At 35.5% G+C, this 102,612-nt stretch overlaps 4 protein-coding genes across 7 annotated transcripts; 2 read left to right on the top strand and 2 right to left on the bottom strand.

Annotated features, from left to right (window-relative positions):
- The first annotated feature begins 4,702 nt into the window (after positions 1-4,702).
- On the top strand, positions 4,703-66,379 carry LOC113521120 (diacylglycerol kinase theta). Of its 3 annotated transcripts, XM_052902213.1 has the most exons (21): positions 4,703-4,946; positions 43,608-43,687; positions 45,043-45,145; positions 48,448-48,659; positions 49,575-49,743; positions 50,343-50,459; positions 52,409-52,552; positions 52,949-53,035; positions 53,103-53,127; positions 53,281-53,403; positions 53,972-54,116; positions 55,993-56,251; positions 56,736-56,870; positions 57,699-57,873; positions 58,955-59,103; positions 60,222-60,398; positions 61,415-61,556; positions 62,688-62,843; positions 63,373-63,529; positions 64,796-64,903; positions 66,114-66,379. In XM_052902213.1, exons 1-21 carry the CDS (start codon positions 4,817-4,819, stop codon positions 66,237-66,239), a joined length of 2,919 nt encoding a protein of 972 aa, XP_052758173.1. In that variant the 5' UTR covers positions 4,703-4,816; the 3' UTR covers positions 66,240-66,379. The 3 variants fall into 3 exon arrangements, with proteins under 3 accessions (XP_052758173.1, XP_052758175.1, XP_052758174.1); XM_052902215.1 differs by lacking the exon at positions 50,343-50,459 and having other exon boundaries at positions 52,949-53,027; positions 53,071-53,127; XM_052902214.1 differs by lacking the exon at positions 50,343-50,459 and having other exon boundaries at positions 61,430-61,556.
- Positions 66,380-67,234: 855 nt separating this feature from the next.
- LOC113518012 (F-box only protein 9) lies at positions 67,235-78,693 on the bottom strand. The gene is made up of 11 exons (XM_052902206.1): positions 78,500-78,693; positions 77,440-77,577; positions 77,088-77,219; positions 76,292-76,442; positions 75,504-75,652; positions 74,368-74,531; positions 73,454-73,648; positions 72,766-72,901; positions 71,673-71,789; positions 70,766-70,977; positions 67,235-70,150 (listed from the first exon to the last, which is right to left on the bottom strand). Exons 1-11 carry the CDS (start codon positions 78,500-78,502, stop codon positions 70,147-70,149), a joined length of 1,401 nt encoding a protein of 466 aa, XP_052758166.1. The 5' UTR covers positions 78,503-78,693; the 3' UTR covers positions 67,235-70,146.
- Positions 78,694-85,118: 6,425 nt separating this feature from the next.
- On the top strand, positions 85,119-96,030 carry LOC113513932 (AP-1 complex subunit sigma-2). 2 transcript variants are annotated; one of them, XM_052902212.1, is made up of 5 exons: positions 85,119-85,356; positions 85,475-85,653; positions 86,211-86,319; positions 86,922-87,059; positions 95,750-96,030. In XM_052902212.1, the coding sequence occupies exons 1-5, from the start codon at positions 85,354-85,356 to the stop codon at positions 95,792-95,794; spliced, it is 474 nt and encodes a 157-aa protein (XP_052758172.1). In that variant the 5' UTR covers positions 85,119-85,353; the 3' UTR covers positions 95,795-96,030. The 2 variants fall into 2 exon arrangements, with proteins under 2 accessions (XP_052758172.1, XP_026753714.1); XM_026897913.3 differs by lacking the exon at positions 95,750-96,030 and adding an exon at positions 94,141-95,200.
- A 4,156-nt stretch (positions 96,031-100,186) lies between these two features.
- LOC113518873 (tyrosine--tRNA ligase, cytoplasmic-like) lies at positions 100,187-102,153 on the bottom strand. The gene is made up of 2 exons (XM_026903896.3): positions 101,996-102,153; positions 100,187-101,560 (listed from the first exon to the last, which is right to left on the bottom strand). Exon 2 carries the CDS (start codon positions 101,546-101,548, stop codon positions 100,487-100,489), a length of 1,062 nt encoding a protein of 353 aa, XP_026759697.2. The 5' UTR covers positions 101,549-101,560; positions 101,996-102,153; the 3' UTR covers positions 100,187-100,486.
- Positions 102,154-102,612: the final 459 nt, after the last annotated feature.

The following is a 102,612-nucleotide window of genomic DNA, read 5'->3' as shown; positions in this document are numbered from 1 at the left end:
AACTTTGTAAGGTAATCGCAGCAGCATTGCCAGAAGCATTATGCATTTCCCCCCAAATTTTGAAGATTTTATCTGCAAATTTATAGGATTCCATCATTTTTAACTAATCACAAGTATTTATTCGTTTTCTCTATCTATTTCTAAGTGTGGTTTATGCGAGCTACAAAATAATAAAAAAAAACAGCGTAATGGTGTTTTTTATATCATATTTTTTTTTATACAACTTAGAATGGCAAACAAGCTGACGGCCCACCTGATGGAAAGCGGTAACAGTCGCCTATCGATATGAGCAGTACCATGTACATAACAGTGTACTGTTTCGCCCATGATACCCCCCACGCGTTGCCATTGCTGAGGACTCAGGTGTTATTCCTCTGTACCCTGTAAATTCACGCCATATCCCACCCTTCAAACCGAAACACAGCCATGCAAACACAACTGCTTCACGGTAGAAACACGAATGGGACAGAGGTACCCAAGCAATCGACTTTTGTACAAAGTCTCCCTCTGGTAAATGGTTTACAAATATCAAAACAGTGAACAAAATTACACACACAATGAATGTCAATAGAGAAGAGGCGTGGAAATTGGGCCCTCATTACTAACGAGGGGGAAAATTTATAGTAATAGGGTCTAACAGTTCCATTCCATGGAAAAGAGTATGTTAGTAATGTAGTAGTTAAAGTTCTAATAGTTCCATTGCTAGCAATATATCTTATCAGGTCAACCTCCACGTGGTTCCCCCTGGGAACCATCGTGATTAATTCTGGTGACATTGGTCACGATGGGCTAACTGATCTGTTTTTATCCTCACCTGTTATTTCTTACTGGTATCCCGTCAACGTATACCGATAGCGTTTGCGGGCTTACCATTTCACCCATGGAAAGAAACAGTTCCATTGATAGCAGTATACCTTATCAGGTTGACCTCCACCCAGTTCATCCTGGAAAACTAACGTATTTAATTCTTGTCGAATTCATCAAGATAAAGAGCATATTCCTTTTTCAAATGCCGGCAGCACACCTGCAATGCCGTTGGTGTTGTGGGTAATTATGGGCGGCGGTAGTCACTTACCGCATGCACGTTTGACCCCTGTGTTGTAAAAACAAAAATGATGGGTCAACTGACCTGCTTTTATCTTCACCTATCATCACTCACTGGTGCCCTGCCAATGTATACCGATAGCGGAGGCGGGGTTACGATTCCATTACTAACAATCCTTTCCCCTCCAAATGAGGCATTGTGAATCTTACAATACAAGTATCAAATGAAAATTTTCAGTTTACCCAAACCAGGAAACGTATTTTCCAAAAATTGGTTTGGGTCTAACTGTTATCTACTTTAGCAATTTCTCATTACCAAATCCTTATTTAAAAAATTAAGACATTAAATAAATTAAAATAGTTTTATCGTATGAAAATATATTTTAATCGCCTCATAATGAACTATGTCACTAAAAGCGGCCAGCATTTTTCTCGGAATCCAAGTTCCGCTTAATTAGAGTAGCCCCTTGTCACGATTCGTTAGCGCGGATGACCCTAAATTACTTAAAAAAAACCTATTTGAAGTGCTAAAGGCGTAAATTGCCGTACCATTGCACGCCCTCGCCCACCGGGGCGATTGTGTAAATATAAACCTATAAAGCGGACCGACTGAGCCGTGTGGGTTTTCCATGAGATTAGCGATGTAACATGCACGTTGTTAGAAGTCCACATGCGAACTATATGCACTGCCCTATCTACGTGCTGGGTATGTGATCGGGACCTTTCGGCCATTGTCATTGAACTTTAGAACATTGCGAACTGATGTGAAGGTTTGATGCCTACATATATAATATAATACTTACTTACTTATATATGTTTATATTTATAAGTCGATGTAGCTAGACAAACAGCAGGGGAACTTGAGGTTTAAAGAAATTATTTCCTTTTTTTTTATACCACGAAGGTAGCAAGCATACAGTATGTCTGATGGAAACATTAAACATTTGATTTAGCTTAGCTCTTGGCTCTTAGCGATAAGGTCGCCTATTGTTTTCTCATTGTGATTATTTCTTGTAATTATTTATATTTATAATAAGTTTACTATTGTAATCTTTTGGAGGAAACAATAAAGAGTATCTATCTGTCTATTGAAAGTTCACTTGAAATGAGATACAGATATTTATTTTTATTTCACTTTATTAATGAAATGTACAATTCCTAAAATGTATAAATAATTATAACAGCAAAATATCAGTGAAGTAATATAATTATTAAATTAAATACTAAACATCGAGTAGATTTTCATAATAACTGATAAGCGACGACGGTCCACCTTATGGAAAGCAGTAACCATCGTCAATAGACAAAGACGGCACAGCATATTCTATAATAATTATAATAATAGTTTTATTCGCTATGATTTAGATAGTTTCTATGGTTGCCATTCCTGAGGACTATGGTATCACGACTCATGTAATTTCAATTCCATATCCCACCCTTCAAACCGAAACACAACTGCTTCACGGTAGAAACACGAATGGGACAGAGGTGTCCCTGTGACGCCCAAATTATCCTATTTGGGAAGTGTGAGACATTACACCTTTTACAATTTCAATGCCATATTCTACCTTTAGAACCAAAACATTTTATTTTATTTATACATTTTGTACAAAAGTCGTGCTTGGGTACCTCTGTCCTATTCGTGTTTCAATCGTAAAGCAGTTATGTTTGCATGGCTGTGTTTCGGTTTGAAGGGTGGGATATGGCGTGAATTTACTGGGTACAGAGGAATAACACCTGAGTCCTCAGGAATGGCAATGCATGGGAGGTATCATGGACGAAACAGTACACTCTGTCTTGTCCATGGTACTGCTCATGTCTATAGGCGACGGATACCACTTTTCATCAGGTGGGCCGTCAGCTTGTTTGCCATTCTAAGTTGTATAAAAAAAATTGCCGTGTAGGATCCGACATAGAATAGGCCACCCCTTCCTTTCTCATGGGTATCGTAAGATGCGACTAAGGGAGCTTATGGTGGAGGGATAGGCAGCAACGTCCCTCTTAAAACATTACCAGAAACCAAACTGCCGTTGCCAACCGTGCTAAAGGTGGCAACTACTGTCAAAATCCCCTTTATGGGGAAAGCTATATTCATAACATTAAAAAAAACTACAATTAATACAGTACGTTACTTGAACGATAATTTTATATAACGCAGTAGCAAAGACACAGCGTGTATACTAATTTTAAACTTTTTACCCGAAGGATAAAACAAGCTATAAAAAAAATAACATAAGATAAAAAAGAGTTTTATGTTTGTCTTTTAGACTTAAGATAACCATTACATTATGTAAACTATAGACCGGGATGTCAGATTTATAATTAGGTATGTAAATAACATATCTCTGCTATGTACATATAAGGCACTAGCACTTCTAACCTATTTATATAGACAGCCATGCTTTGCCTAATATAAATAAATAAATAGTGCTATCAAATTTAAACAAATAAATAGTGATTTTAGTAAGATCTGTGGGAATAGTGCGTGGCGTTTGGTGGTCGGGTCGCCGGGGCCGGCGGCGGCCGCGCGCCGCTGCGAGGATGCTGCGCCTCTTAAAATTGTAAACAAGAGCTTTTTCGATTGGTGGGCGGCAGCGCGCACGCGCCGTCTGTCGCGCGTGAACTTGTCACGGCGTAAAATATATTTTTTTTATTGTAATATTTGGTAAAAAGCTCAAATACACGAGTAGATGTTAGGTGTTATATATTTAGAACAGTAGGTTTACAGACAATATACAATTGATACTTCATGTATAAACTTGTTCTCTATAGAGGACAAAAATCATGAGAGATCAAGTTCTACGATGGGTATTTATTAAGTTTATTTGTAATTGGTTTGGGTGTTATATAACATAATTAGAACAATAGATTTACAGACAATATACAATTGGTACTTCATGTATAAACTTATCCTCTATAGAGGACAAAAACCGTGAGAGATCAAGTTCTACGATGGGTGTCTGTTAAGTTCATTTGTATTTCGTTGGTACTCAGTAATATTTCATTAGATTCAACACTCTTCTGAAGACTTCATGCAATTGCGTACTACGATAGTCTTATGGATGAGGTATCCAAAATGAAGTAACATAGTGTTTCAGATGTATATGGTAATAATAATACATTTATGCAGCCTTATAATGATCAACATCATCTTTTCTTCGTTTATGTTTATTCATAATGCCTTTTTACTGAGCTATACTGTCAAAAACATTTTTGTATAGGAGTATCTCCCAAAACTTCTTAACAATGTTGACCTGATTTGTGAGAAAGTACGCGTTTGTGATGAAGATACTTACTCGACAAGTCATGGAACTCATACTCATGACGGTAGTGTCGAATGAATCATTAGATACATGTAAAAAGCAAAACGGTCATTTATATTTGACCTAGCTATGATCTAGAAATATTGTATTTGTTATTTGCATATAAAAATCTAATGTCATGTTTTAGCAAATGTTTCGAAAGATAACAGAATAAATCGATCGGATGGAAGCTGAACGTCGGCACGAGGTCTGTTGTTGTGGCGGAGCGCGGCGCCGCGGAGGGCGGCGTGGTGCGCGGCGGCGGGCGGCGGCGGCGGCGGGCGGCGGCGGGCGGCGGCGGGCGGCGGCGGGCGGCGGCGGGCGGCGGGGGCGCGTGCGCGCTGCGGCCGGGGCGCGGGCGGCAGACGCGCCGCGATGGTGGGCCGCGACAGCCGCTCGGAGAGCGCGGCGCGCCCCTGGGCGCCGCGGCATGAGTAGCGCGCCAGCCCGGCCCGGCCCGCGCGCCCGCCATGGCGCAGGCCGCGCCCGCGCCCCATCGCACCCACTCCTTCGCGAAGAAGACCTTCCACAAGCCCACGTACTGCCACCACTGCTCCGATCTGCTGTGGGGCCTCATCGGGCAGGGCTACGGCTGCGAAGGTACGCGCCGCGCATGCGCCCCGCGCGCGTCGATACCGGCTCCGCGCGCGTCCGCCGCCGGCACGACCAGCACGTTATGCAACCCGGGTCCGGCGTCCGGCGTCCGGCGTCCGGCCCCGGGCGTGTCCGGCCGCGCGCCGCCCTGATCGATACCGCCCTCGTCGCGTCCGCCACGCGGGACGGCCGCCGCCTCTCCCCTCGTCTCCCGCTAGATCTAGATCCTCGTTTATCGACGTGCAAGTTCGACTTGTGTGCATTTGAATTTTTAAGGACGTCTCGGTCGACCGTCGTCGGCTGTATTTCTAGTACACGGACAGTCACGACATAGCAGTTGATGGAAGTTCACCACGTTAGAGATGGGGCATTGTGACGGTGCCGTGGACGGATCGATGCTAGGAAGGCTCTAGATCGTCTGCAAATCGCCGGTGGCTAAGCGAGTGAACATTTTAGATCATATCGATCGATCTGTTTTGTAAGAGGTTTTTTCGTAGCGGTTGCGCGGGGCGAGGCGGGGCGCGGCGTGCATCCCCCGCTCGTGTACCATAGCTGTAAGCTAGATGTTGTGAACGTGTCCCCATATCCCCGAAATGTGACAATGTGACGGTAAGTGGTGCTAAGTAGGCGCGTGTCCTGACACCGCTGATAACAAGTCAATAACTCCAACCTGAGCCAGAGGACATCTTGTTTTTGCGCATTTTGTTATGAACCTGCGAGTTTTCGTCAAAATTCACTAAAGTAATCGAATAGAATTAATCGATAAAACATTGGCATACTTCGTATACTGTTCAGTCAAGTGATATACTCTGTACTCACAATATGATGTGTATCTAGGAATATCCCTTTTGCGCAACATAGATCTTAACTATCTATAAACAAGGTAAAAAGTAATGCAATAAACAACCAATTTTATAGACACATAGATAAATATACATATCTATTTACTTCATTATAGAATAAAATCAAACCCTTTTTTACTTATAATATTGAACCTACCACATAATTCCATGTACAATATTCACAAATATAACATATTCACATAATTTGAATCACATTTTGTTCAAATTATGGCATCTATAGAAAAATAACTAAAGAGTATAAAATATAAAGTCATATCACTTATTGAAATTAAATATTCGAATGAATTAATTCGTTAATAATTGTGCAAAGACAAAATCCACTGATATGTATACCATATAGAAAGATATATAATTTATTTGCATTACTTATAGCCCACGAATAACAACAGATATAACTACATATGCAAAAAAAAAAAAAGAAAAAAAAAACATAAAAGAAGTAATATAATTTTTCATTTCGTGCGTGTGCCACAGTAACACAAAATGGTCACAACTCAGTTTATTGCTTTGCCCTCAAAAGAGCAAAACACTGATATTCTGTTGTGGCCAAGAGACAGCCGAGCGATTTCTTGACAAAAAAAATGAATAAAAAAAAATGGATAAAATTAATTGTGTATGTCCATTACAATCATTATTATTTAATATCTTAATCTATAAAAAAAATAAAAAAAAAATTAGAAAAGGAGTAGTCAGAGGTCACCCTCGATCATATTCAAGCATTCAAGTGTTAAATATTTCCGCTACATACCTATTAGGTATGCCAATTTTTTTGTTTATTAATTAAAAAATATATATATAATACACAAAAATATTACTTATATATGTAGAGTATTTTTAATAGGTACCATTTTTTAGTGGGCATTAGTAGAACTAACAAAAACCTTCAAAGCTTAAAAATGTCTGAATAGCGAACATTTTTTATATATTTACTAAACTATTTATTGCACCTAATAAATAGAAATATATAGTGGCAATTAAAAAAGTAAATTAAGATAAAGTACTTGGCTGAATAGTCCCGGCATAGAATACGCCACCCTTCCTTTCCCGTGAGTGTCGTAAGAGACGATTAAGACGGTCTTATGGTTGAGGGATGAACAATAAGGTCCCTCTTAAAACATCTCTAAAAGCCTAACTGCCAATGCCAAGCCGCGTGGCAACTACTGGCAAAACTCCCATATGGGGAACTATGGGGAAGTCTTATGTTCAGCAGTGGACAGTTAACGAGTAAAATGAGGATAAATTATAGACATAAGGTACAAAACGGCGGTCTTATCGCTAGGGCAATCTCTTACAAACAACTTGGTTAAAGGAGAACAGATAGAGAATTACACATTTTACAGTGCATTTTTTTTAATTAAACACCTAACCGGAATAAATGTATTCGATTTATACACAAAGTACAATAGTGTCCTCTTAGTTTTTAAGGAATAGGAAAATTATAAGGTACAAAAACATAAGTCCAAAGTCCTCAAGAATGAGTTGAAATCACATCAAAAACTGCCACCACATTAACTACGGGCATCACAGTTTATTCTATGATGTCATGTCGATGGTTACCATTTTCTATCAGATGGGCTGTCAACTTCTTTGACATTTTTAACCGACTTCGAAAAGAAGGACGTTCTCAATTCCCGTATCCATCCATCCAAGTAAACCGATTTGAAAAATTATTTTTTTATCTAAAAAGATATACTTATAAATTGTACCCCATAGAAATTTTATAAAATCGGTTCAGTAATAAAAATAACTGGTGTTGCCACAATTGAGGTTAGTTTTTTGCAGAAGATTGTGTTCTATTATCTTCCAAACTCAAGAATAAAATAAAAATGTTTAATTTATCTGGTAACATAGATTATAACTATATCTACATCATGTAAGTCGTTATCTGTCTACTGCTGAGCATAAGTCCCCCCCCCCTATAGGGGGGTTTTACCAGTAATTGCCACGCTTGGAAGGCGGGTTGGCAACTGCAGTTTAGCTTTTAGTGATGTTTTAATAGGGGCGATGCTGTTTATTTCTCGTCCATTGAATTTCCTTAGTCGCCTCTTACGACACCCACTGTATAGAAGAAGTATTTTACGCCATTCTATCAATTAGTTATTGCAACAGCGTACTTTTAACGTAAATATTATTCCCCTCACATGATGGGTAAATAAATCTCTTTAGTGTATAATTAACGTGTAAAGTCAGAAGTCGCATTAACCAATGAACCGTGGCGTGAATTTACAGGGTACAGAGGGATAACACCTGAGTCCTCAGGAATGGCAACGCATGGAGAGTAAGAAATAAAGAAATATTCATGTATCATATCCATCATAATCATAATCATGTATGTAAATTGAAGCATTTTTGAATAGTCATTTTTTATATTGTTCTTTCGCCCATTCGGAATATAATTTCGGCTAAGAACAGGCAAGAAACTCGGCTGTTTTTTTTCAAAAGCTTAAAGTTTTTACAAATTATAAATTTTTATAAATACAAACTACTGAGTAGTAAACAAATAGTAAGAATTAAGATACTGTTACAGGTAATCGCCATCGACAGGGAATTTATTCTCACCCGCTTGAACCTAAATTGTCACGTACAGTGCGCTTTCAATTCGTACAGTGACAATTCACGTTTAATAGTTAAAATACAATCTGACTTCATCTAGAATATAGATTACCTAATGTTTGTAGCAACTGCTACGACTAAGTCGTAGCCCGTAACTAAAGACGGCTAGGAGACCTCACGTAGCGGACAAGCTGAGGTCTACGTAGCGCAGCCGTAGCGAGCCGCGTAGCAACGTAGCAAATATCTACATTCCTTACTGTACAATACAATTGTTAGAGCGTACGCTATTTAATTTTAAATTAATATTTTGTAAATGTAATATTTTTTATCTATTTTTAAACATCGTACAGTTTTTTTTTTGTATTTATATCTATTTAAGAGACCGTCCATACTAAGAATTATGTTAATTATTCTAAAACTTTTTGTTTTTCATTTTTATAATTTCACACAAGACATCGTAATTTCAGAGTGTTAATGAATACTTAGAATTTTATGCAAAGTATGAATATGTCGTGGTGTGGCCTTATTCTATGTCGAGTGGTTCCGGCGTAGAATAGGCCACTTCTTGCTTTACCATGGTTGTCGTAAGAGGCGACTTACTGCGGTTGCTAATCCGCCTGCCAAGCGTAGCAACTACTGGCAAAACCACCAAGAGGGAGGCTTATATTCAGCAATGGACGGTTAAAAACTGATATTATGATGAAGATGATAAATATGCCTCTAATATATAATCATATATGTTCAAGATTAGACATTATAGTTGTTTTAATAAAAGTTAAATTTTTCGCACTTGCAATATTAGAACCATAGATATAGACCATTTAACCGCTAGAAGGTCAAACATTCAAATTTTGTTAACGGATAGAACTACACGCACTTTTGTATTTATTTTAATTTATTATAAAACTTGAGGCACGGACAAGCATTTCATTTCAACCAAGAGCTTCTCACCTTCAAGCGCAAACATATATTATATAGCAAAATTTTAAATACAAACTTTAAAGTAAAATTATCCCCTCAAGATATTAAACTTTGCATTATTAAATAGGACATACGGTTGTTATAGAAAAAAATTACCGGGCAAATAAATATATGTATTACATATATCTCCCGATTTATCCACTTTCCTGAAATGATTTTATATAATAGTTATTTATTTATTTATTTCACTGTTTCTTTTATGTTATCAATACTATATAGTATTTATTTATTTAAATAACTTTATTGACCCGATTAAAATATGGTACAAAACGTGGAGTTAATGCACTAGCATTATATAGTATGTATTGAATGCTACTAAGCATTCTCTACCAGTCAAGCTTTAAAATAGACAGAAAATCACGAATGCTGTACTTCAGTTATATACTATACTATGTGTTTCACTATCTTAACTCTGTTCGTATAAATAATATTAATTCCTTTAGTTCCACCTAAAGAACGTGTTATAGTTTTAAAGAGAATTATAATTAATTATCCGTATATATGTATGTAGACACATACATAAAACAACATAGGCCCTAACCAAATTTCCGTGTAAAAAGTCCCTTCGTGAACAATTACTTCAAATTATTACGACAATGAAGAGCTTCAATTTATATTATTATATGATTAGCTCTAACTTTTATATTTATTATGTTAATATGTATTACTTATTTATAGTTATTTATATATGTATTGTATGTGTTTTTTGTATGTGTAAATATTGTAAGTGTATTAATCTATATATGTTTGTATGTTAATTTATCTTAAAATCTATTAATGTTGTTGCCTCTCAAAATATTTATTTAATTGACAAATTGTTTTTCATAAATCAATACACCGCCATTTACTCTCTCTATTTAGCGTAACGGTTGGCTGGTAGAGAATGCCATCAGGCATTAAGTCCGGCCCTGTAAACATATTTTAATGTTTGCATAAGTATAAATAAATAATTAAAATCAGGCATGATATCATAGTTAGTGACATGAACATATCTCTTACACTCACAGCTAGTAGCATTATTGTTTTTAGAGCTCTTGTTTTTGTTCGCTTATAAGCTTTGTCTCTGGTCTCGTGTTGGAATAATACAAATGAATGAATAACACCTGACAGTGCAAGAACATTGCACACCCACACATATGCACAATAATTCCTCCAACACATTATTCCGATTCGCTGACGTCCCAACACTATCTTGACAACATGTCGCGTGCCGACAATGGACAGCGCGGCACCACACAATGTACCATAGACAATACCCGTCCGTAGTTCCGACACGTTTGAAAGTGGAACAGCATTGTTGGCTCGAGAGAGAAGATAAGGTTGCTGTGACGTGTGTTGTGAAACGGCTAACTTCATTGTTCGCGCCTTTAGGGAGAGCGTTTTCTTTGCCGAGATAGCGTAATTTTGAACGTCGCTCGGGACGCTTTGCATTGTGATGTTCTTTTCATAGATGATGTTATTGTGTTAGGGTAGGTGCGACGTGACGAATATCCATATTGATAGTATGATCATAGGCTACATGCAATGTTTTATACCCATCTATTTCGCCTATAGTAATAATTTTCAAATAATTCTAATATTATAAATAGGAAATTTAACAAATGGTCGAATGTTTAAACGACTATTCCTCAACGACGCGTATTTCAACAAAATTTGGTAGATGATAGAGCATATTCTAAACACATATCTAAAAAGGTTTGAATGAAATTCGGTACACTGATTAACTATATCTAGACTTAGATTATATAGAAGAGCATCGAGTATTAAAAACGAGACAACATTTAGCCAGCTAAATTGACATTCGTTTGACTTATTATGATACAAATTAAACTGGAACAAAACGCGCCATTTTTTCAGTGTTGCAAGGAGTTAGATTAAAAATTTCCCAGATCGGGTTGATTTTTTAAATTTTAGGAAAGCTATTTTTTTCTGATATAATATATATACCTACATATGTGAGTATTACTTAAAAATTAATGTACATGTATTTCAACTATTTTAAAATGTATAAATAAATAATTTACCTTTATAAATAAATCAAAGTAATCAGTAAAGATAAGCATCAATACAAATCTTTATGCTTGTTAATTTTTTCTCCATAATTTTATATCGTATTTATTTTTATTTAATCTTATAATGTAATTCCTCTCCTATACTAAGTAATAGATATGCTAATCTTCACTTCACGACTCTAATCCTTGATGGTGTAAATAGAGATATTTATCGACTATTACCACTTCGGAGACCGTAACACGTAACAAATTTATTAATAATGAAATAATATACACAGTTATATAAAGTTAAATACTTATTTTAAATACACAATTGGGACTTAACGCGATGTAAAATCCTTTACACCAAGCCCTGATCATGACGTGGTGCACTCCACATCGAAACGTCGGCAAAAGAGACAGGCATGTAGGTGCTTTTTATTTGTAAAGGTTTTTTCATCAAATGGTATGGTAACCCCGCCTGCGCTAACGGGATCATGATGAATTCATTTGGAATAGTATGATAGTTTCCAGGGGGAACCGCGAGGAGGTCGACCTGGTTGGCTATAGTCAATGGGATTCTCAGATTGATTGTGTATTAAAACATGTGTAAACAACGCGAAAGTTTGCAATTAAGTTAAATACTGATCTATAGATGGAAGATTACTGAAGGCACGAAGAGTGAGCAAAAATTTTTAAAACTCGCCCCCACAGACCATCTCGAATGTGCGTTACGTTACGTACGTACAATATGTAAGAGTGTAATATAAACATACACACATACACTAATCTATTTTTAAACACCTTTTGTTTTGTGATCGATTAAGACTGTAAAAAGTCATGAACGACGGTAGATAGGTATTGCCAGTTTTATACGTGAATTTCTTCTATAAATGATAATTTATTTATATGCGGTATATGTATGGTTTTTTTTTCAGTGATAATGGAATGGTGACCCCGTCTGCGCTATCGGTATACGCTGGCGGGGCACCAGTGAGGGATGATAGATGACGATGAAAACAGTTCAGTTAACCCATCGTGACGAATTCCACTAGAATTAACCTCGATGGTTTCCAAGGCGAACCGCATGGAGGTTGACCTAACAGGGTGTATTGCTAGCGATGGGATTAATGACAATACGTTCAGAAGATATTAATATCTTCTTATCTTCCATTAGGAATTATTTATACTAATTATAATTGTGAATCTAACGTTATATATATTTGGATGTTTGTTCCTTAATTACACTAAAAGTGCTGAATGCATTGTGATGAAATTTCATAAAAAATGAAATAAATAAAAGACAACTTTATATATAGCAGAACCATAACCTGCATTATTAATTAAATAATTAATTATTTAATTAATAATGCATTAATAATTCATTAATTCTTCTCTTTCTGCGTCTAGGGAAAGTAGATAAAGTTTTGTTTGTGAAATCAGTTCAGGGTACAATAGGACTGATATACCTGAAGAAGGTAAAAGCCCTTAAAATAATATTAAAAAAAAAAACTGCATTATCTCAGGACATAACTACCTAGTATGTTTATGTCTATGTCAATAGCGCGGTCGAAATCATTCCAATTTCACCAATTAAAAAACAAATTATTGTATTTTTTTTAATAAACGAATATCGTAGTCAATAAACTAAATAAGTAAGGAATCGGATGGAGCTAATTATGTCCGGAAATTTTCTTGGTCTGTCGACTGTGACTTTATAATGACACTAATGCCTCCGATTCCGTTCGCGTATCCGATAACATATAATTGACAATCATCATCATATCAGCTTTTAACTGTCCACTGCTGAATATAAGCCTGCCCCTTGGGGGGAGGGGGTACCAGTAGTTGCCATTCTTAGCAGGCGGATTGGCAACCACAGTCAGGCTTTAGAGATATTTTAAGAGGGACGCTGCTGTCCTACTTTTTTTTATACAACTTAGAATGGCAAACAAGCTGACAGCCCACCTGATGAAAAGTGATAACAGTCGCCTATAGGCATGAGCAGTACCATGGACATAACAGAGTATACTGTTTCGCCCATTATACCCCCCATGCGTTGCCATTCCTAACGACTCAGATGTTATTTCTCTGTACCCAGTAAATTCACGCCATATCCCACCCTTCAAACCGAAACACAGCCATGCAAACACAACTGCTTCACGGTTGAAACACGAATGGGACAGAGGTACCCAAGCAATCGACTTTTGTACAAAGTCTCCCTCTGGTTCGTCCTCCCTTAGCCTGCTTTTACAACACCCACGGGAAAGGAAGTGGTGGCCTAATCTATGCTGGGACCATAGGACAATATTGACAAACTGATATAAAAATAGTCTATTTCTATATCAAATAATATCTATATACAAGTACATGCAAATTTCACGAGGATTAGAAGAATTGAATTAAAAAAGAATTATTAGTAGTTGTACTAGTATTATTTGTAGTTTATTTAAATAATTAATTATGCTGTTAAAGTACGAACAAATTTAATATTTATACCATTAACACTAGCATAGTATTTATCAATTTGTCCTATTACTAAGGCAATATAGAATTATCACACTATATTTTACACTTAAAACGTGTTCTAAAATTCGAAAAAAGTAATTAAGTTTGCATCTATTAACACAAGTAATACAAAAGAAACACTTGATTAAATTAAATATGTCGTTCGTATAAATATAATCAGCGTCTTTGTAAATTTTTATTGTATTCTTTTTCAATTCTTAATGAATGAATTATTTTTAAATTGAATCAGTAATACATAACGTATATTAAATACTTAATAAAATATTGTATTGCAGTAAAAATATTTAGAACTATTTATTGCTTCCCACCAAATTGTTTATAACTACTCCTCTCCATCCAAGGGTTGCCTGGAAGAGATAGCTCTTAGCGATAAGGTCGCCTATTGTTTTCTCATTGTAATTATTTCTTGTAATTGTTTATATTTATAATAAGTTTATTATTGAAATCTTTTGGAGGAAACAATAAAGAGTATCTATCTATCTATCTAAAAATATCTGTTATTTTGATTTAAAGTTCTGAATCGATTTTATTAAAATTTCTATGGGACCAATCCTTTAGTATATCCTTTCAAATAAACAAAAGTGTATTTAAATTAGTTTATGACGTAATATAACATAAAAATAGGAAACATAAAAAATACAACCGAATTGAGGATCTTATTCTTTTTTAAGTCAGTTGATAATTGACAAGGACTTGCTACCATTACCACCTCAACTGAACAAAGCTTGACTGCGATTAAAGGGTTTTAAGATCGAACCCCAACGCCAAGTAAATTTACATGTTTCAAATCATTAAATAATTATTGTCACTTCGTGCTTTTAAGTCGTCTAGTAAGCCAAACCTGAGACCTTCCTATCTAACGAGGGAAATCTTATTTATTTATCTAACTCTTTATTATAATATATACACCAAAAAATATAACAATTTTTATATTTTTATGATTTATGATTATTGATGATGAGGTCGAATTGACAGAGGGTATATTGCTAGCAATGGGACTGGTTTTTTTTTAATGGGTGGTAATGATATGGTAACCCCGTTTGCGCTATCGGTATACAATGGCGGGGCACCAGTGGGAGATGATAGATGAGGATAAAAGCAGGTTAGTTAGCCCATTCTGACGAATTCAACTAGAATTTACCACGATGGTTTCTCTGACAAGGTGTATTGCTAGTAATGAGGCTGTTTGACCCCAGTAAAAACGATAGCAGTAAAACGATTGAGGGTGGGGACATGCATTGGGCCTGACGGTATACCGTCATTTATTATTAAAGATTGCATAAGAGTTTTAGAGGAAGCGCTCCTACATATAATGAACTTGGCTATCACAACAAGTACCTATCCGCAGCTATGGAAAGTGTCCAGGGTTATACCTATACCCAAGGATGGTTCTAAATCCCAAATTTCAAATCATAGGCCAATTGCTGTACTTCCAGCTTTAGGAAAATTATTTGAATCCATTTTAAACAGACTTATTTCGGTGCAAGTCCAGCCTCAATTGACAGACTGTCAGCATGGATTCAGACCTGGTAGGTCGACTACTACTAATCTGATAAACTTTGTTGATTATACAGTTACTGAAATGGATCATAATAGACAAGTAGACGTGACATATTTTGACTTCAAAAAAGCATTTGATCGCGTTCACAATGATATTTTATTAAAAAAGTTCTCAGAGATAGGATTTACACCTAAACTTTTAAAATTATTTATTAGTTATTTTTCCGATCGCTCGCAATACGTCCAATTACATGGTTATCGATCTGAATCCTATGTTACCGACTCCGGAGTAAGCCAGGGTAGTACCCTGGGTCCATTGCAGTTCCTAATTATGATCAATGACTTGCCAGATGTTGTTAACACTGCTCAGTGTCTCATGTTTGCTGACGATGTGAAGCTATTCATGGCTATCGGAACCATGGAAGACTGTGTAACTCTACAGCGAGATATTGACAACGTTGTGGCATGGGCTGGACATAATAACTTGGAATTTAATATTTCAAAGTGTAAATCGGTCACATTCACGCGGTCTCGTGTTCCCCATTCTTATGTCTACAATATATCTGGTACGCCGCTTGAACGTGTGTCACAAATACGCGATTTAGGCCTTACGCTGGACACTGCTTTAACTTTTAATAATCATATAACCATCGTTTGTAGTCGTGCATATAAATCGTTAGGTTTTGTGATAAGACAGTCGGCACAACTTCAAGATAAAGGTGCAATATTATTATTATATTATTCATTTGTACGAAGCATTTTAGAATTCAATTCAATTATTTGGAACCCTCATGAAACAAAATACAAGATAATGATAGAAAGAGTTCAGAGGAAATTTGCACGTGTTCTATATAGTAAACTTTACGGCTACTATCCTTATTTGTACCCATCACTGTTCGTATCCGGTATGGTAGGTCTAGACACGCTCGAGGTAAGGCGAAAGTGCAATTTGATGATGCACTATTATCAGTTGCTCAACGGCGGAATAGACAATCCTGTAACTCTTAGCCGTTGTTCTTTGTACGCACCCCAACGCTGCATGCGATTGCGTGCTTGTAGACTACTATCGGCACCGCCGGTTCGTACCTGTACTGCTCAGTTTGCTCCCACGTATCAGGCTATTTCTCTGCTCAATTCTCTGATTGCTCAGCAGCCAGATATTGACATATTTAATTACAAAAGAAGTATATTTTTAAAATGTTGTACAAAATTTGTAAGTTTGTGAAATAAAACTTTGGCTCACTACACGTTTTGGGAAACTGTAAGTGTAGTGAGAAATTTTCAAATAAATAAATAAATAAATAAATAAATAAATTACTAACAATCCCTTTCCCCCTCAATGGGACTGGTAGTCCGCATTACTAACAATTCCTTCCCCCCTCCATAAAATGAGGTTAGGTATATAAAGTTTTTTTTATAGTACAATTTATACGCGTCAACTGTGTTCAAGTTCGTTTCCTGAAGTGCAGCCCACACTGTCACTTAGCGTTCAGAGCTTTCATTATCGTAGGTAGCTACACGCCGACCAGTTCAGCCGTACAGCGGAAAACTCTATGTAAATATCAATTAAGTACAAAATCGACTGACCCGTGGGCGTCGGCGTTGGTACGAAGAACTGAATTCATATAGTTATATCTATTGGTTTATTATACCATACCTTACCTGCCGATATCATCGACGTGACAATAGTCACGCGTCTATTTCCGTACTGTACGTGTACTATATAAACAAAACACATATTTGACTTTCAGTTTTTCATATCTCGAGTTTTCCCTTCTTCGTATCTTTGTCATTATCATATCAGCCGTTAAATGTCCACTGCTGGACGAAGGCGTTATCATAAAGGGGAGTTTAGGCAGTAGCTGCCACCCTTGGGAAGTGGGTTGGCAACTTAAGTTAGGTCTTTGGTGATGTTTTAAAAGGGTCGCTACTGCCCATCCCTCGACTATAAAGTTCTATCAGTCGCCTCTTACGACATCCACGGGAAAGGAAGAAATGGCCTATTCTATGCTGTCTATTTCATATGCCGTGTCTATTTTATTATATTTTCTATAATTTCCTTTATAATATAAAATTATGGCCAAACTGATTTTTACTTTTTTTCTTGTATCAGAAAAAAGAATACATCATCAGAATTTTTTAATGGATTTAAATAGAATAGTAACCCCACCTGCGCTATCGGTATACGCTGGCGGGGCACCAGTGATGATAGGTGAGGATAAAGCAGGTTAGATGGCCTATCGTGATGAATTTATCAAAAAATAACCACGATCGTTTCCAGGGGGAAACGCGTGGAATTCCACCTATATATTACTATACATTACTAACAATCCTTGCCCCCCCCCCCCACCCCCCCCGTATACACCATCGGTTAGGTGATATGATAATTAGATTTTAGATATTATAAATGAAAATAAAAAAGTGAAAAAACCTCTTAGTGCTTTATTGGCTTCACATCCTGAAATTTAGTATACAAATATATATACAATGCACAATAGAGCACAGGCTACTTTTATATCTCGGCCACGGGGACCAAGTCGTAGAAAGAAGCTAGGAATACATACTATATCATTACAATTAAAAATTTATTTCATAGTACACATCACAATTTGTACCTACTTTAATTAATAATTTTCTATTCGTAAATATAATGACACAGTGGCAAAAACACATGTCCTGCGCTAATTATATATTGTCATATTGTTAGGTAACTTTACGGTAAGACTGACGTCACTTTTTAAAACGATAACTTAGTTATTAATAAATTGAACTTAAAAAAAATTACATCATCTGATTATTTTCATTAAAATAATAATCTTAAGATTGCAAAATATATTAAAAAAAAAAGTAAAATACCAACATTTTGGATACAAAACCATTAAATTCTTAATAATGAAATATCTACTATCAAAGAAAAAGAACTCGATTCTTGTTCTAAGAAATACCATACCATAACTCTGCCCTAAAATATATAGGGCAAATAAATATAAACCGGTGTTACATAGCCTGTTCTAAATATAAACCTCCTTGCACTTGCAAGAGTACATAGATATTGTAAGCAGCCACCACCGCTGAACTACCATCCGGGGCTACGCCCGCCGTATGTAGGCCAGCAGTGACGTCACACCGTGATGACCCAGTTCCAATGCCATTGAGAGACGCGCGTCAATGGTCCCGTCCCCCCCCCCCCTTCCCAAAACATAGCGAATTGCACACGGTGCTGTTAAAGACTTGATAAAAAAAAAAACAATAAAAAAATAACTATTTAATAACCTTCTGTATGTATAAGTTTCTAAATTATACGCAAATGAATTGCGTAGATATTTTAATTAAATGCTACATGAATGAAACAAGAAACCTACTGCCGTAGTGGGTTCAATGAATCAGCTCGCAAGTAGGCACTTCCTAATCATGTTAGTTATTTTTCCATTAACCTAGAATGTTTCCGCTCCCGTGCCGCCAAGTAACAAAGGCAACTTTCATTCAATAACTGCACTTGCACAATACGCCCGCATTTATTATTTGTGACCGCTATACGTCATAGCGACAGGGTCAACGTCATGCAAGCTAGCCTACTTTGTGCCTATGTGCAAATTATTAACTAATTAAATATAAATATTGCAATGCCATTTTTAAACTAGATTCTAGATATTCTAGTAATTATGTGGATCTCCTTTTATATGTTAACTATCAATATCTAAATCGATTTTTTTTATACAACTTAAAATGGCAAACAAGCTGACGGCCCACCTGATGGAAAGTGGTAACCGGTTCATCACGCTACGATCAATAGGAGCAGAGCAGTGAAGGGAAATGTTGGGAAAACGGGAGAAGTTACTCCATTTTTAAGCTTCCGTCGCGTGTGCAGCCTTAATGGGCACTTTTTAAAATGTAAAAATGTACACTAATGTGCGAAGCCGGGACGGGCCGCTAGTTCTTAATATAATTTTCACATAACAAAAAAACACTTTCTTTCCTAAAAAATTGTAATCTCACTATTTCTAAGTTCAGTTTTGCACCATAGTGTATAACTATATATATATATATATATATATATATATATATATATATATATATATATATATATATATATATATATATATATATAATATAAACAAATATATACATAAACATACACAAACTTAAAATAATACATACAACAGGAGAGAGTGAATCTGGAAGATGAAGATAGAATTCATTCGTAGAGTAAAAAATCTAGCAGTGTAACGTTAATGAGTTGTTAAACCAAGATATACTTTCCTGACATGCTTTCATAAATATTTGAAGCCGTCGCGCCGGCAACCAAGTCCTTTTAATATTAAAGTGCAACACTACTCTGCTATATTCCTGCTATTGTTTGCTGTAAGCACGCGCTCAGTACAAAGAGATAGAGGCTGAAACTTGAATAAGTAATTAGGATGCAGATGTGAGCAAATTAAATTAAAGATAAAAGGCAAAGCAATGAGGATTTAGGCAAAGGATCTTAGTTTTTAGGAATGTCAACACAAGAAGAGTGCCATAGACGTCACTGTGAATGAATGAATGATTGAAAACACTTTATCGTTCCCTTCAAAGAATGATACACATTATAAAGATTAATAATATGTCTCTCTTTTCATTTAAGAGTTCCCTCTAGTCGGTGCAACTAATTCATGCGTCTCCTTCCAGGCAGCTCTATCCCAGGCCATATCCTTGACCTCCCTATACGACATGACACTTAGTGTTTCTTTTATCTGTCCCATGTAAAAATAATCCAATATACAGAATGTGCAAATTGTACAATGACATTGATTGTAAATCGGATATTGACATATTCTATCAGAAATTTTCATTGTATCGAAGCACTTTACATACATTGATAACTTAATAGTTTATAAGCATAGTTTGGTAGTTTTGTTTTTGATTCTTGTTTTGTATCTAGTTTTTATCATTAATTCTTTTTGTAGTAAAAATTAAACTATTCTGTTTCACCGCTGTGAATGTTGAGTACAACTATAATTGGATTGCAGACTTATAATGCTATTGTTGTATTCTATTGGTAAAAGTTTTGTTTGTAATCTGTTGTTGTATCACAAAAATAAAAAATAAAAATAAAAAATAAAATGTAATCATCTCGGTCTACAATATGTACACAAACTAATTACGGAAATTTAATAATATAAAAGGAAGATAAAGAGGCAATAATGAATGGTTTTATCGCTAAATAGCGATCTCTTGCAGGCATCGTCAGGATGGACAGGAATAATTAAAATTGTGTCTGGTCAAGGTGTAACAGAAAAATAAAAAGATTATGCATTCTATTAAGGTCACAATACTGAGCAGTATAAGTCCATAGCTGACAGTTATCACTTTACGGGTTTATTTAAAACTAGTCATATGACCCGGCTTCGCACGAGTACATAGATTATTCGAGAATAATATATAGACTATGTTACTCACTACTAATATAGCTTTTGGTAGGTGAAAGAATTTTTAAAATCAATCGAGTAGTTTTTGAATTTATCCGTTACAAACTAACAAACAACCAAATTTATAATATATTATAAGTAATATAATATAGAAGAATAATATATTAAATTTATATATGTACCAGAGGGAGACTGTACAAAAGTCGATTGCTTGGGTACCTCTATCCCATTCGTGTTTCAACCGTAAAGCAGTTGTGTTTGCATGACTGTGTTTCGGTTTGAAGGATGGGATATGGCGTGAATTTACAGGGTACAGAAGAATAACAGCTGAGTCCTCAGGAATGGCAACGCATTAGGGGTATCATGGGCGAAACAGTATACTCTGTTATGTCCATGGTACTGCTCATGTCTATAGGCAACGGTTACCACTTTTCATTAGGTGGACCGTCAGCTTGTTTGCCATTCAAAGTTGTATATAAAAAAAAAATCACTTTAATAGTCTGTAGTCTGACTGCCTTTTCCGTGGATGTCGTAAGAGAAGACTAAGGGAATATAGTCGAGGGGCAGACAGCAGCGTCTCTCTTAAACATCAAAGCTTAACTATGGTTGCCAAGCGTGGCAATTTCTGGCAAAACACCCTTTATGGAGAAAGCCAGCAGTGGACAGTTAACCGCTGGTATGACGGTGATGATAATGATTATAAGAAGTAAGTTTATTTGTTAGATGTTGGTACTATAACAGTACATCCTTGGATGATAAGAGGTCATCCAATTCCTATGAATCGAATCTTATTCGAATCGATCAATCGCAGGCAATAATTACTCCTCTCCATCCAAAGGTTGCCTGGAAGAGATCGCTTTTAGCGATAAGGTCGCCCATTGTTTTCTCATTGTGATTATTTCTTGTAATTATTTATATTTATAATAAGTTTACTTTTGTAATCTTTTGGAGGAAACAATTAAGAGTATCTATCTATCTCTCTCTATATACAGAATATTTTATTTATATATTGTCGTAAAGCTTAGTCCTCAAATGTAGAAATATTTTCTAAATATTATTGTAGGTTTTAAACAATATTAATTAAACAAAATTAATATTGTATTATTATACTAGCCGTTTCCTACGGCGTTGCCCGCTTCTAACTATGTAGCTCCCATATATCATTCCCATTGGAACTCTTCACGAATCCAGTCTTATATTGTATTATATACTTAAATGATAATTACGTACCTAACACCTTCATAAAATTTCAGCCAATTCAACTGATTGGTTATTTTATAACATTTTATATGTGATTCTTTAGATTGATATAACTTTTTTATTTATGAACCGATTGAAATAAAACTACCACTAGATGTTAAGTGGAGCAAACCGCAACGCATTAATGAAAACTGCATTCAAATCCGTTAAGCCGTTTCTGAGATTAACGTGCGCAAACATAAAACGAAATAAACTAGAAAAAAAACAACAAACAAATGAAAACAGTCTAGAAACTTGACGCTAAATGACGTCACCGTCACAAGTTCTTCCATGTTCCCATTCAAAACTCATTTAAGAATATGCTCTGATAAGATAACAACTGCATGTCACTTAGATATACATTTATTATTATTAACTTTTACCCGCGACTTTGTCCGCGTGATCGGTACAAAAAGTGTCCTGTAGCCTTATCCAACCTATATATACTAAATAACATACGGATTATCATTATATAAGGCGCTAAGAGATAAACAAACAAACTCACATTCACAATTATAATATTAGTAAAGATTTGACACTTTTACACTTACCAATTTATCTACTACTAACTGCAAAAAAAGGTTTTTTTTTTTTTATTGTTGTCGCACTTTTAAAATTATTTCAATATTATAATTATATAAAGAGCATAGTAAAAGGAAAAATAGAAGGCAAAAGAGGAAGAGGAAGACCGAGGAATAACTACATGGGACAGATAAAAGAAACACTAGGTGTCATGTCGTATAGGGAGATAAAGAATATGGCCTGGGATAGAGCTGGCTGGAAGAAGACGCATGAATTAGTTGCACCGACAAGAGGAAACTCTTAAATGAAAAGAGAAGAATTATATGGAGACTTTTATTATATATATATTTTATTACGTAAACCGTCATTTTATGTATTTATATTATATGTACTTATTGATGAAATGACAAGAACTCAATTTTTAAACGCACACGTTGTTAGCCTGAATAACGAGTAATAAAAAGAAAATTAAACAACACAACTTCTCTATCTTCGCTTCGCTGATAAAAAATAATTAAATTGTATTCCACAGAAAAAAACCAAATTCAATTGTGATAAAACCGGTTATTTTGGTTTAAAAAGTAAACCACTTAATCGATTTTGATAAAATGTCTGAACGAGAAACTATATCCTTTTGGATAAAAAAAAATAATTTTCTAAATAGATTTACAACTGAGTCATGAGGTGACAAACATAAAAGAAATATAATCAAATTGAGAGCTCCCTTCTTTTTGAAGTCGGCTAAAAAATAAGCCATTAATTATAATTCGTTTTCAATGGTCATTAAATTAATGTTTGGCAATGACGCCACCTATGTAGGTCAAACACGGCACTCACAATAGCTCTATTTATATCGTGTAATCTAAAATAACATGTTAGTATTCCTGTACGGACGGACAGAAATAAACGCACTATATGTTTAGGTGTGTGTTAGGATCCAGTTAACATAGTATCATGCCCTACTTACCGTTATTCCCGTACGCGTAAAGCGTAACCGTTTTAAAAATAAAACAATGAATCCATTTTGTGTTAGCGTAATAAAATATAATAACGTGTAATAATGGATTGTTTTATTCACCATCAATATTACCTATATACTTATTTAGAAGTATTCCCAAATCTTCGCATGTAGAAGTGTAGGCGTGTACGATTGAGAAGAATTATGGATGGAAGTGGATGAAACGAGAGACGTAAGAAATATTTCAACCCTTTAAATGAAGTTGCCATTTTCATTTCTAAAAAAACTATGCTTTTTAAAATAGTCATTATTATTAAAAATAAATATATATATATATATTCGCTTTTCGACTTGAAACGATCTCTTAATACATTTATTTTAAATAATTGTAAGTAACTTTAGTATGTAGTAACAAAATATAATTCAGTTTTACGAATACGTTTATTTATTGTAGAGCACAGACCAGCTACGTTGTTACACAGTCACTATTTGTACAAATAATACATATATTCTACAATATTTATAAAACAAAGTTTTACTATGGCGGTTGATATACAAAAAAAAAATATCAAAGAACTTCCAAAACGGTCGAAATTTATGAAAATAGCCGATAGAACAATATTTTATACGTGTTGTTGACATACTGGCAGTTTTTATAACCATAAAATATATATTTTAAGAGATTTATTGTATTTTTCTTTTTTGTATTGGGAACTTTTTTAACTATAATTCTATACATAATTTATCTAAATATTTAAGACAAAAGAATTCAAGTTATTGAAACCGATACAAAACGTATTAAGTAATATATTGTATTTAAATGAAACAAACATTACGGTCTTTATATTAATGTACTTAAAATCGAAATGCTTTCTTTTGCGGTTGTCAATTATCATTTCAGATACTTCTTACATGAGATAATATGAAATCACTTGTTCAGAAACGGGACGTCATGGCATATCGGATCCGTAACCGGGTCGCTCCAGCGCACCGAACTGTGTCACCCGTGACGTCAGCGGGCGGGATGCGCGCGCTTCTCGCTTACGGATTAGCGTTCGCTTCGATTCCGAATTTGAATTTAAAAAATAAACATAATTGCATTATATTGTATCGATATGCTTCTAGAGCTGGATTTTTTATTATTTTATAATAATAATAACGACTTTTTACAGACTTTTTTTTAATTATTAGGCTTTGGCCAAGATACAACCACAGAGTTAACATTTACAATTAGTTTCTTGTTTTTAAATAAAAAAAAAAATTAATATGGGTATCTATTCTAAATTACGTATTAATGACATTTGTAACCGGAGTCCAGTTTTTAACACTACAATATCGCCATAAATATGTGAGTTTAAACGGTGCGTTAACGTCACGCGCCTCAGTTTAACACCCAGTTATTTTTAACTGTGTTTACTGTCATGTAGCACTCTATTCAAATACTTGCATGTAATATAAATGATTTTTGTTTAAATATGTAATATCTATATAATATTATATCTATGCAACCTTTTAACTTAGAAGTAAAGGTAAAAGCTCTATACGAATGTATGTTGCATGATAGGGTGTGAGTATTTTTGGGTATAATATTGTATACTTGTAAAACGACTACGTATTTTAAATATTGAATAAACAAATATCGAAAAACGAAACGATTTCTGAGAACACGAAATAAAATTAATCACTTATTTATAAATTTTTTTTTCCTTATGTAAAATATTATGCTGGTGTTTCCCTTGTATTTGAATAGATTTTCGCATGATATTAATTATATATATATATATATATATATATATATGTACACCATCTACAGTTTAATAAATAAATAAACTGTATGGAATATGGAAAAAGTGATCCTTGACACTGAAGATTTCTAACCGATAGATTTTTTTTCTTTGAAATAAGAGTAAATAAATAAATGTTTTCGCTCCCTTCCATAAGAATAGAAGACTGTAATGAGATTCAATTTATTTTTAATGACATTTTCCATAAAAGGTCATCCCTTAACTTAGATATCGATAACAACAATTCAACTTGTGAGGTAAATAAGTAAACTAAATAGGGCGTCGTATGCGTCAGTGAATTTCGAACTTTAATTTAAGTAGGTTAATTACAAATGTCAACGATTGATCCTACACAAACTACAAATATCTATGGGCCAACAAAATGTATGAATCAAAAACAACTCAATGCCATTTAAACACGCTTCTCTTGAATAATTTACGTAACAAATCGTTGATCGATCTTGCATTCATGCCACTCCACCCCCTGTCTTGGTCCCCCCCAGGGGGGGTTACACGGTTATTCACTGTTGCAAAAATTTTCGCTCGCAACCAAACATTTTTCCATTAATATTTATATTATATAGATAGAGTGTCTCCATACAAATGCTTCATCAGGAACAGGTCAACATTTTTGTCCATGTGTGCGTGAATAGGGTTACCATAATGTTAATTTAACTACTCAGTATAATGGAAAAAAAAAATATTATAATGTTAAAATGATATTAAATTCTTAAGTATACGTAATATGTAAGAAATAAAATAATTTTCGTATTTAATAAAATACAGTGTATAGTTATTTATGTTTTCGTTTTAAAATCATTAAAAAACAACATTATTTTAATTAATACAAGTATTTTAATTAAACAACAAAAATAAAAGTTTTCTCTCTTTGGATACAAAAGAAAACAGATTTCATTGCCTTGATAAGAGTTTGAATAAAAAATGGCACCCACATGATTAAATCTTGTAAATTAACACATAGAATACTATTATTAACATAACTTATAACAAATATTGAGATTATATTATTACGATAATTTACATTCTGTACCAAAACAGGTACAAAGAAACAAATTTTGTTCCCGTCAGTAGTAAAAGAGCAGGGATTTCTTTGTTCTGATTTAATGGTTTCAAAGACGGCAGCGCTGCCTTGCAGCATTGTTGGCTATATTTAGACGATTATTTACTCGCTTACTCAATTCCAGTGCAGGTGTCGTGTAGTTCCTGTTCGAGCCCCTTTTGATCGGTGTGCGCGATCACGGGCCGCCGTCACTTGTTTGTTGTTGTTATAATTGTCTTCAGAACTCCCGGATCTGGGATACTACCCGGAACTACTGGAAGGTTATTTTTAAAACTGCTGATTTAGTTAAAGTTTTAGTATAACTCGCCCGTACTGGGTAACAGCGTATGTTATTTTTGTCTATAGATATGTCTGATGCAAATAACGCATAGTAGATTTGTCTCTCTCTCTCTTTCTCTCTCTCTTACACATTTCTGTTATGAAGACTAATTTGTTGAAAGTAAGTTACTATATTAAATTGGTGGTCCCGGTATAGAATAAGCCAGGAATAGGAAGAGCGAGGGATGGGCAGCAGCGTCTCTTTTAAAACATCTCCGAACCTAACTGCGGTTGCCAATCAGCCTGCCATGCGTGGCAACTACTAGCAAAACCCTCTTAGGGAGAGGCTTATGTTCAGCAGTGGACAGTTAGAGGCTGATATGATATGACGATATTAAAGTTATTGTAATTCAACGCAAACTGACACAAGACGCATAATATTTTGCTCTGTTAAGGCACATTTTGAAGTGTGCTATGGACGGTACCGGTGGTACACGGTGCTGTGATATCCACAGTGCTTGTCCTGTCTATAGACAATGGAAAATGTTAACACTTTCCATTAGGATAAGTTACTTTATTGCCAATCTCGATACAAAAAAGAATTGTTACTAAAGTCTATGTAAACGCTTGCAAAATCATCTTTGTTATTTAATTAAACATAAATATGGTGTCGCCCAAATCATATGTAAAGACTGAACTTTTTTTTTAACATGCGCCGTCTCTATCTACCTACTAATGCATTTTTCATTTCATAACGCATTTTTTTGATGGCAAAGAAATAACAGCGTACAGAGGTATACCTTAGACCTCAGGCAGCTAATGTATGAAGGGTCATACACGATATAATAACTCTATTATGTCCATGGTACTGCTCATGTCTATAGGCGACGGTTACCATTTTCCATCAGGTGGGCCGTCAGCTTGTTTGCTATTCTAAGTTGCATAGTAAAAAGTTCTTTAGAGGGTAATAGGAAAAATTTAAACCTTATGTTGTAAATCAACCATTTTTTTTCACTCGTCTTACGAAGAGACACTGATTTCTTATAAACACTTGACGCTTTTGGCAGTGCAGCCTCTGTGGGCTTACCATGAAACGTTTTCCGAAATTTCGGAGCCAAATGAAACAGAAATTTGATGTTAAAATTACATAATACATGTCGTTTGGAAATATTAAAAATGTTAAACTATTGTTCCTTATGACTTTTGTGATAGGATCTATGACAAACGAAATGTTAAACTCCATTTATTGGTCCGATTTTGGTATAAGCAAAAACACGAAATCGAGTCCGAAATTTCGGAATTTCATTTCATGGTAGACCCGCTAATCGTAATAGGTTACACTAGGCATTCTCCAATTACTTCAAATACAACAAATATAAAGGTCTAGAATTATCTTAACCAATTTGCCAAGTAGTTACTCTATTACGATCCACACACACATCACATAATTGGACTGAACTTCTTTCCGTAGCAAATAAAATTTAAAACATGATATTTGAAACGTTGAATTACATACGTCAAGTCGAAGTTACTTAAACCACCACTAAACTAAACGGTATTACGTTCATAATAAAATATCGGTGGTTATTGAACGCAAACTAATCTAGTAAACAAGATGCAAAGGCAACGATGTATACAGCCAAAGCTCTCAGTGGGGATAAGGCAGAGCCACCCGTGGCTAAGTCAAATTCGAATGTGGAGGTGGGCCGCGATTGGCCCGCGCTCGTGACGTCAATGCCGACCTCCCGCCGCGCCCGCCCGCACCCCGTGCCCCCCCGAAGGCCGCGCCACTCGCTTCTGAAAAATAATCATTTTCGGACGGTATGATTTTTATGTTTGACGACCCATTTTGGCGGTGTGGATAGTGTACACGACAAGGGCTGTCGTGAATGCAATACAGATATCCAAAATAAATATCTATTCGTACAATCACGATCCATTTTTAAACAAATTCAATAGTCTGTTGGTAGAACTATCTAGTGATTAACATGTCAATAAGCTAGTTGGGCAATTATGGTCATGTAAAGAGAGAAAGCACTCTCAAACTCTACTGAGAAGCTCTATAGATTGTGACATTCGTAGACAGCTTTACATGATGTATTCGACAGCCGTGAGCCACTTTTAATGATGCTTTTTAAAAAGCATAGTTTAAGTATAATATATAATAAAGCTGATATTGAAATCTTTTTTAAAATCTAATTAAGCTAAATTTTTTTTAATATAATTATGTACCTATGTACAGATTGTTATAAATGAAGTGCCAAAAAGATGATCTATCTTTAGTAGAATACTTTATTCGACATGATTGCATAAAATAAATAGAATACGCTATTGTTAAAAACTTGCAAACTTTTTTTTATCTGTAAAACAGTCGGTAGAAAAGTGACCGTGCTGGTTTGACCTTTTTTAAATATATAATTCTTTATTCAGTGTTATTATTGCTTATTACATTGTTTCAATCTAAACTTTGCTGATTTCAAATGACAACAAATCGTATAACTATCAGAAAATCGTGCACGTGCGTCTAAAAGTTTGTTATGATAAGCACGTGCATTTGTGAACAGTTTTAAATATTCCGATGAATCATCTAATAAAACCTTTTAACCATAATATTTCTAAATAAAGCATGAAGTGAAAAAAAGTCTCAACAACAATCAGTTAATTTGTGACTGACACGTTTATTTAAAAAAAAATTAGTGCGCTATTTTTTAGTGTTGCAAGTAATAAATAAATTATATTATTTCGGTGTTCGTATTATCGAACAAAAAAAGTATATAAAAGTTTGTATGAAATCTATGCAACCATTTCATAAAGTAGCTAACTCTGTTATGATATTTATCGATATCGATGTTTTGCACATAAATGCGACTGTTAACACTACGTTAAAATTTCATTAATAAATATTAATTTATAATAAGATTTACATTTTAAATTTTTTTGAGCTAATATTTTAAATAAATAATTTTAACTATATAATGTAGTAAGGGGTACAGAACCATACTATTTTATCAAGAATCAGTTCTTCAGTTCCGTCAATTGCTTAAGTTCCAAGCAACTATCGAATTATGCATATAATTAGATGCCATCCAATTGTAATAAAAATATAATAATATAAGAGACGTGAACGGAATGGCGGTCAGAGATTGATGGCTAATATGGAAGGTGTACAACACCTTCTGATAAAAATAGTGGTAGTAAATTTTCGAATGTTGGCAATCGCAGGCATATTAATTGATAGCGGAATTAACTAAAACAATTTTAGCCCACAAATTAACACCTAGTTCAATAATATAATATCAGATAAATTTAAGAAGAATCGAAAAAACCGGGTCTGTCTCGTAAAATTGGTTCTTTCATCTGTTCATCAAAAGTCTAGTTTTTTTCCTGGTGCCTAAATTCCATGCCCGAATATGTACCTAGTAGGTGCTTACTTGTTCAGTCGACTTCGTTATCAAATATTGTTGAGAGAAAATCACTATAAACTATTGTTACCTTCTGTCTATATAGTTCAGTTTGTTTTCTCTTTTCAATAAGTATTTCGTTTTCGGCTAAATCTCTTTTATAATTTGTTAATTATTATCATACCAGCCGTCACTTGTTCATTGCTGAACATAGGCTTTTCCCATAGACTATCAATGGGCGGTGAGATCACCAGTAGTCGCCATGCTTGACAGGCGGATTGGCAACCGCAATTAGGCTTTGGTGATATTTTAAGAGGGACACTGCTGCCGATGCCTCGACCATTTAGTTCCCTTAGTTGCCTCTTATGGTATCCACGGTAAAGCAAAGGGTGGCCCATTCTCAGGCGATTTCTTATATTTAAGGAAAAATATTTTATTCTTTAACAACAGCCATGAAAGTTAAAACAATTTTCTTATAAATTTTATCTGTCTGTCTGTATGTTTGTACCTTTTTTTTATACAATTTAGAATGGCAAACAAGCTGACGGCCCACCTGATGGAAAGTGGTAACCATCGCCTATAGACATGAGCAGTACCATAGACATAACAGAGTATACTGTTTCGCCCATGATACCTCCCCTGTGTTGCCATTCCTGAGGACTCAGGTGTTATTCCTCTGTACCCTGTAAATTCACTGCCATATCCCACCCTTCAAACCATTGCTGTTTCATAGCCATGCAAACACAAGTGTTTCGCGGTAGAAACACGAATAGGACAGAGGTGCCCAAGCAAACTTTTGTACGAAGTCTCCCTCTGCTGATTAAATTATAAAGCCATTCTAGATTTTATGGTATAATAGTAGGAGACACCCTCCAACGTTTGTTAAATAAACTTGTAAAGAATATCCATTGTTAGTTACTATACAATTATCCGTCGGCAGTGAAGGGTGCAAGCGCACGCGACCTCAACAGGTTGTACATTTTAACTGCCGCACAGTGGAAAATAATGCAGTAACGACCATTTCGGTCACAGGAAATTGTAACAGCCTGAAATCACTTTTAAAGTTTTGACGTAATTTTAGCTTGTTTATGTAATTATTATATTTAGGACACAATTCCAGGAATTTACAACTATTAAAGCTAATAATAATAGTAAATTTCTTTATCGTCCCACACAAACTTAAAATTAATGTAACACTTACAAATACACATTATAAATTAGTAGATAGATAGATAGATAGATAATTTATTTGCATTACTTACTTACAGCACACAAATTACAACATACATACACAAAAAAAAAAGCGAGATAACATAAATAATAAAAAAAATACATAAAGCTAAATACAATTTTCGTTTGTGAGTGTGCCATAGCAATACAAAATGGCCACAACTCAGTTTATTGCTTCGCCCTCAAAAGAGCGAAGCACTGATATTCTGTTGCGGCCAAAGGGAATAGGGTAACAATAAAACAATACTACCAGATTATCCGTACAATAAATAGATAAATATACAGTAAACAGACAGATATGACAGCTTATCTAGCAGACAAATGGAACATAGAGGTAACTTGCTAGAATGTCTAACTTTAGCCTCTCAATTACGAATTTTTGTAAATTAATTATGAAAGTGGACTTAGTGGACGTAGTAGAGAGAACGCTATCGATTGAGGGGAAAAAAATAATCGAAAACGAAGATTGTTTTGAGAATTAACAAAAATTACGCGTAACATAAGAAAAAATACAATCGACTTGAGCACATTCTCCTTTTAAAGTCACTCTTCTCCTTTCATCTTTATATTTTAAGTACGATAAATAAGTAATCTAATAAGGAATGTTGCGTTGGTTTGGCCATTTGGAGAGGATGGGTGAAAGAAGAATTACGAAACAGATTTATCGAGCAACAATGAATGGAGATATCGTGTATGAAAAGATTGATGAATATGGAAGAAGCGAAAGAGATTTGTTTGAGTCGAAGCATTTGGCCCTCCATTGTTTCTGCCTACCATAATGGGAGACAGACGTGACAGATATGTATGTATGTATGTATGATAAATAAGTTAAGCACGACGACATGCACGACGTCGACTAAAGAACATAATGGCCGGGGGATGGACAGTAGCGTCCCTATTAAAACATCATTAAAGCTTAACTGCGGTTGTCGACCCGCCTGGCAAGCGTGACAACTAATTATAAACAAATGACAGTCTATCGGGAAGTGCTATGTCCAGCAGTGGGCAGTTAACGGCCGATATAATGATGATGATGGAACAAACTGACGGTCCACCTAATTTGACCTAAGGCAAACAGTGAGAACGACACGTCATTTGTTAATTTTGGTTCAATACTCCCAGACATAATAATAATAAATACGTACTCACATCTATACATTCTAAATACGAATAACAAATACAACACGAACAAAGCCTGCGGCATTAGCTAGTTGTTAATAAATTATATCTTAAGAGAATGTTTCTCTATCAATTTACAGCATAAATCCGAGATTATTTCTTTTGCTGCACTGTCTGTTGGTGATAAATTGTACATTTTCTTGTTTCCTTTTTTTTTTAGTACGTTTGTTCTGTTGTGGAACAGGCTAAGGTCGGAGACCATGCTGCCTAGTCTTCAATATGAAAATTTGTCTAGAATTTTATTTTTCTAATGTCGCTTCAATTATTCAGTCATAATCTTCAATATTTCATATGTCAGATCCTTTTCTTGTTTCCTTTATTTATGTCATCTTTGTAGCGATAAATGCATTATTTATTTATTTAAAATTACAATTTTTATAGCGACTCAAACACTTTCTATATCAAACGTACAAGTGCAATGCTAATGATACCGCGCGCATAATTATGCGTACGCGCATAAGTACAGTCGTTGAGAGATATAAATATAGTGATCTATTTACAGCCAGTACGATTCATTGTAGTAATTAGCCGACTCTGATGAGGTTACGGTCAGGGGAAGAGCTAATAAAAGGACAGATGCTGTTATTAACTCTTTTTAGCCGACTTCCGAAAAGATAATAATAATAATAAACTATTGCGCACAATAGAAATGTATACAAGGAGTATTTATACAGAATACAAAAGGCGGCCTTATCGCTTACCAGAGGGAAACTTTGTACAAAAGTCGATTGCTTGGGTACCTCTGTCCCATTCGTGTTTCAACCGTGAAGCAGTTGTGTTTACATGGCTGTGTTTCGGTTTGAAGGGTGGGATATGGCGTGAATTTACTGGGTATAGAGGAATTACACCTGAGTCCTCAGGAATGACAACGTATGGGGGTATCATGGGGGAAACAGTATACTCTGTTATGTCCATGGTACTGCTTATGTCTATAGGCGACGGTTACCACTCATCCATCAAAGGATGGAAAAGAAGGATCGAAGGTGGGCCGTCAGCTTGTTTGCCATTCTAAGTTGTATAAAAAAAAATAAAAGCAATCTCTTACAGACAACCCGGCATAAATAGTAGATACTCGTAAGTACAGAGAGAAAGGTAGATGGCGCAAGTGAAACAATAAATACAAAAAAGTAACCAAACAAAATGCATAATATTCAAAATAAATAAATAAAGATATATCTTAATTTGGTCGTAATTTTTTTTGTGTTTATTGCCTCATAAATCTGTCAGTTATAAACTGATTTGGAATTTTTTTTTATCTGAAAAGGTATTTATTTATATAAGATATAAGGTATTAAAGATTACTTTTTAGTTTAGTAGTTTAGTTTTGTAATCAAATAACTAGTTTTTCTCAATTGAAGACAGTTTTTTTTTTTTGTAGCAAGCCTTAAATTATTCTACTTAGAACGAATTTTGTTATTATACAATTTTTTTTTATTTCTTTTTAATTTAGGATTTTAGTACTTTGTCCTATCAGTCCTATTATATCTAAACATGTTATCTATTAAACTAAAATTAAACAAATCCACCTACTAATTCACATAGACACAAGGTACAACTTCGGCAGCAGTAACAGTAAATTTCACTTCGAGTCCTATCACATTCCATCAATATCTTCGAATTTTCCACAAAAATTATATAAAAATATGAACAACTACATTAAATTGCATTAAAATAAAATAAAACATATGTAAATAAAAAAAAAATCGTTAGAATAATTAAATTAATTTGGATTTTAATTAGAATTAAATTAAATTAATGAAATCAATTTAAATTGAATTATTTAAATCTCTATGAAAATTTAAGAATCGACGCCCTCCTCACTTCTAATTGCTGTGCCCGACACGGTCTACAATGTACTTTATCCATTGTTAACATCTTTCGTAATAATATTGTAGAATGCAATAAATAAATTTAAATTGAAAAAAACTTATGCAATTCGGAATGAATAAAAAAATTCATCACAAATAATCAAGTTGACGGCTCACTGTAAGAAGTGGTAACCGTTACTGTGTGTTCCGGAATAGAATGGTCCCCCTTCCCCCCGCCCCATCCTTTCTTTCCCGTGGGTGTCTTAAGAGGCGACGAAGGAAACTAAATGGTCCAGGGATAGGCAGCAGCGTCCTTTTTAAAACATCACTCATAATACACCAACGGCAAAGAAAGGGGTGGCCTATTCTATGCCGGGACCACACAGCAGTCTAATATTATAAATGTGACAATGTATAGAGATATTTGTATATTTGTTGGTCAATAGCTCTGTAACGACTCAGCGGACAAAGTCACGGGATACAAACTAGTATTATTCCAGAATTAATTCGAGTAATTACACTTATTCCTTTGGTGTTCATGATGACATAACAAAGTGAACTAAATGATTTAAATAAATGAATCGATAATTTAAATAAAAATGTATAAATGATTAATATATATTTATCTTAGATTATATAGATAGTCTCCATATAAACGCTTAAAAAAAATGGATCCATTTTTTCATACAATTTTGCGTGATAAATAGTCATGAGTGTTTCCTTTATAACTTCTATATTTATTTTGTTTTATAATTTTTTTAATGCTTAAAGATTAATTTAATTTATTAAATAATTACATATAAATACATTATGTGCGTAAGTATATAGAATACTAATTAAAAAAAAAAACAAATCAATTAATTTGTCAATTAGCTGACAAAAAGTTGACCCGTTTTTGATGCTCTATCTATATAATCTAATTTAAATTTTAAATTAAAATTAGTTTATTTTTATTTGTATATGTTTTACTAACATGAACATTTTTATTACATATACTCCTTGCGCCAAAATAGTACCGCTATCTTCTTTTCTCCTCTACCCAAAGATTATCTGGAAGAGATTGCTATACGATAAAACCGCCTTTTGTACTTTAAAAGTAATATATTAGCATTATTAATATTAATTATTAATATTATTCTTTAATAGGTGCAATAAAAAGTAAATAAATATAAATTAATAATTATACGTATTTTTTTATAAACAATCATTATCGTTGCTTAAATAAAATTACACACATTATATAATTTCTGATTTATTAAAATCTTTACCCTCTAATTACGGAACGTAAACATAGAACTTTGATAATCATCAAAATTCTTCTATTAGGTTATTGCCCTCTACTATTTTGGTCCCTTAACTGACTGTTGACTTTGGCTTTAAGAACCGTTCTTCTTGTGTTGGCTTTTCATAATATGGTCGGCATTATTGATCCATATAAATTATATATTATTGTAAAAAATTATAATATTTATTGAAATCAAACCGCGCCGTCGTAAAGAAAACAAATAGATGAGTGGAATTTTAATGGCACGTAGATAAAGAATAGATCATAGATAAAGGACAGTAACGGAATAGATGTTGAATTCCATAATTAAAAATGGCGCGTTCGCCGACCAGAGACAAATTAATTATTTTTAATCATTTAAAGGCTGATGGTGCCGCGCGGGCTAGTGCCGCTGCCGAATCCCGCGTCTATTCCTGGCCCCGCCCCGAGGTTATTTAAATATACCGTGACGTATTAGCGTCAGCACTACACCACTAATACGTTTCCTTGATCCCCATCCGGCGGTGCCCTTCCGCGATAAAAAAAGCCTCGTCTGTATTGACACGCCGCGGCAAATATAACTCCACTTTGTTTTGGGAGACATTCATATGAGTACCAAGCGTTGATACGTGCAAACTCGCACGCATCTATACCTGAGCATGTATTAGGTACTTTTATTTCCTGTGTTTTCGTCCACGTGTTTTCAATCTATTTTTGCTCAATTAGAAAAACTGTGAAATTAATTATTATAACGACAATAATTATATCATCAAACGTATATTCACACACTATTGAACGTGAATAAACATTCCTGTTATGGAACAGTTCTAGGTCATCTGCATCCACCGTTTGCCTGAAACACATTTAATATTGTCGATTTACATGTTAGGGCATTGTTGTATGACTTTTGTTAGTAATATATTTCTGTTCGAGGAATAAGAGGGCCTACCATGAAATGTTTTCCGAAATTTCGGATCCGAACGAAACACAAATTTGATATTAAAATCACATAATACATACCGTTTAAAAATATTAAAAATGCTAAAGTTTCGTTACTTTGGACTTTTGTGGTAAGTTCCATTTACAGGATCGATTTCGGTACGAACAAAAACACGAAATTGAGCCCGAAAATTCAGAATTTAATATCATGGTAGACCCCCTGTTCTCTGACATAAACAATATTAGGCGCAACTCGTAGGGTGGATAATTAAACAAAAAAAATCTATGAGACCAATACGGAAATAAACTCTATCGATGACTAAAGAACCATTGAAATCAAAAACCTCCTGAGGAAATACAAGTAAGAGATGTATTTCACTCATAAACTGGTAAATGAACACATTCGAACTGGTGTTCGGTTAAAGGTCATATTGACCACTCAACCGTGTCATGCATGCACATCTTATGTAAATAAAAAGTGTTAGTTTGAGAAGAATGATCACAATGTGCAGTATTCCTCCATTGTATATATAATAATCCATAAATCAATAATTCATTATATTATATAATTTGTGATTCAATATAGATACGTCTGTAACTTTTTATCTATGACAATTTTCCATTTTTTTCTCCTTTGCCAATAGTTGACTGGGAGAGAATGTGCTATATAAGCATTAAGTCCACCTTTTGTACCAAACATTTTTTGTAATGTGGTCAATTAATAATAGGTAAATAAATAAAAACGCAATTGTAATATTGAAATTCTATTTTAAATTATAATTTTAATTGCATAAATATAAAACATCTAACTTCCAAAATATATTAAAAGTGACTTCACGGATATAATACGTAGTTGAACTTAGAAACTTACGTATTACGCTGGTAGCGCGTTACTCATGTTGTTAAGAATAAGTGAGATTCGTGTGACGTGGCAGTACTATTTAACTAGGTTGAATTTTGGCCAATGGCACAATAGAATATAGCCTCTGGCTTTGCCAAACTTCAGTAGTATCAAATAAAAGTCCTTACATTTTAAATGTAATTAATAAACGAAAAGCTTTTTACTATTATTAAATAATATTTATATAATTTTATTGCATTATATACATTTTTACTTAGCTTTAAATTTTTAGTTTGCGAGCAAGCTTGATCGTTCAAAGACTAAATAATAAGAATGTTAATATAATGCCCATCCTTGGATTTTAATTAAAAAAAAAAAAAACTCTTCGATAATCTCTTCCTAATCAAATGACCTTCTGCTACTGAAGTGCATTGTTTTTTTTTCTGTCGACACGCAAGTTGTGATACGCGTGATCAGTTAGTAAATGAGCGTAATACATCATTATAATGCGTATTCATTGGCTACATGAGTGTCTGGTGGCTAGATTGTGCCGAGATGGGGCATGCGCGCCGCTATCGATCCGCCCGAGATGACTCTGAGAGGACTGCGCGAGTTGACTGCCGCGAAGCCGTGGCCACCTCACTACGTTCCAAGTTCAAAATCTGAACATAATTACGTTCTCTATGCCCTTTGCTGTAAGCATATAACTGATTACACCTATGCTTATAGCAAGATCTATTAAGCAAACATTTTTCTTTTTATGAAGCTTGAATTAGTTTTAGGTTTTAAACAACAAAAATGTCAATGTCAATGTCATTTAACATCTCATCTGTTATTTTATCTTGAATTGGTACAATTGACATTACTGGCCATTTTTAAATTAAAATTATTTTTTTTTATATAATTTCTACATGAAATACATTTTTGGCCACCGCTATGTCAAATGGCCCTTCCATCGTCCTATTTATTATATATTTAAATTTTTTTCTATAGAAATGAAAGATACAGAATTAAAAAAAAATCTTAAAATCATTTCACTATTGGTGATGATTAAAGATTGACAATACTAGGTATTCTCGTATTGAGATTCGTTCAAAATAATAATAATTATCGTCAAAATCATAATAAACAAAAAAAAAATGTGATGTTATCGTTGCGATCACTGTAAATACGCGAATTTCTTTAACTTAAATTATTGTTATGCCTTTGGGTTCGTTCTGTTCGTGTCTATGGGTGACAGTTACCACCAGGTGGACCGTCAGCTTGTTTGCTATTCTAAGCTTCATAAAAAAAAAAACAAGTGCTCGTGGGCTTTAAGTATCTTGCGGATGCAGTTCTTCTCATATCCACGAAAACTGATCGCTTACTTTTAAGTGTAGATATTACCTTTTACGTGTAAATAAACCTTGCAATAATCTTTATCCTAATTTTCAAACTACTTCAAAAGAAATTTTTATTTTCGGTTGTATTTTTTTTTGTTTATTACCTCACCAGAGAGAGACTTTGTACAAAAGTCGATTGCTTGAGTACCTCTGTCCCATTCGTGTTTCTACCGTAAAGCAGTTGTTTGCATGGCTGTGTTTCGATTGAAGGGTGGGATATGGCAGTAAATTTACAAGGTACAGAGGTATAACACCTTAATCCTCAAGAATTGCAACGTATGAGCAGTATCATGGGCGAAACAGTATACCCTGTTATATCCATGGTACTGCTTATGTCTAGAGGCGAAGGTTACCACTTTTCATCAGGTGGACCATCTTGTTTGCTATTCTAAGTTGCATAAATAAAACTTTTGAATGTATTTAATTAATAAACATAGCCCTCTCCTGGTATCCTGTCATTGAATATGTATATTTATAATTTTAGCATAAACGAGTGTTATATATTTTAATAGGTGATACAAAGTTCTCATTTAGTAAATAGACAGAGAATATTTATATTTTTTTCACTTATTAACTTTACAATAAATAAATAAATTTACAATAAACAAGCTCTATATAAAAAAGGGCAGATTATAGTTTAGATATATAAACCCTTTAAATAGGGGGAAAGGATTGTTAGCAATGGAATTTGACAGCCCCATTGCTGGCAATATACCTTATTAGATCGACCTCCACGTGGTTCCCCCTGGAAACCATCGTGAACAATTCTTGTTGAATTCATCACGATGGGCTAACTGACCTACTTCCATCATCCTCACCTATCATCCTTCACTGGTGCCCCGCCGGTGTATACCGATAGCGCGGGTGGGGCTACCATTCCATTATCATCCATTTGAAAAAAAAACCCTTTAAATAAACAAATACAGATAAAAACGTGTACCACCACAGGGCATCGCGTGCTAACTGAAGTAGTTAGTCAGCCAACAATGTCCAAGTTCAACCCACCTTAATATTGTAATGGTATAGGGAGACATAAGCACGATTACCTTAAACTACGACATGAAATGCCATATAAAATTATTATACACCACTCTAGTTGATCAAAAACTGCATTCAATTTAGCAAATAACGACTCCTATAAATATTGTACCAACTTACTTGTGTGGTGATACTTAACGAAGAGGCTATTTCAGACTGGGTTACCGAGTTGGCCGTGTAGTCCCGGCATAGAATAGGCCATCTGAACATAGCCTTCCCCCTGATAGAGAGGGAGGGGAGCGTCAATGGTGCTGATCATGTCTTAAGACAACAATTACTTTCTATCAAGTGGACCGTCATCTTATTTGCCATTTCAAGTATTATAAAAAAATACATCATAACACGGAAAATTAGAAAATTATCAAGGAATTAATTACAATTATGATATGGGAAACGCCGTGTGTGCCCCGATATAGAATAAGCCACTCCTTCCTTTCCCGTAGATGTCGTAAGGGGCAACTAAGGGAGGGCGAGGGATGGACAGCAGCATCCCTCTAAAAATATCTTTAAAGCCTAACTGCGGTTGCCAATCCGCCTGCCAAGTATGACAACAATTAGCAGCGGACAGTTAAAGGCTGTTTTGTTGATGATCAACGAAGTTGTGTCTGATGTAATAATAACAATGAACGACGTTTAGTTTTTCGGTTAATTTTTTTTTTTGTTAATATTCCTTTTTTCTATATATGATATAATAATTAAGAATTATTTATATTAATTTCAAGACAGTAACTGCCTAGCTACTTTACAATGTAAAATATATGTTCCACAAATAAACTGATTTTAGCAGATTTTTGTCAATCAGTTATTTTGATCTAAAAATTAAATTACTGAACCGATTTTGATGAAACTTCTATAGGACTAATCTATAAGTATATCCTTTCAGATATTTTTTTTATATTCCGTCAGTTTACAATTGACGAAATATAAAGTAACAAACAAAAAAAATATCACAACGGCATTGCAACCTCTTTCTTTTTGAAGTCGGTTAAAAATGTTCAATTTCGAAGATCTGATTGCATGAGTTTCAAACATTTTTTTTGTTCGAGGCGATGCCGTTCTGCGGAAATTATTATCAACTTAATGTTACGTGGGGTATAGGGTAAATATCTAGATTAAACTATTAATCAGTATTTAAGATTTTATTTTAATATAAAAGTCGATTGCTTGGGTACCTCTGTCCCATTCGTGTTTCAACCGTGAAGCAGTTGTGTTTGCATGGCTGTGTTTCGGTTTGAATGGTGGGATATAGCGTGAATTTACTGGGTACAGAGGAATAACACCTGAATCCTCAGGGATGGCAACGCATGGGGGGTATCATGGGCGAAACAGTATACTCTGTTATGTCCATGGTACTGCTCATGTCTATAGGCGACGGTTACCACTTTCCATCAGGTGGGCCGTCGGCTTGTTTGTCATTCTAAGTTGTATAAAAAAAAAATAGGTAGGTACGTAACATGACATCTGTTTTAGCGGGAAAGCGTAGACTACAAATGCGTTCGCTAATATTTTACATTAGAGATGCGTTCATCTCATAACACTTACGTATTACTGGACAACAATAATTATTATTATAATTTAAATGTACTGATGATGTCATCATTGATCAACATACTTTCCACATTGAACGAGTGTAACCGCAGTGCATCTTGAATATCGTAAATATTTTGCAAATAACATCAAAATAAATATTATGTATTTTCCTTATAAATGTAAATTTCATCACATCATTTTCCTGGTAGTCTAATATATAAATTCAGGTATAAACAACGGTGCTTTGTTAAATAACATTTTAAAATATATAAATGTCACGACCGAACTCCCAAAAGGGGCAGGCAAAAGCATTTATTAACTGATGTGTCTTTGCACTCGACATTCTCACGTCTTACGCGAACAATTTTTATTGTTTACTGTACTATTTATTCACAGAAACTTTATTTAAAAAATCTTATGTGTTAATTAGGTTGTGAAATTTCAAAGTGATTAAATAATAAATATCCGTACTTCTAAACATAATGTTTTTATACAAAATTTATGTCATATTCTGTCAGTGGGTGCGTAATAGGTTATACTAAGTCTATGTTTTTCGACATGAGCCCTGTCAGGGCGTTGCACATTATATTAAACGAGTTAATTGTAGTAATTTTATTACAAATATTCTCTCTCTCTCTTCGTCCTCTTCATTACTGAAGGTCGTGTCCTTGAAAGGTGTCTGTTGCCTCTCTTATGATGTTATTCCATTTTACACGGTCTTCAGCTTCTCGCAGGGCAGCTGCAATCGACAGTCCCGTAACGGCGGTTACCTGGTCCGACCATCGATTAGGCGATCGTCCGCGTGGTCTTTTTCCCTCTATCTTGCCTACAACCATTAGTTTGTCCAGATTGTCGGACTGTCGTCGAGCAATACGACCGAAGTATCCAAGAATCCTCCGATAGCAGACTGTCGAGAGCCTATCTTTTATGCGGAGTCGCGTCAGGATAGATATATTTGTGCGCTATTGTTTGTGCAAATTGTGCAAATATTCTATTAAAACTAAATTATTACAAATATTTATTTTAATTTTGTTTAGTCCTAAACTCGAAACCCAATATAACACCAACAAGAACTTCTAGTAATCTCTTCAATACAAGGAATTGTTTCAAATATAAAAAGTAAGATGTTTAATGCAATATTTACTACTAGCTACTACCATTTTGTCCAACTTTTGTTCCATACTTTCATTTGGTCAATAGAGTTAATTAAATAAATGAAATATAGTTTTAAGTCGCTATTGGGTTATTATTAACACGTTATCCATTTCTGCTGGAAAGCAGCAGGGCTCACCTACATTGTCACATTTCTGTATGAGGGAGAAACTAGCCAATGCAATTTCTAAATACAAGAATCATAATACTTAGTTCTCAAGATTACAAATCATAAGAAGTACCATGATTTTAGGTTTATTCTACCATATTTATAAATGACGATTGCCACTTCAGCCGTTAGTTGTCCACTGTTGGATATAAGAAGAAAGGTTCTTCAGCAACCTCATACAGGAAAACGCAGTGTAGAACAACCCCCCAATCGATGTAGTGACGACCTCAAATGCATTGTAAGGAGACAGTGGATGCAGGTGGCTCAGGACCGTTCCTTATAACAGTCTATGGGGGAGCCCTATGTCCAGCAGTGGACGGATAATGGCTGAAATGATGATGATGATGATAAAAATAAGCCTTACCCATAAAAGGAGTTTTGTCAATAATTGCCACGCTATCATTTCAGATACTACTAAATAAAGTACTCTGTCCACCGAGACAAACTAATCTGTCAATAGATACGAGTATGTAAGATGAATCGAGATAGTGACGTTCTACTTTTCAATCGACTTAAAAAAGAGGTTCTCGATTCGATTGTTTTTTTTTTATGTTTGTTATCTCATAACTCCGTCAGTTATAAACCGATTTGGAATTTATTTTAACTAAAAGGGTACACTTACAGATTGGTCCCATAAAAATTTGATCAAAATCGGTTCAATGGTTTAATTTAAATAAAAATAAAATGTTTTTTTTTTTGTGGCATACATCTTTAATTATTTCATTTTAGAAATCGTTTGCCAATTTTCTATAAGAGTAGAGAAATAGTTAAAGTATAGTAAAGGTTAACGTATAATATTCTGGATCATTGCCAACACAGTAAAGTCTTATCCCATAAAGAGATCCCTTTATGGGATAAGTCCGCCATTGTATAATAAATCATTTACCAGTATTTAATCTGAGTTATGTACAATAAAGATTTTTACAATACAATACAATACAGTAAACCGCTATACTCACTCGCTAAAAACCTGACCGTATCTGAAATACTCTATTCATGTATGACAGAACAATTAGCCGTCACAGTTGTAAATTGTTCACCCCAATAATAAATTCAATTTGTTACAGTGTGCAACTTCATAGTGCACGAGCGATGCGTGGGGCAAGTGGTGACGCCGTGCTGCGGGGTGGCGCCGAGCCTTATCAAGGTAACATACACCGTAAAGTCAACATATTAAGTAGAATTTACAACGGCAGTGCACGGCCAACTGGTGAACGACGGCTCGGAAGTTATGAAAAATGTATTAGGTCACGAGTCACGACATTGAAATATGTCTAAGCTTACGAATAACCGGCGAAAGCAAATCGTCAGCTCGGTTTAACTCATAGTACAATGTACGTGTATGATTAAAGAAAACATGTTATGTTTTTGGTCGAAATTGACACGAGCCCAAAAGCTTTTCAGTACACGAACTACTGAAATAAATATGTGTTTACAATTAGGGTTTCTTCAGGGTAGGCAACGCGCATGTGACATTCTTTAGTCTTGCAGACATCCATAGGCTACAGTAACTGTTTACCATCAGACGGGCTGTATGTTTGTTTGCTGTCTTGGTGATATAAAAAAAAAATGTGTATAAATTTAGAAAGGGAGAGAGATGCCTTTTTATCGGATTTTCGTCATCATACCAGGCATTAATTGATCACTGCTGAACATAGCCTTCCCCCTGATAGGGAGGGAGGGGAGTGTCAATGGTGCTGATCATGTCTTAAGACAACAATTACTTTCTATCAAATGGACCGTCAGCTTATTTGCCATTCCAAATATTATAAAAAAATACATCATAACATGGAAAATTAGAAAATTATCAAGGAATTAATTACAATTATGATATGGGAAAGGCCGTGTGTGCCCCGATATAGAATAAGCCACTCCTTCCTTTCCCGTGGGTGTCGTAAGAGCCAACAAAGAGAGGGCTAGAGATAGGCAGCAGCGTCTCTTAAAACATCCTTAAAGCCCTAACTGCGGTTTCCAACACGTCTGCTAAGAGTAGCAATTACTGGCACATCTCTCCTTATAGGGAAGGCATATGTCCAACAGTGGGCAGTTAACGGCTGAAATAATAATAATAACAAAAAATGATTTGAGAAAAATGCATGGTGAAAGAAAATTAGTTTATTTTATATCAGATGGTATACCATTACTTTCCCGAGAAAAGAGAATATTAGGGTATACAATGCTCACGTGGTTATTTAGATACTGCAGACCTAGGCATGTAAGTGTTCTCAGATGGCCTACAGTAGCTAACTATACAACTGTAAAATAATATTACTATTTCATTTATAACTACAGTTTAGTTAGATGCTGTTAAATTTTGATTTAAAGATACTAATAAAGACTACGTCCACTCCCTTGGTCTACAATCCAATCCAACTACAACTAATATCAAATTAAAAAAAACGTTTATCAACTGTTCAAAGCGAATTCTCTTCCTATCCTTATTTTTTTATCGTTTTCAATATTACACTTAACGTAGATTATAAATTGTGTTTATTATCGCAGAACCCAGTGGCTCACTGCTGGTCAGAGCCGGCACACCACAAACGGAAGTTCTGCACGGTGTGCCGGAAGCGGCTCGATGAACTACCAGCCTTACATTGCATGAGTAAGTACAGTATTGCACACTGCCAGTCCGCTACGTTCGCTACGTTTTACCAGAGGGAGACTTTGTACAAAAGTCGATTGCTTGGGTACTTCTGGCCCATTCGTGTTTCAACCGTGAAGCAGTTGTGTTTGCATGGTTGTGTTTCGGTTTGAAGGGTGGGATATGGCGTGAATTTACTAGATACAGAGGAATAACGCCTAAGTCCTCAGGAATGGCAACGCATGGGGGGTATCATGGACGAAACAGTATAGTATGTTATGTCCATGGTACTGCTCATGTCTATAGGCGACGGTTACCACTTTCCATCAGGTGGGCCGTCAGCTTGTTTGCCATTCTAAGTTGTATAAAAAAAAAGTTCCTTATTCTTATGACTCTTCTCTAAAATATTGAAAGTTTACATGAAAATATACCAAAAGATGATATTGTAAACATTTGTTTGCTTCGATGTGTTCTACTACTACAACAGTCTTTTATTATCTGTACCTCTATACTACTCATGTTTCTGCTGTGAAGCAGATGATGAGATGTTTCCTCCCACGAACACTCAGGTTGTGGAATGAACTCCATGCCGAAGTTTTCCCAAGAGACTACAGCATGGGATTCTTTAAAAGGGGGGTAAAGAGGTTTCTTCAGGGTCGGCAACGCACGCGTAATACCTCTGGTATTGCAGGTGTTCATAGGCTACGGTAACCACTTACAATCAGGTGGGCAGTATGCTTGTTTGCCAACTCAGTGGTATAAAAAAAAGCAGTTATACTCGGGTTGTAGCTTCTCGTTTTAAAGGATATGACACTGTTGAGAAAGCAACCCACACATTTTTTAATATGGCAACAAATATATTAAATATCCTATATGCTAAGTTAGGATTAACCTACCCGAATACCAAATTTAGTTACAATCCATTCAGAGTAATTTTTACAAGAATAACAAATATCAATCCGTCGTTACAAACTTTCATATTTACAATGTTAATAGGATTATTTATAATATATTTACAGTGTACAGAGGAATAACACCTTAGTCCTCAGAAATGGCAACGCATGGGGGGTGTCTTGGGCCAAACAGTATACTCTGTTATGTCCACGGTACTGCTCATGTGTATAGGCGACGGTTACCACTTTCTATCAGGTGGGCCGTCAGCTTGTTTGTCATTCTAAGTTGCATAAAAAATACCTACAGACGTTACTAATACGTGTTTTATTATTAAACTCATAGATATCAAAACAAGACATGTTCAAGGGGTTACATTCATATAACTGTAAGCACTAGATAGAGTCGTGATTGAATGCTATTTGGTAAACAACTGCGCTACTACAAGTATTGTCCCTTTATTTTGTCATTATAAAAGTACATACATACATATCTGACACGCCTGTCTCCCATTAGGGTGGGCAGAAACAATGGAACGCCAAATGCTTCGATTAAAAAAAAAATGTCTATTATAAAAATATATGTATGTAAATAAAAAGGCTGCGTAGTTTTTTTAAGCTCATTATCGAAAATGTTAGAAAAAAAAGGTTTTAATTTTACCACCCTTTAACTTTGAAATTTGTGAAGCAAAAACTTATGAAGAAAATAATTATAGTTTATAAAGGTATATCTGAATATTGCAGGTAAATAAAATGATGTTTCTAGTTAGTACCGTTTTTGAATAATTATTAAAAAATCTTCAAAGTCGAACTTTGTTATGCGGTCCAGTGTTTAAGCATAATAATGGCTCAAAACAAAAAAAAATATTGTATACAATAATAATAACGAAATAGATACCTAATATATCTTTTTCGTAAAAGAAATGCAAGAAAAATGTCCTTTTATCACATATTTATGTACAGAACCGTCAGCGTGTGAGCTTAACTCGGACCTAACCGGTTTAATTCTATCATTCTTTCTTGCTTTGACTATACTCGTATAGTCATATATTATATGGTTTGAACGTCATTACATGATATACTTCATAAAAAAAAAAGCATCTAACTTGCCATTCTGAAGATTATTATCATTCTTCTGTTATGTTGGAGATTGTTGGCACTTGATGGAATCTGAAAGTCATCTTTATAAGATGATTAGCAGTCTTTAGAAAGTTTTATAACACAAAAGAGAAAGTCAACGACAGATCACCATAGACTATTCAACACCTTGATTAAATCTCTTTTTTTTTTATTACAAACAAACCAGAGGGAGACTGTATAAAAGTCGATTGCTTGGCTACCTCTGTCCCATTCGTGTTTCAACCGTGAAGCAGTTGTGTTTGCATGGCTGTGTTTCGGTTTGAAGGATGGGATATGGCGTGAATTTACTGGGTACAGAAGAATAACACCTGAGTCCTCAGGAATGGCAACGCATGGGGGGTATCATGGGCGAAACAGTATACTCTGTTATGTCCATGGTACTGCTCATGTTTATAGGCGACGGTTACCGCTTTTCATCAGGTGGGCCGTCAGCTTGTTTGCCATTCTAAGTTGTATAAAAAAAAATCTATATGCCAGACAGTTTGATTTGTTTTCGCTGCGTAACTATGTAGTAACAGTTTGCGCTAATTCCGTAGTCAAGATTGACAAATATTAGACAAAGTTATAATGGTGTAGTTGATACCATTTTTGTAGGTATGATTAATTAGTACATATGCTAGTATTCCAACCGTTTAACAGTGTATTTTTAAATTCACTTGAAGCTAGATTTATATTTCTCTGAATAATATATATTTAATAAGAATATTTATCCACAATTGTTCATATCCTTAAAAAAAAATAACAAAACTTTTTGTAAAAATTATAAAAATTGGCTACTTGGGTTTGGTATTTCTATCCCACACATGTTTTTCAACCACTAAGCAACTTTGTTAGCAGGGCTGTTTTTCAGTTTAAAGGTAAGGCAGTGAAAATAGAAAATGCCGCTCAAAATTTGTACTAATTTTACCGCGCAATAATAATAAATATATAAAATACAGAGTACGGAGCCTTAACACTTTAGTTTTCACGAATGGCAACAGATGAGGGATACCGTGGGAATCATAATATATTCTGTGACATCCACGGTACTGTTCAGGTTTATAGGCGATAGCTTCTACTTTGCATAAAATAATCCGCACGGTATGTTCGCCATTCTATTTATATGTTGCATAAAAAACGCGAAATCAGCTATTTCAAAAATACTAAAGTTATTCCCGCCCAAATTTACTCGATGTTTACTTTGATTGATATTCTTTCTTTTATCACTATTTGAACACCCAAATAAATGAATAAAAAAATAATAATACATCTGAGGGTAAGTTTAAATGAGTGTAACCTGTGTGACGTTTACAGTATGCGAGTACTATGTGCACGGCGAGTGCGTGGACTTTGCCGCGGCGGACTGCAAGGAGAACGCGACGTACTGCGCGGGCAGCGAGCCGCGGCACGTCCACCACTGGCGCGAGGGCAACCTGCCGGCTAATTCCAAATGTGCCGCGTGCCGCCGCGCCTGCTGGTCCACCGAGTGCCTCACTGGCTACCGCTGCGAGTGGTGCGGCAGCACGGTATGTCATATGCCACACGCAACTGTGAAAATATGGACACCGTTACGGGTTGTTTTTTTTGAATAGATGATAATGGAATGGTAGCCTCGCCTGCGCTAACGGTATACGCTAACGGAGCAGCAGTGAAGGGTGATAAGCGAGAATGAAAAGGCAGGTCAGTTAGACCATCATGATGAATACACCTAGAATTCAACACGATGGTTTCCAGACGTTTTCCTGACATGTCATATAAAGCCAAATTAGCCCATTGTGACGAATTCACCTTCAAATTTTGACAATGTAATTAAGCACAATGGTTTCCTGAGGGAATCGCATTTCGCTTAACAAAACATGTTGCTATAAAAGTACTAGTTTCTATTACTAACAGTCTCCTTTAGAAGACGACGATATTTAGGACTATAATTTATACTTCTTATAATTTTAACGCTGCATAATCGTTTCTTTTTGAAGGACAGAATTGCCTTATTCCTCGGAACAACAGTCCGTAACATATAATCAAAGACGTCACTGTAACGCGCGCTCCATGATCCAAATCAAGTCTATAGGCGATGGTTAAGCAAATAACACAGACTACCTTGCTCCTATCCTGTCATAACATACTTTCATTGATGTTATATTATTGAACTCATTGAATACTATTTAGAAAAGACAATAATAATCTCACGTAGCTAATGGAAAAGACCTCGTTGGTTGGCATGAAAATCATTATAATCATCACACGAGACTGTGTACCATTCAGGCGTCATTCTCACTCTAAAAACAGACCCTTGTGTTAAACATTGTACGGCTCCTATAAAGCGTTTTAAACCCTATTTTTTAGCTCTAATAAAGGACTTTTTCAAAATTTCCCAGCAATTTTTATGTTAGAAGGGCACAAGTTCCAGTGCAAACATAAATAAGAACCATCTGTTACAGTGTCACGCCGGCTGCCGTGCACTTATCCCGGAAGAATGCAACTTCGGCATGCTACAGCCGATCTTCCTACCTCCGTCGGCGGTGTCGATCCCGCGCACGGAGGTGCCCATGGAGGCCATCATCGGCGTCCATGTGCGGCCCCCGCCCTCGCAGCGGGACTTCGGCTGCCGTAAGTGTCTGCTCCACAGCGTTGGCCGAACATCGCGCCGCATCGCTTTTGCCCTACATGTGCCTCGCAATTCGCGAGCTTCGTTAGTTAGTCGCTTGTATTTTAGCCCCGGACTTTCTAGGTCTGGTCTACTCTCGAACAATCGATGGACATCCCGAAATGCACACTTCACCATCGATCCTCCAATGTTTTGTAGGACTCTGCGATGAAGACTCGCGAACGTCGTTTTTTTTCAATACTTCTGCGTGACAATCTTTATCTATAGTTCTACATCGTATTTCGAAGCTTACGTAGAAATTGATCACGTTTAGTCGCATCATGAAATTGTATTCCCATCATCTGTAGAACTAGGTACGGCGATACGAAAGCCTTTATGAACATAGACCACCGTGTTAGCGTTAGCCACAAAACCGACACTGCGGCGAGGCGCGCAGGGTACGTTGCTGGGCATCGATGCAGTTCAAGAGTAGCACCGACGCGCGACGCTTCTCGTGCGAACGTTGACGAACCTACGTATCTGAGCGTGAATCGCGCGGCACATGAGCGTGGTAAAAGCGTGTGGGTATGGAGTGTGAGCGGTGAGCGGTGTCTTTGGGCAGCGCGGGAGCAGCGGGCGGCGGGCGGGTGGGCTCCGGCGCGGCTGGTGACGCTGGCGCGGCGCCTGCTGCCGGCCGCCTGCAGCCCGCACGGCGGCGCCTCGCCGCCCTACTCCAGAGGTACTCGCCTCGCACTCTCGCACGCAACCGCACCCTCCACCGGCACCCGCCACCCGTCACCCGTCACCCGTCACCCGTCACCCGGCGCGTCACAGCATGAACGTCTCACCCGCTCATCGTCGACTTTGCAGAACTATCTTTCTATACCTATTCATCTAATTTTAAATCTATTTAGATATGTCATTGTTCAATTAGTAAGATCTTTACAATTGTATTCTAACAGATAATATTCTGCCTCTATATTTTTATAAATAAACTAAATTATCACGGAACCTGAAAAAGAAGGTTTAAACTCGACATAGTTCTGCCCAGTTTAACTGACAATACCTACCGCTTTCGCTGTATATTTGCTTTATATGATAATCCAGCACATAATATAATATCTACACGAATAATAATGTAATTTCTCTAATTCGAAATATCAACATATGCTGATTGGGACACTTCTAAAATTTCCGACTACACACGCATGTGGTCTAGTGCTTATATGATATATATTTATGTATTTTTAAAATTACAACTGTCGCCATAATTGCACACGTGTTTTCACTAAAGATCTCCAACGAACGAGCCCTCTACGGTCACATTCTACACTTGAATACAATTTCTTGACTTCCCTTCAGAACGAACTAGTAAATTGTACTGTCCACGTTTTATTTCATAAAACTACAGAAATATTAATTAATAAAAAGGAATAATAAATTAGCAATAATTACATGTAGAAATCGCATCAAGTCTCATTATAATACATTTATAAAAAGCAATAGTTTAATATCTGTCTATTCAACATATTTTAAACGGGGAAATTTATAAAATATATTATTATATTATAAGAATTATATAGTTTTATGGGATAAACCGTCGCCATTATATATTTTTTTCGATTTTTCCCCCTCTCATTACGAGTACATACGAGTATAAACCTGTAAGCCGACCAGCCCAAGAATACTCATGATGCAGTATTCCAACGGCGCTAAGGTAACATACAGACATAAATATAATCACATATTATTTGTATTTATCGCATATACATCAATAGGGTATCATGCTGTGTGCTGCTAGCATCCAAAGCTTCAATGTCTCAGACAAAACTGTAGTGTTACGTTCTTTAGTAACGTTTGGTTTTAGATGGGACGATATGTGTTACCCACTTGGAAAGTCGTAAGATGGACATCACTCCGCCACTCCCATTGGACTCCCATCATACGGCTTCCAACATTAGAACATAATCTCACATATTGAGACAAGAACTAAATTGAACACAAATCATAAGATTGTGAAAAACTATAAGACTTGACTACTATACTGGATATTTTTATAAAATTCCATCAAAATAGGTTCTCCTTTATAGAAATGAATTCTGAAATGTAATTGAAACAAGTCATTAAGAATGTTTCAATAGCACTGTAAAGTTTCGATACATACATTCTCATAACACACACCTTGAACACAAACAGCTACTCTCCATATGTGAGATAATAGACATCATAGCGTTTGTTAATCCATTAATAAAAATGATAAATAACGTATTTTTAAATAGTGACTTAAATCCTCCTGCTTATTTAATTACATTACTTCATCATAAACATAAAATAAGAAAACTAATACACTTTTTTAACGTTGAATTAAGACCAGTTGATTTAATTCTGTTATGATATTATTTTCTGAAAAAAAAGAATGTAAGATTATTGGATGTTAGTTCTGCAGTTTTAGAAGAGTTAACGAATTTAAATTTCTATGTGTACTTATTATAATATATATGAATAATTATTCTCATATGTTCAAAGATCATCTATGATCCAACTTCTTCTAAAACTGTTGTTTCTACTCAAAATAATGTTAATTCTGGCCATGCCGTACACCTTGCCAGTGTATTAAGCTTCCAACTGCAATGGAAAGCTAATGTTGGGATGTCGGGGGGCGTATTTGAGCGATGGTGGATGTTGCAGCACGAAGCGTGAGCGAGGAGTTCAGCTCTGGGTGCGAGGGCCGATCAGGTTCGGGCGGGGGCTCCACCGGGGCGCCCGCCGACCAAGACCATAGACCTGACCACAAACAACATAGAGATCGGACACCGGATGACAGAGATGAAGGTACAATCTGTCTATAATTGTTAAAAAATTGCAATACGTAGATAAGATAGAAGATTAATCCATTCTTGATCTTGATTCGGATCAAAGTTATTATATTATTATTGCAGACAATGATTGTCATTCTAGGCATCATGGTAGCTACCCCAAACCTCTTGTAGTGCTAAAGGTTTTATTCACACGTTTCCGATCATGCAGGTCTGTCATGTTACAGTAGCCAGTAATTTTATTTTATCTCATCCTTAAAACCAAAAATAGTAGACAAGCTGCTAGATGATAATAAATATTGGGAATATTTATACAAAATTGTTTACAAATATATCGTAATATTTTAAGTATTTTGACAAAACAAGAATATTCTTTTTATTCGTATTCCCTCATCTACAACTATATTTGCAGAAGTAGTAAAAGTGTATGACGGCGAGGCGGCGTGGAGCCGTCGGCTGTACCGGCCAGTAGTGGTGGGCCGTTCCCATTTGTACTGTTGTTTTCTGTAACGCCTGCACAGCGATTTGTTGAAGTTTACTCATTGCCTCGGCGGCACATTTCGCAGACAACGTCCGCGCGTTCCATGTTGCGCGATTACCTTCCAGAAAAGCCCTTTATATGTACACTTTGACATGTCTTTACGAAATTTCGCTCACATCCTGGAATGGACACCAGTGAATTCTGGGGTAAGCATTCCCTCTCTAAAAATCCCTCCATAAATCAAAATGAACATGTGCAGAGAGCCAGAATCCGTTCGAGCTGACGGACGCGCTCGCCGGCGACGAGCCGCCACTTCGGGACCCCACGCCTCTCGCTAGGGTCACACGCTTGCCCAACAAGCGGCCCGCACTCTTCTTGCGGTTTAAGTAAGCCTCGTTCCCATTTGTAATGTTGTTTTCTGTAAGCGCCTGCACAGACAGAGATGATTTGTCTGAAGACAAATTTTTGGGTGTTTATGATTTTGTACTTCATCATCATTGCCTCAATACTGAGAATTTATCACCGGATTTTGAGTTTATTAAGAAAGAGATGAAAGTAAAATGTAAAACACATTTCGCAGACAACGTGAATTGTACATCCAAGATTATTTTTTCTTCTTCTGGACAAATCATATGTATTTAGTTAATTTCACCTGATCAGCATTAGCGTATTCAAGATTACCTTCCAGAAAAGCCTAGTTCCTTCGGAAAGCTTTATATGTACACTTTGACATGTCTTTACGAAATTTCGCTCACATCCTGGAATGGACACCAGTGAATTCTGCAAAACGTATCTTAGCTTGTACATCTCTAAATGTAATGTATGTGCGATGCAAACGATTCTGGTCGCTCTCTAAGTAAAATATGCTTTCAGTGACTGGTTCCAAAATACTTATACATTCCCCTGCATTCCCTCTCTAAAAATCCCTCCATAAATCAAAATGAACATGTGCAGAGAGCCAGAATCCGGCGGCGGCGAGGTGCGCGTATTTCCTGGGCGCGTGGCAGGTGCGGGCGAGACGTTTGTGACGGTGACGTGCTGCTCCATACACTTTCATTACTTTTTCAACTTCTTGGCTAAGGTACGACAAACTTTTAACGTTGCCGACCTTTTGATATAAGGCCGCCGCGCTCGAACGAAGGTGTAAGTAACTACAAGCATTTAGTTCCTCATTTAACTCAAAACGCATTTCTCTATATATTTTTATCTAAGTATTTTGTCGCTAAAGCTTTACGTTAAGGTATTTTAAATTTTGGTTGCAATTTTTCGAAAAATTGTATCCATAAAGGATGTTGCACCATCGATAATGGCCCGCGCCACGCAATTCTGTTTTTATATGATCATCGGTGTCTTGAAACCGCTTTATTGCTGACGGGGGCTTATAAAAGAATCATTTGTCTCTATCTCTGACAGTCCAGACATTTTGGTTTTGGACGAGCTATCTTTTATAAGTTTCGTTTCTGGAGATTTTGGTGGGCAGCATTACGAATTTGTAGACCTTATCGACGAAAATTCAACAATACTATTTTTTTAGATTATGACAATAAATTTATTAAAAAAATAATAAAATAAATACAAAAAACCTTTGTAAAATTACATCTCCTCGGAGTTGGGTCAATGACATTTTTCTCAGCAACTTCTTTAATTCGATTAGGTACTTACGCATATTATGTTAAAAATAAATATCTAGTACACATCTTAGGCTATCCACCATTATTATCCAATGACGACTCTCAGCTAACTATGCACTATCATCCAAAATAAACGTGTATGGAAAATTTTATCCCAGTCGGTTGAGGATTGAGGATAATTGCATCAACATACGAACATACCTACATACTTTTATTTACATAACGCAAGCTAAATAAAAGCTTGTAATAATACATCAAATTTTAAGTTAAAATTGTTAAGTGATCATGATATAATTGTATCATTCAAAAATCCACTTACCTTTAATTATTTCTTGTACAGAATCTAATATCTACTAGTTAAAGGTTTCTAAGTAGCTTTAATTTTTACAGCGATACTAGATGGCGCTGTTTTTGTTTGAAGAAAGTAAAATACATAGAATTTCATCAATGACTTCCACAAAGAACAACATTTCAAACATATTTCATAAGATATGGACATTGTTACACTTTTTGTCGCTGTCTTGCTAAGTTATGACGTAATGTATTATTTGTCAATTAGGTAAAGATTATGATCGAGCTAGTCGAGAGAGAGAACATGACATCATCAGTCAGAACAATTTATTGGGGATACATCAGTCTCAGAATATAGGTAAGTCAGCCACAGTTACTGACGATCGATATTTAAAGGGTATTGTCTTTGAAAAACGTTATTTAATACAAACTTGATAATCACTGGAAGTAAAATGGATGCTAATTTGAGAGATATGCAAAACAGATAAACTCTAAACACAAAAGGTACTTAGATCCGATTTATTCTAATAAATTTAATTTAAAATTGTAGAAAGAAAAAAATGTCTATCCTCTAAATATATTTGTGGTATTTGACAAAGAAAAAAACAGGATAAAGTAAAAGAAAATTTACTGAAAGAAGAAACAAACTCTTGGAGACGTTCTATCTTTATTTTCAGGAATGATAAACAAAAGAAAAAAAAACGAGGATGTCAAATGCTTAATTTATGGAGAAGAGGATAAAAAAGAAATGAGTATTTCAAAGAATTTAAATATATACATCCTAATATATAGCCCATGGCTCATGTTTATGTCTGTAGGCAGCGGTTATTCCCTCAGACTGGGCACAAGTTTTGGTTGCCTTCAGGGATACGTTATCTGATTCTACATAATATGTACAATCAGAATCGCGTGATAACGGAAATATAGATTAAATTCCATAGTATACAATGCATTCGGTTGCTTGAACTACTGCAGACACCATGGTGTAGGGAGAAGCTTTTGGAAAGGGAAACTAGAACTACCGAAGTTCCAATAAGAACTCTTAGTTGAGAGCTACGACCATACAGGACCTATATGATGATTTTAACCGTTGTGGCAGTGTCGGAGCGTGTGCTGGAAGAGGAGGAGCGGCCGTGGCGCATCCTTGTGCGGCTGGCGCGCGAGTCTGTCCGGCGCATGGAACTGGCGCGGTTCTATCTGCAGCCGCGCCGCGACCCCCACGGGCCCACGCTCGCGCTGTTCGTCGCCTCACTACCACCCGGCCTGTCGCAGCGCAATTACGAGAACATGCTCGTGGAATTCCTTGGCGCTGGTCAGTCACGTCACGCTACTTTAACTCTTCTTTACATCCTCCTACTACTACTACTGTGTGAAGGTGGCGCCCTCTAATGTCAAAAGTTTCTAAGACTTCCTGTAATATCGCTTACCGAACGACAGCTTTACATGAAGCCAGCAACACTTATTTTTAAATATTCTAAACGTATATTTGAAAAATTCATGGAGTTATACTCAGATTCGGTCTTAGGATCTCCGTGCGTTATCAATTGAACAATTTCCTACTCCCTTATTTATAAAAAAACGTCAAACCTCTCGTCAAGCCCTAATTTAACTTATTGTTTAGTCCTTTTCTTTCGTGCCAATTTCTCAAATTGAAAAACAGTGAATTCATTAACTAAAATTGCTTTGTATAAGGTTTTAGTTTTTATGAATAAGGGGGTTATACAGTGGAAATTAAAATCCTTTATCATTTAACGTCTTTCTCTGTAATTGGGATGTATTGTGTTGTGTGCACACAGAGAACAAGTTCAAGTCCATCGGGCCGATCTACTATGAATACGGTTCAATGGTGATTACGTATGAGGACGCCAGTAAGGCGGTGCGCGCGCTCTACGCGCTCAGAGAGGCCAAATATGAAGATAAGCATTTATTAGGTTCGTATGCTCTTATTTATTTACTAAATTAAAAGTAAATTGAAAAACAAAAATTGATGCGGTTTTCACAGTCGTGTTCCTGAGAGTTTAACTTAAAATCTGATTTATCTTTTATCTTGATATCCATAGGGATATGGTAAAAAACATTGGTTTTACTTCTTCTGATATTCGCGCGCGTACGAAGTAGCGGCCATAAAGCTAAAAAGAAAACATAAAGTTAAATTAAACATAATTTAACTGAGAACTGTTGATGTACCTTTTAAAATAAATAAATGAATGTTGTTTTAAAAATTTCTCAAGTAAGGCAATAGATTGGATTCTCTATGACTTATCTCTAATGTTTGCTCTAATGTATATATTGACATTTTTTGTTATATATTACATTGACATTGTATTATATATTATTATTGTTTTCCCATTTACTATAGTGGAATTAATTACAGAATTGACATTTTATGAAAATTGAAATATTGTACAGATCTTGACATGTACCTATAAAATGTAATTAGCTGTAGTGTGTTGGAGTTTGATCATCTGTAAACTGCAAATAAATAAATAAATAGATGGATGCATTATTTCTGTATGTACAGTAAAATATTCTAAGAAAATGCAATATTTTTATCCACCGTGACGTCATCAGTAAAAAGTAATTTATTGCGTTCGATTCTATTTTTATTTCTAACTCCGAGGAAAAGAAATATTAATTAAAATTGGATTCCATTTTTAAATTTGACTCCAACGAAAAAAATAAAATAAAAATCGGATTCGATTTTTAATTGTTACTCCAACGAAAAAAGTATATAAATTAAAATTGGATGTGGTACGCAGTGATGCTGCTTCCCAGCATCGAACCCTCCATGGTGCCAGCGGGCGTGAAGCCATTGCTGGTATTCGTGAACGTCAAGTCCGGCGGCTGCCAGGGGCTGGAACTCATCTCCTCCTTCCGGAAACTCCTCAACCCCTACCAAGTGTTCGATCTCGAGAACGGAGGACCGCTGCCCGGGTCAGTAGCTGTTCAGTTTCAGAGGCCACAACTCGTGGATGCGTATTACAAACTTTTAAAAACGGATCACATAATTGCAAACTAACCTGCAAATTGATGCTAAAAACTTATGCTGAATGATGCCAATGATGTTTTAATAGATTCCGTGTGGTCCCGTCATTGAATAGGCCACTCCTTCCGTTCCTGTGTATGTCGTAAAAGGCGACGTAAAAGGAACTTTTACCAGCGGGAGACTTTGTACAAAAGTCGATTGCTTGGCTACCTCTGTCCCATTCGTGTTTCAACCGTGAAGCAGTTGTGTTTGCATGGCTGTGTTTTAGTTTGAAGGGTGGAATATGGCGTGAATTTACAGGGTACAGAGGAATAACACCTGAGTCCTCAGGAATGGCAACGCATGGGGGGTATCATGGGCGAAACAGTATACTCTGTTATGTCCATGGTACTGCTCATGTCTATAGGCAACGGTTACTACTTTCCATCAGGTGGGCCGTCAGCTTGTTTGCCATTCTAAGTTGTATAAATAAAACTTAATGATAGAGGGATGAACAGAAGCGTGCCTTTTAAAACATCTCTAAAAGACTAACTGCGGTTGCCAATCCGCCTGCCAAGCGTGGCAACTACTAGCAAAACTCCCCTTATAGGGAAGGCCTATGTTCAGCGGTGGGCAGTTAACGACTGAAGTGATGAATAGATTAGATAAAAAGTGATGAATTATGCTTTTTTTTTGTTTGAAAAATATGTTTCTACGCTTTTTGGAATTTTGATTTAAAAGTGGGTTTTATTGAATTTATGAACTTTTTTATTTATTTATGCCAGCTTTATTGTAGATATATAAATATTCAAGTCGTATATAAATCAAATATATGATATAGTCAAGGAAAAAAAAAACAAAAACGGAAAGATTTCTTTCAGTCAACCTTGCTTGGGGTCTCTTTGAACAATTTTTAGTTCTTAAATTGTTCACTATTTAAATTTTTTATAATTTCTTAGGAAATATTTCTTAATATGCCCTTTGAACTTACAACGGACGTCAAGTCTAAGATGTGGTGGATATGTGAACGCAATGTGATGATGTGTCCAGGCTGTACGTGTTTCGCCACATTCCCAACTACAAGATCCTGGTGTGCGGCGGGGACGGCACCATCGGCTGGGTGCTGCAATGCCTCGACAATGTCGGCCAGGACTCGCAGTGCTCCAACCCGCCCTGCGCCATTGTACCCCTCGGCACTGGTTAGTAAATCATGTAGTGTTTTTTTTATAGGTGATAATGGAAAGATAACCCTACCCGCGCTGTGGGGGCACACTGGTGGGACACCAGTGAAGGATGATAGGTAAGGATGAAGCTGGTCAGTTAGCCCATTGTGACGTATTCAACAAGAATTGTTCACGATGGTTTCCAGGGGGAACCACGTGGAACTCGACCTAATAGGGCATATTGCTAGCAATGGGGCTGTCAAACTCCATTGCTAATAATCCCTTTCCCCCAATCATGTAATGTCATATAATAGTAATATTTTGTAACCGACTTCAAAAAAGAAGGAGGTTCTTAACTCGGTTGTGTTTGTCTGTTACCTCAGAACTCCATCATGTGGTTTTTTTATCTAAAAAGATATTCTTTCAGGTTGGTACCAAAGAAACATCAAAATCGGTAGTCTACTTTTTACATCAAAATAATTTTAAAATTAGAATAGTGATATCAATATTAGGTAATTAAAAGTTGTCAAAATTGATGTAGTTGTTAATTACATAGTTTTTTTTTCATATAATTTGTAACGGCAAAGAAAGCTGACATCTTCCCTACTACACAGTGCTAACCGACGCCTAGAGGGGGGAAAGGGATTGTTAGTAATGGAGACTGAGAATCCCATTGCTAGCAATATACCCAACCAGGTCGACCTCCTAGCGGTTCTCCCTGGAAACTATCATGGTTAATTCCTACTGAATTCATCATGATGGGCTAACTGGCATGTTTTCATTCTCATCTATCACCCTTCACTGGTGCCTCGCCAGCGTATCCCGTTAGCGCAGGCGGGGTTACCATACCATTTTCACCCATCAAATAAAAAACCGACGCCTAGATAATTAAAAAAACCTATCTTTAATTCTTTCATTTGAATTTTTGATTAAATTTGAGATGTAATAATGAAATTACTAATCGCGATAACAGTGAAATTAAAGGTTACGGTAGCATATCACCATGATCCTCTCAAATTACAACGCATGAGGTATGCTATTTACATCCTACGATGGCCCATGATGCGAATCATGTCCATAGTTTACCACTTTCCAACAAATGGGCCGTGAACTTATTTGCCATTGTAAATGTTAAAAAAACCATTGGCAATCAGGTAACGACCTGGCACGGGTGCTCCGCTGGGGCTCCGGATACACGGGCACCGAGGACCCGCTGTCGCTGCTGCGCGACGTCATCGACGCAGAGGAGATCCGCCTCGACCGCTGGACGGTCGTCTTCCACCCCGAGGATAAGCAGGATGAGCCAAAAGAGCTCTCCAAGCAATTGCCAGGTGAGTGGCATTCGTATCGTCAACACACACAAACACACACGCACACACACACACACACATCCATATAAATACATGTATTATATTTGAAAATGTAATAAGTACCTATATTACAAAATATTTTCAAATATTTTGTCATCTTATCTTTCAAATAGGACCCATGTCTCATAAAGATAGGACAGAAGCTGCTAGTTAAATAATAAACTGTAGAATTCAAGTCATTATATAGTTAATTTATTTATCAACATGGATAATATAAACGGCGTATACATTGTCCCAACGTCATGATTAATGACATTCCAAATTGACTGAGACATTTGCCAACAATTCGTGGTCTAAACGCAAGAGCGCACTAGCTCCAGTTACCTCAGAGATACGGTTTCAAAATTCTGTCCAATCCACACGACCGTAGAATTATTTTATAATTCTCAAATGCAATTTCTCTTCATAAATATTATAATACACCTGTAACCAGTATCTGATTTTCATCCAACCTAGACAGCTCTAATATTAATTTTACAAGTTACAGAGCCTAAATCTCGATAGTCTAGCTACAAAATCTATCTCTAAACATTCGATTTCATCGACTGTGGTCTTATTTCTTCATAAACGCAACTTCGACAAAAATAAAAACCGTCTCAAACTTTAAACAGATTTTTAAAAGCATACAGTTCGCCTAATGGTGAAGCAATTTTCACCGTCGCCTATAGCCTGCAACACCAGGGATGTACGCGCGCCTTATTCTTTTTTCAATGGCTGGCAATATGTAAATCCTGTCAACGCTATAGTTTTACGTTGGTAGGGTACAAGTACATTGGTAAATGAGGATAAAGTCCAATAAAGGGGTCAGTTGGCCCATGGTGACGAATCTATCAGGAATTAACTACAAGGGTTTCTATACTATCTAACAATGGGGTCGCTAGTTTCCATTATCTGTAAATAATCGCATACCAATTTGCCACCCCTTGAGCCATAAACATGTCACGTCACCTGACTGTACCAATATGCTCATATTACAGCGTCTGTGAGTACAGGGTCGCAGAGCGAAGATAACTCTCAGATCCTCGTGATGAACAACTACTTCGGTATCGGCATCGACGCCGATCTCTGCCTCGACTTCCACAACGCGAGGGAGGAGAACCCTAACAAATTCAATAGCAGGTAAGTTTTTCTTTTCTAATACCTAAGTACTTCATTGTTTTTTTTTTCTATACTTATTTTCAAGGAACAACAGTTGCAATTATTACCAGATCTACTCGGGTGGAATTGCTTACTGAATTAAAATAATTAATATAAAAACTAAAATAACTAAAATATTTAGCAAATATAGTATGGTGTATATTGGCAACCAAAAGGGTCACATCACTTTTGACATGACAATAAGTTTGGGAAATGAGAGAATTACCTAAACAAATTAAACAATTTCAAAATTGATAAATTACAAAGCGTGTTTAAGTTTTTAAATTTAGAAGTGGGCGGGTACTGGGAAGTTTTGATTGTTTATTGTTTTGTATACATCAATGACAAAAAAGTTCTGTATGACAAATTATTTATTTATTTATTAATCGTTAATACACCTAGAAAGTGTAAATGGCGGACTTAACACCATCAATCGTTATTTACCAGTCGACAATCATTTAGATTTTTTTTGTTTTATGCAACATTGTGTTTCCACCAAATATGTAGATGCAATTATAAAAACAAGATAACGTTAAATAATGCATTGATTCGAGGTTAAAAATATTCGAAATATTGTACCTAACTGGTTGGTCAGCGTAGGCTTATATTCTCATCTTATATATCGTCATAGTCGTAGAATACTGACGGATCTTTATATGTAATATTTGTCAGATCCGTCAGTATTCTACGACTATGACGATGTAACCTTCGCTGTAGTATTGTATTCCCCGTGCTCAGTTGTGGAACATTAATTAGTTGATAAAGTAAAGATAACTCTCAGATCCACATTTCTTCCAACACTTAAGCATGAAGTAACGTCCTTTTTATTTAGAATCCATAGTATAGTAATGTTTTGGACACTTTGCCTTGTCTGATGCTATTGTTTTCCTTGTACCTGAGTATTATTATATATAAATTTAATTAAATTTTCTGTTATTCCTGTCCACGATCGACTGGTAGATAACGCTATATGGTGTTAAGTTCGCCATTTACACTTTCTAGGTGTATTAAAGTTTAATAAATAAATAAATAATGATGATGGCAACATTGACCGTACTTGTTGGTGGCTCGTAATACATACAAAGATTGCCAGTGAAATGTATGATGTTGCAGATTGCGCAACAAGGGTGTGTACGTTAAGATGGGTCTCCGAAAAATGGTGGGCCGCAAAATGTGCAAGGATCTCCACAAGGCAGTGAAGTTGGAAGTGGACGGCAAGCCGGTCGAACTGCCTGCCGTCGAGGGCATTATCATACTCAACATACTAAGGTAACAACTCATTGAGGAAACGAATTAAGAATTTAAAGCTGAAATTAGGTATTTGTATTGCCCCTGGATCATCATTCTTTTCAGAGGCTAAGACCCGTGACCACGTGACAAGAATAATTAGATATCCTAAAATAATAGAGTGAAATTGTTGAATAATAACCATCTTGAGTCTGTCTTATGTTAAGTATCAAAGTGGCATATGGGAATAGATGTGCCAATTTGAAAGACCTCAACCTAATCTAACCCTGAAGTCACTATTGTCGTACAAAGCTTAGTATTTGAAATAATATCTTTGAATAATTATAGAATGATACTAAAAATTTTTCTTAAAGAAACGTGAGTTGAATAACGACAAAAAAAATTTGAGCGTCTTAATTACTCCCAAATACTAAAAAAAAACAAGTTCAAGTATCAAGTTAGTATGGTAGACTTAACAGTCTAACGACCCACGTTTCTTTGAACGTTCATTTCCTCTAAACACTTTCTTCGTGCTAATGATTTTAATTTAACATCCATAATTATTGATCAGCTGGGGCTCCGGCGCGAACCCATGGGGTCCTGAGAAGGACGACCAATTCAACAAGCCGAACCACTGGGACGGAATGCTGGAAGTAGTGGGCGTGACTGGCGTGGTGCACCTCGGCCAAATACAGTCGGGGCTGCGCGGCGCCATGCGAATAGCTCAGGTTCGTCACTGCACTGGCTGGCTTACTCCAGGCCTTATAATGGCCTATTTTGTCTATGCTTTTTTTATACCACAAAGGTGGCAAGCATACTACTTGTCTGATGGTAAAGGGTCACTGTAGTCTATGGACACTTGCAACACTAGAGTTGTCACTTGCGCGTTGCCGACACTGACCTTAGAAACTGACCTGAGACCTTAGAAGAAACCTTAATACACCCTTTTCGAAGAATCCCGTATGTTTCTAGAAGCTTATTCCAAAGTCTGAGCAGGAGAAAATTCCTCTGAAATCGCAGTATACGCGACCATTTATCATATTCTAGCTTGTAAAGATGAATTAAGCGGCATCATTTCGAACAATTCATCAGAACACAAGCCGTAGAACACACAAAGGGAGGCAGTCTCGTGTTAGACTTATGGACTCGATACCGCCTTTTAGTACTTATTTGCAGGTCATAAGTAAGGAGATTATTATGAACTGTTAAAAGCTTAATTCGCTTAGGATACATTGGTTGTTTTATATATGCTTTTAGTACTTATTTATAGAGTTTAGGGGGAAAAATCTTTAAAAGATTTGACAACTTTAGATCACGTGACAACAAACTGATCTGTATTGTCTATGCTTTTAATGCTAATCTAAGAACAAGTCTTTGGTACAGGGCAACACGATTTAATCCACAAAAATCTCAAATTGTTAGTGCTCGTAATAAGTCCCGAAATCGTCACGTCACTTTTTTCGTTTCTTTCTTAGTTCTAATATAACAACCATAAATTTTTTCCACTGACGACCAACAAAACTATTAAATCAATTCTCAGGGTTCCTGAAAGTCATTTGTACGACATTTGAGAATTTGATGTACACAGTACTTTGCTGTGAATGAATTTCCAAAATCTGCTTCTCAGTCGGGACAATTTAGAAATCAAACTTTTCTAAATAGCCTCAAAGTAGCGATATTAAGTGACCAGGATAAGGAATACCTTATCTTTATATCGCAGGCACACAAAGTAAAGCTCACACTATTACACGAATTATGTGGCCCTCAAACTCAGAACTGCCAGACTCAAGAAAATCCACGCAACGAACACCTAGGAGCACAACCGAAATCACCCAGGCCTGAGACAATTAGAATAAATTCATTTTATATATTGGCTTGACCATGAATCGAACCCAGAACCATATTTATACAACGTGCTCACCACTACGCCACGAATATATTCAAAGTAACAAAATTGCCTACTAGTTATAAATGTTTAATAATGAACATTCCAGGGTGGGCACATCAAGATAAACCTGAAGAGCGAGATCCCAGTACAAGTGGACGGCGAGCCGTGGGTAGCGGCGCCCAGCGAAGTAGTAGTCCTCAAGTCTGCACTCAAGGTACGCTCCACCTCCGCCACAATCTGTGTGTGTGTGTGTGTGTGCATGTGCTCGCTCTGCCGTCATCGGCCCAATTAGATCCATTCGAACACCATACGAATCGATACTGATGTATCTATGTACCTCCGGGGCGTCCGCTTCATTAATTGTTCTTTTATTGTAATGTTACTCTAGATCTATTAGGAATTTAAAGCCCAAATTCAAGGATGTTGATACTAGTTTGGTTTGACTGCTAGGAAATATTATTAGTATGTCATAGATCAATTAATTAACCCCCGTTATAGTACTGTATATTCTTTTATTAAATGAAATAAATTCTTAGTTCTAAAATACAGATCTTTTTGCCTCAATATTGGTACGCATGGTAATTATAGCAAATTCTTTTGTGATAATTAGAAACTTTCTGAAAAGCTCAAATTGAATATAGAGTCTAGATTCAACCCGGGACCATATCCCTAATAATTCAAAATTACAAAACCAGTATAATGGACGATTGATGAAGTGGACCGTCGTCGGATGATACCAAACCTTGATATTCAAAATTCCCGAGTCACGTAACGCCCGAGCACTCAAACTCCACGCAGCACCAGTACTCCACTAGTTAACGACCGCGTCCCCGGGCCGCCACCGAACCCTGCCCGGATCACGCCCGGGTTACGTCCGGGTAACACCCGGGCCGGGTTGACGGCGGCCCGGTGGACGCGGCCGACGGGCCCTCTCGAGGCTCCGACACACTGCGTGCATACGCCTGACACTCTGACCCTTTAGCGTAGGGTTGTCATATTCTAAACGAGACATCTTGATAAATTTGACTATAATTCAATTGATTAAGTCGATAATAGTTTTTTTAAAACTATACTTAGCATTAAAAATAATATAGTAAAAACAAAAAGAATCGTCAAACGACCTGTGAGCGGCGCCGCTCGCTTGACAACCCTACTCGGGCAGCCGCAGCTAGGCGACAGAGTGTCAGGAGAGTAGCGCTATACGCGGCGGAAAGACAGCGCGGGGCGGGCTAGCGGTGCGGGGGGCGGGTGGGCGGCGCGGGCGTCACGTGACCGGGCCGCGCGCGACTGTTGTGTCCGTGTCGCAGGCGACAATGCTGAAGAAAACGAAGCGCGGGTCGAGCGCCGGCGGCTCGGCGGCGGCGGGCCCGTGACGCCCGCGCCGCGCCCCGCTCACCCGCCCCGCCCTCCCCGCGCGCGCGCAGGCCACCATGCTGAAGAAGCGCGGCAAGGTCCGGCGCCGGGACACCGAGCCGAGCCTGCCGCGCGCGCCGCCGCCGCCGCCGCCGCCGCCGCCGCCGCCGCCGCCGCCGCCGCCGCCCGACTCCTGAATCTGGCTCAGCGAGCGCCTCATCTAGCGCCCGCGCCCGCCTCGGGCTCAAGGCCGGCGCGCGCGCACGGCGCTCGCTGGGATCCCGCGACGAGCCCGGACCGCCGCGGCCCGGGCCCCATCGTCCCACCACGCGCACTAGTTACAGTCGGCATTGAAGAGTGTATGACAGTGTAAATAAATTATTAACAAAAGTAATATATAATAAAACTTATAATAATAATAAAATTTATAATAGTCATTAGTTGTTGTTTTATTTTTAGTCTGATATGATTTGAGAATGTGTAAAAAATAAATACAGAAGTATGTACTCGGGTTTTTAATTTCTTTCCTCGCTAGGATACCTCCGACGTGCGACACGAAGATTACAGACGGCCGGCTGCTAAATCGATACCGAGCCGTATTAAAAAGTGTACCTCTGTGTCAGGCTGTCCGATAGCTAAGCTAGACATATCGACCTAGAACTCTAGATAAGTACACCTACATGGCTCTATATCAGCGAGTCAAGTTTTCCTTGAAAAAAATAACTGAGATTAAATAATCAAAATTACATTCTATTTACAAGTAATCTCAAACCCATACAGGTCAGTAGGCGTACAGTAAATGATTGCATCTATCTATCTCACTCTAAAATGTATATATTATTTAAACTATTGTGCCATTTATAAAAATAATAAACACAATAAATTTTAATATGAAGTGATACAAAAGATAGCTATAGCATATTAATATGCTACTTATTACACTTTCACGTCATAGTCGTAGAATACTGACGGATCTAACAAAGATTACATATAAAGATCCGTCAGTATTCTACGACTATGACGATATAATAAATTTATGTTTATATCGTCATAGTCGTAGAATACTGACGGATATATATATTTTTGTCAGATCCGTGAGTATTCTACGACTATGACGATATATCTCTAATAATATATAATCTGTGGTTATATATTTCATCAGTTAGCAGGTCGATGAATAAAACACATTAAATTCATTGAAAAATATGGTCACTTTATTTCATTAATTACTTAATCTAAGGCATTATGTCTCACATTGGTGCGACTAGCTATAATTCTTTCACTGGTTTACAATTATATGAAAACGTAAAAAAACAACCATCGTTCCCAATAATTTACATCAATTCTTGTTTACTATCAGATAGGTTCGTCTCAATAAATAAATATCTCTGGACATATAGAGCGCCATCTAGTGCCAATAGAAGTAAAGCTTGTACTATGACTTAGCTACTAGACAATCGATACATATACTTTTTTATAATATATCTTTTCCAGCCAATAATTGGGTCAATGTGATGAGTACTTCTAAAAATATATTTATATTGATTTGGGCGTTTTCTTATTCGTATTTATAACAAGCGCATTTCGTTTCATAAACAGCGATTTTCATCGCAACAAAATCGATACTGACTAGAACCTAATCTCACTATTCTTATTTTAAAACGACTCACACTCACCGATATATGTCAAAATGTTTCATAGACAAATTATATTTATAAATATTTGAATTTAGAATGTGGAATCGGAACGCGGTTTCTATAATTGAAATTGCTTCTCCGTAGTTAAAATTGTATACAAAATTTAAATAGCTATCAATAGGGTCGATTCTGAGGCGCCATTATTCTAAGCTTATCTCTCAAAATTAAAGTTTCAATTTGATATAACAGCGGAAACTTTATAACTTAAGACTATTATGAACAAATTTTCTAATAGATTTAAGTCAACAATATTATAAATTTAATTTATTATGACCCATAAAACAGTAATTATGCCAAACTATCGAATTAAAACAGGTTAAGAGGATAGGTTAGAGAAATCGCGTCTCAAAATTAACTCCAATGTCAGGATTACCTATGTATATTATTGGGAACAAACGCTAGCATAGATGAAATAGGAACCAAAATAATATTTTAGATACTAGTATTATAACATATGTCAGTATTCACCCATAAAATACATATATTTATTATTTATATTAATCTAGTAATTTCTATAAAAAAAATTACAAGCATTATTTTCACTAGATTTTTTATGTTTATTGTAATATTTATTTTAATTAAAAAAAGGGAACGACAAATGTATGGCTAAAAACTGACATATGGCACAAAGTTCATTAAAAAAAATTAATGGTTGAAATTACTATGTATAAGAAAAACCACACACAATGAAATCAGGTTATCTGTGCATAATTGGTACCTTACACGATCATGTTTGCCAAATAGGTACAAAAATAAACAAAAAAATCAAGACATATTTGAAAATTAACTTTTCATTAAAATTCCTAGCCTAATAAAGCATAAAAATTCTAATTATTGTTTAACATCTGTCACGTTTAAAAAATAAACAAAAAGTAATTTTGAAATTGTCGAATGTAAAAAGGTATTTATTGTGGTCGATTCTGAAGCGCCAATCTCTAAATCTATATAAAAATTAAAATTTCAATTTGATATTACAACAAAATATTTATTCTAAGAACTACATTTCTAATAGACTTAAATCAAAAGTTTTATTTTATTTAAGTCTTTTATTTTTTATTCCACAAAACAAACTTCATTGTGGCAAAACCGATTTTGATAAAATTTCTATGGAATTAATCTATAAGTATTCATTTTTGATTTTCAGATTTTGTTAATTTTTTCATTAAATTGTTAATTTTCCAAATTATTTCATAACTGTTACAAGGTACCAAATATATAAAAAAAAAAAAAACGAATTAAGACCCTCGTTCACTTTGAAGTCAATTGATAAAGCAGTACTTTCTCAAAATTATCAAATTAAAAATATTATTTTTAAACTAGACAATAGTGGTGCATCGGAATCATCCACGTTGTTATAAAAAGATATCAACATTCCTTTCACAAATTCAATTTACGTTAATTTTATATCTAAAATAAAAAAAATGCTAAAGAAAAGTTATAAATTTTGTATGAAATTTGACAGAAATCACACGAACGTTTTATAACAGTATGAAGCCTCTTAAAGTATTCAAAAAATGAGCACCAAATTTTTTAAATCATCGATGAACTTGTATATTTGGAATAAGGAGGAAATAAAATTGAAAATAGACCACTATTGTACACAAACACCTATCCACCATATCGTCATAGTCGTAGAATACTGACGGATCTGACAAATATTACATATATAGATCCGTCAGTATTCTACGGCTATGACGATATATAAGGAACTATCTAACCATCATTGTTTGTGAAAAATAATGGTACAAGACTATTGATATCAGAGGGCGCCACCGTTTCACAGGAAACGATCATAAACCCTTTCCGTTACACTCTGTATATTAGCTGTACTCTAGCTATGCTCTAAACATGTAAGCCTGCTATCAGAAAGCAATAAATACAATACACAACTTATATGGTTTTATAAAGAAAATATACGAGCGCTCTTTAATTATTATAGTACATATTTTTATACAAAATATTACAAAAACATAGTCTGATAACAGTTCGTGAACTATTTTTGAAGCTAATAACAACACAAGTTCATTCGCTGCCATGAGACCGCTCCATTTTCTATGATGCTGCGTTTAACCCTTCTTCGCATACTGGTGGAAATTTCCATCATAATATTGAATGCCTAAAACTTATATAAAAGACCAAGTTCACTTTAATTTGATCGTGTCTGGATAATATTTTAATGTCCATTGCAGAAAAAAAAAACATAGCTGTCAAATTTATTGTTTTGACCATTTTTCTTTTAATTTTAAACATGAATTATATCACTTTGATTATATGACTTTGATTTCACCAATAAAAAAAAAAACATGCAAAGAAGGGTTAAGTCGATTATTTTCATTCAATACAAGTACTCTATCTAAGAACACACCGTCGATTGTTCCGAGGTCCCAGTCCATAATTCTGTCAATTATTACCTGTAAATGGATAATAAAGAGATTTAATTATTTTCATAACTTTCAACGTTCTTTATAACAGAAACAAACAGAGATTATGTCTATATAAGAGGTGAGTAATAAACAATATCTATATACTTTCATCAGATGGAGACTGTACAAAAGTCGATTGCTTAGGTACCTCTGTCCCATTCGTGTTTCAACCGTGAAGCAGTTGTGTTTGCATGGCTGTGTTTCGGTTTGAAGGGTGTGACGATGTGGGATATGGCGTGAATTTACTGGGTACAGAGGAATAACACCTGAGTCCTCAGGAATGCCAACGCATGGTGAGTATCATGGGCGAAACAGTATACTCTGTTATGTCCATGGTACTGCTCATGTCTATAGGCGACGGTTACCACTTTCCATCAGGTGGGCCGTCAGCTTGTTTGCCATTCTAAATTGTATGTGTATGTATCCTTATGTTAGATTTATTTGCCACTAACCAGAAGGTTGATTATGATATTTAAGAAGAAGGGGGGTAGGGGGTTTGTTATAGGATGGCCACCCAAAGATTTGAGGGTAGCTGTCAACTATGCGCCAGACATATCCCCCCCCGTCCCGCCGCGGTGAATGCAAGGCGGGCGTGGTACGCACGTGTAGGCGTGCGTGTTGAGCAGCGGCGCGTGCGCGTGCGCGGTGTAGGCGCGCACGGGCGAGAAGGCGAAGGGCGGGAACTTGGCGGCGCTGAGCTCGAACTGCGTGCAGTGGTCGCGCAGGTCGCGCAGGTCGCGGCGCGCGCACGCCGAGTAGCGGCGCCACGCCAGCCGCCAGTTGCGGCGCGCGCGCGCGTCGCTCAGCTGCAGCTCCTACGCACGCGCAGCCACCGTGTACCCTCCCAGTGTAATACATATCATTCTAATCCATTCAGTCGTTTAAGCGTCACCCAGTGACTAGTATCTAAACAAACTTCCACATAATACTAGCACGGTAGAGTTCCACATTAGACCGATCTTTCGCAACGCTAGCGCCAGTACGTGAAATTAGATACAATTTACCACTCTCCGTCACACTGCACGGAATTTCGGTCATTATATCAATGAAACGCCTAAATCGGTTTTTCTATCTGGCACCCCTGGGCAAATTTGATTAAACAGTTTTAATCAATCACAAGTATAAATAAATTCAATGTTATAAAAATATAACAAATAAAGTTTTTTTTTTTATACAACTTACAACAACAAACAACTGACCTGATAAAAAGTAATAAACGCCCCCTATAGACATGGACATAACAATAATAGTTTATCTACAAATTGATTACACTGAGTTTTCTGAGTGAATAACTCTCATATATGCAAGTTCTGCTGTTTCTTTTGTTCTGAAATATGAACTATAGACAGATATTTCTTTCAAAATCACCTACTAGTGTTATCTACATTAGGCAGTAGATTACATAAAAATAAATTAAAAAAAAATTACTATTATTTCGATGATAAAGAAAAAAAAAAGTTCACGCGAATGAAGTCACGAGCACAACATTGGACGTGTAAACACCACTTACGATGTGGAAGGTCTGCTCGTGCTGGTCGTGCGAGTCCTTGCGCCGCGAACGGAAGCGCGTGTTCGACGCCTGCGCGGGCTTCTTGTCCGCGTTAGTCTTCTTTATCACAATCACTACCTGTCAAATTACATTTATTTATTAATTTAATTAACAATTTAATTTTGTCTGTTTAAAAATTGTCACAATATTGTACACTGCTCTATCCGCTGACATTGATGCTCCTTTCCACTGTGGTTGTTGCTGGAAGAAAACTCTATTAGAATTAAGCTCGCCTTTGTACTTTTGATTACCTCTGTCATATTCTTATAACTGGTGTCCACAATAAAGAATTAAATAAATAAATAACACAATATTAAATTAACACTTTGCTAACAGGTGACGAGTAAACTCGTCACTGCACTAGCGTGTAGGTACGTCCTCCTACCACGACGGGCAACACCGTTTGGATTACAAAGCGTTCATAACCAAAAAAATACTTGTTTATATATTGTATTTAGGTTTTTATCGTAATTTTAGTTGAATTTCAAAGATTTCAATCATGAAGAAATACCCGGTCAACAAAGTGTTAACAGCAAGTTAGCAAAGATAGCCTAACTAGCTCTGTGCAAGTTTCTATAACCATATTCGACGAAAAGTATTTTGATAAAAGCACGCGATGACGATGGAGATTAATTCGCGAACTAAATGTTCGGCGTCTACGCGAACCATAAAAATACAATATCCGGTTCAAAGGACCAAAAAACGGATTGTATATAAAATAAATTTAATTTCTTGTTTGAGTTTAAATTGAGGCGCACGTTCCAGAAGGTGTTTGTAGCTAGAAAAAAGAGCGATAGCTGACCAGGCCAGCAAGCCCTGCACTTCAATCGCCGCAAGCATCACCGTTGAAGTGGAAACACGTTACCGTTTCTTTATATCGTCAGAAGCAACTATGACACACGCAATCATGATAGAAAAACTTATAAAACCCAATACCGAACACACAAATCAGCCACCATTTTCTTCATGATTCCCCCCTCTTCATCGTACCAGCCGATCGATCGATAACGCGGGTGAGGGGAATTACCATTTCATTTTTATCCAAGTCATATACCTTGTCACCCATAAGCCGATAGTGTCCGGCCATGATGCCCATCGAAGTCTTAGGCGTGCGATAGCGAAGGTGGCCCACGCACGCCACTGGCTCTTCGGCGGTCGTCCACATCAGCACCACGCCCTCGGGAAAGAACCTGATCACAGGACACAGTGGAAAATTTACTTTATCATTTAAGATTATATTTATTTATTTAAACTTTATTGACCAATACAAATGTGGTACAAAAGGCTGACTTAAGGCAATAAGCATTCTCTACCATTCAACGTACAGAATGTGCACACTCGATGGCAGTATTTATTTATATTGCATAAAAAAATATTTCAATTGCATCATCGCCTATCTGTTTGTCTGTGTATCAAATATGGTATACATGTAAGTAGTTCCCTAGTTCAAAGGTGGTATGGAGTCCTAAGTTTAAAGTTTTTATATTAAGGTTTCTTCAGAATTGGCAACGCGCACGTGACATCCCTAGTATTGCAGGCCATAGGTGTCCATAGACTACAGTAACCGTTTAACATCAAACAGGCCGTATGCTTGTTTGCCAACTTAGTGGTATAAAAAAAGTAAGATAAGAAGGACTAGGTTAACGTCTCCATTACTAACAATCTCTCCCTCCCCCCCCCCCCTCCCTATTGGCAGAGAGGTCACGTAATTAAATGCGGCTACACAGCACTGCATAGTTTACCTGAGGTAGCGGTAGTATTCGATGAGGTACCAGGGCCGGTAGAACTGGTCCTGGAAGGAGTTCTCCCCGTGGCGCAGGTACGTGGTCTTGCTGATGTAGCAGCCGTGCAGCAGCAGCCGCGGCCGCGACACGTACATGTGCCTCCACGACAGGTACCCGCCGCTGCGAGGGGTGCCGCACTCGATGCCCCACGTCCTGCCATCACCATCATCGTCACCACACTGTATTGTATTAGGATTTCATTCCCCATATTTGGCTTCCCATTACAACTGTTCTACGTGTGAGTCATGGTTAATATTGCCATATCGAATACACCCAATTGTAGAAGTTTCCTAGTGTCCACGCTGGCTTTGCGGAGCAACTTCAGTGTTTAAAAAATTTGTGTATATTGTGATACTACAGCCTACTTCTATCGCTACATCAGTACTACCAACATTGTGGCGACTTCTACACTAAGACTCCAAATAAAGAAAAGGATATACCAATTTTACATAACACTGAAATATGGCAACATTTAAAAATATTAGGATGCAACTATTTCAAACATAGCAATATTATTATTCAGCTAACTGTTATTAACCGCATTTTAATCAAGATTTTCATAAGTATTAACATTTCCCTTCTTATGCAACATAGAACGCTAAAAGGGTGATGGTCTGCCTATTGAAAAGTGATTACCATCATGTATGGACACGAATAACACCATAAGTATCACAGTGCATTCTGGGCCTCTAACGTGTTGCTATTCCCGAAGACTTCGATGCTTATATGTCCTTTATTTAATTGCTATATCCCATTCTTCAAACCGAAACAGTATCGCAAGCAAAGCTGCTTCACGGGGAAAAACTATTAAAACGGAGACTCTCTTCCCTCCTTTCTAAGCTGTAAAATGAAGAAAGCCAATGAGCGCTCACTTGACGCAGAGCGTGCGCCATATGTCGGGGTCGCGCGCGGCGACGTAGAGGCCGCGGCACGCCGCCGCCGCGCGCTCCAGCGACGCCGCGTCCAGCTCCGCGCCCACCACCCAGCGCAGCACCAGCACCACCACCTCGTACGGCAGCCACGACACGTGCCCGCCCTGCCGCCGCACCACCGTCGGGTTCGTGCAATACCATTTCATGACCATTCAACCGTTTCATGGGCTAGGCAGCAGTGGCTCTCTTAAAGCATCATGAAAAACCTAACTGCGATTACCATCTCGTCTGCCAAACGTGGCAAACACTAGCAATATATAATAGGAGGTCTATGTTCAATAATGGACAGATAATGGTCGATGTTTTTTTATGCAACTCACAATGTAACCGTCGCCTATAGACATGAGCAGTACCATGGACATAACAGAGTATACTGTTTCGCCCATGATACCCCCCATGCGTTGCCATTCCTGAGGATTCAGGTGTTATTCCTCTGTACCCTATAAATTCACGCCATATCGATGATGTTTTGTCATTATCATTATGGTTGATAACCATTATCTGTTCATCATTCCTCCTCCCATTTTCCCCAGTCTTTCACACGGTCCATCCATCTCTTTTCTGGTCATACCTCTTGCAGCCATATAGTAAATACAGGTTTGGCTTAACCCCCCTTGCAGGGGGGAAAGGGATTGTTAGTAATGGAGACTGAGAATCCCATTGCTAGCAATATATCCAACCAGGTCGACCTCCTCACGGTTCCCCCTGGAAACTATCATGGTTAATTCCTGATGAATTCATCATAATGGGCTAACTGGCCTGTTTTCATTTTCATCTATCACCCTTCACTGGTACTCCGCCAGCGTATCCCGTTAGCGCAGGCGGGGTTACCATACCATTTTCACTCATCAAAAAAAAAAACCCCCTTACAAGCGTCAAACATATCTATTGAAATATATTTTGTTAACTCTTACACGTGAAAGGAGACATTACATTACAAATCTGTCGACAAATACGGATGGCAAAACCATTCTTTATGGCAGCCATGGAAGAATCCTATATTCGACAGTTGATAATTTTTCTGCTAAAACAATAATGAAATCGTTTTGTATTAATAAGTGAACCTTGAAACTGACCTTAGTAGGAAATTCAGGCTCGCAGAATGTGCCCTTCCTGGCGAGTATCCTCTGCAGGCGCGTCAGTAGATCCTCTCCCTCGACGGCGTCCTCGTCGTCACTGGTATTAGCGTGTTCCACTGTCAACACCTCTTCCGTCTCAGATTCCACTATTCGAAATAATTTATAATTATTATACTATTAAGTATACAAAAAAAATTAATAATTAGTCCATAGTTGGGGCTATAGCTTTGCATGTATAAATGCCCTGTAAATGTGTCGCAACAAGAAAGCTCATAGTATACTTATCATGCCAGCCATATCCACTAGTGAATACTGCCCTCCCCATTTGACTGCCTTTCCCATCGGGTTATAGCATACTCCAATGTTATTTATGAAATAAATGTATTGTATATCCAATATATAGGTAGGGTGTGTAAATCACCATTAAGACAACACAGATGCTTTGCACATTGCGATAATGTAGGGCTACCTCTATTCATACTCTATCTATACATAGAATCGATAGCAACACCATAGACCACGTAACCATAGCCTCTTGAAGTATCAGTGTCAGTTGAGAACAGACACCGGCCCCCCTAAACAACTAGTAAACGAATCTATTGATATAATCGTTTCAGTTAGAACTTACATAAAAAAGAACAAGACAGCAACATTGACATGTACTATCTTATAGTCCCATATGGTCTGAGTATAAAATAGGCCTTTCCCACTGCTGAACATAAGCCTCCCCTTAGGGGGGTTAGTTTAATATTTAGAATTTAGAACAATACTTATTTTGTTTATACCTTCAGGAGTGTCTCCTCTCAGCTCTGAGCTCTCATAAAGTCGTGTCTCCACATCTGGAAGGATCTGCATGGCCCTCTTATAGTTTTGTATGGCTTCATACAATTTTCCACCACGCTCCATCTCCACACCTCGTAGGAAAAACTCTTTCGCCTGTAATCAATCATTAGAATTAAATATCGCACGGTAAGTAATCCATCAGTTAGATGACCACACTAAGTTTTATAAAAAAAATAGAAATTTTGGGTCAGCAGCGCAGGCGTAATGCCACTGGTACTGCACGTTACTTGGGCCGAAAACACTTGTTTTTTAATGCATTTGTATTCGGACGAAGTATTATTAACAACAATTAACAACCGCAGTCTGGCTTTGTAAATGTTTTAAAAGGGACGCTGCTGCCCATCCCTCGTCACCTTACGACATCCACGGGAAAGGAATTCTGTTCCAGGCCCATGCTTATTCAGACGAGACAGTGTAGGGAACCCTAACCCCTGTAATTCTGGGGGGAAAGGAATTATTACTAATGGAGACTGAGAATCCCATTGCTAACAATATACCCAACCAGGCCGACCTCTTAGCGGTTTCCCCTGGAAACTATCATGGTTAATTTCTGATGAATTAATCATGATGGGCTAATTGGCCTGTTTTCATTCTCATCTATCACCCTTCACTGGTGCTCCGCCAGCGCATCCCGCTAGCGCAGGCGGGGTTACCATTCTATTTTCACCCATAAAAAAAAACCCGTAATTCAGACACCAGAATTCATTTTTGTGTGTATCCAGTTAAAATACTATGTACCTTCTCCTCATCAGTTTGGGGCTCGACAACCGCAGGTTGAGGCTTTGGTTCTTCAGTTGGGGTTGGAGTGCCCTCCAACTCTCTCTGCCATTGCTGGCGGAAAGCTGTTAACTCGTCTTCACCATCTTCAGTCTATAAAAAATAAACAAAGAAAACAAAATCTACTATATCTTATTGGGCAATTTTTTTTAATAATAAAATTTATTTTTGTACAGTTTTTTAATTGGAATCTAATATTATTTACTTGAATTTTTTTGAGTCTCAGATGTTATCCAATTCTTTTGTTTAATAATTCAGAAAAAAATCGGGCAGTGCAAATTGACAACAAAAATATAAATTGCGATTAACAAACCTGTGAGTTGTCCTGCAAATTCAGAGACTTGAGGTTATCACTGGTGGCTTTCATGTCTAATGAGGAAGACGAGTCCTCCTGCTCTTCACCTTCACAGTCCCCACTGCTGCCACCAGTTGCCGAGCCCGTTGTTGATGCCTACAACATACATATATATATGTTTAGCTTTTTATATAATAAATAATTATTAATAATTAATATAAAAATAAATATTATTAAATAAATATTAATTAAAAAAAAATTAAATAATTGGTGGGAAGAAGAAATTTATAAGAGGCCTAATGATCCTACAGCTTACAATATATGGTATATTCAGGTTGACCTCCATATGGTCCTACCTGGAAATAATTGTAACCAATTCCTGAAGAATTTATTATAAGAGACCAACTAACCTAACTTTATGTTCAGTCACCAAACTTCGCTGGTATCCTCCCAGTATAAAAAAGCAGAGCAAATGTAGTGGGTTAAGTATTCCATTTACAAACATAAAAAAATGTTATCTAGTAACTTTTTTTTATGGGTGAAAATGGAATACGCTAACGGGATACGCTGGCAGAGCACCAGTGAAGGGTGATAGATGAGAATGAAAACAGGCCAGTTAGTCCATCATGATGAATTCATCAGAAATTAACCATGACAGTTTCAGGGGAACCGCGAGGAGGTCGACCTGGTTGGGTATATTGCTAGCAATGGGATTCTCAGTCTCCATTACTAACAATCCCTTTCCCCCGTTATCTAGTAACTATAACTTTACTTATTTACTTTTTTAGATACTAATTTATTTCCAAAGATCAACAAACAAATAAATGGTCTATGCAATTTTATAATTATTAAAATCTGTAATACAGTCAATAATTTTATTTCTGTAAGTAGAGATCTAATAAAATACATTTAATACAAGAATCTTATTAGATTATGTACTCACTTAAAATTATGACAATTCAGAAGTAAATAATTAATAAGACATATTGGTGAATACCATACTTAGTTTCACATACAACAAAAATTACAATATAAATAAAGATAATATTTTTTGCCTACAAAAAACACTGACTCTCACCATTTTTTTTTACCAACGACGCTTTCTTTCCTATAGTAAGACGTGAAATATCATAAATATTTTAATGACCTTTTAACAAATTTTATAAGGTAAAGGAGGAAATATAAATATAGTAAAATAAATAGTTTTAATTTGCTATACTTTTCTCCGTGACAGACAATTATTTCACTGATAATAGACGACTGACAGATGTGAAAATGATACAGGTGACATAAAATAACTTCAATCTTAGGACATTCGGTTCTCAATGTCAATCAAAATTAAACTGTCATCTCACTCATTCATGTCGATTTTAATTTTTTTTTTTTTTAGTACGTGTGTTCCGTTTGGAACAGGCTAAGGTCGGAGACCATGCTGCCTAGTCTTCAAAAAGATAATTTGTCTGGAATGTCGATTTTAAGTTACCACAGAGTACATTTGTATATAGTTACATTCCAGGTCTGCGTCACATAAAACATTTTTTATATGTTATAAAAGTTGTATGTTACCTTTCTCAATTTATTTTGTAGTTAATTAGGCACTATACTTTGTACTACGTACATACAGTACTTACTCGTAATTATTGTTAATTAAGATTATTAAAAAATAAATAATAAAAACAATTGTTATTTAATATAAAAAAAGCATTAAAAAATAATATAAATAAGAAAATACTAAGGATTTAATGCAGCGTCAGCAGAGTCAGCCGCGAGTTTTCGTGTCGTAAACATCGTTATCAATTGCGCTGTCACTAGTAATTATTTAAATCGCATAAAACATTCAATTTTGAGTACTTATCATATACCAAATTAAACGTAATTACACGGACTAAATAAACATTAAAATAATTTAGTGTTGTAAATCTTATTAAACCTAATAAAAGTGATTTTATTTTAAACTAAAAACGTTAACGGTCAAAAAGTGAAATTCGTGACCTTGCTTACCTCTTTCAGCGGTCTCGGTCAGCTGGTGGCACTTGCTCTCTCGCACTAACTCGCGTGTGCATCTTGCTCTGGTCGGCTGTGCATTGCGGGTGAATCATCGTTTTGTGTCTGCACTTGCATATTTTTGTTATATAGAGAAATGAATAAAATGTCATCTACGGAGCTCACTTGTGCGGGATGTCGCTGTGTTATCTCCAACAGGGAATACCTTCGTTGTAGCCTGTGTCAGGAAGTGTACGAGCGTAAATGTACGACAGTTTCGGAACAACGCTTTTATAACACTATGACAAAGGAACACAAACTCTCATGGAAATGTGATCAGTGTAGAAGCAAACAGCCTAAAACGGGTAACTCAAATACACCGGTGCGTGGTGCTGATGAGAACGTCACACATCGCCGAGGTACAGCCAGGACTGCATCATATCCATGACTCTTTACTTGTATTGGAGATGCGCTCTGTTGGTGAGCAGCTGAGGGCGGTGCGGCGTCAGATGGAGGAGCTGACGGCCACTGTCTCTGGTGCCATGTTGAAGATCGAGGCCTGTAATGAAAGGATTGATGGTCTGTCAGCTCGCATGGACGGTATGGAGCGTCGAATGAATGAGATATCGGGGAGCCAACGCGATGGTGACTCCTTACTGCGAAGTATAGCCCAACTTAAGAGCGAGCTAAACGAACGTGATCAGGAGCTTCTGTTGAACGACGTCGAGCTATCTTGTGTACCGGAGCAGCAGGGTGAGGCGGTTGGTCACGTGATCCTGACATTGGCCACTAAACTGGGTGTACCGTTGACGGAGCGGGATGTGGTGAGTGCGACTCGTATGGGTCGTGTGCCGGAGCCTAGAGAGGGCACAGCTCCTCGTCCTCGTGTCATCGCTGTGCGGTTGGCGCGACGTGCTTTGCGAGACCAGTTAATACAGGCAGCCAGGGTGCGCCGTGGCGCGACAACTGAGGGTGCAGGCCTACCGGGTACGCCGCGGCGTTTTTATGTTAATGAAAGGTTAACCAGGGCTAATCGGCAATTATTTCAAAAAACGCGTGAGGCGGCGAGGCAGCACGGCTGGCGCTTTTGCTGGACAAGGAATGGGAAAGTATATGTTCGAAAGCATCCGGGGGTGATGCTGTTAAATATCGAGTTCACTCGGAGGATGACCTGGAAGGTGTTTTTGGTTTGCCTTCCGTTTGTTCGTCCGTTGAAAAACAATAGAACACGATTATTTGTAGTCACTAATTATTTATATTTATTATCACAAACTGTCCATTGTTATAAGTTTGCTTTTATTTGTATTATAAAATTTGTGTTCATAACGTTTGCCACCGTAACACACTTTTTAAGAGATTATTTTAAATGTCACTTGGTTGTCTTTGTAAATGATTTCGAACAATACACAATCAACATAAACTTTATTAATGATCAGATGTATGAAATGTCTATTTCTGGGGTTACTTGTGTGAGTTTATTATTATTTATTGGTATTTATAATTATATATGGTTAATTATTTTATTATATCACATTCATATTTAGCACTAAGTTTTTTAAATTAGGGCTTTATAATGCAGGCTCTTTAAGCACCGGACAAGATGACTTTATTGTAGCTATGAGCCGGTATAACGCTGATATTGTTGCAATTAATGAAACATGGTTACGCGAAGGTGAAGAGGCGCGTGCTCCAGTCGTGCCCGGGTATAGACTGCGCTCGGTTCCGCGCCCGCGCCACATGCGTAGCGGACGCGGCGGTGGCGTAGCTTTTTACATCAAACGCAGTTTGTGCGCGCGAGTTGTACAGCATCCTGTCGCAAATGTCGAACAAATGTGGGTAAACGTAACCTTTAATGGAGTACGGGTTATTATTGGAACGGCTTATCGACCAGAATGGGTAGGCATTGATGTTTTTCTTGATGCTGTTACGGAGTCAGTAACATACTTTTCTAATTACGATTACATTGTCCTACTTGGGGACTTTAATGCTGACATGTCAGATGCTCATAATATAAAGACTAAAAAAATTCAACAGTTTCTGCAGTGTTTGAATCTTAAACAGGTGGTAACTGAACCAACTCACTTTTCTATACACAATGAGACACTTTTAGACATTATTTGTACCAATGCACACGCGCAGGACGTAACTGTGAATAACATCACTGGTTCCTTGGGTCATGCTATGGTTATCACTACCTTATCAATTAAAAAAAGCAAAAGTACACCAAAGACCATAACGTATAGACCTATTAAAGATATGAATATGACAGAGTTTATTGAAGATTTAAATTCCATGAACTGGGAATCCGTGTTGCTTTGCTCATCAGTCGATTCTATGGTGAATACGTTTAATTCGTTAATCCTATCATTGTACAACAAACATGCTCCTGAAAAAACGATCAAAATTAGAAACGGTCGATCTTTGCCGTGGATAACAAATACTATTAAATATATGATGGATTTACGCGATGAGGCATTTAAGAGATATCGTAGATCTAAAAATGGTAATCATAAGGAGTATTATATACAATGTAAAAAGCTAGTAAATAGTAGTATTTATTATGAAAAAAGAGCGTATTTTAATCATTTAATTAATTCTAAGTGTGACGATCCTAAACTATTCTGGAGAAATATTAGGGATAAAATTAATATAAATATAAAAAAAAAGGACTGCTTACCTGATCGTTTCAATGACCCGAACGAAATCAATGACTCTTTTATTAACGTGCCTGCCCCCTCGTCTGTGTCTATTTCCGATCTGACATATTTTGAGTATCACAGATATGGTGATATTTCACTCACTCTTAAACCGGCCGACGAGAGTGAAATAGCTAAGTACTTGTTGTCTATTAAGTCCAACGCTTGTGGGGTGGATGGTATAGGGAGAGACATGATCTTACAGACCCTGCCACGTACACTGTCGATAATAACGGCTATAATTAATAAGTCTATCGTAACAAGCGCGGTGCCCGAATTATGGAAATCGGCTATTGTCACTCCTATACCGAAAGTAGATAATCCAGTAGAACTAAAAGATTTGCGTCCAGTTAGTGTTCTTCCATACTTGTCGAAAATACTGGAGAAAGTTATTTACACCCAGTTGTCTAAGTATGTTGAGGAAAATTGTATCTTACCAGCGATGCAATCCGGCTTTCGCAAAGGTAGAGGTACAGTTTCCGCTTTATTGGACGTCGTTGACAATATTCTTACGAGTCAAGATAGTGGAGAGGGATCACTTCTAGCATTATTAGATTACTCTCGTGCTTTTGACAGTATCAGTATTCCACTACTTCTGGCAAAATTGACATTTTACGGTTTGGACGAACAGTCAGTCGGATGGTTTACGAGTTTTCTCGATAATCGTAGACAGACTGTTAAATTGGTGGGGAGAGCTAGTAGACCTGCGTTTTCTGATTCTTCGGAAGTCACGCGCGGAGTGCCTCAGGGCACAATACTCGGTCCATTACTGTTTATTTTATATAGTGCTGATCTTATAAAACAGATACAACATTGCAAATACCATATTTATGCAGATGATGTTCAACTTTATATCCCGGCTTCTCGCGGAAATGTCTCAGGAAGTGTTTCAAAATTAAATGAGGATCTTGAACGTATTGCGAATTGGTCGGTTAAAAATGCAATGATGTTAAACCCCAAAAAATCTGTATACATGGTTCTAGGATCTAAAAAACAAGTAAAATTTATATTTAGCCAGAATCCTGACATATATATTTCCGGGGAAAGAATTGACTATGTTAAAGAAGCTAGGAATCTTGGAATAGTAATCGATAGTGAACTACGCTTTGAGACTCATGTTCTAAAACTAGTTCAAAGCTGCTTTTATCGTCTAAGAGTTCTATATCAAATTAGAAATCTTCTGAATGAGGAAGTTCGTGTCACTCTTTGTGAATCATTGATCTTGTCTAAATTGAATTACGGCGATTTAGTGTATGGACCTCGATTGCACTCTAAAACTCAACGTCTTATACAGCGAGTACAAAATGCATGTACTAGATTTTGTCACAATATTCCGCCTAGAACGCACGTAACGCCATATTTAAATAATTATTCCACCTTAAACATGTCCTCTCGGAGAAACTTTCATCTCGCTTGTACAGTATTTGACATCTTAAAGTATCGGCGACCGGAATATCTATATTCTAAATTACAATTTAATTCATTCCATGACAAATATAGTACAAGACCCACGCGCTACTTATTAGCAAGGCGTCCTCATAAAACTGTGGCGTTTGAGGGAAGTTTCCGCTACCAAGCTACGAAATGCTGGAATAATATACCACCCCCAATAAGATTGTCTAATAGTAAACACATTTTTAAAAAAAAACTTAAAATCTTTTTAATTAATAAACAAAAAATTGGAATATATATATATATATATATATATATATATATATATATATATATATATATATATATATATATATATATATATATGTATATATATATATGTATGTGTATATGTATGTATGTGTGTATATATGTATATATATTTATATTGTAAATTTTTAATGAAAAGTTTCGCGACTGACTCTTGGCCACAGCAGAATATCAGTGTTTTGCTCTTTTAAGGGCAAAGCAATAAACTGAGCTGTGACCATTTTGTGTTACTATGGCACACGCATGAAGGAATGTTAACAAAGGAGATTGTTAGATTATGTATTTTGTTTTTGTATTTTTGTTTTTTTATTTTTATTCTTTTGTCTCTTTTGCTGTGTATTACGTGTATGTTTTTTTTTTATTGTAATTTGTGTGCTGTAAGTAATGCAAATAAATTGTCTATCTATCTATCTATCTATCTAATGCGAAAACACATTGTAAAATTAAAATTTGTATGTGTTGCTTAGACTTTTTTGATTTGTATATTAAGAAATTGTATCCCATCATGGCGGATCATGGCTATCTCCATTAATCAATTCAAAAATAATACTTCATTTATGTAAAACCGTGTGTTCCCCGGCATAGAATGGGTCACCCCTTCCTTTTCCGTATCTGTCGTAAGAGGCGACAAAGGTAGGGCAAGGGATAGGCAGCAGCATTCCTCTCAAACATTTCTAAAGTCGTAATTGCGGTTGCCAACTCGCCTGCCAAGCGTGGCAACTCCTGGCAAAATTCCCCTAATGGGGGGGGGGGGGGGGGGAGCTTAGCGTAATTTTTAATAAATTGAAACTAGTTAGCAAACAATAAAATTAGTATTTTTTTTTATGCAACTTAAAATGACAAACAAGGTGACGGCCCACCTGATGCTAAGTGGTAACTATTGCCTATAGACATGAGCAGTAGCACGGACATAATAGAGTATACTGTTTGACCCATGATATATCCCATGATATCTGCCATTCTTAAGGACTCAAGTGTTATTCCTCTGTACCTTGTAAATTCACTGCTATATCCCACCTTTAAACTAAAACAGCCATGCAAGCACAACTGCTTCATGGTAGAAACACGAATGGGACAGAGGTGTCTAAGCAAACAAGTTTTGTATAAAGTATCTCTCTCTATAGGTATATATAAAGTTACCATATATTATCTTAATAATTAATTAATTACCTAATTAGTTATGTCATATAGATATATGTTATATGATATGATACTATATTTTGTGTTGTAGATTTAAAATGGTAACATGTATTTTCATTTTGTGAGTATAATGTTACTGTCAACTCTTATAACGTAATAATTATTTACTCTATGGTTACATTATATTCATATATTTTTCATTCTCGTCTATTAAGTCTAATTTCTTATTTTATTCCTCGTTATGAGATTATTGTATTAAAAGTCCATTTAGACCATTTCAACAGCAAAGTTATTTACATTAACATTTTACTAATTATAAAATGTAATGATTGTTACTTTGATACAATGAATTAAACATTCCATTAGTATTATCATCAGACTGACCTATATAGTTATAATTAATATCTTCAAAATGGTAAATATAATATTTTTTTCTTCACAAAATTACTGCAGTAGTTGTTTATTTATATCTTTTACATTAAACATATGTTTTTCGTAAAGCTAGTGTCATTGACATTATCTTCCTCGTCTAGATGCAATTTATGCTGTTATTCAGCCGCCAAGGCAAATTGCGGTTGCAAAAATGGTACGTGGCGCATCCTGACAAACTAAAGAAGAAAATCACACGTGAACTAATCACAACTGTCCTGGCAAGGAAACCTAAGATGTGTTCCTTTTTGGAGTGGAAAGACGTCAAAGTAGTTTACAAGAGGTAATGATTCTTGGCAGTTTAGCTAAATAATTATTAATAATAAATACCATTAAACACATTATAAACACTATCTAATCCCAAATTAAGTACAGCTTGTACTATGGCCACTTGATAACTGATATAGTTAAATATTTTTTTAACATATGTATATTATAAAAATAAAACATCTATAACCAATACAAATATATCCAAAATATGTAAGTGACAAAGGAAACCAGGAAATTGGGAATATATGTATATTGGTGAAAGGAATTTGGAAGACTAGGGCTTCCCTTCATGGCCCAGTAACCGATACCAGTAACAATAGAGATGCATGTCTATTTCAAATTTGGTAAATAACAATATAAAAACTACAAATAATATATATGGCCTGTACTCCATACATTGGGTATATAGAATGAGAATTAAACCTACACCATTGGAAGGTGTGGCAATATTGTAAACAGCTAGACCACTAAGGTGGACTATGTGTGGCTGTGGCCATATAATTTGTATAGAAAACTAGTTGTAGCTTTTTGGCATATGAAACACTAAAAATCACTTCTCAATCCTCCCAGATATGCATCGCTGTACTTCTGCTGTGCTATGGAACAAGAAGATAATGAGCTACTCACTTTGGAGCTTATCCATCGCTATGTGGAACTCTTAGACAAGTATTTTGGAAGTGTAAGTGTCAATTTTAATATTACTAAGTTAAATTATACATAAATATATCTTTTAATAGCCTGTACTTCCTTTCCTGTGGATATCATAAGAAGCAACTAAGAAAACTTAATAATCAAGGGATGGACAGCAGCATTCCTCTTAAAATACCATCAAAGCTTAATTGTGGTTGCCAACCTGCCTGCCAAGCGTGGCGACTACTAGCAAAACCCTCTTGTGGGAGAGGCCTATGTTCAACATTGGACAGTCAACAGCTGACATGATGATGATGATGATGATATCTTTTTAACCAACTTTGAAAGGAAGACATTTTTTTATATTTATATATATATTTACTTATCTTTCTTATCTTTAGTTAGGTCCCTTATGTAAGGTTTGCCAGAGATATTCAATTGTCAAAACTCCTCCTAAACTTATATCTTTTGTTCCATTTGATTTTATAATATATCTCATGTTATATGTAGCTGAAGATTTTCTATTGTACCAACACTCCGCCTACCTCATACATGCAGCTTTTTAGTTTTTCTAATGTAGCACCATTCTGCCTCTGTTGTGTTAAAGAGCCGTTACAAATATATTGAACATTTATTCTCTCTCTATTCTAGGTTTGCGAACTTGATATAATATTCAACTTCGAAAAGGCCTACTTCATATTGGACGAGTTGGTGTTAGGTGGTGAGTTGCAGGAGACCAGCAAGAAGAATGTTCTGAAGGCCATCGCTGCACAGGATCTGCTCCAAGAGGTCAGTAGCCAGGATAACGAACTAGTCTAAAAAAAATATGTGCAAGAAATAATTCTATAGTCTCCATAAGATAATATTGCCAGAGTAGTTTCTTTTTATGGAAATATGTAAAAATATAGGTACATATTTCTGTTACAACAACACACTGCCACACGACTACAATATTCAATGGTTAACAAGGAATACCTTATGCCTTGCTTGTAGTTTACGGTATTTATTTAAATAGTAGATATTATTAAGGATGTTAGATGTCCTGTGCAGTGATATTTGGTAAAACCTGTACCAAAATGCAGTTTAATGCAAATTGTTTATGCTGTGGTTTATGTGATACAGTTTATTTATTATCATGAGTCATTTTAAGGTATAATTTATCTAAATATGAAATCATATTGTTAGTGATGAATGTGAATGTAAAAGGGACTCCATTTTCCGCACTTAGCCTCTCATTTGGGCCATTGTGCGTTATTGTTAGTGATGAAACAACTTTAACTATAATTTCTTGAATTATCTCAAAGTTATACTATAGATTTTTAAAGTATCAGCGATCTGAAACAGTTACTTTGATTTAAAACTTTCATTAAAAAAAAAAAACATTTAATTTGATGACACAATAGTATCCTAAAACAGTTCATATTTGCAAGTTGTGTAATTAATAGACAGTTTTCTTTGAGAGTATCCCGTATAGACCTTTTATACTCCGTTTCATATATAACAGGATTCTGTAATAACTATGTTGCCTGCCAGTTATTTAATAAATATAATTTAATATTTATTTTTTACATAATGATTGAAACTAATTTGACATAACTGTCTCAGTTGCCAGGAACTAGTGTATGCAATCCACTTTTGCAAAACTATGTCACGTCGCACTCACATACTGAAGTTATGTGCATGACACTAGATTTAAAACATATCGCAGTGCATGTAACATCTAGTTTCATTAAATTTATGCATGCATTGTGGAATTAGAAGAATTGTTTTAGAATACTATTATGAATACATCGAAGTGTCCATTATTCTCAATTAGTTTGTGCCATTTTATGACAAGTTATAATATAATTCAATTCCAAGCCTAACCCAATAGATATTTAAATATACGCTACAGTAACCGTTTACTATTACTGAGTATATATATACTGCGTCCTCAGGAATGGCAACGCATGGGGGTTATCATGGGCGAAACAGTATACTCTGTTATGTCCATGGTACTGCTCATGTCTATAGGCGACGGTTACCACTTTCCATCAGGTGGGCCGTCAGCTTGTTTGCCATTCTAGGTAGTATATAAAAAAAAAATAGACGGGCTGTACGCTTATTTGCCACATTCGTAGTAACGAAAAAAAATTAATACATTTTTAATTAGGATATACTGTATCTGGTATTTACATATCCTTGCTGCTCTTTGTAATGAGAATTGTGATAAAATTTCTATCGTTAAAATTATTGTAATATAGTGAAACGGACCAATAGGACAGTGGCCTAAGTAGTGCCTTTTCCTTGTATTAGAATCTCTAGTTTGTGGGTAGGAAGCATGGAAGTGTAACAATTTGTAGTTGTATAAAACGTGACATATCACTACTTGATAAAATGCCATTATACAGATGTTCCTTATTCGTCATTCAACTCGTGTCCTAAAAAATCGTTTATGTCGATTTTTTTAATGACTAATTCGAATTTAGTATATTCTAATTTCCACATATAAGGTTATTCCTTTCATTTCATTATTTTCCCCACTATTCCATTCCTTGTCTTATAAGTAATATATTTTCGACTGCCTGTCTAAACAGGTGCCGATTCTTTATTATTTTTTTTTTTGTAAATTCGTAATACGAACATAGTAAGATAAAATTGTATTTTATTGTCTCTGCCTACCCTAAAGGGAAACCATCGTGTAGTATGCATGTATGTAAGACAATAAATTTAATATTTTCTTAGGTATATATTTTTTTGTTTTTGTAATATTTTTCAATTTTTTTCTTTTCTCATCGGATAAATTATAGTGAGACGTCATATCCGACTTTTTTACGGACGCTGCAGTTTTATTGTTGAATTTTGGAACAATATATAATATTATATGTATTTAAAAAATCTACGGCTTGACATAAAGAAAAACAATCTACATAATATATTTAAAACTAAACCATGTGTGCTATTTAGTAAGTAAAAATTCACAATGCACTAGACACGAGTAGGTATAATTAATTTAGTGAGAGCTTGCCAGTTATCTAAGTGTTTGAATGGTTTCTAGTAATAAGTGTTCACGTGATATTATTCTGATGTTATTTATGTGCAAAATTAGTTCTAATAGAATGGTTATTTTTAAAAAATAATCAATCTCGTTGCTCTATGAAGTGTTCTAGGGTTCCGTAGCTAAATAGTTTAGGAGGATATAAAAACGGAAGCCTGTTAATTTCATCGTGTCAACTCACATTAGCGCATCAGGCCGTCTGTCTGTAGACATCATATCTTTTAGTTTTTAAAGGATTATGTCGATTGATGTCTCACGTTAAAAAAAATTACTAACGCTTTTTCCATGTATCAATCTTTATCAAATTTACCATTGTTAGGCAGGTTTTATTGTACATATTCAGGAACGTTTATGTATTAAATTTATATGTATGTGTGTTTGTGTGTGTGTGTGCATGTATGCGTGTGTGGTGGGAATTTATGAAAGCGTCTCCTTTTGCACATCGTTAAAAAAATTAACATAAATTTTACAAATACTACTCATAAATATTCTATAAATTTTTGATTCAAGTTTACATTTACCCCATTATCTCTTAAAAGTGCATGAAAGCTAAAAATCTTAACTTTGTAACATGTCTGAATTCAGTATAGTCTTTTTCAATAAATATGAAATGTTAAATTATTTTTCTACACGTCTACGTTGAGAACGAGCTACGAGGGACCTAATTCGATAATTTTATAAGCTACGGAACCCTATCTATTAATGCGTGCCCAAAACACTTCACTCATTTGTTAAATTATTCTTCAATCTAGTCCGTATTAATTAGAACCTTACACTGAATATAATATGTTCGCTAATTGTGTGACTGTCCATTCAACGTTTGTATCTGCTCGACATCTCTGTACTCTGCGCTCTGCTAATGTTCCTTTTTGTTTTCGTGTCAAATATGCATGCTCTGGTGGCGGCCAGGACCTGAACGATGGGTTGTTACACTGATCCAGCCTTGCACAACATCGGACACTGATGAAAATTATATATACATATATGTGTGTATGCTTATACCGCTGTAGATGCTCACTCATACGCTTGCTTACACCATTCCAAGGCCGTAGCTAGGGGTTGGAGGGAGGGGGGGGATTGTGACGCCCTACCTTAAAACTAATGATCCCAAGAAACTAATTCGCTTTTCCGAAGTCAATTATGGCTTTTGCCCTTACCTCAAACTTGGGTCTAGCTACGGCTCTGTACCATTCCATTATTTTATTTTCAATGCTTGTTTACTATATAAAACATCAATTAAACGTTTATTTAAATTATAATAAAGTACACTTGGCAATTGGATTGAACACCCGTGTCTTAGAATATTTAATATCTATAGGTAATGTGGCTGTTTTCTGCATAAGTAACTCTAAAATATCAGTTGTAAATTGGTATAGAAACAATATAATTATTGTGTGATTGAGAAATTTCGGAACGGACGGGACGGTGTTGGATGATGGTGATGGTTCGAATTCCGTCCGCTTCGAATTTTTTCAATCCCTATCTACATTATTATTTTGTAAAATCTGAGTTAATACTATGCCTTAAACAGCCTACGTAGTGTATAGTTTATTTTCACGAATACTCGAAAATATAAACAAGTGAATAACTAAAGCAGCTGTTAAATGTAAAGTAAGAGAATGGAATGAAAAAGTAGATTTTATGCCTGCTAGTAATGCTTTTTTTTCTTTAATTAATTAATTTTACAACAATATAATACTCATTGAATGTATGTATACATTCATTTACATATGCTTCACTGTGACATTTCATACCACATTACACCAATGCAGGTTGTTTTCTCTACTCGTTTTATTTACTTAATTTTTTCGTTGTGAATGTTTTTATGAACATATAGGTGTTTTCATTATTGTGACTTTTTTGACAATTTGACAGTAGTTTTTTTTTTCTTACAAGCATGCAATTGCTGCATAATTAAGTAATCAACTCGACTCTTATACACCGTTAATAATAGTTCAGATGTATAAATATATAATTATATAGCGGCTATCCAGTTTAGAACATTATGTTAAGTAGGCATTGTCTCAAATATGTACGATAGTTTACTATTGTGGGTAAGCATATAGGTGTCCATTGTGATATCGTAGTTATGTATATTAATGTTGCTTTATATACGTGAAGTGGTGACAATGATTGTACTCTGAAGGCAAAATTTTACCATTTTCCCCCCCAATGTATATATGTATGGTAGATGCATATGTCTACATAAATATATAATGTAGATATATCCAAAGACTGTTAGATTAATCGCCTTCTTATAAATTAAACAGTTTCCTATGTGACAATTAATAAAAATATACTTACGACTATTATTAAAAATGAAGTTATTTGATGCTTTTGCCATTTTTTTTTATAATTATTTGCAGTAATAGTGGTACGTTGTAAGAAAAGTAAAATGTACCATTAAAATTTTATAGTCAAATTTTTAAATTGAACGCTCTATCATCTTACTGATCACTTTAAGTTGTCTATTATCGCTCAAGAATTAGTTATATGTATAAGGTGAAATTAAAATCTTTAATCCTTTTTAAAACCAGTGAAACTGAACATGTTTATTTTTTAAACAGTATGAATTAAAAGTTAAAAAAAAGGCAATAGAATTCGAGCACAACTAGATAGCTGAAAGCGTCAAGTTCGTTAAAGAGATTTTTCGTTTTTCGAACCATGTCGCTTTGGGAATAATGTTTAATTTCCCTTGTAGAACAAAACTTTAAAATAATACTATGTATTTTAATTTCATAAAAAGTTGTCCAAATATACATAACTAAAGTCCATATCACTGGTTAATGAATTATTATGGAAGGTTGTGGAACTTCTACTAATAATAATAGTGGTCAATATTTAAATGTTGCCAGTCGCACGCGTACTAATAATAGCGGAATTAAACAAAATAATTCTTATCTACTTAAATATGGAATATAAATATAGCTTCCTCAAACACGAGTGATTAGTTTCATTACATAAAAAGTAGATGCAATTTTTGGGTGTACATATATACCTAATTACCAACATCGTGGGTATTATAATGGTGAAATGTTGCCTGCATTGGTGATGGGCTGGCTGTTCATGCATTTATTGTAATGGTATGTCGAAATACATTCTTTTTAACTAAATATCTGTTTTCTTGCATGTACCTACCTCATTCCTTGCCGTGGCACGAGATATTTCCTATTAACAATTAATATTCGTATATTATGACGCTTTAAAATCGCAAAGCTACAATATTTAAGTACATTTTTTTACTGTTATATTGCGAAAGTCCACATTATTGTACTTAGTCGTTATTGGATTAGAATTATTTTGTTTAATTATTTTTAGCGAAATTAAACAAAATAATTCTAATCAAAGAATTCTAATCAGTACGTACAATTTCATAGTTTACAGAATTATGTTTCCAGACAATGAGGTAGATTTTATAATATTTCTTTAACGTATTATCACAGATTATATACAGAGTGTACCAGAACAAGCAAATATTCCGAATTTCAGAAATGGAACGTCATGAAACTGGATTGATTTCTATACAATACAGCTTAAAACCAGCCAAACAAATAAACGCTTTTGTACTCATATATATATATATATATATACTACTAACTACGTGAAATGAACATTATTTGCATCCTTTTAAGACAGAGTTCTACTAAGGTAAAAAATAAGTAGAAAAATGACAAACTCCCATGCTAATTAATATAGGACACCTGGACACGTGCATGAGAAAGTTAAATATTTTTTTTTAGGATTTTTTTACCTTTATATCTTTGGAAAGAATGATCAATTTCACTAGTAGAATTGTGTTTAAAATTACACTAACGATTTTAATATCATGTAGTAGGTATATCTTCATTAAATTACTAAAAAATAAAATTAAAAAATGTAAAGTATACAGAAAAAAAAAGAGAATAACTTTTTCAGAGAAAAGTATGAGAATTAGTGCCAATTAAACCGTAAATTTGTCCCCAAATACATGATTACTATCCCGTAGTTAATTTATTCTGGTTGTAATATTATCAGTGATTTATCTGCCTATTCTGGTCATACATTCATAAACTATACCTAATGGAATCTTTCTAATATCAAGATGTTATTTATGTACATGTGAAACTGACTCTTACACCAACTTAATATAGATTAAAATCGTAAGTATGGTATTCAATTATTTATCTAGAAATGTATGTTTGCATGTGTTGAATGGAAATGGAAGTGTGTGTTGGGTGATTCATCTCTTGCATTTGTAAAATGATTGGTTCTTTTAATATAAATTTTAAAATTTTGTGTTATTTACGTTACTTACTTCAAAGCGATTTTATAGCAAATTTGGGAAAATAATTATAAATATTACCTATAGAAATGAATAAAAATATAAAATACTTTAAAATGTTTTTGTCAAAACTGAATGAGATTTATTTATAATGAAGGTAAATACGCTTTGCTAAAATTATTTTAGGTTGCTAACTTCATGACTATTCGCTTACAAAAATAATTAGGGATAGGAAACAAGAGTTTTATTCTATTTAATCGAAACGAACTACAGGAATTTATTTTTTATAAATGTAATCATGTAGGAGTATTAGGTATTAGTCCCACATTTGGTATTTATAATAAATAATCCACACAAGCTATACCCAAGCAATTATATAGGACTAAACTCGTAACTTTCTTAGCGTATCCGAGATATTTTAAGGCCTATGAAGAGAAGGCCCTATCTATGCCAAATTCATGTCGATCGGTTGAGCGTTTAAGAGGCAACAAACAAAACTCACTTTCACATTATTGTTAGTAAGGAAGTAAGGATAGATGAAAAAGCCACAAGTTTTCGGATTATTGTGCTAGGACGAGACGGTGGATGCCGCACTTCGGGAGGTGGGCCTCCTATGAGACCTGTCGACTTGGACTGCACCAGATAACCTCCGGACCACGCGCACAGCACCGCTATTGTAGTTTCTACAGGCCATTCGCAAAGATGGCGCTAGTGTCTTCCACAACTGGTGGAAAGTTTCATAATTGTTATACAAAGCATTTTTTGTACCTTGTGTGATAACGATTTTATTTTTTAATATATCTTTAAAAAAATCTTCGCCATAAATATAAAAAAATAGTCTTTATTATAGGTAATATTAATAATAATAAAATATTATGAATAATATAGAAATAGTATACATTCTGTGTACTCTTTTCTAGTAAGGCTACTGGACTGAACAGATTTGTATGTATATTAAATTGTACAACACATGGGGAGTGCCCACCATGAGCGTCTATAGGCGTCTGTTACCACTTACCATCAGGTGGGCCGTCAACAACATTTAATTTTTAAATTGTTATTCAAATACAATAATATTATTGTTTACTTAAAGATATCAGTATATGTACAATTTAATTATTCCCTAAAATTTGTAAGTGATTATTTTCAAACGACCACACATTCCCTACTAACTGCCGTACCTGCATTTGCTATATTTATTCAAAGTTATTTATCTTGTATATGTGTTATCAATGATGGCTTTGGTACCTAATGTTCCATTATATAAGAATCTAGTACCAATACTTATACATAAGTATATATGTACTTATCCAAAAGCATACCAAGTGCATTTACATCCTAGGTGTTTCAACTCCTAGACATAGAATACCTAAAATATGTAAATAAAACACTTTATTCTAGAAGTTATGAGAATCGAAATATGTATTGAATATTCTATTGCAATTTTTACAATATATTAACTACCAAAGCGAGCGTTTATCTTAATTTCAATGTTGAAGGCAAAATGTATCCATATTTTTTTAATTTTTTTTTTCAATTTATTATTATTACTTATTGTTACCTTTTGTTATTTTTTTTTATATTTACATAGTTTAACGTTAGTTGATTCATAAATCCGAATTATTATTGTTCTTTAGAGTGTTTCATTTCATTTTTTATATTACTGATAAAAAGGATTAAAACGTAAAATATATTTTCCATTTAATTTTAGTAAACTAGATTTTTTAATGAATACTTTTTTTATACTAGATTAAGGTTAAAATTTGAGAATTTTGCTATTTTTTCAATTTAAACATAATTTTTTAATTGTATTTTTTGGATGTACAGTAACGTACATGTGTTGATTACATTTTTATACTTATAGTTATCCATCTCATGTAATATAAAAAATTATCATGAGGTTTATTATAAATTTTAATAAATGTTTTATGTCAATAACTCTTTCATTTATAATTACAATGAATCTTTGTTTTAATAAAAAAAAAATATTTTAACTATTTAGGTGGTTACATAAAAAAATAAGTATATTACATATTTATAACTGGACAACGGAATTTCTTTTTAATAAAAAAAAAAAAAAACTATCATAGACAACGTTAAAGGTTTTATACAGCTGACAAGCGATGGCTCGGTCTAACACGGCCACGAGCGACACTGGCTCAGTGATGACCCTTGTTGCAGGAGGAGACACCGCAGGGCTTCTTCGAGGACCACGGGCTCGGTTAGAGCGGCCCGCACCGCACCGCGACTGCCTCGGCGACGTAACGGCATGACATCTGATTATTATGGACACGGAATGCATATTGAAACTTTGGAACGCAACAAATTTTAATTTTAATTGACGCTTAGTTTTAATTTTAAACTAATTACTTTGTATGTTACCCATACAAGACCACAAATAAATTGTCATTGTGTGCATATAAAATAATACTTATTTGTTATCAAAAAACTTTTACTGACTATACCATAGATTTTTTAAGTAAAACCATATGACATATAGGTGTTTATAATATTAAACAAAGCTTAATTTGTTTTTTATGACGTACAATTAATGATATCGTGATATTTTCTAATAACACCTGGGATTATGGGCGTTTACTTATCCCTTTCAGACCTGAACGATACGGGCGTGAGTTGTAACTTGAAAAAATTCTAAAACCGCGCGTTCTAAAATCATTTTTACGCACGAAGCTGAAATAACATGATAGTGAGATTCTAAACCGGCCAATAAGAAATCATTTTAGCGGTTAGGTGGTGCAGTAGTCTCGTGCGTGCCGGCAAGATGGCTTGGCTCCAAAACACGAAAATATATTTAATCTGAAAGAAAAAAGTCTTACGTCTGAAAGGGTTATGACAGCACGGCACTATTTTATCGGCACGATATAATGGATGGCGACGCTTTTATGATTCCGTATACATCCACGATATCGTCGACGGTAACATTATGAAAGCACTATAGGGTTTTTTCACTACTACGCACATGGATATCCGCTGCTTGAGTACAAAGAATTTATATAGTTTTCGATTTTAATTTTTTTTTTTCTTATTAGTGTGTACACTAAAAAGTACATTTAAATAATCAAGTGAATAATATTTTATTTACCTGTTTTCGTTGCAAAGCAGTTGTGCTTGCATGGATATGTTTCGGTTTGAAATTAGTAAATGGGTATGACAAATTACTAGCTACAAATAAATATATATCTTAATCTCTAGGAATAGCAACTTATAAAGAGTTCGATAGGCATCACTGTATTCTATATTGTCATGATGCTGGTTATGTCTATAGGCGACGATTGTCACTTTTCATTAGGCGGACCGTCAGTATATATATATATATATATATATATATATATATATATAATATATAAAAAAAGTAATTTTATTTAATTTTAAATCAGTTACAACCGTTATTTCTCAATGGATATGCCACTTTTTGGATTACATAAAATACTTTTATTCCAGTCATAGATTCCCATACATTTATTACTAAATTCACGTAAATTTACAAAAATCTAATAAAATTATTTATATAATATGATATGTAGAAAAGCTATAGAATGTCTACTTGTGATCAGATCACATAAACTCCACTTGTAAATTTAAATAATAAAATATTAGTATTCTAAAAAAAAAAAACAAAAATTAACAAACGAATCATGCACAGCTGACCAATCAAGTCAATCAAATTATATGTCTATGGTATCAATATACTTATTTAATTATAGAATTCTAAATGTTCGTTCCGAACTTGCAAATTCATATCTTTAAATATGAAAAAAAAAACTTTTCGAATGGAATCTCGTGGAGACCGAAATGTAACTTAAAAAAAAACTTATAAATTGTTCATTCTATACCGTCTTATTCGTAGGGAAAACATGTACATATAAATAAATTGTTAGCGGTGTGCTTATTATAAAACCTACATATCGTCATAGTCGTAGAATACTGACGGATCTATATATGTATACTTCGTCAGATCCGTCAGTATTCTACGACTATGACGATATGACTACATTTCAATGTGCGCTCTGTGTACTTACGTGCCCATTAAGTGGACCTCCTGCTTAAAATCGTTAATACTAGTTTTCATTATTATCATTATTTCAAAACCAATTTAATAGTTATGCTAAGATACGTATAACTATAAATAAGAAATTGTTTACAATATTCGAATAATACTACAATTTAAAAACAAAACAAATGTTTTGAAAAACATTGTCAATAAATTTCTTATCAAGGAGGGACTCTTATTTTTTTTTTTATTTAATTAATACCAAGGAAAAGGCGAAATAATATGGTGAATAGTGGGCTATTGTAATCAGATCAAAGTTGTTTTAGTTCTGCCAGGGCATACAGCATTATATTATCTGTGGCCAGGCTATATAGTACCCGTATATAAAATTTTATTTTATTTTCCTAGAAGTTGTATTTTTACAAAAAAAAATTACCCAAATATCGAAATTTAATTTCTATGTCATGTCTTTACATTTAGTTCCAAGTGGTAATTTAATTTTTAATAAATAAATATTAAGTTCAAAGTCGCATGTATTATTTAAATGTATCGTTTCGTTTAATGTATTATGCTTCCTACTATTACGAAAAAGTATTCGAATTGCAGCTATGTACTTAATTTATAATTGTTTAAGGTTTAATTTATATTTAGTGCATATAAGACCGTAGTAACTGCGTGGTAAAATTCATATTTGTAATGGCTAGATCTTGTTCGAACATTAAAATAGTAAAATAAAATAAAATCATTCTTGGAATTGTAAGTCAGTCTTCCATACATCCTATTTCATCTGGCTTTAGTACTGCTTTAAACAGACTATAAAAATAAATGGGGTTTTCAGATTAAATAACTGGGTACAATTTTTTAGGCAAGCCTAAACAAAATAGACATTGGTACCGATTCTGAGGCGCATATCTCTAAATATTTTCATTTGATAATTTCGTAAAATTACTATTTTATTGACCATCATAAATTAAAAATATAATAATTTTGTCTTAATACTTTTAGAAAATTAGTTCATATTGGTCTTTGCAATAAAGATTTCGCTGTTATATTCAATTAAATGTTATTTTTGAGATAAGTTTAAATTAATGGTGTCTCAGAATCGACCCCATTATAACTTACACTGTATACAGTCCCTAAATCTGTTTGTATCTACGCCATATTTTTGTCTATGTAATACATACCCTAGTAATGGTTTGTGCCAAAAATGTGTTGTCTATTGTGAACAATTGTCGATCTATTTATTATCATAATAGCTAATAGTAATATCAATTGGATTTAAAACTCTTTCCATATCAAATCTCATATCCGAATGTAGAGCTCGTATTCTATTTTCAAAATTATTGTAAAACTTTTCTCTTTTCTCCTATATTTTTTAACTAATTTACAGGCCTAAAGGACAATTACAAGTTTTCTAAGAAAATGAAATGTACACGACTAGATTTATAATTAATTTTGGACTAATAAAGTATTATAATAAATAACACCTTTATCAATTATTTCAACCTTTAAATATTTTATCATTTTAGCGACTATTAACGTAAATATTCTAGACGTTCATTCCATTATGGCAAATATAAGCAGGCAGTCTTGAAATAAGACAAATTCCTACCTAGGATTTGGTCTAAATCCAGTTTCATATAAACCGAACAACGTTGGGATCAACATGGGAGTAAAGTTTGAAAAGGTAATTATGAAAGGTATGAAACGGATCAAAATAAGTGAAGATATCTCATAGCACAGGTAGGTAGTTTTTTTTTTTTTATGGATGGTAATAGAATAGTAAGCCCGCCTGTGTTATCAGTATACGCTGGCGGGGCATCACTGAGGGATGATAGATGAGAATGAAAAGGCAGATCAGTTAGCCCATCGTGATACATACACCTAGAATTCAGCACGATTGTTTCCATGGGGAGCGATGTGGAGGTCGAAATGACACGGTATATTGCTAGCAATAGGACTGAGCATTCCGTGTTAGTAACAATCCTTTACCCCCGGCAAATAGATAGTAAGTATGTAGAACCTTATTTTGGAAGCTGTCAATATCCGAAAGAAAGATATTCTGGGTTAACGCTGTGCATTAAACATAAAATAGGATGATGTATATTGACATGAACCTATATTTCATATAAGTATCAATAAAGGATTTGTTACAATTTATTACATTGACAACTTTATTAATGTATATAATAAATTTAAAGGAATCCTTTAATCATTTATATACTCGTATATGATTAGATTAATACAAAAATAGATATTGCAAAACATCACACCAAAATTATCACGACTGTAAATAAACAGGTATCTTGTAAATACAAACGAATTCAACATTTGCAACAGACTTCAAAAATTAAGAGGTACTCCATTGAGTTGTACTTTTTTTATGTCACCTCAACTTCGTCAGTTGTGAACCAATTTGGAAAGTTCGTTTTTTTTTTGAAAGGGTATACTTAGAAATTGGTCATAGAAATATATTCAATGTCGGTTCAGCTGTTTAATTTTTAAATTAAAATTACTGATTCTACCATAGTTGAAGTTTTTTTTTTTTTGTGGGACATAATCTCAAGTTATTAAAAATTATTTTCCAATTATTAATATTGTCATAATGCTGTAAATAGAAATATATTTAAGACCTCATTTAGCCAAGTCTTAAAGTAACGTAACAATAAAATGTCTCAAATTTTAACATGTTTAAAAAGCCAATGGCTTATTTTATAGAAGTGTTTTATATACATATTCGTACACTAACTGGATCGCCACTATCAGTTACTTTACTGATAACTTTTATTCTTTATCAAACATATTGTTAGATGTTATTTTTTGTTTTCATAATTTTTCCCGAATATTCTTGAGATGTGTGCTGACTATCCAGTCTCGACATTCCTCTACAATCTCCATATAACCTACTACTTTTTGACATTGCCCTTGGTTTTAAAAGATGCCGGATATGCGTTTTCACATAATTCTTGAAGCTCGGGATCTTTAAATATTTCCTGAATGGGTCCCAAGAGTTTATTAATAGCTTGTTCGACAGAAGATTTCAAATCTCCCGGGTGAATATTTTGTTTTGCAAAATCATCTTCTAAGTCATCAAAATTAGAAAATTCAATATCACCTCCATGATCTGGTACTCTAGTAATTTTGAAAGACTCATTAGGTTTTAGCAGTGGGAATACGACATATTTAGTGAAAGACAGCACTCCATTATCTACAATATTTCCAGGCTCACAAAATGCCTTCTTGAGTTTCTTTTTTACAGTCGCCGGATCATCTAATAGATCAATTTTGCTCTCTTCTTCAGACGCAGACATTTTCCCGCCCGTCAGACCTGGTACCATGGGGTTCATAAGATGAACTCGCTTAACGTATCCTAATTGTGGCAAATACTTTTCGGCCAATGTAAATATTTTTCTCTGATCGACACCACCAAACTGAGCGTCGACTTTTAAAAATTCCTCATCTAATGCCTGCAATCCAGGGTACAGCAAACCACTTAATAAAGGGTGATCTACCTGCTTCACTACTTCTGCTCCTGCTTTCCTTGCATCGTGTTCAGTAATAACAGAAGACATCCGGTAAACGTCTAGAGTATATTCCTTGCTTAGTTGGAAATCTGTACCTCTGATAAACTTCAACTTATCTAATGGTACGCCAATGGACTGAAGCATTGCTTTGATTACAGCTTCATAATATTGTGTGCGAAGGTGTAATAAATCCCAAGGCGCTTTCATATTATCCAAATAAGCATGTAAATCAGCAAATAAGATGGTCACCTCGCATCCCGCTTTAAGAAAATCGGCAATCTTACACATGGGAACAAAGTAAGCTATATGTGGACGTCCAGTGGTGGCAGTACCCCAATATACCTTGAGGTCTCTCTCTTTCAAAATTTCCGTCATTCTTTCTTCTCCTAAAACTTCTTGAAGATTACGTACGATAAGACGCTTCTTTTCTTCCCAATTCGTCATGATTGTTTAAATCTGGAAATTCAAAATTAACGGTTCGGAAACATGGTAACAATAAGTGTATTTTTTTTCAAATTAATATAAAAATATTTCAATCTAGCAATTTATTATTATAAATAAAAAAAAATCACATGAAAGGTTCAAAATAATTTTCATATCTATTTCGACTATCGAGACGGATTTAATGGATTATCCAGACAATTTAGCACAAAAGTTTTTGTATGCATGAGATAGAACAACACAGCAATATGCTGCATCTTGTTTTATGTGAGGAAATGAAAACCTATCTCTTGATATATTAATATCCCAATTGTAAACATAGTATAACGGCTACTTCCGTTATACGACTGTTCCTTATAGCAGTCCATAGATTGGCCTATTTTCAGCAGTGAACAGAATAGCTGAAAGGATGATACGTAGTATAGTTTTATCTATAAAGTTTTTACTTACCGTAAGTAATAGTAAGGAAACAAACGTATTTTGATAAAATTTTGTTATATTAGTAAATAAAAAAGGTTTTAATGCAAGTTTTCTGAGACGTCAATAGAATATGAAGAACCGGTGAGTTTTAAATTTTTAAATTCACTATTTTCAGATACGTATTATCTTATCAAAATAAAGTTACTAACAAAATTTATTATCGAAACAGACGTCTATATATCTTAAATTTTTGATACTATTTCGAAGAAATACGTTTATAAATAATCCTAAAGAAAAAAACGGGGAACCCCATAACCTCTAATGGCTAAAGTCAGACAAATAGGCAGGTGGATCTACAAATCATACGTAGAATAGGCCACCCTCATTATTATTATTATTGAAAGACGAGATTTTTCAGACAGAAAAACCTCTGACACCGCCACTTTTTTATGATATCTTGTTTTAGCCCTTTTTTAAGTTCACTGCTAATTCCTATCAGTGATAGGGATTTTAATATGTTTTTTGTGGCGATGTTTTTTTTTATTTCCTCAGGATATAAAGTGTATTTTCCAAAGGAGATATATCGTTTATATATGAGTGAGCTACAGCCACAAATTAAGTGCTGCTAGGTCACCCTTAGTTCATAA

Source organism: Galleria mellonella, unplaced genomic scaffold, assembly GCF_026898425.1.
Source record: "Galleria mellonella isolate WM207_F2 unplaced genomic scaffold, CSIRO_AGI_GalMel_v1 utg874, whole genome shotgun sequence".
In the NCBI taxonomy this organism is placed as follows: Eukaryota; Metazoa; Arthropoda; class Insecta; order Lepidoptera; family Pyralidae; genus Galleria; species Galleria mellonella.
Note: the sequence above shows the minus strand (reverse complement) of the source record. Positions and strands in the feature narration are given on the sequence as shown.

Bases quoted from the DNA above. Each gene is read 5' to 3' on its own strand.
- LOC113521120 (XM_052902213.1), top strand. From the start codon at position 4,817: ATGGCGCAGGCCGCGCCCGCGCCCCATCGCACCCACTCCTTCGCGAAG. The intron at 53,404-53,971 runs GTAAGCCTCGTT...GAACATGTGCAG, and splicing joins GCACTCTTCTTGCGGTTTAA to AGAGCCAGAATCCGGCGGCG. The intron at 64,904-66,113 runs GTACGCTCCACC...GCGCGCGCGCAG, and splicing joins TCCTCAAGTCTGCACTCAAG to GCCACCATGCTGAAGAAGCG.
- LOC113513932 (XM_052902212.1), top strand. The intron at 86,320-86,921 runs GTAAGTGTCAAT...TCTCTATTCTAG, and splicing joins TAGACAAGTATTTTGGAAGT to GTTTGCGAACTTGATATAAT. The intron at 87,060-95,749 runs GTCAGTAGCCAG...CCCTTGTTGCAG, and splicing joins CACAGGATCTGCTCCAAGAG to GAGGAGACACCGCAGGGCTT.
- LOC113518012 (XM_052902206.1), bottom strand. The intron at 75,653-76,291 runs GTATAAACAAAA...TATTTCGAATAG, and splicing joins GAGAGGAGACACTCCTGAAG to TGGAATCTGAGACGGAAGAG. The intron at 73,649-74,367 runs GTGAGCGCTCAT...TGGTGATGGCAG, and splicing joins TGGCGCACGCTCTGCGTCAA to GACGTGGGGCATCGAGTGCG.
- LOC113518873 (XM_026903896.3), bottom strand. From the start codon at position 101,548: ATGACGAATTGGGAAGAAAAGAAGCGTCTTATCGTACGTAATCTTCAA.